Below are 121,896 nucleotides of genomic sequence, written 5' to 3'. Positions count from 1 at the left end.
GTTTGCAATGGATATTTTTTATTTTCCAAGTTTGAGTGATCACCTTTCAGCCCTGCATTATGACTCTCTGTTTAAGATGCTGCACGCCAAGGATTTTCACTGTTTAATTTGACAGCACAGGAAATTTGACAGCCTTTGTGTGCCTGCTGCCTGACAGCCCCATTTGGTGGTCCCAGCTCCTGTACCAGCCAGGCTGCGAATAATCACCCCCACCCTTCCATTATATTCCTGTTTTGCTTTTGAAGAAATTCCCTGGGTTGTGCTCATCACGTGGCTGTGGAAGCCTGGGGGTTCTGCAGTCTGCCCTTGCAAACACCTCTGGGAAAAGGGGGATTTTCCCCTCTAAGTGGCCCCAGCACCTCCCCCTTCACAGTTCCGAAACACGGGATGCCATCCCCCATATCCTGCAGGATTCACGGAGCAGCTGCATCCTCCCACCAGGAAAGGCCAGGTGACCTCGGGCTTAAGGACAGCCCCAGGCATGCTCGAGGTCTGGGGAGCAAAATCCAGGGACACAGCACTCTTGAGGCCACGCTACAGACAAGTGTGGGGGGTCCCTGCAGCCCAGCATCCCTCTGACACCACTGTCTGGGAACGGATGGGATCATCCCCCTCCTGCCCCGGGAATCACGCATTGAGACAAGGTGCCCAATCCTCACCCGAACGAGTGGTGCAATCCCCGGGAGAGATGCCCCTCTCCGGGTTATTTATCCATTCCTGCCCGCTCTGCGCTGCCTGGGGTGGGTAAAGACACCAGCAACCCACGGGCTGAGAAAATCACCAGGGCAGAAGAGCTCCCCTGGTGCTGCGGGGAGCAGGATCCGGAGAGCCCTGAGGGAAGGCGGCGCGGAGCTGCCTGCTGCCCGGGCGGGTGTTGGCAGACACAGCACAGCGCCGTGCCGGGGATGGAAAGCAGCGCCGTGCCGGGGATGGAAAGCAGCGCCGTGCCGGGGATGGAAAGCAGAGCCGCCCGGGGCTGCGGAGCTGCCGCGGATGCTGGCGCGGTGCCGGCCGCGTGCCGAGGAGCCGGGCAAAGCCGTGCCCGCGGGCTGCCTCCCCCCGCAGCCTCTGCCCCTTCCACGCACTGCAGGGTCCCTCTGGATGACAACAAGCAGCTGGTGAGAAACCCACGGCAGCTCCGGGGTCCCTGTCCCCACTCCTCAGTGCTGCGCGGGGAGCGCACACATTTTTAATATCGAATTCACCTGGTTTCAATTTTCAGCTCTGGAATCCTGTAAGACTTCAAGGGGGATGGGGCTGCATCCTGCAGGGTTTGCACCTCCCCTTGGCAGCCAGGCCCTGGCCATGGGCTCGCGATGCACAAGATCTGGTTCAAACCTACATACATTTTGCCCTCTCCGCCGGTCATGACACTGGTGCTTCAGTTTCCCTGGCTGCCAAACACAGGCCCCGTTGTGGGACTGGAAAGCCAAAGTGGGGTGGTGGCACTGGGGCAGGCGAGCACAGGCGTGGCAGCGGTGGGACGCAGGACAGGATGTGGCGCGTTTGTGGCCATCTCTCTTGTTTGCACAGTGAGTCAGTGGGGTCTGGGAATTCTCTATGGAAAGTGTGGGGTGTGTGGTCCTCACCTTGCTGTGCCACAGGCAAAACCACAGATTAAACCCTCCTGAGCTCCCTGCCCGGGACAGAGCCTGTGCTCCCCAGGGCTGGGTGCATTTTCAGGGGCTGGTTTTGCACCACCATCCTTCTCCTTCTCACTGACAGAGAGGCACAGCACCCTCCAACCTCGGACATCAGCCTGGCCTTGCACTTCCAGGCAGAGCACGGATCTCCCAGCCTAGCCAGAGCACCCCACCATGCCCAGGGAGAAGGTGGATCTGCCAGCAGCGATGCTGGGGTGAGGGATCCCCTCTGTGGGAGTACATCCCTCCCCACTGCACTCAACAATTCCCTGTTCAGTGGTGTAAGAGATGGGAATTTCTAAGATACGGGATAACTGGGCCAGGGCTGCAGGTGGGAAGGAGGGCTGTATAAATAGAAAGGATATTTTTACAGGCCGCATTGTTCAGGCACGGGCAGGTCGGGAGCACAATGAGCCCTTTTCCCTCTCTGCTGGCATTTTCGCTGCTGCACCTTGGAAATGCCCCAGAGAGCAAACGGCAACTCCTGCCAAGCTCCAAGTTTGTGCAGCCACAACAAAGTGCCTGGAAGATCACAGCAGGCAGCAGGAAGCCCCGCTCGGGGCTGGCTGCCCAGAGGCTCCTCAGCTGGCTGAGCCTGACCCCACAGCTGCCCTCGGGGGTCTGGGAGCCCACCAGAGCTCTGGGGTCACAGGGAGGTGCTTGCAGAGCAGCCAGGGCCTGTGTCTGCTTCACAGCCCCCAACAACACCAGGCCAGGGCTGCTCCCAGTGCCAGGGAGGAGAATGCATCCATCAGCCTCATCACCTGTGTCCTTGCCCAGCCTCCTGCCCTTCCCAGCCATGAAGGCGAAGGAGCTGCTCTCCCTCCCTTCTCCTCTGTGTAAGAGGGCTGGGGGTCAATAAAAGGCAGCAGAGAAACCAGGCCAGGAAGAGCAGCTCCGGTGTCACTGCCTCTGCCTGCTCCTGCTCTCTGCTTTTTCCCAGGACAAAGCAAACTGATGCTGAGCTGCACCTGCATGGAAACCCACAGTGACCACCAGAGAGGGTGCAGCACAACCACAGCAAGGCAGGGATGGGCCACATCCTTCAGGGAATTCCTGCTGGGAACAGAAATTGCACCCCACCATCTCCCTCAGCCCAGCGACCAGAGGGGCCTCACGTCCAGGGCTGGAGGTGAAAGAACACAGAGACACCAACACTCAGCTAAGTTGTAGGAATTTATTTTAAATAACCTACAGTTGATTAAAAGGGAATTCATGATAAAAATAGAAGATACTTGTTGAGGAAAGGCTGCAGGAAATGGTCTTGCACACACACTACGCTAACAATGCCTCTAAGACTAATGATTATAGCAAAAAAAGGTTTCACATTAAAATTCTGCTTTTTAATTTTTAAAATTTTTTTACACAATTACAAAAGAAAAAAATAAAAGCCCTAAAATCTTGATTATTTTCCTTTTTGGACCAATGCTCATTTCCCTCGAAATTTATTGACCTGTGAAACTTCTTTTTACACAATAAAATCTTTCAAGTAAAAGAGGGGAGTGGGGCTTAGAAAAAAAGGGGGGGAAAAAAGGTAAAACAGTCTGTCAAACCTAAAAAGTAGATAATTCTTGGAAGTGTACAGAGCATGTTCAGAACAAAGGGTGATGGGAATGTCATTTGTTTCCAATTTCACTTGTCCTCAAATTCCACACACATCTTCCCATCACACGGCCCCCTCCCCCCACCCGCTCCCCAAACCTACACGATCTTTAAGATCATAAAGAAAGAAAACTGTTTAAATATTTTAAAATAATTAAAAAGAAAGAAAAATTCACATTTAAAATAGGAACACTCAAGTCAGGAGGCCGATTTCCCATCATGATTTGCTCTGAACAAATGTGGTGGATATTTGTAAATTCATGTTCCAATGCCACAACTGTTTCAAGTGACAAATTGAAAAAGATTTGGGTATTTCCATGACTATAGTGATAGCTGTAACAGGTGCGTTGGGTTCCTTAAATTTTGTTTATTTGTTAAATTCTGAAATGGGGCGGGAGGGGGAGGGGAAGGGCAGGGGTTAAGGAGTCCATTTTCTATTAAAATATAGAAGTTATTGCAAAACCCTAACTGTAAAAACGCACCAATATAATTGGATTTTGTATACAGTAGCTAAAGATTCCCACGCTCTCAGTGTGATGGTGAATTTGCCTGGCGGAAGGTTGACAAATCCCCATCCACTTGCCCTGCCTCAAGAGAAAAACCACACAAACCAGACAGCTAGAATTTGGATCTCTGAAACATTTTTAAATAAGTTGTCCATAGGACAACTGGCTCAGCTCCTTTAGGATATTTCCAGGTTATGCTTTCTGCAAGTTATTGGCTGTTGTTTTATCTGATGCTCACTTGCCCCTTTCCTCCCCCTTCCCCAGCATCCAAGGACAAGTAAGGCTCACAGTTTATCAATCTCCCTAAAAACCAGGCTACTCCCTTTTCCCATAAAATTCAGCTCAATAAAAACAGGTTAAAACTCATAGTCTTCCTCTGCCATGTCGATAGCCCAGGCAAATTTCTCTCGTTGGGTTTTGTTATAAATCTTCTCTATAGGAATTCCCCACTTCTTACACCTGCAGGAGAGGAGATGCTGTTAGAGTTTGGGATAAAAGGAAGGCCAGAGACCCTGCCCTTGTTGCTATGTGTGGGGACAAGACAGAGGTGAAGGGGTGGGGTGGATCACCCCAGCACATCCCAGGCAGGTGCTTACCAAGCAACAGAGATCCTGGGATCCAGATAGTTGAGTTTGGAGGTGCCCAAAGCGATCTGCTTGTTCTCCTCCCTATCTGTAGCCTGAACCTCCAGCTTCATCAGTTGCTCCTCGATCCTCTGCACTGCTTTCTTCTTGCTCTCCACTGTCCTGGGGTGGCAAAGAACACAGCACTGAATTCCTAATGCCCTGCCAGCACTGTGGGAACCCAAAGGGACTCTGCCCAAGGTAAGCAATGCCACCAGCCACACAGGGCAGCTGTGTCAGCACAGATGGTGACACAACACACTCAGCACATGCAATTAAGAACTGACATTTTCCAAGAGGCAGAGCAGGAATCTTAAGCAGCAGTTTTGTTTTAAAGGGTTGGAAGCAACAGCCTGAACTGTTCTGATGCTACACCCACTCCCACACCAGCCCATCTATCCCTCAGTAAGTCATGCTGTGATCCTGCTTTCAGAGCTCCTGTAACTCAGCTCCCCCGTGGCTGCTCTGCAGAGCCCACACGGAGCCCAGCACATCGTCTGTGCCGTGGGCTTCCGACGGGGAGCGCGGAACTCAGGGAGGTGCCTGTGCAGTAATTAATTGTGTGAGCCCTGGCTCCCCACAAAGAGCAATGCTGCACACTGGATCCACCCCTATGCTGGTCCTGGGCAGCAGCGGGGTGGGTGAGCACTGGTGGGTGCTCAGCTCCCAGGGCTGGGCACGAGTGACCACGTCAGGAACCGCACGGTCACACCACCCCGTGGGTGACCATTTCTTCAGGCACAGAATGAAAAGGACAAAAGAAAGCCTTCCCAAATCACAGGCCAGGAAAGTGGACAGGGTTAAGGACCCCTTCTGGGACCATTGCACAGCCCAGTAACACCAGCCTTACTTTTTAGACTTCTCATCCCTCCGGACCTTGGCATCAGCTTTGGCGCTTTTCAGTTCCCTCCTGGCATCAGCTAATTGCTCCTTCTTGGCATCAATCTAGGAGAGGCAAAACCAGATGGCAGCACTGTGAACAAGCTGCTGACAGCTGTGTCAGTCACCCCTGGGCAGCATGACCCAGGAAGCCAGTTTGTGACCATGTTCAGAATCTACCAGCAGTCAGATCCACTCCTGCAGAGCAATCAGGCCACTGGCCACTGCACAGCCAAGTGTGGTGAGATATCCCCCTCAAAAAATAGGGCCTCACTAATTTCCAAAGACAAGCTGGTGCTGGGAGCTTTCTCACACAGCTACAACCAAGCAGGCCAAGGAATTGGCTTGGTCTGGCCTGGCCAACAATCCCTCCTGGCAGCTTGTCTGCCTCCACTGCATCCCACTACTACCAGCTCTCTGATGGCTACATGGAAGGATGATCCCTGATCCCTCAGCAGGAATCAGCCCCAAATCCTACACACTGAAAGGTGTTAATGCTCCACGCAGTTCTTCTTCAGTAAGCTTAGGATTCAGGGAGATTTAGCATTTTGCAGCCCCTGTTCAACCACTCCCCTTAAACATCCCCAAGCTCTAGGATCTAGGGTGAAGGCAGCCATGTTAGGTGTTATGGAAGCAGGGGACACTGCAGTGCCAAACCAGAACTCCTTATTGTGAAGGTTATTCTAAAGCCAGACCAGGAACAGACCTAACCCCTTTGGACCTCATGGCCTTCACCAGAAACAATCTGCAAAGGAAGAGGTCAAGTCAGAGGGGCATAATGTACTATGTACACACGGACAGTGGCCTGGGATTCACACAACAGGGGTGGATGCCCACTCCAGGTTCTTTAGGGGACACAGATCACAGCTAGAGACTGCTGCTCTCAAGTTTCAATGGCAGCAGAACACACAGCTATAGGATGAAGGGCAGAAAAAGGGTCCGGTCTTTTCTTTACAAGTAAAAGATAACTCAGAGAAGCCCCTTCCAGCTCGCTGCTCATCTCCAAGCATCATCTCTGATGCACACTACCAACTCCTGACAGGGAAAAGCAGGCTCTGCTTTCACCCCACGGGAAAGGAATCCTGACTCCTGAGATGCAGCACTTGGAGTCCTGCTGCCCCTGAGCTGGGCAGGGGGAGGTACCTTGCTCTGCAGGTTCATCATGGACTTCTCGAAGGTTTTGGGTGGAGCTCTCTGGTGGTTACACAGAATGGCCACCGCTCTGTTGGCACGGTTGTAGGAGAGGATCTTTGCTGGGATGTTGTCATCCGCTGTGAAGGAAGGGAAGTGGTGAACGAGTGGGTTCTCCAGGGTGTGCTGCCCCAGCCAGCATCCCACAGCCACTGCAGAACCGACCTTCCGCTCCCATGGCCATTCTCAACACTGCACTCCAACTGTAGTCCCAAAAGCCTGGCCACTTCCATCCCAGCCCCTAACTCCTTCTGGATGTTACTCATCACCACTGACACCATCTCAACTCAACAGAGGGGAAGCACAGCCATGCCCAGAGCAGGGGACAGCAGGACCACCCTGCCCAGGACACCGCTGGGCTTCACAGGTCCAATGTGCCCACTTGGTAAAGCTGCCAAGTGCAAGGCAGCCCTGCTCACAGAGGTTGTGGATGAGCAGCCAAGGAACGTGGCGCTGTTACAGATGCATCTGCCTTGCCTGTCATCTACAGGACCTCACAATTAAATAGAAAGCAAACAGATTTGGTAAAGGATAGGCATAACCTGGAAAATACACCCTGGTGTGCTCACAAGTCAGTTCTGTTCTGCCCCAGTGCTGGGCTGTTCAACTACCCCCAAAGATTGACAGCAGATTTTTGGTCAGACCTCAGCTGCCTGACGTTTGCACTGGGAGAACTGTAACAAGGAAGTGGTGAACAGATACACGACTTGTGGCTCAGCCAAGGAAGCCAGGTCTGTGTTGCACAGTCAGATCTGTTCCCCTCACAGCTTCAGGGGCAAGACTTACGATTAGTGAGCTCCTTGAGCTGCTGCTGTAGCGTGATGGAGGCATTGTAAGTACGGAATACCTTGGCTGTCAGTCCCTCCATAAGGTCTTGAAGGTGTTTATTTAAGATACTGGTCTGAAGAAGCAGAAAGGAGGTGACAGTAAGCACTAGGAATGGCCACAGCATTTGTGAAACCTCTGGACCCATGGCTGACACAGAAGTGCAGCTCACGGCTGAGGCCTGGTGTACTCAGACCTGACCACAACAGAATAGCCACAGCATTACTGAAACCACAGCAAAAGTGAACAAAGAACCAACAAGTATTAGATTGGTAACAAGTACCACAAGTGGCCAAAAAGGATTTCGTTGGTGCAGAGATTTTGGTTTCCAGTAACAATAAAAGTGCCTGGACCACCACAGTGCTCCCACAGAGTCAAGTGTGCAGACAGGGATGGCACCTGAAAATCTGTCACCTCACACATTCATCATCTCTGAACTCTGAAAACACTCCCCAGGTCAGAGCCAGGCAGGCTCACCAGGACCAAGGCCCATCGCTTTGGGAACCTGTGGGCACAGTGGACAATTCAGCCACCAGACTGAGACAGACTCTCACTGCCTTGAGGCTGCTCTGGAAGAAAATTTCCACTGAAACCATTTCTGCAACAGAGCAGCTGTTACTGCCTGCTGCAGAGCAAGCCTGCTCATGGTGCTCCACCACCCTCACCAGGAACTATGTGCTTACATTGAGGCGGTCAAAGAGGTCATCCTCAGGCTGCTTGTTCTCCATGAACAGCTGAAGATTCTTAAACACCTGCAGGAAAAAAACCCCAGGAATGTCAGGCACACAGACCACACAGCACTGGGCAGGACTGAGTTGTATGAAAGCAAGACTGCCAGGGAGCCATTAAACTGTTCCAGGGAACAGTGATGATGCTGGATGTTACTTCCCAGCATGCAAAGACCCATCTCTCAATGCAATGCCTGTGCTGCAGGTTCCTCCCCAGCAACAGGAGTCCTGAGCCTTCAACGCCCTTTATCCTCATCCTTTGGATCAAAATTACAGGGGATCTGACTCTGCTCTGGTGTAGCTGCCTAACAGAGAAAGAGACCCCAAAGCTACTGTCTTTTCCTTACTCTCCTACTATTACTCAAGCCCAAGAGACCCCTGAGCCATTTTCCATGGACTGAAGCTACAAGAAACCCTCCTCACTGCTGCATTGTTTCATACAATTTCATCCCAAACGTGTCTCAGTGGGGTAGGGAGAATAATCAAAGCATCTTTGATTATAACAGAGACCACAAATCCCAGTTCTGCGTGCTCCAATTCCCCAGCTTCTGAACAACACACATTCTTCTATAGACACCCAATATACAAAGATTTCTAGTTCTACAATAATCAACTCCTCATTTTAAGCGCTGAAAAAATAACAAGAGATACCAATAAATTTAAACAGAAGAATATGCTTCCTTCTTCACACAGGGAACCAAGAATTCCAGCACAAGTTAATTTCTAGAGCAGCGGTAGTTTGATTTTTTTTTCAGTTGTTTTGCTCCTCAAGAGGCCAACATTTACTGCTGACTGTCATGACAACTACCACAGTGTTATACACAGGGTATCTAACACAGACCACAGAGCTGTGGACCAGATGCAAAGCTGTTACACCCACAAAAACATTTTGGATAGTACCCTCCAGGTTCACGCTGCTGGATAAGGATCGATTCTGAAATGAGGCCAAAATCACAGCCAATTTGAAACTGGTGGATGACAGAAATAAAAGAATTGACATGGCATAAGAAGTCTTGGCTGGCAGACACCCAGGTTCATAGGCCAGGGGTATCAGTGCACCTACTCCACAGGCTCTGGAGCAGCAAAGATTAAGATCTACCTCTGTGAGGGCTCAGATCCAACATGAACCAAACCACTGTGACAGAGGTGTGTATTATCAAAGCCCCCATCAAACCGCTGCTCTGCCAATGCCAGCAGTATTTCAGAACTTTTAAAGCTGTTTCTTGTCACATGGGCCTGGAACTCCACCACCTACAGGTGACAAAACCAACTCTGGTGACCAGAACAAGACCCAGGAAACTCATCTAGCACAGCTGTTACAGTTATGCTATGTCAACTCTTCCCACTGACACCACAGGGAAGAGCAGCAACATGTCTGAACATCTCATCTGCCAGGCTGTGTCACACCACCTTCCATGGCACTGCCAATAAAGAGCATGTCACATTAACTGACTTATTTCTTGGCTCGGTGTCTTAGCACTGATAAAGCAACGTGTTAATGCCATCCAAACTGTGCTGACCACATCTCTAACAGTTCAGTCTGTGTATGTGCTTGTGGAGGTGCCTTACCCTCTTCTCCACAGGGACTTTGTTGTAGTATCGGATGGAGTCCTTCCCGAGGAAGTCGAACTCAACCACGTATTCCTGCCCATCCAGTTCAGGATGCAGCTTGATGTGCTCTACTCTCAGAGAGCAGCAGCCCACGGTGTCAGCTGTCTCTCCTTCTTCTTTTTCATTACCAGCTCTCAGGGCAAGCTACATTAATATCAAGATAAGAGAAGTAAGGAATTCAAACTGTCCCCAGAACACAGAGATGCTGCAAGCCTTCAGACAATGGCCTAGAACCAGCAGTGTCCAGAGGAGAATATCTCCTTATTTTAAGAGTTTAAGCCAGGATGCTTTACCAACTTTTGCTCATTATGTAACTCAAACTGTGACACAGTTCTGACTAATGGAAATTAATTTCAAAAAGTGTGGCAGTTTTTAAAAATCAAATTGACTTCCATGTGAACTCCACCTGAAACAAACAGTTCAGTTGTTCACCTTCTATGATCCTACCTGCTCACTGCACACTAAATACATTTCAAATAGCATATAGGTTATATAAATATTGGCTTGTATCAATTAATTAAAGGCTACATTTGACTGCATAAAAACACATATATTTAACAGTGCTGGCTAAAACAATTTCTAACTTTTGAAATCTTCAGTGGTCATATGAAACCACAATTATTCACATCAAATTTGCTTGGTTCACATCAAACCATTTTGAACAAGACCTGTTAATTTAGTTAGTCAAGACACCATATGCTACTAGGGAACAGCTCTCTGGGAACTGGTTTTAAGTTGCTTTAAATGCATCAACACAACTGCAGTTTTCCTTATGCTGTGGTGAAAAAATTATCGTAATTACAAAACCTCACAACTGTGACCTCAAACTGAAGAGGTGACAAACCAGCAGAAATTCCCAGCAGGAAAACTGAAACAGCTGGAGACAAAAGGCCCACACAGACTTCCCAGTAATCCAACTGGGTGATTCTGGAACCAGGCCGTGAGTTTTGCCTGAACTAAACAATGCTGCCTGAAATAGCTGTGTTCAGTACAATAGTTTATTGCTCTGGATTCCAGGTAATGGGAAGGAAAAGGAGCCTGCTCACCAGGAAGTCTCAGGATACCTTAGTAACTGGGCTCAATTCTGCCTTCAAGACAAACACACAGCATTCCCAAGTATTCCCAGCAGGACAGGGAAGGCGAGGGGAGCCAAGGAAGGAGCCTCACCTTGTCAATGAAGTACAGTGCGACAGCCCTCTGCCGTACTTTCATCTCTTTGGATTTCCAGTCTTCTCGGTATTGATTCCGGATTTTATCTACACACTTCTTCAACCTCCGAGCTGTCTCGTACTTCTGCCAGTCCTTCTCACCCTGCAGGGAAGTTGGAATAGAGTCAGCACTAGAGAGCACGCAGAGGACCAGCTCCAATCTGCATCTCAAGGCTTTGCAAGCCCGTGTGTGGCAAATGGTCTCGCTGTACAAAAGCACTGAGATGCTGCTGCTGCACAGCTCAGCTTCACACTGTGCTGCCACACAGCTGCAGGTCATTCAGATTTCCATGATATTAAATGCTTCCATGGAAGCAGCTAGAGAGGGACACAAAAGACACATCTTCCCTGCTTCTCAAAATACAAATGGCTTCCTCTGCTTTATTCAGATGGCACTTATGTTCTTTCAGCTGTGTAATTAAATACCCATAAAAGGCAAAAGCAACATCAACAGTTCATCATCATTATTATATATTCAAGACATAGCAAAAAGAGGGCAGGAATTCACAAGGAACAGAGATATTTTTCCTCCTTTATTTGTAGGACAAACTCCTTGTTTCCAATCCAGGAAAAAATCTCTCAGGAAAAGACTTCATGAAAGGAGCTTAAATTCTTGCTTTTATGGACTTGAGCCACGGACTGGGTATTTGCTCCTGCAGCAGGAGTTTGTTTTCCTTCAGTCATGAGCTCCTTACCAGCCTTCTCAGCCAGGAGCCTGGCCGGGTTTTTAATTTTACAAACAACTAATTAGCAACCCATGGTTAGAACTTCACTACATGACCAGGCAGGGGAAGTTAAAGCCAAATGTATGTGAACTATCCACCAGAGCAAGCCCTTTCTTGGATAAAATGCTTCCTTTTAGGTTTACACAGGTTAAAGGATTCCACAAGAAATGACACAGTGACGTTTTTCAGAGACATTTTGAAGACTTCACCTGCTCTCCTGGGCAGTAACTGTATCCTCTCTTTTCAAGGGGGAACAGAAGCACAGAAGCTTCCCTATGTTTTTCAACCACTGTAGGATGACTACAGTGTAGGTAGCTTTACCTCTTATCTCTTCCCTAATCAAGAGCTACATTTGCTTCTTGGAAACTTGACCAGGAAGATTGCTTTGGTTTTGTTTTTTTAACTAGATCTTTACCTTAATTCTTGAGCTAGGGTTCAACATGATATATTTGATAGAGCCTTGGATGTTCTCAGTCCATGACACCAGCCAGGTCACCTTGTTATCATGCCGGACCTCCTTCCATTTGTGTCCTGGTGGAGGGGCAGGGATTTTGGAATCCCTACAGAGAATTAGAAAACAGACGATAAAAGCTATTTAAAAAAATCCCACCAGCATCAAAACAGAGAAGGTAATAGCCAGCATTACACAAAGAAAGTGCAGGGAAAGGAACAGAGGCAACAGAACTGCATTATCTCCACAAGCAGGAAACCAAATAAATCAAAATGAACAGTCAAAGATCAGGAATGTAACTGCTACCAACATGGACCTGCTGAAGAATTACACTGTAGGTGGGACACATTGCTAGGACGAATTTTGATTTGTGCACACTGCAATAGTGTGGACACTTATGAGGACTAGAGAGAGTGAAGAGAAGCCCACCAAACCTTAGCCTTCAACATCAAGGAAGACAAAGTGGGGCAACCTATGTAGAATAAAATTATTTTCTGGAAATACTAGCAGGAAAGGCAGTTCAAGCAGATGTAGGCTGTAGGCGTGAGGAAGAAAATATGTTGACAAAGTTCTACATGAACCCCATGATTGCCTTGCTCAGTCTTTGCTTGTATGACTCAGTTTCTTATCCATATGAGAACAAGATAAGCTGCATCCCTAATTCTACATGTTTGAGTATCAACTTATACAGAGTTTTAAAAAATGAGCTCTAGAAAGCAAAGCCAAGGCGTGAAGCATGCAGTGCTCACTTGCTGCAGTTAATGATGATGTCTTCAGGCATGATGCGTCTCTTCAACATTCCCATTTTGGGATGGTTGCCACGACCTCGGAAGAGACCTGGGGGTTCAATCTTAAAGTTGGCAATCCTCTCCTTGTGGTTGTCCATCACACAGTAACCATACTCCTTTAATAGCCGCTCGTTCTCCTCTTTGATTTTCTGGGAAAAGCCAAAAGCGAAGATGATGTAGCACATGCAGCACCACACATACCTTCATATGCCAAGACTTAACAAATTTTTATATTTGCACCACACTAATGCTGAAGACCCAACCCAAAACCAGATCTCCGTCATGGCAAGTGTATCAGACTGGCCAGAAAAGCATTCATAAAATGCAAGCAGCACAAACAAACTGGAAAAAGGGAAAGAATGTGTGAAAACTTGTATTTGAGGGAAACAGATCAGTGCTGGTGAAGGCAGCTACAGTTTTGTCACAATAGAGGCATGTATCTCTATCCATATATCTCAGATTCAAGGGTACTCCCAGCACAGTCCTGCTACTTTATATTCTATACTCAGCATTTGGCATCCACTGGACTTCGTATCTTGTTGTTTATGTAAAAAATTCTGTGTATAGAAGACTTCTGTGTTTGAACTCAGCATTGGAAAGCAGGCAAAGGAATGTCTCCAGGCTGCTGCATGTCAAGCCTGTGTCAGCAAATGGTCTCATAAGCAGAACACAGCCTTCTAAGAAAGAATGTGCTGAGATTTCACTGCATACTTCTGTGCCTGAACTCTAACTATACAGAAGGAAAAATAAAAACATTGCAGCTCAAAATAAAACATCTGACCCACAGACAGCACTGCTGCACCAGCTAAGAAACAGAAAAAGCCACTTCTGCTCCATTTTAAGAGCTACCATGGACAGGAACTGAAGGGCTCACCCACATTTATCAAACCAAAACAGCAGGAAGACAAGGGCTCTCTATTTTGATGGGATCCCTCTGATCCCAAAGGCTGTAATTCCAAGCTGCCAGGCCCATCATTCAAAGGACAACTACTAAAGCATTGCAGAGGATCAACTGAGAACTTGGGGAAGGTTTTCACCTTCCAACATCCACTGCAGTTAATTTAATTCTCAACCTACGAGACACTGTACCCATGCTACTGGATAATAAAGTTCATTTTTATTCAAAAAACAGCATTACTTGATGTTTAAGATTTCTTCTCTCATGTTATTCACTGATGGCATTGCTGCACCATCCTTATCTATGCCATCCTTAACAGAGTATCCACTGCTCATTATTTCCCAGGGACCAATGAACCCAGAGGCAGCACCTCTGATTCTCTTTATTAACTTAAGCTATTACTTAACTTTACTTAAGCTATTACTTACTTAACTTTATTTCCCTAAGCAGGATCAGCCCTATCAATATCATTTAAGTCAGGATGAAGATTCAGCTGTAAACACAGTGCTCTGCCCTACCTGAGCTGCACAGTGCAGACTCCTACAGTTCACCTGAAAGCAATAATCTGAAAGCTGAAGAAAACACTGACATATGCACAGCAAGGAGAATGATTACACAGAGATGTTTACAAGCCAGCTAAGAATCATGAAGTCTCCTAGAATTCCCTCTGGTACCTGTTTCTCCTCCTTGGACATCTGTTTCCTAGCTTCCGACTGAGCTTTGAAATACTGGCTCATGTGGGTGAAGTCACACTTGCTGAGGTTGGTGATAGTGCTCTTCTCTTCAGAGGTCATTTCCTTGCAGAAAGAAAGCAGTGCTTTAAGTTTACACACACACACAAAAGTTTCCATGCATAGCAGAGCTTACGCTACTCCAGGCAGCTTAAACAGGAACAACAGGCAGGTTCTCACAATAACCACCCCAAGAATCCCCCAATTCTTGCACAGGCTCACTCCAGCTGAGGTAAAAGAGGAAAGAAAGGACAAGCAGCAGATCCTGTGGAGCACTGGCATTGCAGGGTTCTGATCTCCCCAAGCACTGGGCAATGCTGCACCACTTTCCAAAGCACTTCCACACCCAGCTGTGACTGGGACTGCTGAGGGATGGGGAGAAAAACCCAGAAACCCATCCAGGAAAAGTGCATCAAACGTTTGGTTTGCTGTTATGGCTGATGACTGAGGTGAATATCTCCATTTTAGGTCTTTGGAAGGGGTTTCCTTCTAGTAAATCTGGCTCTTACACAAGGCATGTAACAGGGAGGTCAGGTACACCCATCATGCTGCATCATGCAGAGAACCCTGACTTTGCTGGTTTAGAAAGGCATTTATGGTAGGGTCCTTCCTGGTGAAACTACAGGATAAACGGGAAACTTCACAGCTACAGCGTGAGGCAGCTTTCAGTGGCCTTAAGCCAACTTTTGCATGCATGGAACAGTAGCCCCTTTTCACTGGCCAGTGCTGAGGAGACACTGGCCATGTTCGCAGTCACTGCAGCCCAGGACTATGTGCATACCTTTCTCCAGTCCTTGAAGAAGTTTTTCCTGAAGATCTCCTTTGTAGTGTACTCATGATCAAGCATTTTTGCAAAGAATGTAGCAACTTCTTCTGCTTTGGTACTCAGCTTCATGACTTTACCTACAAAGAAAGGTTTGCTTCTTAAAGAAAATGGTAAACAGGAATCAAAGCTATAAAGAGAATATAGTAACTACCCTACAGGATTATATTTTTACTACAGAGAAGTTTGTCTTAAAATGTTACATAATACAGCAACTTGAATGGGCAAAGGAAACACAAGAGCACAATTGTTTCACTTCCACCACAAACATTTTGAAAAAAGTTTCCTCTGGAATCTAAACATTAAAAAAAGCAACAGCAATCTGATGTGAGGCAGGTCTGGGCTGCAGGGCAGGAAGGGGAAAAGGCCTGCTGCAGGAAACCCTCTGCTGAGCCACCCCCGTGCTGGGTGTGCTCCTGGGGAGACGCTGCTGTTTGATGTCAAAGAGGCAGGGATTTTATTAAATTTCATATTCCAGCACTCAGACATATGGGAAGTACAGTCCCTGTATTCCTTTTCAATGCACAGACTCCACCTCGGAACACCCCTTCCAGCCTTCAGCTATTTCTAGGCAGGAAGAGCCCTTCCTCTGGATACGCTACAAATAGGCTGGGAAGAGATGCCAAATATTCAACTCTCCTTCATTGCAGGGAAACGTGTCAGGGTTCTGCTAATTGTTCCCTCTGCTGTGGGAATGCACTCCTGCATCTCCAAAGCAGGCTCAAAAGCCAGTTGTTTTTAAGAAAGACTGAGCTGTCAGTGAATGGAGGGGTCACATTCCAGCTTCTCTGCATGACTGCAGCACAAAGTGGAATTGCTGCAAGGGAAGACTGAAACACAAGGGAATAGAGGCTGCTGCAGCATGGAGGCTGTGGATTCGACATCTAACATTCCTATCGAGCACTTTTTGGTCCTGATTGCATTCCTGATGAAACGTGGGGTGCCAGTGATCCCTCTGAAGGATTCTGCATGCAGCTCACATCTCCATCTAGTTGCAAGAAATATTTAAAGTTCCAATGGCTGGCAGACAGTCAATACCTGGGGATTTCTAACAACCATTTTACTGAACACAAGTGAACACAAGAAACTGTTCAATCTGTGCTCTTGGAAAAAAAAAAATACCACGCTTTGGATTTACTACATATTTTCAAAAGTTGCATCATCTCTAAAATTAAAGCATGGGAGTCAGCTATAAAGACTTAAGATCTATAAACCCTCGTAAAACAGGACTTAGCAAAAGGTCCTCCCAATGATCTGAGAATATTCCACAATTAAATAAAAACAATAGTAACTCTGCCAATTTTTAAGCTGTAACCTAAAATACAGCATTTGTTTGCTTATAACAGGAAATGGGGGAAGGGAGAGACAGCAAGGGACTGTTTTTCCAGGCTGCAATTTTAGCTTGACAGAGGCTATCGAGTTAGTAACATGTTATGGGGCTAAAATGTCTGATATTTTTCCCAGCTAGCCGAAGGCTCAGTCATCTTTATCTAACCACTTTAGAATATATTTCGCTGGACACAATATCCTTTTTTTTCCACGAAGGTTTGAAAAGGCTCCCAAGTGACAGAGCTGGTAAAGAAAGGATTTATTCCAGAGGCATGATATTAGTTACCTGATTTTAAAAATGAAAACCAGACAGCAACCAGGGGACATAAAGAGCAGAAGAGCCCTCATGGCCAGCACTGCAGCTGCCACCACCTACACTCTTACCTTGCCCCACCTACAGAAAAATGTGCAAGTTTGAGCCACCACTGGACTATGAGCAGTGACTGGTTAACCCACAGGCACTGAAAAAGGATGGCTTTGGCATTTCAAGCTCCTTCCCTGAGCAGGTATCACAGGCACTTCCAAGAGCCCCAGCAGCTGCTACATGAGATGAAAGCGGGCAGTGAATCCCCAGGCCGGGGACAGATTCCTCCGGTGCGAGCCGGCCGCTGGCCAGCCACAGCCTCATTACTGGGCTCTACAAATCACCCTGGGATAATCTCGAAATGAGACAACGCCTTGTGAGCACAGACAGAGGCTCTCAGCAGCTGCTGTATAAATCAAACATCTGATTTTTTGCCTAGTTTCTCAAGGAAGACTTATGGGATGTCTTTATTTGCCAGACCCCCTCCTTGCCCACCCCATGACTGTTGAGCTTATTGATGAATTTCTGTGATGACAGAGGCAGAGGTTACACAAATCCCTGCAGAGGCTCTGTGAAATAGAAGGCTGGAGAGATGAGGAGCTTACTGTTGTCTGCACCAAGGGATAGCTACAGTGCAATCTGCCCCTCCCCTTCTCTAGACAACAGGAGAGATCATGCATTTTTCAATACAGGGAAACAATTTCCAACTTTTTATCAAGTTCTTATCAAACCCTAAGAAAGAAGGCTGCAGACATCCTTGATCACTGTGCTACTTGCTTGAAGATAGCCTTTAATATGCTACAGCATATTTATTTCACTACTTTGCTGCTGAAAATGTAATGCCACCTATTCTTCAGTATTTAAAAACACTGTGTCATGTCACATGAAAACAGCACGTTGCTCCTGGAAGAGTTCCATGTGCAGATGTCCCCATCACCAAAAATTGCATTTTCATCCATTCAAATACCTCCCACCTAATTCAATCCTGGGTTAATTTGATCCTACATTTAACATGATCACAGGACTAAAAGGAAACACACAGGTCATCAAATCCAGGCTCCAGCAGGCATCACATCATATAATCCCTTTCACGTGAGCCTCAATCAACCAGGCAGCCCAGGATATTTCAATCCCACACCAATTAGTTCTACCACACGCAGGTGTCAGGGAGTGGGACCATGACTTACATGAGAGGGCTGTGTCCTTGAGGCCAGGGTCATCCCATTCATTCCTACAAGATCCTAACCATCTGTACCCAAATTCAATTGTCTTTCATTTTGCTCACACCACCAATCAATCATGAATTTCACCACAGATGATGGAAGCTGCAATTCTTGAGGTTAAAGAAAACAAGAGCAAGCCTAAAGGTAACCAGTGACGAGGCAGCTGCAATTACACACTCCACTGGTCAGGCACTGCTACTCTGAGGCATCAGACACTCATTCTGCAAAGGAACCTGAGAGATTCACCACCATAAGGGACTGAGAACAGGTTTATCCCTGTGTCACTTCAGTGAGCAGAATTCAGCAGGCTCAGGTAAATCCCTTTCCTTGCACAGACCTCACTTTGCTGCTGAGGAGCTGATTTAAGTGAACCACTAAAACACAACCACCTCCTCAGCTCTTCAGTCCCCAGAAGAACACCGCAATAGCCTGAGATGTTTATTTCTCTTCCTAGCAAGTAGAAACACAGATTAACTCACCATCATAATAAAACTTGACATTTTCAGGCAGAGGTTCATATGGTGGAGCAAATACAGGACCTTTGTGCTCTAGGAACTTCCATTTAATGCCTTCAGGGTAGCGCTCTTCTTCCCACCTTCAAGAGAGAAATATGAACCAATACAATTTTAAGCTCCCAATCTTCATTTTATTACTGTGTGGGTATGAGAGTATGCTAAACCAGCAAGAAATCACTGCTTTGTAGGGTACAGACCAACAACAAATACTTAATGTACTATCACCATTTACTTCTTTCTTTTCTCCTCTTTTTTTTTTTTCCCTCCAAAAGCCCAGTTGTGTCCATGAACACAACACCTTGGGCTGCAGATTACCTGATGCCATCCTATTCCTCACCTCTCATTTGCTCCTCTTTTCACAAAATCACACAGCTGAAATTGCTTAGATCTTAAGAAAATAAGACTTGGACCCTGTAAACCAGCTAGGACCATGCTAAATTAGCTTCAGCTGTGATCTAACATCAGGTCCAGGATGCCTGCTCAGCAAACTCAAACAATTGTGGTATATTATGCAGCTGCTTTCAGATGTGGACAATATGCCATTAAGGGCAGAGATAAAGAAACAGATGTTCATTTACAACCTAAATGAGAACCAACCTGCTTGGACAAGAAAGGCTAAAACCTGCTCTGTCATTTTAAATTCATTCCAATTCTCTGGGTAAGAAAAGCATACTTGAACAAAACCAGAGCAGCCCAGAAAACTGCATGTTTGTCTTAAAGAGGCTCTATAAGAAACGCTCTATAAAAATGCTTTGCAAGTGATGCATTTGGTATCACAACACAGCAAGGCAGGCACCACCAATGCCACATTCCAAGCAAAGAGGGTCAGCAATTCATCTGCAGAGAAAAGGGTCCTGCCAGGCCAGGATCCTTCCCCCAGCTCCCAGCGCCTAGGTCACTGATTCCACACTCCTCCCCTCCAAGCTCCTTTCATAATTACCACAACATTACTGCTACATGCTGCTGGCACAGGATTACCTGCTGGGAAAGGCTATTTCACCTCAGCCATCAATCAGCTGAAGACCATTAACCTGTCACAGCACTCAGTCTCTGAATTGCCCAGACAACTTTGTTGAGCAGCCATGACAATAAAAAAAAGGAGTTTAAGCTTCTGTCTGGTGTCAGCTCTAAGGAGCAGCATTCCCATTCCAGGTGCCACGGCAGCTGAGGAGAGATGTGCACGTACTGCCTGCATCTCAGGAGCTGTGATGCACTGATAGATTGCTTCATCTCTACTGAGATAAAAGTCACTGCATAGAAGAGAAACACTGCACAGAGATAAGAGTTTCTGCTAGAAGACACTCAAAATGTTTCACTCGTGTCTGTACATCAACAATTTAGGAACAACAGCAACATAGCAGCTGGCTAGAGTTTGAAAGGCACCACCTTTGACCACACCACTGGACCTGACTACTTCTGATGAGAAGCAACAGCTTTAACAGGAAAGCACCCAACCCCAGCTATCAGTGCAGAACTGCATTCAGACTTCAGTCCCTGGCTGGGAAGAAGGCTTAAGTAAACCATGTTGATGTAAGAAAGCAATATTGACAAAGATTCCAAATATTTACATTCCTAATGATTGTTGTGTTTTGGGTTTTTTTTTAATTAATTAGAAGCTAGAAATATAAATATTTTGTCAAACATAGGCCTAGGTTCTTCCACCCAGAAGCTCCTTTCAGCAAAACAAACCTAAACCACTCTCCTCTCCGCCAGAATAAGCTTCTCCTCTCTGACAATGAGCAATTTTATTCCAGTGAGAACAAAATAAGGGCATCATTCACAGTAGTTACTACTTTTCAGGACAGGTTTGTCATTCTCTTATTTTAAATTTATTTGTCTCGTATTTACTTGATGAGAAATTCTGTACCTCTATCCCCTCCTGTTCTTTTAGAAAGGACACATGTAAAAGCAGTACTAGACATGCAGCAGTTTAAATTGATAGCAGAAGGACACTGTGCCTTCTGGGAAGGCTACAAGGAAACCTGGGATTCATGAGGTAGTTTCTAAGCTCAAAGCTACCAGAAAGTGCGCCACAAAAAGACCACAAACCATCCCCAATCCCTCCTCCACCTTCCTAAACATCATACATAAGCATTAAGACAAAAGGTGAAAGTGAGCCTCCTGAGTTTAGCTCATTTTTCATCCTCATTTGGTTTCAAACAGAAAAAGCATTACAGCACCACTGCCCTTGGCAGCTTCTGGTTCTAAAGCAACGCTCCACACATGATTTTGTAGGAGCAAGGAGAATGCTGCCTATTAGGAAAGCTGCCTCACTGATTTCAGCAACAACTCATCAGTCATATAGGCTTCTTAATTAAATCCCACATCAAACTTGCTGTCTCAGGAAAGAAAAGTTGGGGAAGATCTTTTAAGTGGAATGAAAAGAGAGAAGATTCTTAAGAAAAAACCAGAACACACCTCAGGGATATGTTATTTCAAGGAAATGAACTTGCTGTAACACAAGATGGGAGAAGTGCTCGTAAGGTGCACTTCTGGATCACATCCTTCACACGCTGACAGGGCGTGAAAATGACCTCTGCAAGAGCTCCACGTGGTGATGAATGAGGCCAGTGCCTTGGGGATGTCTGCATCAAACATTCACATAAGTGAGGATGAAAATGCTCAAGGCAGCAAGCACTTGAGGAAGCAGCCAAAAAAGGTATCAGACACTCAGAAAATTGACTCAGATGGAACATAAAATGCCCTTAAGAGAAACAACTGAAGTGCAGATGAAACCTTGTCCAGCAAAGATGCGCTATACAAAGCTGCAGATGGATGACAGGAACATCAGCAGAAGGATGCAGCTACCCAGTGCCAAATCCTGCAAAACATGCTTTCCAAGGCAGTTTTCCTCAGCAGTAAGCACAAACTGCAGAGCTTAACACAGCTACAGGGGCCTGTGCTGCCCAGGCAGGTGAGGGGAGAACAGCACAGCTTTCCAGTAAAGGTCTGCTGTTCAAGGATACAGCCCACAATAAAAGGGAGCTGCAAAAACAGAATATTGAGCTAGAAAGAACCAGCAAGGGGAGCTGAGACAAAGCCAAAAAGACAACAGATCATTAAGGCTTAGAAGGACCTTCTGTAGCTTCCTACTGCTTCATGTCCCTGTAGTCTGTTAATGTTACTGCGCATTAAAAATATGCTGTCAAAGGGATTGAGAAAAAAGGGGATTGCTCAGGAAAAAGGGAAGGTTTGGGGAGGGGCTGGAAACCCAAGTTTCAAGGGAGTATTCAAGTAAGAAAAAGATTTGCAAGTGCTGATGTTCTGAGGAAGCTGTGACAGTCAAAGAGAAACATGTAAGACTATAAACACTACAGAAGATTTTTTCTTTTTAAAGATGAATCAATAATAGTGTCAATAAAGGAGTAAAGGATTGAACCTGAAAGGATTGAAGAGATTGCAAAGACTTTCCCCAACTCTACAGCCAAATGATCTGAAAAAAGAAAATGCTCATGGAAACATCCCTGAAAGGTCATAAAAATACATTACAGGAGGGCAGAAAACACACATGCTTTTGAGAAGTACATATGCACTAAAATGAGGGAAGTACTAAGGCCAAAACTTCCAAACACACAAACTCCTTCAAATCTAGAAATAACAGTTTAAATTACTATGGAGAGTTACAAAAAAAAATCCAGCAGGTTTCTTACACAGAGCACTACTGATGCATCACAGGTCTGTATTTCAAATGAACCACAAAGGTCAGACCTACTTAAAAAAGGTTCTAAAAAAATTTAAGAGTGGGTGAAAAGTACAACTTCAGTGATGTTACTTAAGGATCCTGGGCAAGACAGAAAGTGTTTTTCATTTAAAACTCATTTTCAGAAATCATTTGTCGAAGAGTCTGAGCTTAACTGGTGACTTGATCAACTTTCATTTTTGTGCCAGTGCAGGAGCAGTTTTGAGAGGCACAGCTGACACCCAGCTAGAATGAAAAGCTGGACACCCACTCATGCTGTACCTCTATATAACAGATAAATTCTACTAGAATACTGATTAACACATCTGCACATATTAATACATTCCTTAATCCACCTGCACCTATGAATATATTCCTGCTGACACCCCCAAGCCTACAAGCTTTCATACTGCTCTGAAGCATGTCAGCACAGAACAGCTTCTGGGCACAAGAATATTGGTATCTGATCATTATAGGCAGCCTCTATGTGACACAGGGAAAAAAAAAAACACAGACAACCCCACAAAACACTTATTTCCTGTTTTAGGGATATCACTTCTACTTCAGAGGATGAACACAGTGAATGAGATATTTATTTAGAGCTTACCAGAAAGTAAGCCAATTATTCAGAACAAATCCTCATGAATCAACAGAAGAGAAAGCCAGATGTGCTTATTCAGCCAGCATGGGAGGTACAGGCAAGTCCAGGTGCAGATGGGAGCCTACAGCACTGACTATATATAGTTACCATTTCCATTTTTGCTCCTCTTCTTTTTTCGGCTTCTTTCTTTTGTCCGCTTCAGGGACTTTCTTATCTTTGCTCTTGACTTTCTTTGCTTTGCTGTCCTGCAAAATGAGTAAGAATTTGTTAGAACAAGCTACTGTATTTCCCCCTCCCTTGAAAAGATGTGTTAAAACTAAAAGACTCTCTCTTGGGGTATATAAGAACTGAATTCCTGTGGCTTCGCCGCATAAATGTGCTCTTAGATCATCCCATTAAGTCAAAGTCTGCTGATGGTCCCACTTAAGTTTTCAGCCGGATTCTTTTACTTTACACTGGGGACATGCTAAATGCACACAGCCAGTTATTCTGTCTCACCTGGTAAGGGGCAAGTCTGGGCCACGGGAATGGAATTGCTGAGTTACAGAACCTCCTCCCTGGCCTGCACTGGTGTGTCTGGTCTGGCAAATGCTACAGAGCACAACGACCCCTCTCAGGTGGCTTCTGGGATTCTACTGGTATATGCTCAGTGTAGAGACACTTCCTTTGAAGGGAAGAATTAACCCTACTGCCAGGAGGTGCCGCAACATGTGTCTCACAAGGGTTCCTTTGCTACGTGGGAAGTGTAGTTCAAATTATGGCTAACCTTTTCCAAGTGCCTCTCCAAAGAAATTTCCACCTAGGCTCCATCTAAATGCTTTAAGCTTCCCTCTAGCATCTCAATCTCTGTTTCATCTCCCCTGCCTCCGAACCCTGCCACATCATCTGTGCAATTACCACATTGTGAGCAAGGCTCCCCTGCTCCCTGCCAGCTCCTTAACAGAAGGACTGTGAATTGCCTGGAACAGCCTGGAAGTTCATGTCCTGGAGGCATCTTCTCCACCCACTGTTTTAAGGGTAGGAAAGAAAGTTTCCCAGACTTTTTATACATTGTAGTTCAGGTAAGTTAATATCTGCACCATAGGGGGATCTGCCACACACAGCTCTGTTCCAGACAAAATCAGGTTCCCCCTGCTCTGCGTAATTCCACACCAAATAGCCTGGCTTTTCTTGATCATAAACTTGTCTGTCACATTACCTCTTCCTCCTCTTGTTTCCTTTTCTTTGCTTTCTTGATGTCTTCTGTTTTGATTTTCTTGGGTTTGTAGTCAGCACTAAGAACAAAAAGACTTGCTGATGAAAGCGATCCATTTTCCAGTACAAATAAAGAGTAGTCATAGATGTACAAAGTTTGTGTGCATGAGCTTGCAGTATTTCTGGCATTTTTAATTTCTAAAGAATATAATTTATACCCTGCTCCCTCAGAAGACTCAATAATCCCAATCCAGCACAACAGCCTACAAAACCCACAAGATGTTACTGTCAATCCCTCTTGGCAAATTTCACACTGCTGAAGCAAACATCTTCCTCGACGAAGAATTGATTCAAAAGCACTAGTAGCCACGCAGTGATTACATGGGATAGGATAAATGGGTAAAACCTTACTGGCATATTCTATCCCAACTCTTTTTCCAGTCGTCAGTGTGGGACCTTGCCCACAAGGCTCACTTTCTGCAACCCCCACTAGTTCAAACAACAGCGAAACTGAGTACTGGCAAATTACATAAACACAATCTCATTTCCAGTGAGGTTGGAAAAGACCTCTGAGATTATCAAGTCCAACCTGTGACTCAACACCACCTTGTCAACCAGTCCAGGACACCGAGTGCCACATCCAGTTTTTCCTTAAACACCTCCAGGGACGGTGACTCCACCACCTCCCTGGGCAGCCCATTCCAATGTCTAATCACCTTTTCAGTGAAGAAATTCCTCCTAATGTCCAACCTAAACCTCCTCCTGGTGCAGCTTAAGACCATGTCCCCCTGTCCTGTCCCTTGTTCCCTGGGAGCAGAGCCTGACCCCCACCTGGCTGCACCCTCCTGTCAGGGAGTTCTGGAGAGTGATAAGGTCACCCCTGAGCCTTCTTTTCTCCAGGCTGAGTGTGACTGCACTCAGGATGATCTGCTCCATGACCTTCTTGGGCACTGAGGTCAGGCTGACAGGCCTGAAGTTCCTTGGATCCTCCTCCTGGTTTTTCTTGTGGATGGGTGTCACATTGGCACCTCCAGACCTCTGGCGTGGCAGGAGTGGATAAATGATGGGAGACCAATCTGTGGAGCTCTTCCACTGCTTCCTCAGTACACTTGGATGAATCCCATCCAGTCCCATAGAACTGTGAGCATCTAAGGGGCTCAGCACATCACTGACTGTTTCCTCCTGGGCTGCAGGGGGTCCATTCTGCTCCCCATGCCTGTCTATCAGCTCAGGGACCCATCTGCCCTCAGGATAACCAGTCCTACTGTTGAAGACTGATACAAAAAAGCCATTAAGTACCTCAGTCGTCTTCTTGACTTTGGTAACATATTCCCTCTGGTATCCAATAAAGAATGAAGGTTTTCCTCAGCCCTCCTTTCGTTAACTTATTTATAAAAACACTTATTATCCTTTACAGAAGCGGCCAGATTAAGTTCTAACTGAGCTTTTGAATCTCTTGTTTTCTTTCTGCATGACCTAAAGAGATCCTTAAGCACTTCTGGAGTGGCCTACCCCTTTTTCCAAAGGTGATACACTCTCTTTTTCTTTGAGTTCCTGTGAAAGTTCCCTGCTCAGGTAGGCTGGTCTTCTTCCCTGCTGGCTCATCTTCTTGCACATGGGGACAGGCTGCTCCCCATGCCTTCAAGATTTCTGTCTTAAAGTATGTCCAGCCTTCCTGGGCCCCTTTGTTTTTAAGGGCTGTTTCCCAAGGGACTTTGAATCAGTGCCCTGAATAGGCCAAAGTCTGCCTTTTGGAAGGAAATCCAGGGTAGAGGTTTTGTTGATGCCCCTCTTTCACCAAATACTGAAAACTCCATCATTTCATGGTCGCTGTGCCCATGACCACCACATCTCCCACCTGCCCTTCTGTTTGTAAACTGCAGGTCCAGCAGGCTACTACTCCTGGTAGGCCACAGCTGTCCTTACCAGCTGAGACAGAAAGTTCTTTTGCACACACTCCAGGAATCTCCCAGTCTGCTTCCTCTCTGCTGTGTTGAGTTTCCAACAGATATCCGGCAGGTTAAAGTCTCCCACAAGAACAAGGGCTGGCAATGCTGAAACGTCAGCCAGCCACTTATAGCACAGTTCATCCACCTCTTCATCCTGGTTGGGTGGTCTGGAGCAGAGTCCCAGCAGGATATCTGCTTTACCAGCCTTCTCCTAGATGCTCATGCATAGGCACTCAACCTTATTGTCCCTATCCTTGAGCTCTATACAGACAAACCACTCCTTAACGTACAGAAATACCCCAATTCCTAATCTTTCCGTTGCAGACATGAGACATCATACATCCAGAAGGCAGCAAGTGATTACACAAAAGGAAAGATGTCCCACCCATGTCTCTTGGAAACTGAGACACACAGGGATGGAGTGCCACCATGGTGAAACCCTTCCAACCCATTAACTCCTGACTGCTAATAAGGACAAACTACCTGAAGAGCTGGATGGACACAGTGGCAGATCACAGTGAGATGGAACTAAGCTTGTATTTCAGTGGGTTCCTGTGTCAGGCAAACATCACATGTGCTTCTCTTTCAGACAGCAACCCTCAGCATAACTTATGACACATTGAGACTCCAGGCAAACCACGCCAGGCAGTGCAGGCAAACCTCCCCCTGCCTCCAAACAGGCTGACAGTGCATTTCTGTTCTCATGTGCAGTCATTTCCTTGCCCAACAGAAACCACTGCAGCCACTTAGCTACGTTAATACCTCATGTGCTCACATTTCTGTTTTACAATCTTCATCAGTCTTTACCTGCCTTCTGGGGTTTTTCTTTTTTATTTACTAGTTCTGCAACATTTCACAGCACCATCTGCAGAAGCAGGTAATGGCATTTTGCCTTGCACAGCAAAAATACTATCCCTGCCCTGCTCAGAGAACTTGTAACAGCGTAAGGAGTCTGGTCTCAGACCTCCAGTACCCATCTCAAGAAGTCTGTGCTGATCACTTGAAATTCCACCTGCTCCCTCAAAGTTCTCTTTTTAAAACCAAAGGCAAACATCCAAGTCACCAGCACCCACGCCACTTACTCATCATCTTCTCGAGGTCTCTTCAGGGGTTTGGAGTCCTCTTTAGGAGATGCATAAAACCCATCATCATCTGGTTCATCTTTAATACGTGGCGGACTACAAAAAGAAGCAAAGAAACACGGTTCTACTTTCAAAAAGAGGAAGTTTCCTGGAAACCAGCAACAACTAAGTTTTAAGAAATAATCATCTGCAAAATGGGCATGTCTTCCACGAAATGTGCTGCCCATCATAGGACCCCAAAGACTTGCGATGTGTCATTTTCTGAACATCCACAGATAGTGTAAGGAGAGTTATTCAGTGTCTACACATTTGCCATTTCTCAAGCAACATCAAGTTCAATGTCAACAGCTCAAAGTTCATTTTGTTTCCCTGAGGTTTTGAGTAAAAACCACTATAGCTTCCAGCACTTTCAAATACACTTAAAAACTGAAATGCCTGTGTGGAGTCAAATGCAGGATGTTGTTTAGTTCCAACTCAATACCCTTATTGAGGCTTCTAAGAGGGAAAAAGATTATCAACTAAACAAAGATTTGAAAGCTATTCCCTGGAATATTTTGCCAACTAAATATTGAGGCATGTGAAAACCAGAAAAGGAAACAAAGATTTGGCAAAGTTAAACAGATCAGTCTCTTTTCACTATCCAAACTGCAGGAAGCAAACAATCCTGTCCCTTTCAACAGACCACAAAGTTAGGCTCAATGTTTTCAGCCATATTGTCCCAAGACATTAGCAATAAGAAAAAAAATAGAGTATTAGTGCAAGAGAGACTATTCTGTTAGACAAACTCATTCTTTCTAGATTTCACAGAAACACTTCACTGATCGTCATAAAGAAAATGATGCCTCAAAGAGTCCAAAATTACATTTTGAAGCACTTAGTGCCATCTTGGGCTTCCTTATTCATGTCCCACCAGCAATTTCTATATCAAACTGACTCAGTTTCCAAGTCAACATGTGGATTTTGCAATCAGATGGAGTCAGAACTAAAATAAGCAGCATTCAGCTTTGTAGACCACAGTCAGCAGGAGACATTAGGGAGTCTCATGTTAGCTGGCAGTGTGTCCGTGAAGCAGAACAAGCAGTTTGCTCCCTCACAGCTCTAAAGCCACTGCAGTGCTGGAAGATGCAGCTCAGGGGAGATACAAACAAGCTGCTCTATGAAGCCATTTCTGTTGCATCGCCTGTAATTAAGTAAGACACAAGTGTGCAGCACAGAGACAGCTGCAAAACATCTATGGAAAAAAAGGTAACCTATTCTCCCTTTCAGGCAGAAATGTAGAGCTACTGTTTGTAAAGTCCCTAGGAATTCTATCTATTTTAACATTGTCTATTTTAACACTGAAATACTGCACAATGTTTTATAATGGAAGAAATAAAGTGTGAGTCTGTGAAAAGAAAGGAGCTGTACGACCAAGCTGAACCTTGACTTGCATTGTTTCCAAGACTCTAACACTGTTCATTGTACTAAGTCTTAAGGAAAAATCAAAACCATCTGAGTAAGGACATTTTTCTCTGCAGAACTTGTAAAAGAATATTTCAGCAGGAAAATAAAAAAAATTACTTTACTCTTAGCCAGCATTTGGCCCTGAAGAAGGCACAACTGTGATGGCTCCTTCAGGCTTTTCTCAAACTCATTAAAAAAACCTCTTGGACCTAAGGAGGATTCAGTTATCTTGATATGAGAACATCCAACATCCCTGGTGAGATCAGCACATCATACAACTGTGTTGAACAGCAGAGGGTAGAGACAGTTATTAACTGTCTGCCACACCACAAACACCTAAATGTCACTGCTCTCTTCCTGAGTATTCCCCAAAGGGCCTGGAGATGGCGCCTCTGTCCTGTGCCAAGCCTGACTCCCTCTTTCGTATTTTTAAATAGGAGCAGGGAAATGAAACAGATGTAAGAACTCCTGTCAGAAGGGCACACTCAAAACAAACACAGAATACCTAAAAGGCATGGGCCTGGCAGGTGCCTTCTCCCAACCTCTCTGTATCCACAGAACGTAATGAAACTGGAAGGATTTTGTTTGTTTTGATTTTTAAGTGGATTCATAAACTAAATGAATTCATGAACTGAGTGCTGTTCTTGACTAACAGATATGGATGCATGCATCCACCATACCACACACCTTCAGTAAGTCAGTGGACTTGATTTAGCACCTTAAAAATAACCAATGGCTGGGCTGTAAACAAGTCACAAGAGATCTTGGTTGACTATTAAGAAAAAGTACTCTTCCATCAATTGCTCACTTTAGGTGTTTAAAAAGACTACTTATCGATGACTGACACAACACTCAAGTCCAGGAGGTTCTATTATTAGCAGGAATTTAGTACTAGAGTAGGACATCTATGCATTTCCTGAAGGTACTTCTGATTTTACATGTCACTCTTGTCGCTCCTCTGCAAAGGCTTCAGGCTGCAGTCACATACAGGACAGACACACAGAGGCAATCTGGACTGGCTTTGCTGGGTCCTGTCTCCAGCAGACTGCCTGCACGTTCAAGTCCCAATTTTACAACAGAGGTTCTTTCAAACCCAGCTACCAATGTTCCCATAGTTCAGTCTGTCCTCAGGAGAATCCAGCTCCTTAATACTTAGACAAGCCCAGGGTATGCAGGCAGACACCAGGTATTCCACAGCTCCCATCTCCAGTTACTGGGTACACAGATCTACCCATTCTCATAACTGAGAAGAATGTATCTTCTGAAGGGCTTAATAGTGCCCCAATTTTTTCTCAAGACCAAGTGAGAGGATTCAAACACTGAGCACCTATGAAAAGTCAAACTGCAGCTTTTTGCAGATCATAGACCTGGTTTCTTACCTGGAGAAACCATTTTCCTTTTCCTTCTTTATTTTTATATCACCAGAAGATGACTTCATCTGAAAAACATAAAAAGTAGGAGCTGATTAGCATTTTCCAACACAATGCAGGGTATTTAACTTGCAGAAGGAACTGTGACTATCTCCATCCCCTGTAGTCCTTAGTGACCTACATGACAGAGAGGCAACATTTTCTGCAAGTCTTAGTCAATTCAGTACTTTTTGGCTCTCCAATTTCCTCAGCAGATTGGAATTAAGTATATAGTTTGTTCTTGCATGGACTGAATGTGATATGACAGATTCTTCTCCCTTGTCTCTGAACCCAAGCTTGGCGAAGTGAAATGTAACGAGAAAAAATGTGGAGCCAGTGGACACAGCTCACTGTGGAACTGTTTCTATTCACACACCTGCAGATAAAGTCCTTATGAGTTCATATCTAGCACTCCACAAACAAGGTGTCTGGGTTAGCATTGGGATAGTTCTCTCCAGGTTGACAGAAACCTTGAGTACAAGCTACATCTAACCCATCGAGTTTGTACTATTCAGTAGCATAAGCCAGACCCATCCTGTTGTCTCTCCCAGAGGAGACACCCACCTTCTCTTCCTTTCTCTTCTCCTTGTCTTTATCTTTGTGTTTGTCTTTGTGTTTCTCTGAGCTGCCATCTTTGTGTTTGGTTTTCTCCTTGTCTTTGTGTTTCTTTTCCGAGGAATCTTTGTGCTCACTGCAAAACAAGAGAGTGTGTTTGCAGAGGGGAACACAAGGAGATTTGACTAATACAATTTCCAGTGGTAAAGAATCACAGGTTTTGATGATTACAAACCCTAAAAAATAAGGGATCACCTTAACAGGAAGATCTACCACAACCTCCTGTCAGGCACCATCCATTCTCCTCGGGAAGAAGGACAGGAGGGATACCACAAAATCCCAGTTGCCAAGCCTCCACTTCAGGAAACTCCCCATCAGCCTGGATTGCTGAGGAAATCCACAGCTGCTACACTTTAAAGTTCAACACTTTAGGAAGAATTCCCACTGTCTCTGCTTTTCCTCTTTTTCCTAGTCCACATAAAAGGTCACTGGAACAGAGCCGCCAGCCCCGTCAATGCCCGTGTCAGCTTTTGCTCAGACAACAGATTGTCATTGTAGCAGCTCTCATCTCTGGAACTTAAAGAGAAAACCGCTGATCTCTATTATTCCCAAACAGATGGGAAAACCAGAGCAAACAGGATATGTGATGTCCTTGTGCTTATGCAAAGTCAAACAGAAAAGGCAGGAATAATGCTGCAGTCCTCAGCTGGAGCTGTTGATACCACCACAGCCAGCCCAGCTCTGCTGAAACAGCCCCATCCTTTGGGGCAAGAACCCAACAAAGGTTTCCAAGTGAGAGTCTGGTTTGTAGCTACTCTGGTGTTATGATTAGCAGTATTGAGAGTTTAAATACCCAGAATTTTTAGTCAGAACACAGGAGAAAATGCATACAAGAAGAAGAAAATCAACCTTTATTCTGTTCCTACCCACTGATTTCTGAGACATTAGGATAAATTTGTATCACATTCTCAAGTTTTTCTTATCAACTAGAAAGACACGTGGATGTTTTCAAATGAAAATGAGGTTTCTCATGGAATGACAAGCCTTGAGGCCAGAAATTGAGGCAATACTCTCAGGAGACTCAGAATAGAAACATCAAGGATTAGCAGCAGTGCTGTGGAAGCCAAGCAACAAGCCTAGCAATTCTACAGGACCTCAATACACACTTAAAAGGTTGTGTGGACTCCCTGAGGTCACCCTGGGCTTTAGCAAGTCAAAGGCATGGTGTAAATCAGCATGGATAGGCACCACCCAGATGCCTTCCTCATCCTGGCTGTTCACACTTTCCCTTCTCAGCACTTGACTCCCATCACTACTGCTCTCTGGGACACACTGTGCTTCCCCTTAAAAAGCTTTACTAGAAAAAGGCACTTTCCATGTTTCAGTTATTTCAACACTCAGGTGCAAGCCCAAACCAATCTGGGTGAACACAGACCTGAAAAAGGAGTCAGGAATGCCGATTACAGATTCTTTGAAACTTCTTTTTATCACAAAACCAGACTGCAAAAGGGTTGATGGCTACAGAGAGAGAGCAGGACATCAACCAGTTCCCAGAGCTTGTGTGTGATTAGGAGCAAGGCAATCACAGTCACAAATACACTGACCCACACCCAGCTTACAACTGCAGAGGCAAGCACGGACAAATGGATGTGAACCTGCCAAAGGTCTAAATAATTCAAGCCTAGAGTAGCCTGAATAATAACACTCCAATAAATATACATTGAATAAATTGAATACACACCAGCCATCCAAGTTCAAGCAGCTAAAGCACGAAAATCCATCTCTGAAGGAAATCAGTATATTCACATACTGTGTGGCACTAAGAGACCAGCAGCAAGAGAAACCAGTTTCATTTTAACTCTCCAGCAACCTCTTCATACAAAGCAGTGAAGGCATATCTAAACATGCAAAGGCAACAGGCACTCTAGAAATGCTTGTAGTTAGACACACAGCACCACATGTTGCCTGTGAGCAGACTCAACAACTGCAGACTATTCTTACCCCACAGATCATGTTATGTACGGTGTGCTCAGGACATGCGAGTACAGACACGGAACATCCTGACACTGGATCCTGGAAATCCACGACATGCCTGCTGCTCCTGCTCAGATCTCTCATCCCAGGTTCTGTACCGTGTTTATTCATCAGTATTCCAAGCTCAAGACACCTAGCGAATTTTCCTTTGCTCCAATCAGATTCACTGACTGACTGAAAACACTAATGCTACACATCACTTACAATTTTTAAACTCAGGAAGGTCTGGAAATTCTGACCTGATACCTTGCACTTGTACCTGTATGCCAGGTACCCCATTTGCCAAAGATTTAAGGTTGACAATTTAAGAGGGATCTCAACCTTCATATATTTAAACCAATACTCACAATAATAACATTCGATATCAATAATCAATATTCAACCTTCCTAGATCAATCCAAGCTGTGGATGCCCCATCCCTGCATTCAAGGCTAGGCTGGACAGCGCTTGGACAACCTGGTCTAGTGGAAGGCGTCCCTACCCATGTCACGGTGTGGAATGAGATGAGCTTTAAGGTCCCTTTCAACCCAAACCATTCTGTGATTCTACAATTCAAACATACAAGAAAAATCATAACAAACACACACACAAGGCTCAGACCCATCTTGTTCTTTCCAAGTCTGATTGTGTTTATTTTCTGACTCATTCTTATTTGGTATTAAAATCCTACCTGAAATAACATGTTTTACTCAGACATTAATTTGCATCTTCAAAGCATGATACACACTGCAATTACTGGAGTTAGTGCTCTGAAGAAAAGATCATGGCAGTGGCTTGAGAATTTGGAATAGCAAAAGAGAGAGAAACATTCTGGTTTTCCAAAGCACCATACTCATTCATTCTCACTAGCAGCCAAAAGCACTCGCTTTCAGGATGTGACTGGAACAGCCCTGGGATGTACACAAAGCATGATTAAAAGCAAACTAATAGATGACAATCTAGATCTGCAAAGCTAAGATTGAAACAGAAACAAAATCCCATTGGCCTAGAGAGACACACACATTTGTGTGCGCTGAATGCTTACAAGACTACAGCTGGAATGCTAAAGCCTCTAAAAACTTAGGCTTGTTTAAAAGTAGATGCTCAAATAATATCTCTCTTGAAAGAGAGTAAGTGGCCAGCATTGAAAAGCTGTCATGCAATCTAATCGAAATTTTTCAGCACAGTTTCTCAGATTTTTCAGCATCAGAGCCAGAATCTAGAAGTCGGCTTCCTGACTCAATCTTAGTTGTTGGTTTTAATTAAATTTTTTTATCATAAGACTATCCTTCCCCTTTGCTCTGCAATGAGCAATAAATTTCTCACCCAAGCAATGTGGGCTCAGATAACCCAAGGAAACTCTGTCTCCAGTTTCACTCTGCAGCTTCATTTTCCAAAGATCAGCACTGGTGGCTTGGCCCTGAGGTCCTGCTTGCTGCTGCTCCCGGTGACTGGAAGGAATTCCCTAGATAAAAATCTGGTATTGTGTACTTTTCACTCCAATGTTAAAAGAGAGCATAAATTTCTTTCCCTTATGTGTAAGAAGCCTGCTTGTCAGCCCTGTGTGTTTCCAGACACTGGACCACAGCTCTTTAACAGCTCAGCATGAAACTTATGACATGTGCATCAAGGAAGGCTTGTGCCCCTCTTCTCTTGGAGGGATGGAAATCTCCATCTCCCAGAAAAGCTCCCTCGGAAATGAGCCGATAACAAAAGCCTCAAGCAACAATCCTTAGAAGAGGAACTTCTTTTTTTCTCCCAAAGCAAAGTAAGTTGCTCGCATATTAACTGCAGTCAAGCTGAGCTGCTTTGGTCTTTCATTTGGCTCAGATACACATGTGAGCCTACAGTGAACACGATTTAACCACCACACTAATCTCAAAAGAAAAGAGAAGGCAACAGGATGCCATCCTTACCCTGAAGATGGAGTTTCAGCCTTCTATCAGAAAGCTATTTCCAGACAACCCCAAAGCTATTATTAGGAGGGACTGGGAACAATTTAAAGATCAGAAGTCTATCTTCCTGGCCAATTCAAAACTGGGGAAAAAAAAAAAAAAATCACTTTTCTTTAAAGAAACCAAGCAAAACGGTCTCAAGATCACATGCACACTGCTAATTTTATCTTGAATTCATTGTTCAGGGCTCTGTGAATCCTTTGTTACCTTTCCTGCACATACCTCTCGGCCAACAAGCCAGCTTGGAGTCATGGAAGTAGGACAGCAAAACCCCCGAAAGACAGAGGGGAGCTTCAGGGGAAGTTAGCCTGAAAACAGGACAACTGGATCATAACAATTGCTCATACCCATCCCTGCTGACAAATTAAGATCTTCCTTCTCACCTAGACCGCTGCAGTTGCATCACTGCAACAGAACTCAGAGTTATACCTCTTGAAGGTGTTTAATGCTGAAAAACCTGCACTGTTTGTGTTTTTATAAGGCAACCAAGTGTAGTGGGAGATCCCATTAACACAGGCAGAACAAGGGATTACATCATCGACAGGTGTATCATGGTACTACTGGCTTAGTTCAGACCAAGGCCAGGTGAGCACACCTGAAGCACTCCATCCTTCGTGCCAGCTTGCTTACTGCCTTCCATATACAGTTTTACTGTGAACAAGGACATCCAAAGGCTGTGGAGAGCTCAGGCTGAAGCAGACGAAGCAGAAAATGCATCAGAAGAAGCCATTTCCCTTGTAAGCACGGATATATTTGCCAATGAGGATGCCTGCAGGAGAGAGGAGAGGGAGAGGAAGGGAGCCCAGGCACCTGGCAGCAGCTGCTCAGGCCGAGATCACATGGGAAAGTCACAAGTGGAAAGTGTTTCCAAAGAACAGCAGATGTGCAGATCACAGCTTCCTCCTTCAAACTGCAACAGCTTCGCAGTAATTTAACACTGCATTCTTCAGGTGCCATTTATGTACGTTAATAATCCCTTCCCAGGCCCTTTCCATTCCAGCTTCAAAACCACAAGCTGGGAAGGATGCTTTATCTAAAGTGTCTCTTATTTCCTCTCTCTGCTGTAATTAGCTCGTGACAGGGAATCTGCTACTAGCGAGTGCCAGAGCCGGCTGCCATCGGAGCTGTGCCTGCTCGGGAGCTGCTGCAGCACAACTGAAGCGTAAAATAACAGGGAGTTGTGATTTCAGTGCAGCCCAAAACCACGATGGGGACAGGGCACAGGTGACACAGCCCGCGTCTCGTTTGACGCAATACAGTATTAATGGAAACTGTGATCACATCCAGGCTAATGCACACCAAGGAAGAGCTGCCTGTGCAGGGAGCACTTCCAAAGCAGCAGCACCCCAGGGAAGGCCAGGTTTTCAGCTGGCTTGCAGGATATTATGCTGTTAGAGGGTTATCATATGGAATTACAGGGAATGAACATGTGAGCCCCAAAGGTCCTGCTGGGTTTCCAGCAATGCAATAAAACAACCTGAAACCATTCTTCCCAGTGGTGAAAGGAGTCTTTTCACAGATAACAGATCAAGCCTTCAGCAAGAGGAACAAGATGAAAATCGGGACTAACCAACAGCTGATAAAAACTTTAGGAATTAGAACAATATTCACACAGCGAAATGAAGATCATGCCTAGCACACGCTTTCCATGGAGAATTAAGAAGACTACTAAAAAGCAAAAATTTTTACTACTGGAAAGCACTGTCACATTAGAAAACTGTTCGAGGTGAACTGTGCACTAAAATGGGGTAGAAAAACAAACCCAGCTGTGCTAGCAAACAGCAGGTGTGAGGTCTTTTAAAAAAATTGCCTTTACCCCTACACTGGGTATCCCTGCCTCTTCCTGCCCCCAATGCACACCATTCCAAGCAGATCAGGATCACATAATAAACCAGAGGAGGTGTGCAAGAAATCTGACCTGAAATTTATCTTCACCCATGGCTAGCAAATGCCCGGAATCTGTGTTTTTCCTAGCAAAACCATAAAATTAGAAGATGCCAGTGAAGATCAGGTCTGTGAATCCTTTCTGTGTTCCATGCCTCGGTTCATCCCAAGCTGTGATCACAAGAGGTTTTAGTAAATGAAGGAAATATGCAATCTGACAGAAGATTTTCTTCCTGCGGCTCCGGTGCTTGTCACGCTGACAGCACGGCTCAGTGCTGCAGAGCAGCCTCTCCGCTCCCATTCCCTGTCACAGCCAGCCCTGCCCTCCTCAGGCTCCTGGCAGCCCACTCTCCCTGCAGAGAGCCCAGGACACCTGGCAAAGAGACACCTGTTACTGCCAACACTTCCAACCCGCTCCCTAACAAGGCTTGGCTTCAAAGGACCTGTTATTCCATTATTATATGTGGTCCACTTGTCTGAAACACTCAACTCCCACAGATCAGAAACCTACTGCCACATGGGATTTGTTTCGTTTTATTTTTATAACCACTGACATTTATATTTAATGGATGTGTATTAGATTTTTGTTTGGAGACCAGGAAGTATGGGGCTAAAAAAATGAGCAAAAAACCACACTTTTTTGGATAGTGATGTGGATTTATTCCCTGATGCAGACTGTTCTTAAGTGGGCTTTGCATTTTCTTTCCTCGAGGGGTGACGGGAAGGTCTGAGGCACACAAATGTTCTCTCCCAGTTTACTACAGCTGTAAATGAGTGGTTAAGACACAGAAGTGTCATCTTGTGAGTGGGAGAGGAGGAAAGCAAGAACCAAAATTAAGAAGTTCTACATACCACTCCACACACTTCTGTCATATGAAATCAGAATTGTCTATTTTAGGTATTTCAGAGACTTATCTTGGCAGTTTAGATCCTTCAAAGTCTGGATACAGGAAACATTTATTCTCCTGTACTGGAGATGTTCTGTCTTCTTGATGCAGGTTTTATTTTAAAAGCTTTTTTTAAGTATAGGACAGGAAATGAAACTGTCAAACGATTACAGACAGACACAAAAACTATCTGCTTCAAACACAACCACACAGTGCTCTTAACTGTGCCCAGTGTGCACTGTGCTTCTCAGAATGCAATCAGGGGCTCTTCACACACCACGGATAAAATGTCACAGAGGCACCAATTCAAGTCTCCCAGAAAACAATGGCTTCAATTTCTGCTAAGGCACCATTCAACCTTTTTTGAGAACTACCAAAGATACAGCACAGCTTTTGCAGTAACACAGCAGCTTTTCAGAAATACAGAATGGATTTTGTGAAGATTTACATGCAATTCTAGAAATCTAAGATCAACTTTTCCAAAGGATTAATTTACAGCCTATTATCAAGTACTTTAAAAATTCTTCATAGAGATAAAAAACATTGAAACCCCCCCCCCTCCCCTTACTGTTTCCTTGAGATTTTTTCATTAATTTCTACCAGAATCATGGCTATTTTTCACTTGTTTCTCATTGTCAAAGGAGAAACTTCAGTACAAACAGGCAGGCTTTTTTCCTTCAAACAACGGTCACCTAAAATCGGATTCTCACAGACATAACTTACATTTATGGAATTGCATGGGTGACAGCTGAATCAAAGGATTTAGGGAAGAAATGTTTAACTTTCAATTATTTCTATGAAGTTTTGTTACAAGTCTGCTGTTTTTACACAGCAAGAAGCCAGATACCCTGTGCATGACTGAGCCTGAATGGGACAGTGAAGATTTTGGAGAACTCCTAAAGGAGTGATCCAAAGAGGATCACAGGCATGTCCATGTACGTTACCTTCCCAGAGAACCACCTTCAAGACCGAATCTCAAGATTCAGCACTATAATACATCAATTTTTAAGGTGGCAGCTTTGAAAGCAGAGTGTGCACTCAGCCTGGGAGAGTCCTCCCTTGCGAAGGAACCTGAGGGGCAAAGCATTACTTGTGTAATGCCTCCTCCAAAATGCCTTGAACAAACTGCCTGCACATGCATGCACTCAGCCATGCCACCCACAGAGAGCGACCTTTTTTGGGACCCCAGGATGCAGCAGATTCTGTGTTCACAGGACACACAAGCACTTAACAGAGACATGAAAACAACTGGGAGCATTAGGCACCGTGCCTAGAAAATGTGATGCGTTTCCCAGAGGGATTTCAAGACAACATGGTAGGGAGGAAGGAAGTACTTCAAGACAAGGCATGATTACATATCACCTCCTGAGCTACACCTCGCAAAACATCGCAGCCATTCTATCTTCTTTCCACTGTTTTGGTATTTATTGTTTGCAAAATCAGCTTCAAGTTATGAACCATAATTAGTTCTTCCAGTTAAAAACACGCTGACCATTTCCAACTCCTACACAAACGAAGTCAAAGCATTAATGAATTTGGGAATTTAAAGACAGTGCTTACATTACTCCTTACAAAAGAATGTGCTCTGCTAAGATTGCAGGAGAATGGTTTTTCAAGTGAAGCAATGAGCATTTGGAAATGTGAGGCAGTCAGTTTTGGGGTGCATGATTATCAGGAAAATGAAAACTAGAAATCAAGGCAATACAGACGTGTGAACAAAGGCAAAGAACGTGTCCAAAGTATTTCATCCTTGTGAGAGCCAGCAAATTCAAGTTATTTGGCCTAGGGTTTTTTCCCCATCAATCATTTACTTTCGAAAAAAAAAAAAAAAAGACACATTATGGAACAGTAGGCTTGTGCAACTTCTCAAAAGATCACAGAAAATTCAATTCAAGTATGAGCCCAATAAAACAAACCCACTACTCTGCACAGACTCCCTCTTTCATGCTTCTTTTTAATAGGAATCATTGTTAACACAAGCTTTTTTGTTCCTTTTCGGACAGTGCTATCACAGTTGCAGAGCAATTACTTAATACACTCGTTTGCCCACAGCACAAACACTGTCTGTCATTCCCAAGTGCCACACCAGAAACTTTTCCTCCAGGAACTGTTTTTTCCAAGTTTTGCTGGCAGTGTAGGCTCCATGACACTTGTGTGTCAGGAGTTACGACGGAGGAAACTTCTCTGAGTAACATCCTGCCTGTGCGTCGTACTCTGCCACACCAAATCATCACACAGACCTCCACATCCCAGTTCCTGCAGCTCACAGCCCAGGCTAGGGAGCAACTAGACCATGGAATTCACCAGCTCAAGAGCTACAGGCTATCACATCAGCGTGGTGACCTGGCAAGTGACTGGCATCAAACACCTTCCCCGTACAGTGGCAGTGTAGTGCATAAATCACATCGGACAAAAGAGCACACGATCCTTTGGAATCCATCTAACCCAGCAAGTTTCCCAGTGTTACCTCACACAGCTGAGACATTCAGCCACTGTGGTGGCAGGCCAAGGATAGCACCATCATTCTGAGGGACCATCTTTCCAGGCACTTCTAATTATGAGAAGGCTTAGTAGCCACATGGGGGTCACTATGCTAAAGCGGTGGGGGTTTATAGCAGCATGGAAAGAATGCCACATTCCTGACAAATGACTGGAACCACACACAAAAGTTTATGAACAAAAGCAATCAATCTGCATGAAGGTGAGGCTGAGCTAGTTTTCTACACCTTTAGCAACACTAAGCTACAATAATCTTTTATGCATTAGTATCAGCTCACATTTGCAAGATACACAGCTTCAGCCACCCACATGGAAATGCAGGCAATGACAAAAATCAGGCTTAAAGCACCTACACTTATAAAAACCACACTCAAAATGTAGCAATTCCATACTCATTTATTATCAGAGTAATTCTTGTAAGACTGCACATTCAATGGTGTTTTAGCCTATGAAGACTTCATCCACTTTTTCCTCACCTATTACTGTGCTTGGACTTTTCCCGGTCTTTTTCCTTGTCCTTCTTGTGCTCTTTGTGCCGGTGTTCTCGGTCTTTGTGTTTATCTTTGTGTTTGTGAGAATCTGTAAGCAGAGAGGCAAAACAAAAGAAATTAAATTGGGAGAAAACTCCACACCTCCCTCGTGAACCTCTGCATTTTCCCCCACCGCATTCTAGTATTTCTGTGATTCAAAATTTGTAACAAAAATCTTGGTTTCAGAGGTCCTAAATGGATTCATTGTTCCTGCAGCACAAGTTAATTCATCTTGGCAACAGCTGCATTTACATGGTCTTTAGTTCAACGACCTTTAAATGCTTTTTAGACTCTGAAGAAATGCAATCCTTCCATTAACTAGGTACCTATGGATACAGCAAGTTCAACCTTCTTTGGCACACAGGCAGCCTGGCTTCCTATGCCTCCTAAGCATTCTTGCTGAATACACAGAAAGGATATAGGAACAAAGCATAAAGCTGAGGCGTTAGGCCTGTTGAATTCCAAAATTTAAGATTTCTGCTTCCGCAAGTCTTTAATCTTGACAAAGCATCCCTCCCTTCTCTGAATTAAAACCATTTTATTCTTATCCCCAACAGTACATACTGTGACAAGCAGAAAGCAAGGAAAATGGGGAGTAATGGCAGAAGATGAAAAGAAAGGGTGAAAAGAAGAGGAGCGAGAATTCTCTCCTCCTGCTTCTCTATCACAGGACACATTTACCTCCCTCCGATAGCAGCCCCACCAAGAAAATCCAACCTGACAGCTGTAATGAGCTGTGTTGGTGGTCACCCACCTACACAGGTCAGGGCTGGTCCCAATTATGCGACAGGTCAGAAATGGGAGTTGGCACTCAAGTGACTCTATGGGAAAACAGTAATTTTACTGCTATCAGTTCCTACTCTGAGTGACACTTCCCATCCTCAGTGACAACTGTGCTGTACAATGAAGTCCTTTAAAGCACCAAGGCAATGAATTCAGCAGACAAAAAGAGCAACATAGTAGAATTGTAAATAAAGCCATTTACAAGCATTTTTTTACAAGTATATTAAAAAGAAGCTGAGGCGGAACTAGCACCTCAAAACCACCTCAAAAGGCCATTTACAGTCAAGGTCAGTGTGATGGGAGGAATGTGTGCAATACCCGAAGACTCCCCCCAGGTTTTGTTTTTACATGCTACTCAAAAGTAACCAAAGTTAAGCAGATTCTTCAGCAAACCTAAAAGCTGTGCTGACTTTGGCAACTGTTTTTCAGATACCAGTGCTAGAATTTCCACCAAAGATCTTGGATGTAAGGTATTAATGCTTAATTAATTGTAAAGATGCTACCATGCCTCTAAAAAGAATCCTATCCCTGCACTAAGAATAGGAAACTGCAACAAAAGGATTTTGTGACTTTCACAGTCACATGGCAAATGCACTGCAGAGCCAGGAACAAAACCTCATCCTCCTGACTCCAAGTCTTTCGCCACAAATTCATTTTTCTCCTTAAATGACACCAGCTCTTATAACCTCAACATTCAAATGGATTTAGAAGAAACATTCCCACAGAACATGATTTTAACCTCCTGCTTTCTGTAACTTCAGGGTTTGCTTTCAGACACCTGCAGAAAGACAACATAAATCAACGTGGGAATGCTGACATTCAAGCCTCCAAGTTCTGCACCTTTCCTCCATCCTCCTGAACTAGGCGATGTTTCCTAGTGCTCTGGCATACACAGTACACCATTTCAATCACAGGACTTAGTTTTCTGTGTTTTGATACACAGGCACGTGGCAGGTTATGTGGAACATTTGGTGTTACAGCACAAAGCACCCAAGAGTTTTTGAGTACCTAAAGAGCAAAATCTCTTTCGCAGCAGGCAGAGTCTGCAGGCATCTCTCGCAAACTGTGTGGGGACTGGACACCCACACGCTCTGAACTGCAGAGAAGCAATTTCTCTGAGCCCTTCTTCCCACCAGGACAACACACATTTCACTGGCAAAAATGTTTTCGCAGTGCGTTTCACACTTATGATTCTTCAGTTCAGCCAGGAGCTGGAAGCTCTGGCTGTTTGCAAACTGCCTGGGGTTTATTCCACAGAGGGTTTACTCACTGATTCCCACAGCCCCGGCTGCAGCAAACAGCAGCTATTTACACTTGATGAATAGGTAAATTGCGAGAGAAACCAGCGTGATGCTGTACACAGAGCTAAGTACAGTCACTGTATAGCACACACACAATCAATTTTTCCTATCGACCAATCAATGGAAAACGTGTGTGACTGTGCTCGGTGCTACTCTCTTTAAGAACTTAGAGCCACGCAATGACTTTTCTCCAAGAAAAGCAGGAAACAGAACAGTTTACCTTGATCACCAGATTTCATTGCAGCTAAATTGTGCTTTACAGCTGAAATTAATATTTACTCTTGGAAAGCAGTTCCAGGAATATACCCTAGAAGTGCTGGAGCTGGGTATCTGTTTCCTCAACCCTTGGCTGTACTTACAATGATTTGGTATTTTCAGACAATTAAAAGCAGGTACTGCAGCAAAAAAAACCCACAAAAGCTTGACCAGTTAAACTAGCTCTGCTTGCTAGGATTTGTTGCCAGACAGCTTTTCTTTACTGTCTACTAAGGGACTGCTAACAGGAACGTCTTCCACAGAGCTGTTCTGGCTCAAAGGCTGGGGAACGACAGGTCCCACGCATGGCTCAAAAGGAGAAGACAAAAGATGTCAAGGTAGAGCTACCTGGTGTCTCTCAATATGAACAACACTTCAAATTTAGTGCTTCCATGGAGGTCTACCTCCCAGCCATATCTCCTAAGGATTAAATTATTCTGGAATATTTGCCTAGTATTCAAACTCCACGGTGCTGCTTTCTGACACAATGGCATGAGGCAGGTTAAGAATGAAGACTTCAAAAGAGTTTATTAAATAGTCTTGAACTGACATATGCATGTCCTCAGAAGGCATTAAAGCTCTTGGTCTTTCTTTTTTTGTTGAGGGTGGAACTGGATGAAATTCAGGAGACTGGGTCATTAAAAAGCACAGGATTCTTTTTTTTGGCATTGTACACAAAAATGCTTTGTTCCAGACTGGCTTTATCTAGGGGTCCAAGCCAATGGTTATTTGGTGGCTGACATGAAACAAGTTAAAGCCATTTCACTCCCATTTGTGTAGCCACTTCCCCAGAACCAGTGCAGCGTCACCTCCGACTGAACTACACAGGCAACAGGTGAACGAGTTGGGAACGGGGCCACCTCACTCCAAGCCTCATCAGCACACAGGCAATCAATGGGAAGTGCTCCTGTCTGTAATGTATCATCCTCGATATATTTAGCATATTGATTCCTAGAAGAATCTTCCAGCCTCCAGTAACTCTCTCCCAGCTTGCTGCCAATTAGCAGTTGACTAAGGCCAGCCTCACATCAGCTATGGAAAGAGGTCTGACATTATCACACATTCAGATTTGTTTCCTGCCTTTTATGTCTTCCATTAAGTATGTCTGTTCCCTCTAACACTAAACAAGGAGATAAATACTATTCTTTCTCCAAGACCATTAGCAAAATCCACTGTCTACTGTGAGCAAAGTTTAAACCCCCAAAAGCTTGTGTGATATTTAAATATTTCTGAAAATGCAAAGTCTCTCTCTTCAGCACAAGGTTACAGCGGGGACAGGGGTTATGCTCACTGGGCAAGGATCCATTACCCCTGAGGCTTTCCCTTCAGTATCCTCTAACCCAAACAGAGCTTTTGGCATCTCTTCTGTTCTAGAAAGCTTGATGTCTCTGGCACTGGATCTCTGTCTGTTAATGCTGAGCCTGGTATGTCTCCAAAAGATTACCACAGTCCCTGTACTATTCTTGCCATTCCCCTGTACCTCAAACAAATCACGAGCAGCTCTGCATTTTTGTAGGGTTGATTCATCTTTTAACTCTGTTAGATTACAAGGACGCTGATTTAAGGATGGGAAATTCTAAGCACTTTTGGTCTGTGGCTCTGTGTTGTTCCCCCCTCCGCCTTCGCTCCAGCGCTGAGTCCCTGGGGAAAGGCTGAGTCATAACCCTATTTGCAATACTTGTATATGTGTCTGCCTGGAACAGGGCAGTTTTACTCTTTATCCAGGAACGGAGCTGTAAAAGGTCAGGCATCTCCAACTGCAGCATGGCAAGAACAGGGATGAAGTCAAAGAAAGCCTCCTCCAGCAGGCTGTTGTCACCTGCAGAGTCCCAACAGACGGCAAAGGTGAGCGGTCCCCTTTCATAACAAGGACAACCCTTGGCTTAATTAGTCTGCTGACAAAACAATTATGTGGGACTGTGATGTTTTAATTCATGAGCCAAATTCATTTGCCTCAAAACCACTTCTGAACACCTGTCTCTGCACAACTCCCAAAATACTACTTACATGTCACAATCAAGGGAAGTCAGGCTACTTCCTACATTAATATTTCAGTTTTGACAGCAACTTTTCTAATAAAATACTGAAATCCGAGAGGGGCGTAAGCTCTTGTATGCCCAACCAGTACAGCTGTCAAGAGAGTAGTGTTGGCACATGATACAGGATGCTACAGATGCCATTTTATCCCACTCCCACCACCCACTTTTATTTCTCTTCCATCATTTTGCATTAGAATTTTTTTTTTTTTAAAGAACAGAGGAAAAAGATGTGAGCACAATCTGGCTCCTTCTAATTTTTCCCCAATTAAGTGAGGTAGCTGGCAAATTAACACCTGGTAACCTCAATTTCTGGTCAACAGTAGCTTTTCCAGATAAATATTAGCCTTTCAGATTTGCTGTCTTTCTGTTCACCTTCTTCTAAGTTTTTGTGGGCACAATCTGAATAGCTCATTAACCTGCTTACAGAGAGGTTTCTTTGTTCTTTTAAAATGTTTTACTAGATTCTATGGACAAGGACTTTTTGTATTTTCCTTCTGGTTCCAGAAACATCCCAATTTCTTTTCCTCTTGCTAGAAATACCTCTGATGCTTGTGTTTAATCTGCTTGAAGCATCATCTCAATACTTCTCTACATTGATGTCCAGAAAGGTGATTTAAGCTTTCTGGATTCCTGGGATTGCAATCTGTGCCCAAAATCTGAGGACACAGCATGAAAAATCCATCTTGTTACCAACTAAGGAAAACATTTTTAACTTCTTGTTATTCCAGTAACACTTCTACTTCAGATGAGTGGCCGAAATTTCTGCCCTGAGTTAAATGCAGTGCCTCAGTGTTAGTTACGTGTTACAAGAGAAGCAAACGGGCTCTCAAGGATTTCAGGATCACTGGTGTGTACGAGTACAGGGCTCTCTCTTGTACTCAACTTGAAGCATGAGCAAGAAACCCTTTGCTATTGGCAGAGAGGAAACCAGCAGGGTCTTTTCAGCCTCTCTGGAAAGTAGAAGAGAGTCTTAAAAAACACTTCTCCAGTTCCACTGCTAAATTATGCAGCTGAAAGTGAGGTAACTCTAACACTGGATTAGGTTCAAAAGCCGGTCAAGTTCAAATACTTCCTGTCACTGGAGAAATCATCAGTCCCTTCATGTAAGACCACGTATTCCACAGCAGCCTCTTTACTAGTTAGGCTGAATTCTTCTCACTGGTTGTGATGCAACAGTAAGCAAAGCTTAAAGTCTCTTTATTATTGTCTAAATGAAAGGATTTTACTGATTTGTTCCCTCCCCTGCAGGCTCTCCTTTTAAGCATGCATCTTAAAATGCAGATTATCAGAAAAAGGTGTCTTACTTTCAAGCTTGGTTTTTTTTTTTTTACCATTTATTTTGTCAAATCATATTACTTTTAGAGTTTTAATTTCTTACATTTTGTATATAAAGGCTACTATTAAAATGACCGCAGTTTAGTTGATGAAATGATGCCAGAAAGGGTTATGAATGTTCAAACATGTGAATGTAGTCCAAGGTGTCTAAAATATTATTCATGTTCCTGGCAAAGAACACATACTTTTGCCCTTGGCATCTGACCAGAATGGTCTAGTGTTGCAGTAACTTTTACAATATACAGATACCAGCAAGCAGAAAGAGTGTAACATTCAGTCATTATCCAAGATCTTTAACACAGATAGTGACGGGGTTATAGTACATTACCTAAACAGGCAATGTAATCCCATGTGCAAAGGTCACTCTATGAGGTGCTGGTCAATTTATAAATCGTGCCTGAGAAAGCAAACATGGTGCAGTTAAAAAGCCCCATTTGCAGGCCCTGTGTGGCTCAGAGTAACCACCATATGGAGAACGTGGCATGGTCTGAGGCACAGGGACCCTCAAACAGGTTTTAACTCTGGACAAGTCATCTGACTTTACGTGTTCTGATTTAACAACTTTAAACCCATGTACAATAATCCCACCAAAGTAATCTGGAAGACATCTAAACTTTTCTAAAATATTTGTATTCCAGTTAGAGGAAGTCACATTATGGTCACGGTGTTCCAGTAATCAATTAAACAGCATTTCTGGAATTTATTTAAATGGATTGACATTGCTGTAGCTCAGAAAAGAGAGAAGAAAAGCTCCCGGACAGAAATCAGAACTGCAGGTAGGTATGGGAGACAATGCTTTTCCCAATAAAGCAAGGCAGACAAAGAAAACCAAAGTGTACATATGAAAGGTACAGCAACTGAAAAACCTCTCTACACAGCTACACGTGTCAAGAGCAGAAAATCATACCCAGCAGGCACTGTTCAGAGAGATGACGGTATTGTGGATGATACACTGGAGTAGAAAACCATAATCTAAAATAAACTTCCCATGTGAAACTGGCTATGTCACTTACTGGCCCTATTTACACAACTACAGAATACACATAAAACATTTGTCCTGGAAAAGTATTGCAGGTCTGTTTGCTGTGCTGGTTTATTTCTGCAATAACTCACTGCAAAACATTTGGAATACTGAAATGAGAGTGACTGAAACAGCGAAACCACCACTTGAGTCTCCCATAACCTAAGTCTGAAATTCAATAGCAGAAGCAGTATCTGGGGTTTCAGTCAAAAAAGAAACTACCATGATACTGAAGCAAGACTGTCTGCCTTCTGCTTCCTCATTTCATAATGCCACACTTAATGGCAAAGATACACATTTCAAACACAACTTGACACAAAACCTTTTACCAGTGTTTATAAAGATACCTCCACAATCTACATTGCTACAGAAATCAAAATCCTTAAAATCCTTCTTGAAGTCAAATTCAAATGAAATAAGTTACTGTGCTATCACAGGGTTATTTCACTTCAGGTGCCTCACTGGGTCAGGTACAGCAGCTCAGGGATGCTGACACTTCAGCACTTCACTGTTTCCCTCCACAAACCAGATAAAATCTGAATTTTATAGTTTACTGCAAAACAACTAAACTAACTGTGACTAAGCACAAGTGGAATATACAAAGCAGATCTTTACTGTGAAGCTTAGATCTGCAGCCATTCATTTTCCAATCTTACACGAAATAGAAGAAAAAAGGTCGTGAAAACTCAAAAAGGGAGTCTGGAGAAGTACAGCAGAACAACCCAACAGTTTTTCCTTTCTAGGGCAGGAACTTCATTACTAAAAGTAAAACTCTGCCAGAGAGCATTCTTCCTTTTTCTAAGGGCTCAAATGAAGAAATACAGCACAACTGAATCGATTTGAGTCCATTTATTTCCCAGACTATATTTACTCTGAGACAAAACCCGTTTTGGGCTGAGCCAGAATTGACCACATCACACTGCAACCAGTTCTGCCAAAGCTTGAAAACTTAGTACTTTTGTAGATAGTATAGAAAGAGAGTAAAACCAATGACCTCACAACCCTTCTCCACACTTCAGCAGTTACTTGAGGCAAAAGATACTCCAGGGCCAGACAGATATTATGTCTTTTTCCTTAAAAGGACCGGTCTGGGAAACTTGGCTTTAGAACAAGACAGACCCCTTAGTTACTGCATTCTTCATTAATCTTGTAATTTGAAGGGCCAGTATTCCTTGCTTTTGAATAGAGGGAAAAGAAGAAACCAATGGAATGACTTGGTGATGACTCTTGACAGGAGAATGAAGACAGATGGATAGAGAAAAGAATTGTCTCCAGTCATTCTCAGTCCTTTAGAACAGCTCCACCAACTTCTCAAGAAGTTCCCCTACGCTCCAGTAAAGTTTTAGTATGCAAGCAAGGATATCACACAGCTTGTTAAAACCACAAAGTCTGCAAAGCAAGATCAACGCACCTTTTCCTCCACTGAAACCTCAGGACAACTTCAATCTAAGGAAGAGAGGTAAAACAACGTGACAGCACTGCTAACAGGGACAGCACATGGAGGCCACAGGACAAAGCAAACTGGGGTGTACACTTGTCCATACACCCCAAATATTAAAAGCTTATCAGGGAGACATTAAGGATGCCAGAAAAAAAACCTGACTGATAACTCCTATTTTGTGTGACTGGAGCCTCTGGGACATGAAGTTAACCTGAAGCAAATGTCACTGCTGGCATTTCATCAGTCTCACCCAGACTGCAGAGGCTTGGGAGGTAAAGCACGACATGCTGTAAGAGCCTCTTCAGAAAGAGGACAGACACTCTTAGTGCACGTTTTGAGCCCTTCTTCAAGTTTTTTTTCAGCCACACTGGATTAATTGCTTATTTTCTGTGCACCTCATTTTTTCACCTGCTGGGGAAATAGCTAATACTCTGTGGGTAATTAATGCTTAAGTAATTGAGATAGCTGTGTGGCATACAGGGATGCTGACCTTAAGAAACTGCTACACTACAGGCATTTTGCAACAAAACAACTAATGGTGTAGACAGAAGCAGCAAGTTTAATGACTTGTCAGCACCTTTTACGTGGCCTTTTCTCAAAGAGGTGGCACGTTCACATACACCTGCTCCACAGCAGATCTTAGCTGCTGTGTAACAAATGCATAAAATCACTGCAAGTAAAATTGCAGGAGACAATATTACAAAAAGGAACGAGTCCAAGGAAGCCTTATAAAGCATGAAAATACATGTTTGATCAGTACAGAAAGGCTAAATTAATAGTTGCTTCTTACACATGCCAAAGGGCTCCCAACCGAGAGGCAACAATGAAGTTTCAATCCATTATTTGCATTCAAAAACAAAAAAGTTCCATGTGAACAGAAACATGTGTTTCCAGGGATTCCCAAGATGTAAAACATTCTCCTGTAATTGTATAAATAAGAGTCAGAGACTGAAACCCATTAGTATGTTTCCACTAACAAAGCAGAATAAAACAGAACAGCAAATTAAAACTTCAGGGAAATGACCAGCGTCAGCGAACAGCTTAAAATGCTGCTGTGCTGGCACGAAGAGAGGAGAGTCCAGAGTAGACTCCTAAGGAAACAAGAGCAAACCCATTCTTGTCCCTAGTGGTATTTATTCTTATAAGGCTACACTCTTATGAGTGAAGTACTTATTTTCCATTGCCTCCTCCATTCAGAACTGGAGTTCCTTGCCTTTCCTTACCGGGCTAGAAATAGTTTCAGCAATTTTTTCCTATGGCTTTATGAGTCTACAACCACATGAACAAACAAAGCTCTGCACTGCATGTCCATCTTTTAAAAAAGAAGCAAAACTAAGACACACTTTTGCCTCAAAATTTAACAGCCACAGCTGACACTCTTGCACATCAGGAGGCCGGGACAAGGCCGAGAGTGGGATCTAAAGAGAACAAGAAGGATCTAGCAGTAACAAGTCTGATTGCAGTTACCTCTCAGGTTTCAAAAGCTTTACACTCATTGTAGCTCTATCTGCATCCCCATTTGCTAATACACAAATATACAGGACTGGGATCCCAAAGGACTTACAGGTATATAAAGTGATTGTGGCTGAGCACAAACAGCTGTTACAAATCGACAGGGAAGGAAAAGGTTTTGATAAAGTAGTTGTTAAAAGCAGGTTCCTTGTGGATTTTAGGTCTACTAATACTAAAAACTTTTACTACACCATCTAATCTCAGGCTTTTGTAAATTCTCCCCCGTTTCTTCCCTATTGTGCAAAACACAGTTAACATAACCAGCACGGCAGCACAGATGGACTCGCCAGGAAAGCCTGGACAATTGTTCACAAACCAGTCTGGCATCCAGGGGTGTAAAACTAGCTTAAAATTATGAAAGAAGGTAAAATTTCAGGGCATTCAAATAGATAATGCAAGGGGGACTAATCCTATTTTCACAGTCAGAAAGACACCAACCTTTAGCACAGATCCACAGCTTAGTGCACAAACTGTCACGCGGTGCTGTCACACAAAATCTTTTCTCAGGAAGAGACAAAGGGAGGGATGTACCCACCGCACCGAGGGACGTATGTGCCGGAGACAGAGACAAAACGAACTGCCCAGGGTCACCCACGAGTTGCTGAGGAGAAAGAACCAGGGGCACTTGCCTCTGGAGAACCAGGGCAGAAGGCGAGCAAACAGGGCAATCCCAACATTTACAGCCCTGTTTAGACTTCGGAGCTATCAGGGACTGCAGGAGATAACCTGTCCCTTACTTCAACGTTATCTAAAGCAAACCCCTTATTTTATTAACCCTTATTTTTCTGGTTAGCAAGAATCTTCCTTTATGAGCTCTTGGCTAACCATTTGGGCTGCAGAGTTTTTGGGACAACACATTACTCTTCATCAATCCCTTCTCATGTGCAAGCCAGGTGGACTGAAACACCAAGTGCATGTACACCAGAGGCACTTTAACTCTTTGGTTGCTTCTGAGCTCAGAAAACCTCAGCCTGTGCTCAGCTCCAGCACAAGAATCAAGCCCAGACCTCCAGTAAGGCATGCAGTGACAGTGCTGCTGCCTCATTGGAGACACAGGTAGGTGAGAGCTGAATCACCTTTGGGAGATTTTTGGCAAAGAACTGCCCCAGGAACAGCCCTGAGAGTTACTTCAACAGACTGGGTCAAGAGCAAAGAGAATCTTTTGGTGCAATCTGTCACAACTTCACACTGCAGACAAGAGAACTTCATGTTCTGTACACCATCCACAGACTGAGTCAGTGCCCCCAGCACAAGCTCCTTCCGCCTCCAAATGCTCTTTATACCATCATTAGACTGGAAAGGTGCAAACAGCACAATTTGTGATGCAAAGGCAACAGCTGATTACTGCACGCAAACTTACAAGGTGAACCAGGAGAAAACAGGGGCAAACAACTACAATTCCTAGTCCTTACAGATGATAACAGAGACTTCAGCCACATTTAAAAAAGAGGGTGACATTACTTTGAGGCATAAGTTTAAAAACCGTAGTAGATAACAAGAAGACTGCTGTGTTGTCAAGAGTAATTACCCTGCGATGATGTCAACTAGAAAAACATTTTCTCTCGCTGGCTGTGTAAATCACTACTGTACTTGGACTCATGGAAAAGAATTTCTTGTAAAGACTACCTGAAATCCTGACACGTCCTCAGCACAAGAGTGATGTCCCAGGAGCAGCTCACACAGAGCCTGTATTCACACTGACACCACACAAGGACAGGGCTGGTGTGTTTGACTCTCCTGGGTTTAATCCAGAACAAGAGCTCTCCCCAAGGAAAAATTTAACAAATCAGGGGGAAAAAAAAACACAGTCACATTGAACTGCCTCTGCTGCAGCAGTGGATGGCCAGCCTGTGTCAGCAGCCACGATCACACAGTTTATACACATGGGAGTGGTACACGCTCAGCGTCCTCAGGGAGAGGCTCTAATGGCATTTGCTCAAAGCCTTTTATTAACCATCCCTTGACAACTCCGTGTGGCTTTGGCCAGTGCTGGTCTTCTGCTTGCTGTAGGGAGGAAAGACTTCAGAGGCAGCACCCTTGGGAACAAGCCTCTGCAATGCTTGGTTTTAGAGTGTAAATTGAATGCACAACACAAAAAAAAGTGGCTGGCAGAAGATTTAAATCACCTCTGCCAAGCAGTACCACTTGCTTTATGCACTGGAATCAGATTATTCTCCTACTACTTGTTTAGTATCATTCCTATTAAGCTGAACTGAATGGAGTAGCATAGCCAAAATCTTAGAAGAAGTTTGTTTCAGAAGACCAAGAACTTACTTTTATTACACTTAAGCTGGTTCCTCTGTAGAAGCAACTGCCACACTGATCCCAGCTGGGTTTTTTGGCTGGGTTTTGTTTTGGGGCTTTTTTTCATCCTATCTACAATGATTCCTTTAAAGTGTAGGGCTGCACTGAACGGATTTCTGATTTCATGTCTGATTTCACCTCTGCCCCCATTGTGGGTGAGTTAATTGATCACTCACCCACAAGAGGCCAATTCCAGCAGTGTCTAGAAGCATTTCATCACCAGAGTCTGCCTTGCCACAAGTCCCGTTATCAAGTCAAGGGAGGGAATGCAATTCCCCTGTCTTAAGTGGATTTTACCACAATTAGCATTCAATAAGAAATCTGATTCCAGCTAAAACACACAAGAAAGTAAGCAAAAGGTAAATGTTTAATGACAGTTGAGATTTCTGCACTTCTTTACTCCTGAGTCTTCTGAAGGAAGGGAAAGAGGACACAGAAAGAAGGATCAGCAGAGCAGTGTAGGACAGAGCAGCTTTAAAGTAAGACTATGATTGCAGTATTTTAATAAGTACAGCTCCTAGATATGGTGCACTAAACTGGAAGTCTTCAATTTACAAAATGTTACTTTAAGTCACTGATTTTAATCTCTTCATGCAGCTGTAATCTATTTATTATGTTAAATCCAGGCCAAATCTCCCTAGTTGACAACTGTTACATCACACCACTACAGATACCTGAATATAAAACATAACCTATTGACACAGTATAAAAGGCTGTGGCTACATTATTATGCATGATACACTCCTAACTTCTTCAATTAAAAAACTCCATGCAATGTATTATCAGTTTGGTAAGGTTTTTTGGTAGGGTTTTGTTTGCTTTTTTTTTTTTTTTTTTTTTTTTAAAAAAAAAAACCTAATAGCTGGCATCTCTTCATGGAACACACAACCAACATTTTCAGATACCACGCCATGAATAACTCAAATCTGCCTTGAATAAGACATGAAGGAGAGGAAACATTTATGTAATTTGTTTCCCATCTAAAAGAAAGCAAGCATAGTCCTTAAAAACTGAACTGAATCAATTCTGGTTACCTTGTGCCTTAATTTTCAGAGCAGTCCTTTCTTTACCTATATATAACAAGGTGTGGAAACAGTTTTCTCTTTTTAGCTTTCAAATGCCTTCCACTACCACAGTCACTAAATCAGCTGTTTAAACCAAAGGGAATAGGTTGCAGGTGCAAAGTGCCATCACAAGTTCATTTATCACTACACTTCAAACTCCAAGTGCTTAGCTAAAGGCTCCCCATCATATCAGAGCTTCTGCTTTACAACTACTGCAACATAATCACATTCTCTACTTTTTATGTTTTCTGAACATGGAACCTAATATTATTTATATAATTTTAAAAGGTCGATTGGTGAGAGAAGTAGAAACATGCTTGAAAAAGGATGAGCACTACAGAAGCGACCATTAAGATTCAAGACTGTGTTATTCCTCTTTAATATAACCTAAAGTGAGTACCCAAGTTATATAGCTTATTTTCAGAGGTATTCCAATGCATTAGGAAATATTTATTTCCACTTGATTATCTGACAGCAGAAATAGGCAAAGGAAACAAGATGAACATCAAAACTGTTTACAATCTCATAATTTATGCCTGAATGATTCAGCTGTAAGGCTATGAAATATTTTTAAGTTTCTTGGCTGCCAGTTTTATATATGTTGAGACCATTTTTTTAAAAGTTATTATGATTCTTACTGGAGTCAAAATTAAATCACTACATCTATTAAAATTTATTATCAATTTTACATGAAGGACTAATACCAGCGTGGAAGCTGCAGCCACTCCAGCTGATTTAGCAGTTTGCTCCTACACAAAGAGCCCAGAGCAGCAGCTGTACCATTCCCTCCTACCCTGATTTTCCAAGTATTTCAAGCCTGTGCTAGACAAAACCACATCTGGGAATGAGAGCACTATCCAGGTATCCAGCAGAGAGCAAGGCTCACTCTCCTCTGAGCAAGTACAGCTTTACCCAGGAGTGCAAAGCAGCCCCAGCAGTTTCTGAAACTGCAATACCCAAATACATTTAATCTGAGTTTCCATGCATTTCAGGAACATTATTCTGCAAGTTTTAAAGTGTTCCAAGTTATTTTTGAACTAACAATTATCCTATTTCCTGTACTCCCGTCTCCAGCAGACCAGGGAAAACTTGCGCTTTTCCTGTGGTCACAACTGCAACCTGTGATCACCTTTTACTTGATCCTATCAGATGTAAAAAGGCTCCAACAATGAAAACCTAGAGCCTTTTGCTTTCATTAATGGACTGTGTAATACTAAACAGAGCCCATCAGTGGGGAAAACTACATGACAAGTAGCCCTAACACCAGAAGAAAGTAACGGTGAATAACCTATTCTGAAAATTACAAACAACATGAGATACTTAGCTTCACATGCCACTCTCAAAACTAAGCAGCTGCTCCAGCAGATCAAGATACTCCTGAAAAAAGGGTTTAATAAAATCGAGAATTAAGTAACAGCTTGTAACAGGAATACTTTTCTTCTTGTAATGCCGGACTAAATACCCCAAATTTGTTGGATACAATGTAAGTTCAACCTGGTTTCCTAAGAGCATGTTTGTGCGTCTAAGAGGCGGAGCAGCGCAGCAGTCTCTGCTGAAGAAATGATCTACGACCAGAGAAACAGTCCAGCATTAGGTTTTCACAATAAGAGACTTTAGAGCATGAGTTACTTGAGATCAAAATACAAAACAAGACATTTTCGGTCACTGCAGTCTCTGTGACAAGTAGTGGAATCGTGTCACACTTCACAGTAAGACAGCTATCCTGATAGAGAAACTGCAATTTTCCTTTTTAAGTGAAAGCTATAAGCACAGACAAGTAAAACAAGGAGATAATTTGCTAAGACCAAGCATGATATGCTAAAAAAAAAAAAATCTAACTTTGCTACTATGTAAAGTCTACATTAAGGTCAAGCCCAGAATTTGTTCCGTAAGAGGCTGCTTTGTGAACTACGTGCATGTCTGATGTACAAGGATAATTCTGGGTGGATTAAGTGCAAGGGAAAACTGCAGTGACCTACAGGAAGGAAACATCTTCTGACTCTTGGTGTACAAAGAAGCCTGACAACTGAAGTCTGTGCCTTTTTGGCGTAGCAATCTCCCCAAGTAATTTGATCTGAACGTAACTAAACCCATTCAGATGACAGGATCTGGGAAATCACATACCTGCAGTTACAAAGTGCTAACCACACCACCTACAGAGTCTATCTGAATACCTGGCAGTGATGGGGAGGAGACAGTTAAGATTTAAGAAAGAGCTTGAGCTTACAGGATGAGGAACTGAGCAAGCAAATGGCTCCACCTTCAGAACCAGAAATAACAGATCTGTGACAAACCTAGAAATGACACAAATCTGCACTAAACTTCATGGATGCTTAGAAGAAAGCCCTTCTGAACACTATATCTTTCTTGAACTGAAAACCAGTGGAAAAACTTACTTTTCCAGCCTCTGAAGCTACTATGATAAAAATTACCATTATACTTGTTTGTAGTCGATGTACTACAATCATTTCTAAATACTTCTCTTAGTATTGGGGAAAAACAAGTAAAGTCAGGGCTTGTTTGGCTCTGGTTACCTATGGAGCTAATTGCCAAAGACTAATTCCAGAGCTCTGGTGAGATTAAAATGTTAATACACACAAAAAGACAGTATAAAAATTCACCTTAGAAAAAAACCCAAACACTAACAAATTCCCTTTGGAATTCAAGTTTTCTTATTCTGGATTAGAATCTGAGCATGAGGCTCCCATGCTAGGGTGAATGGATGGGGTATTTACAAAAAAGGGTAAAAACCACAAAAACTTAAATTAAAACCAAATTAATTCTGCCCTTAATAAATGAGGCTCACATCTGTTTTGAACACTGTTTCATGTTATTGTGAAATACAGCTACAGGGGACTTATTTCACAAAACAATGCTCCACAGCTTCATTCCCTACAAAGGAAACCATTTAAAAATACACCCTCACTTCAGTACACAAAGACTTAGCAAAGCTCCCGATCCCTCAGAAACGTGGCCGTGGTGTCAGCATCGTTTCTTGTTCTCACCAAGTACACTGAGGAGCGATGGGCACAGCCCAAGCACAGATTAACTCCTGGGAGATGCAGTGCAGCCCCTGCTGAACTCACTATCCCTGCTGTCAGCACCAGGGTACTCAGCTTGCTAAGTGCACGCAGACCAGATTCAGCTGGTGTGCAAAGACAACGCTGGCAGCTTTGAAGAAAAATCTATCAGATTCCTGAAAGAGGCAAATATTGCCCAGGATGAGTGCTGCAGGAGAGGCCCACTCATGAACACAGAGAAGGAGTATTTTAACTCAGGCTGTGGTTCAAATGTAAATTCATGTTTTGCTGTGCACAGACAAGCTCATGTTTTGACAGTGATGTGGAGCAAAACCATAAACTGACGATTATGCATCAATGGACAGAAGTCTCAACAACAAGGCAGGACAGGAAGGAAGGGGGGAAATGTGTTAGACAGAACACAGTGCTTCCAGAACAACAGCTTTACACCTTCTTTTGTGAAACAAGAGAATGATGGACTCGCCAATTCAACTGCTTCTGCCTTGTGCCCAGGATTCAATTTAAGAATTAAATTACTGGGATAGCCATCTTATTGAAAGCTGCAGGCTCCATCTACTGCAAGACAAGCTAAAGACTGGGGCAAACTAAACCACACCGTGCTGCGCTCTCCCAAGACCACATGCTGACAACTAAAGCTGCCAAGCACAGAGCATCAAGGGCCAAGCTGTACTTTTTATATCTATACGATTACAACAGCCTAAAACCCAGAAAGCAGCTTCCTTTCGATACAGGTGATGCTGAATAAGCCTACTTGATGACAAAAGAAAAACATTGTTCATGACAGCTACCAAAATCCAGAGAGCAGCATATTTTAAATTAGAAGACTCTATCTACTCATAAAAACAGGTATTTCAAGGACAGCCTGCTTATGTTCCCTAATGAAGTGCAGGTGACATACACAGCTATGATAACATGACTCAGACAAGATGATGGCTCCTCTGACAGTCTTCCAGGCTTTGGAGTAGGAAGAAGGCAGGAGGACAGGAGATTGCAAAAGTGTAAAAGGCTCTTGAAAAATGCAAATGTTCTCCACGTTCACGTCCAAAGGTATCCTGGACAGCTGGAGAGATGTCCCATCTGATGGAGCAAGACGAAGCAACCCAAACACCTACACACTTCTAGGATGACAACTTGCAAGTATCAGAGTTAACAGCACTGACATTCAGACTCTGATTTGTGCCTTGCTTACTGCAAAGCTAGATGGAGATGACACCTACAGTGGGATTGGGCAACACTGCAGAAGTTAATCAAGGTCACTGTTGTTATGAGTTCATCTCTTGCACTGCATTTCTGCCCACATGAACCTACTGCCCCTGGGTCTGGCCATTTAGACTGGAACACAACTTGCACCTTAGTTTTTCTACTGCAGAAAGCACTCAAAGACTTTTGTTCTGTATCCCTGAGGTGCACTGTAAACCACACTCCAGGAATCTCATCTTCAGCCAAAACCCATTCTAAAACCCAAGTGTTGAGGGGAAACACCAGCAAGGAAAGCGAACTCTGATCCACACATCAAAGGGTTTGCTGTGCACAAGCAGCATTACCACAGATACAGCACATTTTAACAGCCTCAATGACATTCCCGGTCCTCAGAAGAAAAGCAGGCAGCCTTTTATTCCCCATCTGGTGGTCATTAATTCTAGAGAACAAACCTCAGAGTACGTCACTAGCTCTACTCCATCTCTCCATTTTGTACACGCTGCTTGTGTTGCAATGAATCATCCCCTTCACATGGATCTCCAAAGAGCTCCAGCTTCCCATTTCCCAAAAGGCTGGATTAAACTGGAGAGTGCTCGTCTAACTTGTAAGGTGCCTTACTAAGGCAAGTTTTAACCAGTACCTGCCCATCCCAGCCATTTTATCTTTCCAAAAACTGATCTTACTCACACACTTGCCAGCATTCACAAACTGGGAGAAGACATAATTTGCTCTTCCTATTGCTCCAGGCTCAGTTAGGAGACACTCATAGCAAGGTGGCCTATATGGTGCAAGAGATTGACGTACCTGATACCAGAACCCTGCACACAAACCAGGAAGCCACTGTCTCCCTATTGCAAACCCAGTGATTTCACTAATTGCAGAACCCTCCACACAACATTTGTAATTTGTATAATTTGTATTGTATCATAAGTATTTGTAAAATAATGTAGTACCACAGAAAAAAATGCACACCTTAGATCCTGAGATGAGATTTGCATATAATAATATGCTAAAACTGCAGAAGCTCCTTAGCTCCTTTTTTTTTTTTTTTTTTTTTTTGGGCTGCCCTTTGATATGCACCTTAGTCTTCAGCTGGAGAAGGAATTAAAAATCAGAAGCAAATGTCCAAGATGGAACTGAATCTCAGTCCCAGCCAGACAGCTTTATATCTATTTCAGTGCTGGAAAAAATCACTCCCACTATGTTCCGGTTTCTCCAGCTCTGAGAAGAGCATAGTACTCCCTCTTCCCCCACTGTGCTGCCTATTTAAACAATATGGCCTTAGGACAGGATAACAATGTACAGCACAAAGGACCTTAAACCCAGACATAGCATCCATGAGTAACAAAATGTCCTTCCCCAGTGCTTCTTGCCTTCAGCTTCAAGAGAGTCTCTCTTCACATTCAACCCTTCACCGTCACATCCTGAGCAGAGCACCAAGCACGCCAGACACGCCGACAGCTGGCCCAAACCAGAAGCTGGAATAAGAATTGCCAACTTATCAGCTACTAATCTCCCTAGGGACAGCACAAACTCTATCCTCTTGCATCTATTGCAGAGCAGATGAAGGAAGACAGCCTTCCCACCTGGTTATCTCCAAAGAGACTGTATGGAACAAATTCTGTGCCCTGGCACCACCTGTACTTTTCTCCTCCTAAAACTGCTCACAGACCACAAAAATACAACTGTTCCAGTTGTGTTTAAACCCTAACTCCAGAAATCTCCGCATTTTAGCTAGAAAATCACATTTTTCAACTCTACCTCCAGATACTGAAAAATCTGCAACAGACACTGTAGTTCAAAGGGGAAAAAAACACTGAAGAGTCTTCTTTCCTAAAGGGTCTTTATAAGCCACCTCTGCAAAACAAGAAAGCGCAACCTCAGAGGAAGAGGAGCAGCTGTTTTGACAATCTGGCCCTTGTTCAAATACCAGGATAAGCCTTGAGTAGTAAAATATTGCCATCAATAAAAAGTTCAACTAAAGTACACTGCCCTGGCTCTGAAGCCCAGGTCATCTATTCCATGTTACATGCACAGGAAAAGCTGATGCAATGTTGTTCAATTAAAAATGTGTACAGAAGTGACAAATGAAAGAAAAAATATTCTGGATAACACTCTACAAGTTCATGCTCTCGTGTCAGAAGCTGTGTTAGACAACAGAGCAGAGCATGTGACAAATGCCAGGAAAAAATTAAAAAGCTATCTGCACTTGGGGATTGCTCCATTCCTAGGAATTATTTTCTTGACTTTTTAACTATGAAGCCACATCTCTGGCCAGTGTCTAAAAATTCTTTAAATTATTCAATTTAGACACTGCCATACAGCTAGCTGCAACAAACTGACAAGACATTTGGATGGAAACAAGACAACTTCCAATTTCCTGCCGCATACACTGAGTAGTGGAGTAATCCCAACACTTTAGAAATTCCAAAGCATTTGGTAAAACTTATTTCAGAGCAGCCAAACAGTGAGTTTCAGACAGAAGAGCTGTATGCAACTTATGCATGTTCAACATCAGACCTCGTATTTAATTTCTTCTTATGATTTATTCTTAAACACAGCAAAATACTCAACTACTGAGGTCCTGGATGCTTGCTGCAAAAATTAGTAACACTACACAAATCAGTGACTGGGATTACAAAATGAGCAATAAGGAATAAAAGCCACCAGGGTCTTATTTTTAGAAAATCATTGAAAGATAGCATTATGGAAGAAAAATGGACATCTTGAAGAACCAGAACCATGCCTTCATTGAGAATGTAAGAGTATTTCTCCCCCAAATAAAGCTGCACTATGTGCTGAATGCTGTGTGTGTGAAAAGACTGTCAGCTGTACACTGCAGCTGATGAGACCTAGCAGGCACTTAGCTAGGCGTCCAAACAACTGAAACATCAGTGTGGTATCAACATTATTCTCAACTAAATCCGAGAGCACAGCACTGTACCAGCTACTATGAAGAAGCTTAACTCTATCCCAGCCAAAACCAGGACACTAGCACGTCCCCATCATGGAACATGTGTTTAATGGACACAGCTGGAGATGAGTTACACAGACTGATCAAAAAATTTTAGTGAAGTTACAAGTACACTCCAAGCTTTCCTGAGGCAGAAATCAATCTCTCTCCTGTCATGGAAAGATCCAGGCAGCTGCAGCACTACTCTGCTGCAGAGCTGAATTCCATGAATGTCCATCTGTCTGTAACATGTCTATGCTGGGCAGAATGATGAAGGAAAATCTCCATCTTTTGGTGGGCACCATGAGACTCAGCACTCTGCAATACTGATAGAGAAGGAAGCCATTGTCTTGCTAGCACTCCCTAAAAAGCTCCTTCTCTGACGAAGGTATAAGATAAAAATACATACAGGGACACCCACACAGCTCACAACTGCACAAAGCATATGGCAAGCTTGTGAACATGAACAAATACACTCACGTCAAAAAATATCGATAAGGAATCCAAAACCATCTACCGATCAGAAGCTCTGTGGGAAGCAACTTTTGTCTCTTTGAGACTGGAGCCTCCAATTAAAACCATTTCCCAACAGTCTGATGCTGTCCCTCTTTATCCTGCCATCATCCCAATTTCAGAAGTCACCACCTTCAAACTTAGAAAGGGATGTAAGTACTTCAGGTGGAGATGCAGGGGGTTTTTCCTCAAGAAGACACTGTCTGCTGAGGCTGAGTGACAAGCACCTAAACCAACTTTCCTGCTGTGCCTCCAGTGAGCCTGCACTGCCCCCATCCCATCAAGATAAGCATTTCAGACGTTTTCCAGCCCCCATCTCCAGAACTTCCCAAGACAGGAGTAAGGCATGCTCGCTGCTGTCCGTCCTTGGGACTCCTTCATACTGGGAACAGGCAGATCTCAAACACAGAGCAGCTGTCAGTGCAAGCCATTAGTCCAAACTGAACTACTGCTGCAACCACCTTCAAGAGAAGCTGCTGAGATTCAAGCAACAGCCATGAAACAAGGGGAACTTCCCCAGGGTGAAGCACCTGTAGAGTATTTTATTCTAGCACAGAAACAGGCCTTGACATGATGGAAAACATCACCAGAACTCTGTGACAGCACTAGAAAATTTGTGAGGCAATTCTCATTTGAACCACTGTCCCTCTCCTACTCATCTTCCCTCATTACATAACTCCATCTCTGTCATTAATATTAATAGAGAACTAATTGCCAAGGTCTCCCACATCCCCAAAAGCATCAAGTCTGATCTCCACCAGTTGTGTTGGAGGATCTCCCAGATTATCGGCACAAAACTGTATTTCCTGCCACCGCTCCTGCTGACACAGACAGGGATTTAAAAAGTCCTACGTTCATCTTAAAGAAGTCTGAGAATTGTTGATGCTAAGTATGTGTTACAAAAGAACAAATTTCAGGAAGACTGACTACAGTTCCATATTCTCTGCTTTCATTCTCAACTCTGGAGCTCTCACTTGTCCATCAGCTGAGCAGCTACAGAAGTCAAATTTAGAAACCAAATTTCCACTTGAAAACATGCAGGTATGCTCATATTTCTGAAGCCAAAAAAATTTTCTAATCCTCCTTCTACCATGCAGGTCACAAGAATCCAAAATTAACTCCACCATTTCTTTTCACATCACCTTCCCAATGTCCTAACTCTTGCTGTGACACCACAAGATATTACTGCAGTTGACTAAGATCATTAGTTTAAAAAGCTAGCATTCAAGATGAAAATATTTCCAACTATAAACCACTGGAACTATTTAGCATTTATGTCAGCCAGGACATTTTGAACAAACGCTGTGCTAAAAATACTGTAGTCTCATACACACCGGGAAACCACTACTACAACGTGTTCAGCTGAGCTAGGAAATAGCAGGATCCTGCAGCAGAAAAGGCTCTCTCTGCTCTGCCTGGAAAAGCACTTCCACGCTGTAGTAATTCCAGTGTTCAGCTAGTGATGGACAGTGGAAGCCACCAGAGCACACGCAGAGGAGCTCCCTGGAGCAGGCAGTTACAGGTGGAGTAAGGACTAAGAGTAAGCAGTAACTAGGAACACTGTTTAAAAGAAGTAATCCTACTGCAGCAATGAACTGGGTTTTAAATTTATTTTCTACTGCTTTTTTTCAGAAGAGCAGGACAGCAGCAAACTCGCTGCTGAAACCACAGCAAGCCCATACCCTTCTCCCGTTCCCTTCACAGGAGGAACCATTCTGAAATCTAAAGATGAGCCCTATTTAAATGCTGACAGCGCTGAACAGCTCAGAACAGAGAGTCCTGCAGGGAGAAGGTACAGGCAGATCTGTCATATGCTCTGCCAAAAGGGACAGTCCCAGGACAGCAAGGTGGTAAACACTGATTTCTACATTGAAAATCCTCTCTCAGATTTGGAAAGCTAAGACACAGACCTTCAAAAACCCAGGCAGAAGCAGAACACATAACACTAAACAGATTTTGCTCCCATGTTTTGGAGTGTGAGGTTTTCTATAAAATGTGGAGCAGTATTTATAAAACTGGCAGCCACAAAACCAATTCAATTTAATAAGGCAATAAATATTTGTGAATGACTACACGTCCTACAAGGATAGGAGAAACTGTATCAGCACAACCAGCTCAAGCAGACTTGAAAGAGAAACTGTCCCATCTTGAAAAGCCACAGGAAAAAAAAAATCTGCACTGATTTCCTAGGTTAAATTGTATTTCTCTTAAATAGTCACTGTGATATTAAACCCCATCCCTGCAGTCCCGTAACAAAAAAGCAGATACACTGTCAGTGCTCCACTGATTTTAGCAGAACTACAGCAATTTACAGCACTAGGAAGAATCTGACCTGGAGCCTCCCTCTAATAGGGCAGTGGCTTGTGCTACTTCAGCAGGTATTACTTCAACAGGAATCCAGTGAAATCATTAACAGAGGAATTTGAGTCAATGAGATGTTAAGTACTTGCTATAATTACATATTATTGCAGTTTCTGCTGACAGTGCAACTCAGGAGGTTGGAATTCAATGAACTATCTAACGAATATCTGAAGTCACAGTTGTAAATGAAATTAGATCTGATTTGTGCTTGATCACATTTATGAGCTGTGTGTCTAATTTACACGAAGCCATGTAAAAAAAGGCACACTTTTACACTGGTCCCCTGGTTCAAAATTTTTCATGTTTTACAAAGTAAACAAAGAAGCCCTGATAACACATTAATAACAGAGAGTGCTTAACACTGGAGTAAAAGGAAAAACATTTTAAGAAAACCTGCTAAGAGATAGAAACACACGGGCCATTAACCCCTGAAACACATCTTCCAGCACGTTTAAGTAATTCTGCTGAGTTTTAACAAAAACACAAGTTGGCTGCAGCTCCCAAACATGCATTCAACTCCCCACTCCCACCAGACACCCATTAAGTTTTAACCTAAATGCTGAATGTGTCAGAACAATTAACACAACAGAGCTCAAGGTCTCTCTAGCAAAACCCTTCAGAGGCTTCTGCTGGGGAAAATAGATGCAACCAACTTATGTAGCCCATGATAGTGAAGAGCAGCTTACCAACAGCACGTTTATTTACATTTCTGAGAAGTGTAATGAATGATCAATTTACTTCAGAGTACTGTCACCTATGACAATCTGAAGATTCCCACAGTGAAGCTACACTGTTATATCCTAACAAGCCCTGAGAGAGATTGCTGCGAACATATTGAAAATCAGTGCAAGAACAAAATTAAGAAATTTTGCAGGGATTGGCGTCTTATGTAAAATACTTCTGAAATAAAAAACTAAGTGGTTGCAGACTTAAAACTACCCGAGCATTGTTCTGAGGCTGTGGGCAGCACTTCCCACAATGCAGGCTCACCACCAGCACTGCAGTCTGAAGCAAAGGCAGGGAGAGATGCAAGGAAAGAACAAGCTACATTCTTCTGGATTCTCCTCTCCATGTATCACAGGAAAGGCAGAGGAAATTTTCAGCAGAGGTATCAATCTGCACCTAAACACCATTAACTACCTTTTGTACTTTGGATCCCTTGCCAAACATTTGACATTTAAAGCATGCATGAGACGTGCTCCCAGGGAACTTAAAAGAGAGCTTCTCCCTGACATGTCACATACACAAACAGACCACAGGCAGTGCCTTCACACTTCCTAAATCCGTGCAGTTTGTTTAGCACAGTGGGTCTAACAGCAGTGCTAAGGTACACACAGCCCTATGCCAGAAGTGGCCCTGCTCTCCTTCAAAAAAACTCTCACCCATCCAGAAGGCGCCAGGAAAGGCAGCAGCAAGGAAGCACAAATCTGGTCTCCAACAGACTGTTTCACAACCACTGAGAAATCCTAAAGATCTCTGCTATGTTGCTCTACAGTTTGTTAGCATTTAAATCACCCACACCTCTTATTGCACAGCTCTGTCATACATGAAACATGAACTTAATGCAAAACACAAAACGTGCTGAAATTCCTTAACTTGTAAGGCATTTGGTTCAGCACTCCTGTTATTTAATTTGAATTTCCCTCTTGCTCATTCCTTCATGGTGCCAGCCTGATAAATACACAGATGCCCCATGAGCGCTTGGGCCAACATAGGAACACAACAGGCCAACAGGCCACAGGAACCTGCCAGCTCCTGATAAGATGCTGCAGCAGTAAGGGCTTCGGTTTTCTTCCCCCCAAAAAATACTCACTGTTAAAGCAAGCCCCTCCTTCAAACATGTTTGAATTCCAGAAGCCACCTCTGTGACGCTGGACAAATTCACACTTGACTCCTCTTAATGCACTGTAATGGTTACTCCAGTGATACTTGACCTCAAACTGCATCTTAACATTACTGGCCAAATCAACTGGAGGCAAAAAGCACTGCTTGGGGTGATGTCCTCAGTCTCCACACTGAGCAGTTCTGGATTTTACACAAGTTCTGATCACAGGCTGCTGAACAGCCAAGGCACTAATAGCAGTTAGCGGAATTTAGTAGCTTTGGAATGCAATTTGATTATTTTGCAAACAAAAGTAATTTTTATCTACTGCACTCTGCAAACACAATGGGAGAGCTGAAAGTCAAGATAAATTGCTTTTAGTCTCAACATTTATCCTCAGTAGTAAGAGGTTGTTACATCCAACCTGAGTAACAAAGCTCTTAAAGGCAAAACTCAATAGAATCCAAACTGTGGAGGTGGGGACATTTTCAGCATCCAAGCTGTAGTTGGAAACAACAGTTTTAGGCTCCATTTCCCTTCTGAATGCTGAAGACTGCAAGGATGTTACTTGCAGAAAAGGCTTGCTGTTTCAGCACAGTACCGCTCTCAGCATGGTCTGCAAACAGGCACTGCTAGGACTGAACATGGAAAATTCTTTGCAATGCGTACGGATACTAAAAATACAGCTAAGGTGAAAAAAATACCCACTACAGCCAAGCAGGAGGAAGAACCTGGATATTGAGATGGAATGCAATTAGTCAAGTTGGAATTTGCCCAGGACACTCTTGCTTAGAGTGATCTGGCTATTTAATGACAAGAAATAGCCAGGAACACATATTTACTGCTGGCACCCTCTCTCATACCCAACACTACCCTGCTATCAATGAAACGGGTGTGTAACCAGATCCAGGCTCCCAGCTACAACCAGGCTGCACCGTGGTGACCTGCAATGGGCAGATCCACCCAACCTATTGCAGCTGCAACAACTTGTGTGACCACAACCCGAGGTAGTGTGTCCACTGACCCAGATAGGAACATTAATAACAACAGGAAGCTTCGAAGTGCTTAAGCTGCCCTATTACTGATACACTAGCCAAAAGTCACCCAAAACATTCTTTATTAACAAAAATGTTTACTGCTGCTACACTCAACATTTAGAATGAGTCAGTACCAGCCCCCAGAAAACTTCCCTTCCCCCAAATGTGAAGTACAGGAGGCCTAAAAGGAGAGTTTGGCTCTACTGTTTAGCACTGCCTGACAATAATCAAAGAACAAACCAATTCTAAATATCTGGGGGGAAAAAACCCAGCACTTGAGATTCCTACCACCTACTCCTAATCTTTGCCACTAAATAGCATCAAAACAAGAAAATAAGAGCAAGAACATCAGTGCTCTGCCTGAACAAGAACCACTGTTCTCAGATTTGCGCGTGAAAATTCCTGACACACGAGTGCAAAGAACTCCTGTGCAGAGGAAACAAGACTCAGAGCAAGCAGAGGTGACAGGTTTTCAGGGAGATCAGGGGTGGTCACAAGGTCAGAGCAGGCAGTGTCGATTCAGCATTATTCCCTTAGCAAGACTAACAGGGTTACACATACCTTCCAGTGCTGAAAAGGGTTTTGGGGTTTAGGGGCCTCTGATCAGCAACAATGATGTTACACGACTGCCATAAATAATTACAATAGGAGGGAAAGGGTGCTGATACCTACACTGGTATGGATTTGTTGGGTGCACCCAATTTACCAGGAATTCAGTTTTTCCATCAAGGTGTCTTACTTTGAATTTCTGTATTGAATTCCTCCAACACATGGCAGAAATAAAAACCACAGGAGTTTTAAGAGCTGTATGACTAGAACTCTTAGAAGGATAAAACAGCACATGATCGCAATCGAGGAGAAAACCCCCTCTAAAAGGTTCACTGGAAGCTGGAGTGAAAAGGTCAAATATACATCACTTCCGCTATGTACAACAGTATACTAAGTAACTACAGCTTACCAGGGAGTGTTTTTCCCTAAATAAAAATGATCCTTAGATGAAGCAAGTATTTTACAGCAGAAGAAGGCTACAAGCATTCCTATATAAGCTTATATTTAAATTGCTTCAAGAGTTACATTCGTACTTCTTGGAAATCCATGGCACCCGTTTTTCCCAATAAGAATTATTCATAGAGCCCTACTATAAATTCAGAATGGAAATAAAGAGTTCAAAGCCTGCATATTTGATACTGTCTGCTCCTGCTGCACACACACGATCACATTCCAATGAACTGACAGAAAGAAAGGTGCTCAAAAGCGTAGATCCGTAAATATTTACACACAATAGCCTTACAAAGCAACCAGGCACGTGGACATCATCCAGAAAAGCATTCTAAAAATCAGTGTAACTATAAGTCAAGCAGATATTTTCAACCACCTTTTTTGTCCTCTACCACCTCGGCAATCAGAGGACAGCTCAGAGCTCCTCACACATCCCAAACAGTGACAGTAATACACACACACAAAGGTTGGTTGTATGTCCTCAACTCCCCTTCACCCTACTTAAGCCCTTCAATGTGACACCTATCAAATGGGGCAGGCTTGCAATTAGCTTGCTTCCTATGAAAATGAATAAATTATCAGAAAAAGTTAGGAGTCATCAGACTGATTAGAAAAGATAATATTGTATGTCTGTATGTATACAGGAATACAAACATAGACAGATAAGCGTATATATTCATATATAAATATATACATATATAAAAAACTACATATAAATGTATGTATATATATATTAAACTACAGGACTCCTGTAAATGTTTCTGAACAAAATGAAGTTAGCTTGCGAAGTCCCTGAAGTGATGCTGTCTACCTTTCTGGAATTGTCTACACTGTGGTCTGTTGGGTTTTTTTAAAGTAGGTTTGTATTTTAATTTAAAAAAAACCCACCCAACAAGGTAAAGTTACATCATTTAAACAGCAAGGAAGGAAATAAGACTGATCTTAAAATGGATGCAGCAGCTTCTTTTAAAGAGCAACATGTTGCAATCACCTTTCATTTTAGGGGAAGGGAGGGATTCCCTCAATGGAACAGAGACGGGGAGCAGTGGGGGGAGGGAGCCTGCGATAAAAAAAAAAAAAAAAGGGCGACTTGGGATTTTTAAATTTTTTTTTTTTAGCTAAAAACTTTGCTTTCCGCTCGGTTACAAGGGGCTGGTGCCGGGGATGGCGGCCCGGTGCCTCTGCAGAGGCGGCTCGGCGGCAGCTCGGGGAGGAGGAGAAGGAGAGAAAAGCCACAGAGAGAGAGAGAAAAAGAAAATGGCGCAGAGACTAAGTCCCGACCGTCGACAAGGCGACTTTCCAGGGAGGAATCGGGGCCCAAAGGCGACCCCGGCAGAGCCGCTGCGCTCGGATCGCGGGCCTGCGGTGCCCCTACTCGGGGCGGCGGGGGTCGGGGGGGATCGATCCCGGCGGGAAAGGGGCGCTTTTGGCAGCTCGATGGGAACAATGGGGCCGGTGAGCGCGGAGCCGGGACTTAGTCTCTGGGACGCCATGTCTGTGCGAGGGGCGCGCCGGGGCCGCACTCACCGTTCGCTCGGAAATCCGCCTCGATCTGCGGGGAGAGCACACAGGGACACACCGTCAGCACGCCCGGGCCCGCGGCGCTCTGGGGGACCCCCACCCCCGCCCACACCCTCATTTTTAGGGGAATTAAATACCAAATGGGAAAAGCCCAGCGCGATGCGGAAGGTGATGGGAGAGCGGGTGAAGCGCCCCCAGGCCCCCACACAGCTCATAGGGAGACCCTCCCCGAGCCCCCCAGTGGGGAGCGAGCCGGGGAGCGCGGCAGCCGCCCCCTCCCCTTCTCCGCCCAGCCAGGGGGTCACACGCGGGCCCCCGCTCCCACCGCCCCCCATGCCGCCGCGGGGGGACACCCGGGCTGACAGGGCTCTGTCCACACGCGCGGGGGCGGCCGCAGGGCACGGTCCCCTCGCTGGGATTACAGGGGGTGGCGAGACGGCCAGCCCGGGGCCGGCACGGGGGGATGCGAGCACCGCGGCGGGGGTCCTCCGGGAGCGCGCCCCGCGGGCGGGCACGGGGCGCTCACCTGGGAATCGTTGTGCAGCTGGTCCCCGCTCATGCCGGAGGCGCGGGCGGCCGGGCGGAGCGGGAGGAGCGGCGGGCAGAGGAGCGCCGGGCGGAGCGGGACGCGGGGAGCGCAGCGCGGTTGTGTAACAGACTAAGTCCCGGTTTCGGCACTCTGCGCAGGCGCGGCGCCTTTTAAAGCGGCGGGGGAGCGGGCTGACGGGCAGGGGGTGGGACGCGGCCGCGCGCGCATTTGCATGCGAGCCACGCCCCCGGAGCCGGCATGATTTGCATGTGGGCCACGCCCCGCCGGCGTGACCGCTCCGACCCGCCGCCCCCCCACCATGCGCGACGCCGGCTCGCTGCTTTACATATCCGGTCCCACCCCTTCCTCTCCCTCCTCCAATAGCGCGGCAAAACCCGGCCCTCATTTACATGCGAGGCCCCGCCCCTTCCCCGCGGCTGCCGGGCCCGGTGCATTGTGTAAGAACCCGTGCCGCTCCGTGCGCGCAGTGCGCATGCGCCACTTCCCGCCCCGCCGCCGATATTTGCATACAAGCCCCGCCCCTGCCCGTCGGCCCCGCCCCCGGGCCGCATGGCGGTGAGGGCGGCTTTGGCGGAGCTGCTTCCGCGGCCTCCCCGCGACAACCCCGCAGTGACACCCCGCAGTGACACCCCGCAGTGACACCCCGCACCCCGCCCGGCCTCGCAGCCCCTGGGCGGGACGGGCTCGGGGGCTCTCGGGGCTTCCCGTGAAGTCCCACCGCGCCAGACCCCTCCACAGGCACCAGCTCCTGGGCAATGTGAGCGTTTCCAAGGGAGAGGAGGCGAGCGGGGGTGTGCACACCTGTCCCACAGACCCCTCGTTATCAGTCTCTGTTATCTGTGTGGCTGACCCCTTGCTATCAATCTCTGTACGCCACCGCACCAGGCTGGAGTGTGGAGGCTGCCGGAACCACGGGGAGATGATAAGGGTGATGCTAAGGGGGGAGGCAGATCAGGCAGGTTTGGGCTCACTTGACTCGTTTAAGTCAAGGACAGCACTGGTGCATTGCATACGAGAGCATTAAAAAGGGATCAGCCCGCAAGGTTTTTCTTCTGGCATAAGCAGGCTCTTTAATTTCTTTCTCCTACAAGGAAATGGAGGGTAAAAGGGGGCCAAAGCTTTATTTTCTTCTAGCAGATGTGATAATGAAGCATGTGCCTGCCTAGAAAAACACCCCTCCTTCCCCAATCCAAATCTGAAGACATTTATTTCTGTTCCGCAGCAGCTCTTATAAACGGGTTTTCTTGTCGGTGTACTAAATGGCAGGTTTAGTATGCATGGCTGGTACGTGTCTCACAGGACTGCCTCCAGTCTTCTTGGAGCTTCCATCCTCTGCTGCAACACAGACTGTACCTTTCCTCAGCTTCTTTACACAACCAGAGCTTTGATTTGACACTAAAATAACCTGGCGCTGCCAGGCTATCTGAAGAGATACATCAAAATGTAAGCAGTGACAGCAGCCACCTATTTGCACTGCATATTTATATCCTGCAAAGGGAAAACTCTGTCACTTTCTTACCGTCTTCAGAAGAGGATCTGAGGACTTCCTTTTTTTACCGAGAGCAGGCAAATATTTCTGGCTCTGGAGCTGTTTATTATGCAAACTGCTTTAGTCACTGTTAGATTTTTAAATACAAACATAATGAAAGGGCTGTTTCAGACACCGGGAAGAGGTGTATGTCCCTGGCTCACAAGAATGAGGTGAAAGCGGGCTTTGCTCTGGGTTTGAGCCCCTCCTTGCTGCCATCCAGGGCTACAGGGCTGTGTCTTTTGGGACAGCCTGGGAGCGGGCTGGCACCTCCCGCTTCCAACATTAGCAATTCCTAAAAGCTGCTTCTTTGAAGCAGCAATCTCACTTTGAATCTCACATCTTTGTCTCCCCGAGAAGCCCTGCTCAGGTGGCTGTGCCTGCCACAAGAAAGGGACCTGCCACCACCTCTCCAGCACGCTGCAGCTGCAGCCAGCCCTGCGCAGGGGTAGGCAGCACGGCCCCTTCCAGCAGCTGCCACCTTCACAGGCGTTTGCAAGCACGTCTGGTTGCAAAGCAGAGCCCCCGAAACCGGCACACGAGAGGCTCAGCGCTGTGCTGCCTGCAGGAGCCTGCTGACAGCCAGATGGGAGAGCCCCGAAGGAACAGGGAGCTTCCCAGTTTGGTACCTCAGGTCCTGACAACGACCACTCCCATGGCAGCAGTGCCAGAGCCATTAGTGACAAGCAAAGCCTTGTGCTCTGCTGTCAAACACTGCTCATGCCATGGAGGAAACCTGCAGCTGAGACAGCCGTGCTGGAGCCAGAGTGAGCTGTCTCTCCCAGGAATTGATTCCCATCTGCTACACGGAGTCTCCTCCTCTGGAGCCATTCGAAACCCACCTGGACACAATCCTGTGCAACCTGCTGTAGGTGAGCCTGCTTTAGCAGTGGGCCGGACTAGGTGTTCTCCGGAGCTGCCTCCTAAACCCAGCTATTCTGTGTGATCCCTTTTGTCCCCAGTCTTCCATAGGGTTATCCTGGAGCCTGCAGGGAGCCCCTGCTCTGCTGTTAGAATGCAAGAGGCAGGGAAATATACAGCTTGTTCAAAACACATTAAACTGTAACACCTGTTTGGCCCCAGCTGTTGCAATGAGCTGTATGATAAAAAACCTTCTGATCTCCAAACCTATAACCTGCAGCACCAGAGTCCAGGAGGCTGAACCTCCCTCATCCCCTTCCATGCTGGCATTCCTTGGGACACGGGAGGCTCTCCCAAAAAAGAGGAAAGCTTGTACAGGACACACCACTGTACAACCCAGGGAAGTGGTATGGCCCCAAGCCTGCCAGAGTTAGAGAAGCATTTGGACAATGTTCTCAAGCACATGGGATTCTTGGGGTTGTCCGCGGTGATCCTTGTGGGTCCCTTCCAGCTCGGGAGATTCTGTGATTCTCACCAGCCCTTTCCACGGTGGAGGCTGGAAGTGAAGGGGTTAACATGCTTGGACCTGCTTCCCTGGCGAGGCTGTGCACACCCCATCAAGATAAATGGGGAAAGTTCACACCTCTGAGTGCTGTAGTCTCTCTCCAGGGCTCCCTGGGACCAGTACATCACCATCGGGTTAATGTAGCCTAGGTGATTGCCTGCAAAAAGAAACAGCTGGAAACTATGTGTTTAAATTAAATCATAAATCATCCAGGATATAAAACCAGTAGAAAAGCCTCCAGTTCTTGATCCTCGTGAATTGTGAGATTTGATTTATCTGGTGCACTCGGGGCTTCATGCTCCCTCAGGGTGCATGTTTTGGGAGATAGGGGTGGGTGCTGTTTTCCTGGCCAGCTTTGCAGTCCTGTGTCGGGATAGGATCCTACACCTTGCTCCAGCCTGAGTCCCCACTCTTGTGCACGGACCAACGCACGAAAAGAAACCTCGACATCCAAACCCCTAAACCCTCCACAGCCCTCTTCCCAAGCCTTGCTTTTAGCCTCAAGTGAAGCCATCTACATTGTGTTCCTTCAGTTAATTGTCCTTTATATTTAACTTGATTATATGGTGCATTTCAGGTTTGAAAGCAAAACAGAATTGGTAATTAAATATGCTCATATCTTGGTATTTTTGATTACAAGATCAAAAGTTCAGGCCTTAGAGCTTGTTTCAGAGTGCAGAAGGAAGAGCACAACATTGCCAACTCATTCAATTTTATTAGCAGTCCCACAGATCCAAGTTCACTTGTTTAGTTTTCCTTTGTATAATTTTGTAAAAATCTCTACTTTTGTCAGAGGCAGCAGTCAGTTTCTAGTATTTATGTTTTAGGAGAAAAAACAAGCAACAAAACCCCTCCATCTGAATATGAAACAAGTGCATTCTGCTCATGAAGATGTAACAAAGAACCAGTTACAAAACATATTTAAACCCCGAAATCTAATTTTTAAAAGCCTCTAATGATCTTTTTAGTCTCAGCTCATTTGTAAGAGCTATGGTTTGGATACTTCTATCACTAGCCTACATTTTTTCCCAGACAGAGACCTGCCTGATGTGCAGGATTCCCAGCTGGTGTCATCCTGTAAACCTGCTGTCCCTAGAACCAACTGACACTGGTACAAAATAGGAACAGTCAGATACACGACTCCCCACTCATTTTTCATTAGCATGACCTGCTCAAAATACTCATACCTATTATGTACTGTCGGATACATTGAAACTAAATTATCTCAGTGCTCTGAAACAATCCACTTCAATAAACTGCAGCAATTATTCACAGTTTTATATGTAAGACAAGGGAGCAAATTAAGCAGAACCAGCAGATACGATTGTAAGTGGGAGCTTTCAAAGGTCAGTCTTAATTACTGAGTTTCACCTGGGATGGGAGAAGCTTGCAGAAGTCCTGGGAAATTACGAGTTAGAAAACAATAGCTGATATCACTTGAACTTTATTATATCCTCATTTGCCTTGCTTCAGGGAGCCAGCAGTGATAGAGAGGTTGGTGTAATGGAAAGGAGAACATTCAGATTATAATCTAAAGAGCACGTACCTGGATTTTCCGCTGCCAGTCCCAAGCACATACACACGCAGATCTGCTGCGATGGTCTGTGGCTGCTGCATGGCCAGTGTGTAACACCACATGCAGCCGGACCCATATATCCCTCTGTGCCTCATTGCCTTCCTGCTCCTAGTGAATAAAAGTGCCTCTCCCTTGAGAAAACAATGAGAAACACATAAACAACACCTTGCTTCAGCCTGGCCTCCCGATTTTACTGTGCAGAGCAGTCAGTGCCCGGTATTTGGAGATTACCCCACCCCGGGGCTCCCGGCAGCAGAGCGTGGGCGCTTTGGGAGCCCCACAGCACGTGAGAAAAGCCACCCTTGCATAACGTGGCAGGCGTGGGAGGCAATAGGATGGCTCTTTTAGAGCATTCATATGTTGCAAACACAGCTGAGATAAGGATCCATTTCATATAATCTGTGCCCCTGGAATGAATTTCTCATGAATTTAGGCTAGCTGGTTTCACTTTTATCACCCGCAGTTGATTTCAGTGGCTGTTTCTCACAATATGACATAATTCTGTGATACAGATTCCTGACATTGCAAGGAAAGGGTCCAAGCATTTATATTCACATCAGAACTGCTATTAAAAAATACCCAGAGTTAAATTTGGTGCCCACAGTTAATAAATGGCTCTCCTTCGCAGTACAATGAGATAATATTTCCCCTGTCTCTAGTGTTTTCCATCCAAAGGAAAGAAGAATCCCCATTTTGGGAAAGAAACTGCTCACTTGGAGCATTTCCATTTCTGGAGTTACACCACGTGGAGAATGCTGGGCCCAACTCCAGGAGATCCGAGCAGCCTAAACCCATCCAAAATCCACAGGAGCTCTGATACTCGTCACTCCAAGTGCCAGGCCAGACGTATCCCGGAGACTGGCCCTGCTGAAGTCGGGAGCGCTTTAGAAAAGGAGCTTTTAAAGACTTTGCTCAAGTCAGTGGCAAGCACTGAAAATTCAGCAGAGGCTCTTGGCACAGCTTCCCTGTGACGTGCCAGTGTGCCATCCCCCTCCTGTCCTGTGCCAAAAACCGGCTTTTAGCTGGAGGGCTTTGAGACAGCCTAAACTCAGCCTAGCCTGGAAAACTCAGTGGAAGAGAGCCCCCAAAATGTGGGGAACTGACCTTAAGTTGGCTTGTCCTGCAGGCTGGACACGAGTCTGGCCAAACGTGGGTGCATTCCGACTTGAAAGGTCGAATGAGGTGTGAATTGCTCACACCTTAGTCAGGAGGTGACATGCGGCCCCATTAATGGCTTTATTAGCTTTGGTGGCCCCATGCAATTGGGCGGCGCTTCCCAGCGGGAAGGAGAGCCCTGTGCTCGCAGGACTTCAAGGGCTGCTCGATTCCTGCCCTGCCGCAGCTTTTTCTTGGTGTCTGTGCTCACTGAACTGCTGCTTTCACGCGGCGGGGATGGCCCCAGGAGTGCTGTGCCCTGCTTGGTGCACCCGGCTGTCTGGGGGATCCCATCCTGCATCCCTTCCAGCACAGTCCTTGGACAGCCATAAAGGCACTGGCAGCTCTTCCCGAGTGCCTCAGCTCTCTTCTGCAGCTCTTCCCGGGCTCTGGATAGACCTGGTCCCCTCTTGGCACAAAAAGGAAATAAACCAGAAGGTCTTTTGCGAGTTGACACTTGGTAAAGGTGAGAGAGAGACCAGCCCTGCTTTTGGGGCTGCAAATCCCCACTCTAAGGAGGGTCTGCTCTAGGTTACCCAGTTTTTAGGCTCCTCTGTGCTTCAACTCATCATCTGGCAGATGAGGCTCATAGTTCCTCCCTGCCAGTGTAAGTGACAGGGTGAGAAATGCAGGTGTGGGATCCTCTGTTGATTATGTGAGAGCGATTCAAAGGAGTGGGGACATTTCCAGGTCTGAGCTAATCAGCCTGATTAATATTGCCATTACTGAGCAGATGTAGCTCAAGGTGGGGTCTGTTAAGGACCATCCTCTCCCTGGACGTGGATTAGCTCTTAGCACCCCCTCCCAGGCCATCAAACTGCGCCTGGGTCCAGCCTGGGTGCAAATCTTTGGCTTAATATCAGGATGCAGCGAGCCATTGGCAGAGGCAAGTGTGGAACCTGTCAGGGCTGATCATTGAGGGCAGGATTGCCATGGCTCACCCCACAGAGCAAACCCAGGAGCCAGCAGCACCTGCACCCCTGGGTGCTAACCATGAATGCTATGTCACAGCTGGATGCAGTGTCCACAGGCAGTGTCACAACAGGCTGGAGAGGTTTGGGAGGGATGCTTGTGTCTAAGCCTGGTGCTGCCCTGCTGTCAGGCTAAGGCTGCTGACTCTGAAACTCCCATGATCAAATTTGTACAGCTGATAGCTCTGTTTAAAAATGGCCATATCGCTGGTTTGAAATGTTCTTTTCATGGTTTTTGCTGGAACATAAATCTTTCCTAAAATAACTTGCAATGTTAGTATTGTAACAGAGCTACAAAAGCCAAAGTGTGAGCCCTTGATCAGGAAATCCACCAAAACCTCAAGTGGAAATAGCTACTTTAATGTAATTTTGTCAAGGAGGAAGTAATGACGATACTTCATAAGGAAACAATAATCAATCTCAAAAAATGAATAAAAATAATGATGGAACTGATTTTTAAAATAATGAGGTTTTTGGCATGCCTTTTTTCCTTTATTTTTAAAGGAGGCTTATTATCTTCGTTGGAATTTAGATTTTTAAACTCTCGAAACCCTTCTAGAACATTAAGAAACATTTCCATGTCCTACAGAGCTCTTGATAAAATGTGAGATGAATATAGTCAAGGGCAAGGATTTCATACCTCCTTTCAAAAATCCCTATCCTAGAAATAATGAGACTAGATTTAAAATAACAAATGTAACTTTCTATTTAAATTCTTCACGCTAATGTCTTGAAGGTGCTTTTTATTATCATTTATTAAGATGTGGTGGAATAGAAACATAGGCCTGATCTGCTCAATATAGCTGCACCAATTTAACACAGCAGCAAATCAGTTCAATTAGATCAGTTCAATCATAGACCTTATGTGAGCACTCCTCCATGCTAAGGGAAGCTTACACTGCTGGTGAGTTACATCTTTGGGTCAGAGAAACAAACTGCTTGCTTAATAATAACAACAACAACAACAGTAATGATAACAACAACAACAACAGTAATAATAATGACAACAACAACATTTTTCCTTTAACACAGGTTTTTCTTCTTGATGAAGCCTGTGAGAAAGGGGCAGGTAAGTTGTGAGGAGGGAAGTTGTAGTCACCACCTGTGCCAGGATATAGATGGGATAAACTTCTTATGGTGGTGACCTCTAAACCCTGTTCAACATGTTCACGTCTGGCTGGGCAAGATGGAGCAAGGCAAAACACACAAACCATAACTAGCAAAAGGATTGTCCAGCAGATTGTCCAGTAGTCTTGGGTCTGTACCATCTATGTCTGAATCAACATTTGTGTCAGTAGAGAGGGAGATAAACAGGCAGAAATCATCACTGCTTTAGAGAGCTCTGGTGCTGTGGAGACAGCACAGAGATGTGGATAACCAGCTATCTAAAATGATATTTAACCTAATCTAAGGCCTCTGTCCGAGGCTGATGAGGATGCTTATCTTTTGCTACTGTTCCCAGAACAACAGGAGCTCTGTGCAAGCAGCCCCTGGTGTCTGCTTGGAAAAGGGGGTAGAGCTGGTCTGGGCACACACAGGCAGCTGGCAGCAGGATCAGCCCTTCTCAAGACAGGGAGCTTTTCTTAGTGTGTCTGAGAGTTTCTTGCATGCAGCCCCAAGACCTCTTGGCAGCAGGCTGTGACACAGAGAGCAGATGACTTCCTAAGGCTTTTATCAGGGTTGTGCACCTCTGAATTCATCATGGAGATATGTGAGTATTGGCTCTAGGTAATAAAGTAAGGGCGTGCAGATGCAGTTATAAGGAGAGGCTTAGCCAGTCCTAATTTGAAATATAGGCTTAAATATCCTTCTGTAGGGTTGGTATAAGCAGTGTGTTTGTAGGAAAGCAGCCTGGTGGCAAAGCAAAGCGTAGCTCGTATCACAGCCCAGCCACGTGCACGTGAAGAAGCCTTAAAAAATAAATAAAAGTAACAAGGAGCCCATGGGAAAGTGTCACTTCAGAGCCTGGAGCTGGAGTGGGAAGACAGCAATAGTGGTTTTGTCCAGCTCTTGGTCTCCCTGAGTTCCTGCGGCCATGGACTGGGGTTCATATTTCCCTCCAGGGACACGGGAGAGGCTCCACAAGCCCATTGCAGCTGCTGCAGCCAGGTTCTGTGGCTCCGAGGGGAGCAGCCAGCAGGGAGATCATGGGTGAGACAGGAGAAGCAAGAAAGGTTTTGGAGAGGATGGAGATGCAACTGGTGTATGCTTGCCAGACAGGTGGGACCAGCTCCTTCCTTCTCCTCCAAGCTGAGCCTCAGCTCTGGTTGCTGCCACTCTCCTTTCCTCTTCCAAGACCTCCCAGATGCAGCAGAAGGAAGAGAATTGGAGATGGGGCTGTACAGCCATGAAATGCCACAGAGCAGCAATTTCCATTCATTCTGCCCACGAAGACCACAGCCCCTGCAGTGCTGGGAACTGGTTTTTGATGATCATATTTGGAGCAATCAAGATGCAGAAGAAATAAATGCAAATACACTGGGCCAGCTGCTGGCACAATGCTGAGCCAAAGCCACTCTGAAAGCAGCAAGAAAGGTTTGTTATGGTTCACAGAGCTTCAGGAAGGGTCCCAAGCCAGACATACAGAGCGGAGGGGACACATAACACCAGAGCAGCTATTCACTTCCAATGTGGTCTGGAAGCACAGGGCAAAATCCTGGCCCCTGGGAAGCTGCAGGTGCTGAGCATTAACTACAGCAGAAAATGTCTGAGGTGTAAGAGAGCTCAGTGCCTGAGTGACTAGATCCTGATGAGCCCTGACCTGGCTCAGAGAGGTACTGGAAGGGTTTTCCCAGGAGTATGGGCAGAGCTCTTGGGCACACAAGGTGATGGGCAAGAGAACAAGCTGTCACTGTCAGGATTTCTCGATGTGCCTCGAGCATGTGATGCTGCCAAGGGCTTTGCCAGCTCCATGTCTTCATTTTGCATGGAGCGTGTTGAAATCAGCCATCCTTCATATGTGTTGTGTTAGCTGCTGGTAAAAGCACAAAGCGCTGAGCGTGGCAATGCAGGAGGGCTGCAGGCCAGCTGCTTGCATTGCCTGCCTGCCCGAGGTGCCAGTGTGGCAGTGGGGATGCCTCTCTCCCAGGAAAGCCCTCGGATGGCTGGAGTTTCCAGCCCAGTGTAGCAGAGGGAAGCAGCACCAACACAGCCTGTGCTGCTGTGCCAGGACGTGAGGACTCAGGAGCTGTTACCCATGCAGTGGTGCCAGCTGGCAACCTGGCACAGGCAGCTCACGAGTTATAATCCAAAATAGTCCCCAACAAATGGGCATGGGGCCAGGCTGGGGCTGGGAGGGGCATGGCCCTGTGCCCTCCATGGGGTGTGGGCTGTGCACTCCAAAGCTCTGCCATCCCCATCCTGTGCTGCTCCTGATGTCAGCGAAATCCCGCTGTGCCTCCTCCCTGGAGTGAAACACCCTAGGCTGGCAGGGCCCGCTGTCACCAGAGCAGGGCACTCATTCATAAATCCAGCACTGGCTGGGATAGGGCTTAGGGGAGGAGCTGGGAATGGAGCAGGGAACAGGGACTGCTTTGTTGGGATGGAGCTGGCATGGAGAGCATGTGTGCATGGATGGAGCTGGGGGAAGAGGATCGATGGCTTTGTGGTTGAAAGCTCATGGTCAGCTGCTGCTTACTCTGCTCGTGGCATGGCTCAGCCCATCTGTGGCACCCAGCAGCACCCTGAGCCCCTGCCTCAGGTCAGCACTCCCCAGCCTCTGCCCTATTCCTCCCACAGCAGGCCTGGCAGAAGGGCTCACAGCAGGGAACGGTGTTGAGAAAACCCCCTTATGCCAGCACACAGCACAAGCCACAGAGACTGCAGGCTCTTCTGGCTGCTCGCTTGCTTGAGGTTGCTCCTCAGGGCCTCAGTTTCCCCAGCTGCAAAAGGGAAGGGGTGATGCTAGCTCCTTGAAGTGCTTCAGAGGGAAAATCCTGCAGGAAAAGCTGGCAAGGACAGCAGCTGCCATCAGCATGGCTGGCCCTGGGGGAGGGTGCGGATGGATGCTGAGCAAGGTGAGAGGGTCCCAGCTGGTACAGAGAGGCAGCCCTGAGCTTGGCAGCAGCTTGTGGGTGTTTCTGGGGGCTGGGCAGACAGTGGGGCAAATGCTGCCAGTGCCCGCAGCCGTCAGCCAGTGCCCACAGTGCCTTCAAGGATCTAATCCACATCACACACAGTGCTGTGACACCTGCAAGGTGTGAGTGGAGTAACTCGGCCTATACAGCTCCTGTGTGCAGCACCTGGCCCAGATATTCCAGCATCATCCCCTTCCCCACTGACACGGGCCAGATAACTGTCACTGCATCACGGATGGACTCCAGGATCTTCCCGAACCCCACCACACCACCAGGACTCATTGTACCCTGCTCTGCTCACACCTCTCCAGCAGCCCTGCAGTTACTCCTGATTTACACCTCATCTGGCCTCATTTTTTTTTCTCCTTTGTACCAAATTGCTGGCGTGTCTGAGATCCAGTTCTTTTCGTGACCGTTATAAAAACTAATAAACTTCAGCCCAGCCTCTGGAAGCCCAATTGCTGTGTTTGTGCATCTGTATTGTTACCAGGGCAGGAAGAACTAGAGCTGTCAGCACATCCAGGCCCATGCAGACACCCTTGGGGCAGTCAGACATGGTCATAGTGCTTAAGACTGTGTGCTGCAACTGCTTGATAGGTAACTTAAATATAATGAAGTTGATCAGCACGAACCCAAATTGCTGTGAGCAAGAGGACAGAGGGGAAGGGCTCTGGGAAGGGTTTTCTGCTTCAGCCAGAGAAGAATTACTGCTGGCCCCTGAGCATGAATCCACATCTGTGGGTGAGAAGGTGCTTTTGCCCTTTCTGTTCAGTCTATTCCTGTTTCATGTACCAGTGTCAGTGTGACTGTCCCATCACACCCCTGTCCTTAGGCAGGGATGGGGACATGGCCCTGGGAACAGCTGGTGGTCACAGCCACCGACAAAGGCAGGAGATGCCCCAAATACAAGTGCAGCAGGTTGGAAATCTCCTCAGCCCTCAGTTCTGTGACCTTTGGGGCCTCCAGTCTCCGATTAGCATGGGCTTTGTGCTGCAAGGGGCTTTGCTGGGTCCTAGTGCTGCTGCCCAGTGGAGGCCCCTGAGCCCTGAGCCTGGCTGTCTCCCCTGCCATGGGGCAAGTGCTGCCCTTCCATCGGTGCTGGAGCAGCTTCTTCTTCCTGTGGTTGGCACCATGAGCTGGCTCAGCCACGAGTGATGTGCACTCACAGGTGCTGCCCTCCATCCTCCAACCACCCACGCAGATCCCATGGTGGCACTACACACTAGAAAGTGAATTTTCAGGGCAACATCTTGAAACGGGCAGCTCAGATTTGTTTCCACATTACTGTGCACGGCTTCCTCTCTTGAATTGGGGTAGGGGGCTATGGGAGGGGGCAGTGGCTCTGGAGAGTAGAAATCTTGGGGTTTTATGACGCTGGTGAGGCTGTCTGTCCTCATAGCCCCAACTGCCCTGATCATCTGTCCCTGCTTCATGCCGAGGTAAATGATAGGAAAAGTCACAGGACAAGGGAGAGTCTGGAGGACTGTGTGGATGGGCTGTGGGTGGGGCACAAGGCTGAGCTGCATCGAATTCTCTCCCCTGATGCATTAACTCCTTTTCTGCTGGTCTCTGCTGCATCCTTCTGTGGCAGGGTTGCAGGTCTGATCTGCCCTGTTAGCGGCTCCGTCAGCAGCCTCCAGCCTTGGGAACCAGGAATAAGGAGCAACAGCAAATCATTAGCGTGTCTCAGGTCTCCCCTGATAATTAAAGAGCCCTGCAGATGAGCAGGTTTGTGTTGTCCCATGTGTGCCTGCTGAAATCTTCCACTACTTGCCAGCAGAGGAGCCTGTCTTATCAGTGCTTGCAGCTGACAGCACCTGCTTGGATTTTCATGTTTTCAGACTGGTCGTTTTTAGAATTCAAAAGTTGCAGCCCATTTAATTTTTTTACGTTTCATTCATCTTGGGGCTGAAAATAGCCTGTGCAGTTTCAGATCCTTTTTTTGTTCTTCTTTGTTTTTTAAATAATTGGTTTCATTCTCAGACAATCTCCTTGCTGCAAAAAAATAATAAATGTGTCTTCAGATTAAGAGATTTGTCTTGATTTAAAAGCTGCTGGTAGAATGGCCCAAATAAGTGCCACCTCCATGTGCTCTGTGACCATAAATCCTGCCTGTGCTCCTTGGCTGCCAGGTTCTCCCACACGTAGCCAAACTGATCCTGAGTGATCAATACCTAAAGGCTTATTTAAACAATTCAGAAATGGATTAGTGATTGTGCTTCTGAAATTCCAGAAAACTCACCACAGGACCAGGGAGTGGGGCTGTGCACATGGGGGGTTCCTCATGCACAGGGTGAAGGCAGCCCTGTGGCTCTGGGCTCACACCAAACCAAACCACTGCACCCCAGTCCCCCTTCCTCTTCCCAAGACACACACAAATGGCTCAAAGTATCGAACTACAAATGAAAACTGAGTGGTAGTGTGATTTCAGATTAAAATGCACACACCCGTGTGCATTTGTGCAAAGGCCACAAAACACGGCAGCAAACAGCCAGCACTGTGATGTCTTGAAAGGGAAGGAAAAGGAAAGGAAGGCAGCTGTGTCTGTTAATGCAGGAAGAATGAAGGGATGCCATCGGATATTGGAGGTGAACAGCAACTGTTAAGACTGACTGAAATCCAAATTGCAAGAAATTTTTCTTGCTGGGCCCTCTCCACAAGAATTTCCCATCCTGGAGCTGGAGTGCATTATGCCTGGAAAGCCAAAGTCCCCTGGTCCCCAGCCAGGTTCAGGGGCTCACTGCAGGGCTCTGCTGACTCTCACAGTGCTGGGTTAGTTATTAGTCACACCATATAGAGCTGCTGTCACCCTTCACTTTGCATGCCTGAGATGGGATTAACATCTGGCAAGTGCCACAACCAGACTGTCTGGTCAGCCCCAGCTCCTCACCCTGCTCCTCAGCTTGTGGCTGAGTCCTTGTCCACTTGGGCTGGGGGAATGAAAATAAACAGAGACTCGCAGCTTTGCTGCCAGTCAGGCAGAGGAGAAGGCTTCAAGCCTTCATTTGGATTTGGTTACAGCAGCAACAAAGTTATAACAGGAACTGATATTTTTATTCTTTTCATTTGCATTTGAAATGTCACTCTCGGGACTTCACTATTATTGTTACTGCAAATGTGTGCCTTGATTTTTCCAGTCCTGAACTGTGCTGCACACATGGATACTGGGACTGATCTCCTGCCCTGCTGAGACCAGCCATCCAAATTTCACTGCCGGGAAGAAACTAATTGGAGAGGGAGGCAAGCAGGAATGAAATGGGATGGGAGAGAAGCAGACACTCTTCACCCAAGGAGCATGTTATAGATCTGCTTCTGCACTCCTGTCCACTTTGGCAAACTGATAAAATCAGCTTGGCAACAATAAAGTTCCTCCTGAGTGTTGTGATTTGTGATTAATTCCTACATAGCCCAGAGCAGAAGTTTCTATTTTAAAGATATTCTTGTTGCTAGTAATTTTGGAGTGACACCCTGGGAGGGCTGCAATGGCTGGGACCCTCTCTCTTTAGGTGCTTTACAAACATGGGACAGGAGCTGTATTGCTGTTGTACCCCAGAGGAGCTGAATGTGGGGCTAAATCCTGTTTTTTTCCAGGAGACCTCACCAGACTCCCTGCACCCAAAACCCTTATTGCAGCAGCAAGGGAGTCTCATGTGAGCAATGCGTGTGGCCAGAGTAGGTGCAGTTGTTCTTGCACATGAAAGGAGTCTGAGTCCTGGAAATGAACCCTTGGATTTTTTCCCAGCGCAATGTGCTTGTAGGAGAATAACAAACAGAAGATCACAGGGGGCTTTATCAGGTCATGCACCATCTGGTCTCTCATTCTTGGCTCCAGCAAGACTGAAGGGCTTGTCTCAGCCCACCATCACTCCTGGAAATGGTTAGCATATGTGAGGGCTCTTGGCAGTCCCTGGTGCTGGCCAGGGACAACAGGGCTTTGGGAGGAAATTGCGGTGAGCTGGCCTCCTCTGACCCTCCTGGCTACACCAGAAATATTTGGGTGCTCAGTCTATGCTCAGCTCACCAAACTGAGCTGGAGTCCTTCTCGCTGTCCCAGGTGATGCTGTGATGTGGAGGACTTGTGTCGGTGAGGCAGCAAGAAGACGAGAACCCGTTGTGCCGCACGGTTGTGACCACCAGACCAGGAGCTGCTCTCTCCACTCTTCTTGCCCAGGCCTTGCCAAGTGCCATTGCTCTGCATCCAGCTGGCAATGCCTGGTATCATCTGTGTCACCCTGCCAGCAGGGTTGTCCTCTCCTGGGCAAACCTACTTGGCTCCCGCAGGCTTTGGTGCTGCCAGAACTCTCTCAGCTGTGCTGTGACAAGAAACAGAGACCTGCTGCTGGAAGGGGCTGGGATCTGCAGTGGTGCTTTTATTTCAGATGTTCACATTCTTTCCTCCTAGAAAACACTTCAGTTCTTCCTCCTCAGCAGGGGAAAAAAAAAAAAAAAGGCTGCAGGAAAGGATCTGGAACATGCTAATAACTGCACCCGCCTCTCGGGGCACATATCAATCTTCCCACGACGTTCCCATGGAGATGACCCAATCCTCCTTCTCCTCCAGAGCTCTTTAACCTGCTACACAGGCAGGGAAAGTTTGTTAAAACCAAATCTCCGAAAATCCGGCAGAAGTTCTTTTGGGAAGGGAGATGTAGGGACTTGAGGTGCAACACCCTCTGCTTCACACCCCAGAGGAGCAAAGCAGTGCCCAGCAGGGAGTTCAGCCCTTTGGAAGGAAGGGAAAGATCAAAGCAGGGGGAACAGCCGTCGGGTGCCTGAGGTGACCCAAGGAAGTCACGGGGTGACCCACACCCATGTTTACCCCAGCATGACATTGCTGTCTGCCCAGCTGCTTCCCTGCAGGCTCTGCAGTGAAAGGGAATGATCCTGGAGGGCCTGCTACTCCAGCCTTGGGAGAAAACATCATGCAAAAGTCATGGCTGCATCTGCTGAGGGGCTGATAACTAGCTACCAACTCTGCTCATGGCCAGAATAGGCCATGTGCTAGCTCATAAGCCTACATGAGAGGAATGAGAGAAAAATATAGCTCTTGGACCATTAGTCAATGAATTCCTCACTTTTTCAAGTCACCTTGGAAACTTTGGGGAAGAAAAAAGGCTTGGAATACACTAGCATAGACTCCCAGTGATCACAATGTGCAGCTGGAGCTGCAGTGTAAGAGAACTCTCTTTTTTAAACATGACTGGCTGGCCTATTGCTTCCCAGGTTCTGATGGATTCACCCTGTCACTGATAAAAGTTTTAGGAAGAACCTCTAAACCCACAGAAACTGCAGTTCTTACTCAACCCAGGGACCCTGAGAGCCACTAGAGAAATGGACCAAATTCCTGGACGAGCCAGGTCAGATTTGAGCAATCACAGTGACAAATTTAATGATCAAATCCTGCATCAAGGCAGAACCTGTCAGTGCCAATGTGACAATCCCATGGAGATAATACAGCCACAGGTACCCAAATGAACTCTGGAGCACTTTCCAAGTACAGCTGGGTGAGGGGCTGGACAGGGAGCAGAGGTGAGTGGAGACACCATGGAAAGGGCTTTTTGGGTCTATCTGTGAGACCTGACATCTCCAAGGGCTTTCCCATGGGAGCTCTTCCCACACATTTTGTGCACTGTCCCCCTGCTTTGATCTTTGCCTCCTCCCCTAAATCTGGCTGGTGACTGCCATAACTTCCCTGCACAGGCCGAAACCCTCCTGGGTTAAAAAAGAAAAGGATGCAAAAATACCCTCTCTATCACCCCAGGCCCCTGACAACACCATCATTCTCCTTAAGTGTGTGCTAAATATGCTATATAAAAATAAAATGTATCTTTTCTGATGACACAGAATCCTAGTCTTAAAATGTAATATATGAGGGAGGCAGAAATCGCCAATAGCCAGCATTGCTTCTGCTAACTCATGAGAAAAAGACTTTGTTCTGAATCTTGCCTATGGCATTATTGGCAGTGATTATTTTTATGAAAACCTCACCAAGTTTACCCAAAGTCCTTTGCAGACATCCCTGGAGTCACCATTTCACAGAGGGCACTGCCAGCTTCCCCACAGTGTTTGGTAAACTGGGGTTTGGGCCACAAGTGGACTGAGTTGGGCTGATGCTGTTTCCCCTTTCCTCCAGCAGAGATTGGACGGGACTCCAAGTTTTACTCCAAACCCGCCTGAAGTTCAGCTGTTGGGATCAAAAGCCAGCATGGACACAGGCACATTTAGCAGGATTTTTTTCACACGCTTCTCCCCCCACCCCAGCAAAGTGCTGAGTGTTAAGAGAGAGTGAGATTTAGCTTTAAAAATAATGAGTTTCCATCACATAAGAGGATATTTGCAGAATTTAATGAATCAGATATTGAAATCTCATAGGAGGGGCTCTGAACAGCTGACACTTGCTTTTTCCTTTGAACACCATCACTCTAGGATCTGCTCAAACCATCCCTGCTCTGTTCCTGCATTAAGCAAATCTGCCACCCCCTGTAGCCATGAGCCCCTTCATTACAGGTGTAATATAATACAGAGCTGGGATGTGCTGGATGGGTGTCATTATGCAGTGGGTCACAGCAGAGGCTATCGCCCTTCGTGCCAGGACACTCCTGTGCCACAGGCATCGCCACACGGCAGGTTCCACCCTTCCCTGGGCCACGCTGAAAACCAGAAACAGGGAGAACCAGGCAGAGAGCAAGAGGGAAGCCATGCCGTGGCCAGGACTCTCCACCTGCCGGTCTCTCTGCTGGCCGAGGAGGGATACGGGAGAAGTCCCCGAGCAGACGGAGAGAGCCCCGGCAGCACTGCTTTGTGGGGAAAGCAGGAGTGAGAGCTCCGAGCTCCATCGTGTGGCACGGACTGTGCTGGCGTGTGCTCTGTACACAGCACTGGGCTTCCCACTGCTGCACATCCCGCACCGCTAGCGGCACATCTCCCACCGCCGCACATCTCCCATTGCTGCACACCCCACACTGCTGCACATCTCCCACTGCTGCACACCCCTCACCACTGCACATCTCCCACACTGCTGCACATCTCCCACTGCTGCACACCCCTCACCGCTGCACATCTCCCACCGCTGCACATCTCCCACCGCTGCACACCCCTCACCACTGCACATCTCCCACTGCTGCACATCTCCCACTGCTGCACACCCCTCACCGCTGCACATCTCCCATTGCTGCACACCCCTCACCGCTGCACATCTCCCACCTCTGCACACCCCACACTGCTGCACATCTCCCACTGCTGCACACCCCTCACCACTGCACATCTCCCACTGCTGCACATCTCCCACTGCTGCACACCCCTCACCGCTGCACATCTCCCTCACTGCTGCACATCTCCCACACTCCTGCACATCTCCCACACTGCTGCACATCCCTCACTGCTGCACATCTCCCACTGCTGCACACCCCACACCGCTGCACATCCCACACCGCTGCACACCCCTCGCTGCTGCACATCTCCCACACTGCTGCACATCTCCCACACTGCTGCACGTCTCCCACCACTGCACATCTCCCACCGCTGCAGACCCCACACCGCTGCACACCCCACACCGCTGCACACCCCACACCGCTGCACACCCCACACCGCTGCAGACCCCTCACCATTGCACATCCCACTGCTGAGGGACTGCGCACACGAAGCTGCTGTATGGGCTGCAGGCTGCCACACAGGGTGAACCGTGCCCTGCTATAGGGGCTGCAATGACCAGCAGCGATGTTTTTTGACATCCTTTCACCAGCACACATCCACCTGTCCACACAGTAGTGCCAGGCACCAGGGGAGTGCTTGCCCCACCTTTAACCATGGGAAGCTCTGTACAAGAGTCGAACAAATCCACACACACTGAAAAGGCCAGTTCTTTGGCTTCTCGTGGGCATGGCTGCTCTGTGCCACCACCACTGGTGGCTCGTGCGCCTGGTCACTTCCATCGCCATAAATCAGACCTGAGCAAAATGCTCTGATGAGTTTTACAGAAAAAGAAACTAAAGCCTTTGTAAGCCTCTGCAAGAGGGGCAATGTCCCCACGTTATGGCCTCTGTCTCCTTTCCTGGGGTGCTTTGGCCACCCTCTCTCTGCAGCCTCACTGCCTTGTGCTCCAGCTCAGGCGGTTCCTTTGTTTTAAGCAAAAAGTTTCATTCCAATATTGCTCTTCACTAGGATTTGGCTAGGTGCTGGTGATAGGCCAAGAATATCTTACAGTGCACAGTTCTGGAGTTAAACCTTGGTGCACAAACAAAATTATCTCTCCTTAATAGAATATTAACAGAGAAAAGAGAAGGGAGGTTTTGGTTTGTTACCTGATGCTAGAAAAGAGCCCCAAATTGAGAGCGAACCTGGGGCACAACAGCACCTCCTGATCCTGAGCCTCTTGGGTGTGTGAGAGACCACGGAACATCCCAGACACCTGCGTGCATCTGAGGGTGTGCACAGCAACTCTATCTCTGCCTCAGTTTCCCCACGGGACAGCAAGGAGCCCCATGTTGCCCTGCAGCTGGCGATGCTTTGGTACCCAGCGGTGGGAGACCCAAGCGTGAGGTTCAGTGTAGTGAAAGTCTTCTTCTGGAATCGAGATTTATGGCTCAGCTCCGGGATGCTGCGGGGAAGGAGAGCAGGATGCGGCTGCAGGCTCCCAGAAGATGGCACTCGTGGTCTGCAGATCGAGCCGCACTCTCTTGAAGATGGCTACGGCGAGGGAACCCATAAATAGCCCCGAACAGGCTGTCAGGAGGCCTGATTTAAGCACCAGAAATAGTGAAACTGTGGAGGTTTCTCAAAAATTAATTTTTCTAAAATGGGAGAAAGATGAAGCCAAGCCATTTTTTACCTGCTTCCCTTGCAAGCCTCTTCCCACGAGGAAATAAAATTTAACTCCTTTGCGGCTGCCCCAGCAGCGTCCAGGTGGCCTTTAGTGCTGGATCCCGCCTGTCCTGTCACTGCATGCGGTGGCTGTCACACTGCTGGGGCACCCACACCTTCCCCTCCCCACTGCTGCCTACGGGGCAAAGCTGCCTGATGCTGCAGCCACGGGATGGGGCAGGCAGCAAAGTTTGCATCCCTTGTTGTCATTGGGATATTAGGAAAAAATTCTACACTGGAAGGATGGTCAGCGTTGGAACAGGCTGCCCAGGAAGGTGGAGGAATCGCTGTCCTTGGAAGTGTTCCAAAAGGGTGTGGATGTGGTGCCTGGGGACATGGGTTAGTGATGGGCTTGGCAGTGCTGGGTTAATGCCTCGACTCGATGATCTTAGAGGTCTTTTCCAACCTTAATGATTCACTGATCAGGGCAGGGCTAATTTAGGAAGGAAGAGGTGATTACCATCCCCCTCCCTTTCAATTTTAGATCTACAGGTCCTTAGTCTCGTTTACACATCAGCTCTAGAGACACACTTTAGCTTTAAGTTTAAGCATAAATACTGGGCTCCTGTTATTCCTCACGCTGACAGCCTGGGCACAGATTTACTGAGAAGTGTACAGGGTGATCTCCCTCCTTGCATACAACAGGAAGCACCTACCCCAAAACTCCCAGGATTTCTTTAGCTCCTGCTCTGTTACATTCAGACTTTTTTCTCCTGAGATCTCCCTTGAATCTTACAGAGCTGAGCCCTTGGGTGGGAACGGATTAACTTGGCTCTGAACAGTCATGTCCTGTCAGTGAAAGTGTCCCTGAGGACCAGATGTGCCTGTAAACAGGCAAAGGTGGCTCATCCTAAACCCTGCAAGCCCTGTCAGAGCAGGGGAGGTGGGCAGCTGCAAGGACAGATGACCTGCAGCCTGGTTGCAAGGCAGCTCCATGCCAAAAGGCAGAACAAGCATTGCATTGCATTTCCCACTGCTCCAGGCCTTGAGGATGGTGATGGGTTTGAGGTGCCAAGCCCCTCACAGGGCACAGATGTGCTCAAGCCACTGGGACAGGCTGTTACAATGCATGAGTTGAGGTACAGGCTTGTGGGGATGCCTGGAGCCTCTAGTGTAGGAGGGATGATGTGGATTAAACACCAAGAGGGAAAGAGCTGTTCCAAGGATCAGAGCAGAAAAATTTGACCTCTCCCTCTTAAAAACCAGCGAAATGGTCATTGTGAGCTCACAGCCTTGATAGAGAGATGGGAGGGATGTACCCAGCCCTGCCTGCAGGAGCACTGTCTCCCTTCCAGCGCTGGGACAGACACCCAGGAAAGGAACAGGAGAACAAACAAAACTGCCTTTCTCCTCCCACCACCCAAACCCACTCAGTGTAAATTATGCCCTAATTATTGAGCACTGATTGTCCCCTATAAATTATGGATCTGTCACTGTGTGTTCCCTCAGGAGGTGCTGGGTAATTTTTGCAGTGCCTCTGCAGCTGCAATCCTGTCTGGGCCCATCAGACCTGCAAAAGAATTCTCAAAAAAGGGATTTTTTTTTTGTTTTGCATCTTTTCCTGCTTTTCTTCTAAACAACTCTTAACTGTGTAATAATTTAACAATTATTTGCTGCTGGTTTGAATGTTCCCCCTTGGTTATGGATCCCATTGTTAATGTACCAATCACACCCACACCCTCCCAGATACCTCCACTCCTGTAATCTGGGATGGTGTTATTGTTTGGCCTCCTGTAGTCCAGGATGGTGCTCAGCCACTGCTGCTCTGTGCCAGAAGTGCAAGCTGTAGTCAAAAAGCAGAGACATATTAGTGGGGTGGGAAAAGAGGTTTGAGATTTTACAGACCATGCCCAAACAGAGAATAAGATACTCTACCGAAGAACATTTGTGCTCCACCTAATATTGTCAGAGTAGTAGAGCAAGGAGATCTGGACAAGTCAGCAAAGTCAATAACAGGGCTGGGAGCAAAGTACCAGCATGATGGGAAAATAGCCATTATATACTGCGTTTACATGGGGTTCTTAATTACAGATATCAATCAATACAAAAATAAAATTAATATGATCTATAGCCATGTAAAACCAAGAGAAAAGAGAGTCCAGACCCAGAACATTCACTATGGACTTAGGCCAGTGATAGATAAAGAAGATGAAAAAAGCTTCTTTAAGGTAATGGAATATTGTTCTTGCTAAGATAAATCATATTCTTAGCAAAAGATCATGAGAAAGAATGGATTCTAAATGCATTTTTGGGCAGACATCAAGGTGAAGAAGTTGAGGATGGTTCTGGTCCAAGCTCAGAAGGCTGGAAACTGGATTGAGTATATTTGAGCTCAGTGCACAGGGACAGAGTGAGGGACACCCCTGCACCCAGAGCCACCCTGGCTTTGCCCAGTTTATCCTCTGGTGCCCACAACCTTCCTGATGTGGGATGCAACTGGCACTTCACCCCATCCTTGGATATTAAAGGAAAAAGCTGGGACTGCCTCTGCCTGAATTGAGGCAGAGTAGAGCTGCAGTCTGCCAGAGCACACTTGATGCCCCAGCACCTGCACCCCAGCAGGAGAATAAGGATGTGCAAGAGGAAAAAGGGAAAACAAGGATTCCTACTGTACCCTTGTGATCCAGCACAGGAAACATCAGGCCCAGCCATGGTGCTTTAGAGAATCTCTACCTTTTTTGTAGTTGCTTTCCAAGTAGAAAGGAGTCTTAGAAGTTTAAGGCTGGGACTTGCAGAGAAAAATTATATTGAAGCTGAGCAGCCCTACAGTGTCTGGCATTGCTCTTTAATGCAAGTGTGAAAATGCCAGTTGGTTCTGTAAGAATTCTTAGGGAAAGACCCCAAAATACACAGCCAGTCCAGTCACTGCAGAGCTGCTTTGGCAGTGCCATCACCTCAGTGACTCTTTCATAGCACCTCTTCTCTGCAGGGAGAGGGGATTGTACAGAGCTTCTCAGCTGCACAGCCTGCCAAGGCAGCACCGAGCAGTCCGATGTGTCATTTGAGACTCTGCTTTCTCCTTGAGATCACACAATTACTGGGTGTAATTGTTTAATAGAGTCACATCATCGTCCTCCTGTGAAAGGCAAGGGAACTGACCACATCTCTTTGTCAAGGCAGAAATCCTGGGAGTCTAGATTAGCCAATTACCATAACCTACAAGTGTTGTACAAGGTACTTTTGATGGATGAAACTGATTTAGGGGCCTGATAACTTGTCACTTCAAAACAAACAGGCAAAAAATTTCCCTTGTATGATAGCTGGAGAAGTTCCTATTTTTGTCAGATTCCCACCTCGGTTTTAAAACTACAGTGGAACCCCTTTTTCTTGCATTTGTGGTTTCTTCTCACTCTGCAGAGCTCAACCCCGAACACCACACTGCTGCTCAGTCTCCGGGTGCTGTGAGGTCTGGTGAGAGCAGGTGCCTGTGGAAAAAACAGCCAGTCTGGGAGTGTTTCTCCTGATCTGGATTACGTGGTTGAGACATTTGTGTGATGTCCAGTGCTGAAAGCATGAGAAATGGTCTTGTTTCCTCGATGTGCAATTTCAGGACTGCTCCTGACAAACGAAACCATCTGCTTACCTTAATCAAGGCATCTTGTTATGGGCTGGTCGTAGGAGTGAGTATTAAACATACTGTACTGTGGCATTATTTATGACTTGCACTGACACAGCATCACTCTGTTATCCATACTTATAGAAAAAGACCCACTGTAAGTATAATTAGTTAATAAATCACCATGAGTGATAAACAGAATGATGGATGCAGGTTTCAGTTGATCACTTTTTTATTAAGGAGAGATAAATCAGCATCATATTGTTGCTGTAAACCTTTCAAATTGGTCAAAAATCTTGCAATGCTGAAATGCAGCAGGGAGGTGATTAACGTGTCAATTATGCAGCAACAAATTGCACCTGATAATTGATATCAATCAATCCTTTTAATTTCTCTCCGATGTAATGGGTGTTATACATCATCCTGCTCTCCTGCCTCTTCACCACGGCTTTTGCAACCTTTTCTCCACACCCAGGCACCTCTGCAGGCATCTCCTCCAGCCTCAGCCCATCTCCTGTGCCTGGCTGCTGCAGCTCCTGCAAAGCCTTTCAGCCTTCCACTAACCCTGCATTGCTCTTGGAGTTTTGGGCTCTGACCCCACCTGATATAAGAAAAGGCCAACACAGCCCCCACACAACCTTCTGGTTTTATTTTTTATTTTGTCAGAGCTACAAGCCTCGCTAATAAAGGGTTGGGTAAAACTTCAAAAGGTAGAGGCTGGGGAGAAGTGATGGTAACAGATTAAGTTGGGCCCTGCCATCCATCCAGGTGCTCACCCCAGGTTGAATCAACGTCTAGCAGCTTTGACCTGTTTTACGTAATATGATGGGAATTGGCAATAATGGGGCAACATCCCTTCCTCCCAAGGAACAGACAGGTCAGGCATTGGGGGGGAAGCACTGCAGCTCTCAGAGGAAGGGGCTGAACCAGAGATGCAGTCAAACCTTTGGCTTTGCACAAGCTTTTTTGGTCTCTTGCTGATTAGCCACTGCTTTAAAAAGTAAATTGTTATTCCCATAAGGCAGGGCTCACAGATCTGGTTGGTGTTTTCAATGCACCAAAGGAGAGAACCCAGAATTTAACCCCTTTTCCTGCACATAATGGCCAGGAAGGATTATCTGCAGAGATTGAGACACCTCTGCAGTTGTTGCATCGCTGGCATCAGGGAAAGGGCTTTCTCCTGCATCACTTACTGTAGGATTTGGCAGCACCAGTGTCTCCTGTTGCTACAGCCTGTGCTCATACAAAGTAAGGGGGGAAGAGGAGACAGCCCAGAGACCTTCCCTGAGTGCTTTGGGTCAGACACCACAGGGACAGGGCTTGCACCAAGGATGCTGCTCCAACCCACAGCTCCAATTAGATAGTGGTTTGATGCCCTTTACCGAATCAAGCAGTTTCTAGTGCAAAATTCTGCCCGCAGCCCCATGCAGAGGAGAGAAAAAAGTGCTTAGGAATTACTTTCAGCTACAGTCTTGCCAGACTCAAACAGGGAAGCTTACTTGGAGCAGGCTGAGAGCGTGGCCTGTGCTGCAGGTTCCAAGGAGTCAGACATGCAGCAGACAGGAGCTGTGTGCTTTGCCAGCTGGAGAGAGCTGTGCGAGGACCCAGCTATATTTAGCCAGCAGTGAAATATGTGCCTTTCTGCCCTGTTCCCAAGGGAGTCTGCTACTTCCTCCATGAGACCACAGCACGTTTTATAGCCCATGTGCTTGCATGGCACAGTCCAGCTAATAGGCAGGACACTGTTGGAAGCAATCATTTTTCTCTTTACAACATGGCCATACATTCACAGGTCATTCGTGGTGGTCAAAGCCCTTGATGCCACATGTACAACAACTCCACTGGAATTACCAGGCACAATAATGCCCTGGATTTCACCTGTCCACTGAAAAAAAATCAAAGCTGAGCAGCCCTTACAACGGAGGTTGTGGGGAGTGGGGCTTGACCTCAAGTCACAAGTGGAACTTCAGGGCTGAAATCACCAGATCATGTCCTCAGCTGGTGGGCGTCCACATGGCCCCACGGGAGTGATGCAGCAACTTCAGCTTCCACAGGTGGAGGAGAGGGGTGGCATTTCCCACTCTCACAAAAGCCTCTTCTCCTGCCCTATCCACATTCAGCCTGCCTCTGGCTCTTCCTGCCTTTTTCTGTTTCATCATAGTCTCTCCTCTGTGTACGTTGTATCTGTCAGGTCTCATATCCCCATGACATAGCATCCCCTCATATTATACTTGCCATAATACAGGGAAAATGAATATTGCCCCATAAATGCCTCTTAAGTTAATGTGAAACTACATCTCGCTACATCATGTACTCAACAAGCCATCATTTTCCTCATAAATTTTGAGGAGCATTTTACCTTCTTGAAACAATTGGCTTGTGCGTCCGGCCGGGAAATAATCACAGCCCATGGCCTGGGCTGGCTGCAGGGGCTGTAAATCATCCCAGGGCTGAGCAGCCATCCTGCCCTCCTCTCTCGAGCACCCAAGTGCTGCTGATTGGCTTTATGGCATCAGCTCAGCACGAGTGACCCTGCTCAACTGCCAGCCCTTAAATCAGCCCCAGACAGGTGTCACTCCGTATGGAGAAGAGCCTCACTTTTTCCTTGGGATGGAAAAAGAAGATTTCTGATGCTGCAGCATTGATCCACTCACAGCAATCAGCACTCAGGCACACATTAGACACTAACAGCCTATTACTTTTTATTTTACTGGGTTATTTCTGACACTTCCCCTTCTGCAGTGCTGAGCAGACAGCAATGGAACCACTCAATTTCTGAATGCTGACCAGATTTTCCATTTTGTCATGGGCCCGTGGAGCCCAGAGACCTTCCTGCAGCCCAGAGTCACATTCCAAGCTGCAAACTGTGCTACCCCCCTTTTCAGTGGGCAGGGACCAAAAGCGAGGGCTCTTACTCAGGATGCTCAGCTTGAAGGAGATTTGAATTTACTCACAGGACAGGGACCACTGACCATTTTACCTGCTCTGTGCAGGAAGCATCACAAGCTATAGAGATGCCCAGTCACAGGAATAGACATGTCTTATTAAGCAGGTAATCTGCTCACTCTGGTATTGTTCAGGACTGAACAGAGACCAGGGACGCAAAAGCAGCCAACCCCCCCCTTCCCAGCTCACACCAGACCCTTTCTCTTCTGGTAGCCACTGTGACCTTTAAACCACAATTGCGGGCTGAATGCTGCAGCAAATGAGTTTCCAGGCCTCCCTTGGCAGCCATTCCCCTTGACAAAATCCATCATGCACTTTGGCCTGAACAGCTCATTCCAGCATTTGGTTTTGGGGAGGCTTGTCAGGAATGACACCGGATAATGCCCACTGTATATGCCTGGGGTACACTTAGATACATCTTGGTACTAAATCCCTTCTTTTTCCATACACATCTTTTGCTGCCAGAGGCAGAGGAAGCCCAACTAAAGCCAAGTGATAGCAGTTTAAATGCTGTTTTCATCACATTTGTCCTACTTGACAAAAGATTCCCCTCTCCCCAAGCAGGGTCAGACTTGCCCTGGAGCTGGACATGCCTGTGGTCTTCAGGCAGCACCTCCCAGTGAAGCCCACCCTGCCCTGGCTGCTGTGCTCATGCTGTGTTTTCCCTGGACAGCTGAACTGCCTGGAGCCTTCCTTGGAAAAGGAAATGAATTTCCTCCCAGCCACCACTTCTCTGCAGAATTGCCTTTTGGGAAGCTTCAATAACACCAATTCCCTCCTGCATTCAAGTACCCCTGAACGAATGACCCTGCTAGTGGTGCAGTTTTTCCCTGCGCCTGCCTCCCCCCGTCTCTCTCTCCCCCAACTTTGATTTGATCAGGCCAAATCTGAAATGATGTGTGAAAGTAATGATATTTTGTAATTAAATCTCTGGTGATGGCGCCTCTAATTTGTGGTACATGCATTGTTCATAAGGAAAAAGGCATCAATTCATTTTCTGACTGGCTACTCCAGGGACTCGTAATTAGACCCAGTTCATCTCTTGCTGCCTTGCATATTAAAGAGCTACTGAAACGCAAAGGGAATTTGGGAAAAGGCTTTTTTTTTTTTTAAAAAAAAAACACCCTTCTAATAATGTTAGCTCAATTAGAAACACTCAGGAATTAAAAAAAAAAAAAAAAAAAAAAAGGAAAAACAACAAAAAAAGAAAGTTCTGGATCATCCAGAAAATGGAGGCAAAATTTTGAGCAAGTGGACCAGAGCAGGGCCTTCACTGACCTGCTGCCAAGATCAGGGACCCGTTTTACCTATTCCCTGAGAAACTGTGATGTTCTCAGTATTATTCATAAAAGAAAAATATGTGGCAGTACGTGTTACAGAATCCTGTCTTCAGATGTTACCCTTCTGCTCTGCCTCCACAATAAAAGGGAGAAAACTTTGATTTTCTACAATTTGAAGAGAAACATGAAGGAAACAGCACAGCATTGTGGAAAGGGAAACAAGGCAGCAGAGACAAAGGTTATTTTGTAGGGTCACTGCTATAACTGTGTATTTGCATAGCACATTACTGTACATTCACAGAATTTGCTGGGAATATTTTAAACAAGTCTCAGATGGAAAATGCTTGGTTCTGTCATAGTTACCAAATAACATAACGAAAGCAAATTCAGTGGGTACTGGCTGTAATGAGCAACAGCCCCCAAAGATTCCCTGAGCTTCCCACTTGCAGCAGCATGAGAAACTACATTCCCATCCCACAAGGATTTTAAGGGAACAAATTCCCTCCCTCAACTAGTACAAAGTTGAAGTCTCAAAAGCACTTATGTCCTGGTTACCCAGCAAAAAAATCGCTGGGGTCAGAAGAGTTTGGGTTTGACCTTTTTAACATTTTAAATGAATCAATTGCTTCCCAATGAGAAGTTGCTTCAATATGAGAGTCAAACACTAACAGAGATGCTGAAACCAAACACTGACATTTGTAAAACTCTTCTCTGCCTTTGCATTCGCGTCTCAAGAAAAAGAAAAGATTCCAGAAAAAGATGCACATCTGGGGAATCTGTTTCCTGACAAAGCAGTGGCTTTTGGGATCCCTTCCCAAAGGGGTCTCTGGGCCCTATAACAATGTTGTCAACTTCTTGCCCACTGTGGATGACGGGCTGTTTTGGCAGCACCAGCTGCAGCAGGTCCCTTATGCTGGTGGCCATTCAATCCATGCAGATGAGGCATTATAACAACTATTTCAGGCCCCAAACCTCCTTGTCACCCCAACAGCCACCCTTCAGGTCTCCTGGTGCACCCAGATACAGGCTATTAATCATAGCAGCACTCCCAGCCCAGCCCAGGGGATTAAAAACAGCTCCAGCTCAAAGTGGCGGATTTGTGCTCACATCCTCAGAGTTTCACAGGGGGCACATTTTGTTCCAACACCAGCAAATCCTTGGGTGGAGGCATGGGAAGGGGCAGCTGCAGGTGTACCTGAAGAGGGGTTTCACTGCACACCCAGCTTCAAGATGATCCCTGCCAAAATGAGCCCAGGGAAAGGAGCAAGTGATGAAGAAGCAGACAAGGAACCTGCAGGAGTTAGGATCCTCTCTGTCAAGAGCAGCCAGGCTGGCACACACAGAGCACAGACACCAGCCAGGGCCACTAGGTCTGGATATTTCCTGTGGGACCTTTCTGGGTGCAGTTAAAATGCTGCACTTTCTGCTCATGGAAAAAAAGTGACAGAAAAGCAGTGAACAGGTTTCACCTGGGAATGCATCCTGACCCTTCAGCTGGGTGCTGCAGAGATGAGCAAATATCCTAACAAAATCCATACACTTTTAAAGAGAGCTGTTTTCAGTTAATCCCTCTGCTTTTATGGGGAGTCCCAGCATCTGGCAGAGCCCCCCAGCCCTGTGCCATGCTGAGTTCAGCTCCTCTGGCTGAGCAATCCTGCTTTTTCAAAGGAGGCTGCAAAGACCCTGCTTCATGGCAGGGCAAAGCAGCCCCAGGGTAGGAATCCTCCTCTCCTGCCTGCCCCAACCCCACACTCATCCCCATCCAGGGCCATGCTCAGGGTTTACTCAGTGCCACACCATGGCTATAATTTCAAACAGGGAAAGGTATCAACATCTCAAAACAGTTTAATTATTCTGAGAATGCTTAGCTATTAGCAAAGACAAGAGAGCTCAGGGCTATTTTTCAGCATTAATTTTCCATTTGAAATGAATTCCTTTTGGTTACACTTTTTAAATGTTTCTTTTAATTAGACGCAATTACTTCAGAAGAATTGCTTTTATTTCTAAGCCTGAGATCTCAATGATAAAGCTGTTAACTGGCTGAGCTGAATGCTGTGTATGGCTCATTTAGCTGGTACACTAAAGTATATTGAACTAGGAAATTATACAGTGAATCAGCTATTAATTCATTTTATGATCCTTTCACTCTAACATCCTGAATGAGATCTTTGGGGGAAATTTAGTCACAATACATATAATTGTTCAACTATATATATGCCACTGGTTTACTGCTCTGAGGTTACAGGCGCAGCAGAGATAATCAGAGTGAGCTGTGCAAACAGCATTGACTCCTGACTCTGGTGCTACAGGGAGCATCCTCAGAGCAGGGAGGCCCTGCAGCTGGGAGAAACAAAGCACAAGCCATGGACAGATCCCCTGTCCAAGGCTAGGAAAAATAAACCTGAAATTGTGCTGTTTGACAGTCCACACAGCAGTGCTGCCAAAGGAAAACCTGTGCTCTCCTTTCTAGGCCCAGTTGTGTTATCACAATGTTTGGGGCAGGCAGGAGCTGCTGAGGACAACCAAGGATGGTTCATGTGGTGCTGGCTGAACTTCAAACCTCTGAAAACCACCTGAGAACTGCGAGTGAGGTTTTCTCCAAGGGCTCTGTTCCTTGGAGGAAATCACTACATTCCCTCAGACCATGCAGTACTTGAATCACAACTCATACCTTTCAAACTTGGTTGGATTTGGGGTTGGATAAGCAGCTTCTACAGTGCCAGCTGGTCCTGTGTGGGCAGGACCAGCCCTGCTGTGAAAAAACACCAGTGCAACACTGGATCCCCTTCCTGTGTGACCATGGCAGCACCTCACCCTGCAGCTTTGCCCCTTGTTTGGGTGTCTGTGTGCCTGGTTCTGCTGTGTGGGGCAAAAGTCACAGTGACAACACACATATCCCACCAGGGAGCAGGAGATGGGCTCTGACCCTTCACCAGCTCCTTAGAGCCTGCCTGGGAAATCTGTGCCTGGGCTGAGCCCTTTCAGCTTAGTCTAAAATCTTGTCCACGTCACTGCTGGATTTCAGGCCATTGATGATCTCTAGTGCTGATTTAAACTCATCCTCACATCTCAAGATATTATTAAAAAAGTCTGGTGGCCTAAAAACAACAACAAAAAAAAGGATTTGTGTTTCAGTTTCCAGGAATTTTCCTGTGGGGAAATGCCACCCCCATCCCACAATCATTGTGGGAACCCAGCAAGAGCCCCTTATCCCAAAAGGCATTTTCCAGCACATCACAAGCCCTTCTAGCATTGCAGCAGGGCTTTGGATGCATGTTAAGCAGTTGTACATACTGCAGAGTCACCATATGGATATCTTTGTAATTGAAAATGTAATGTAAACCTTGGCATCCAACGTTGTCTTCTGGAGAAATCATTGTGGAAATGTCATATAATTAATGAATTGCATCAGCTATCAGGGAAAAAGACATTTTAACCATGGGATCATGGGACTTTATTACTGTAGATGGACTAAATCTGTATCTTCCAGCATAGATCAGTCCTGACAAAAGTCTGAGGTTGCCAACTGGCCAGGTTTGTTTTTACTAACTTAGCTCTCTTATTATTTTAATGAAGTTCAACTGATGCTGCATAGAAGCCAATTTCTCTAAATGCTGCCAATAAATTAAAATAAAGATGTTGTGTGTGAAGATTGGCAGGTGTCTCCCTGCAGATTTTACCAAGCTTCCAAGCAGAGCCCCCACTTCAGCAAAATCTGTGGCCAAACGTTGCCTGTGGAAAGCAGCAAGGCAATGGAGCTTGGAGCAATTAGCAAAGTTGTAATTAGTGCCAGCTCAGCACCTACCAGCAGGGGTGTGGAGAGAGAGGGTCCCTTTGGACCATTGGGATGCAGGTCTAGGGTTTGTAGCAGGGGCTTTGGGCTGGTGCCACAGCCTCTGTGGGGACATGGGATGAGTCTCCTGCCCTGGGACTTTGGCCACATCAGTGTGAAGGTGACCATACTCAAACCTGCACTGCAGCTATAGCCAGGCTCTGTATGAAATGCAGGATTCAACAAAACCCACTCCCTGAGGGACTGATCCCCTTGTGACTACACCCAAGTGCCTGTGAGGCAGACAGAGGAGGGCTCTGGAGCTGGGAGAGAGCCAGGCTGCAGGCGGAAGCAATGCAGCTTGTGTTTCCTCTGGCAGGAGGGAAGCCAGCCGAGATTTGCTCGCTCTGGGAATTCAGTGGCAAAGTGCCACTGCCACAGCCTACGTGGGAGGAAGTTGTTGGGTGAGCACTCTCTGCAATCTGGGCTTTCCCAAGCACAGAGCTCTTGTTCTTCAAAGCATCTACAAGAGGCCAGAGTGCTCACACATCCTCCTGGATTAAGCTGCTGGATTTGGAGAAGAGCAGCCATCCATTCTCCCCCCTCAGCAGGGGAACAGCCCAGATCCTCAGGCAGGAGCCACATTGTCCTGCCCACACAGCTGTGACACCCAAATGTCCCCAGATCATCTTTGCTGACCTGTCTTGCAGCTCCAAGAAAAAGTGTTTGCTTAATCCACACAGGATTGTGTGGACTGTACTGTCCAGGAAGCAGAACTACCAGGGTTATAACAAAGCTATGCATTAGTATCAATTGCTTCAGTTAATTAGCCATATAAATTCATACTAATGCAGTACCCTTAATTATATTTACCAATTAACAAAGCAGCTTTCTAGTATTTCCATTTTCCATGTTTTCATACATTTAGCTGGTGACAAGTTTCAGTGAAATTCTTTGAAAATTCAGAAAGGCACCTGTGCTCAAGCATTCCTGCCACTTCCAGGAATCCATCCCAGGCTGGATAGCTATCCCTAAGCTTTTTGCTTTGCACTTTTTGTTACATTTGCACTTATAAATTCAAGCTTATTTTGGCAACTGAAACCACTTGAAAAGTGCTTTCCTACTTAAAAAAAATGAAGTTACCTGAATTTTGCGCAACTTTGCAGCTGAACAGGCCCCATCCACCTCTGGCGTGACAGTCTTTGGCTACTGAATCCCATACTTGTCGCCACAGGCATGTCCATCTTGTGACCCTTTTCACAAGACAGAATGAGTGGGAAAGGCTTCACAACTTCAGCTGGAAGCTCAGCCTGCACTGTGTCTTCCCTGCAGAATTGTCCGAGCCCTGCCTGGCCTCTACGTGCCAAGGACACACTCATGGGGATGCTCAGATCATTCAAACGAAACTTATTTTCCCCTTGGAGCACAGCTGCAAGTTGAGTCAGCCTGGAGCAATCCTTTAGGCTCTGCTCCAGCACCCCTGCTGGAGCTGCACACAGGCACTTGTGCTCTCCCAGCTCACACAGTTTATTTGTGATGTCCCCTTTCCCCTCCTCTGCCTCCAGCAGTCCAGACTTCATCTCCATTGGCACCTTCCTCCTGATTCATGGTGCTGCTTGACTTCATATCAAGCAGAGGATGGATATCTCTTTGTCAAGAGAAATAAACCTCTCTCCAAAGGGGAAGGTGAACAGCCTATTGAAACACACAGCCCCACTCTCCTTCCTTGTATTGCTGCTGCCCAGAAACATACAGCAACAAACGGTATGATTCAGTAAAGTTATTGAGTGCCAGGCCTTCACATTTGTCTTCCAGTGACTCTTAAGTCTTCCTTTTCTCTATTGAGTTCCATCTCATTGACTTCCTATAAACACTAATACAGAGCCACAGACCTGCAGACATGCCTGGAATACAACCCACACCTCACAGACACTGCCAGGGGCTGGGCTGGGCTCAGAAAGTCCAGACTAATGCGATACAACTACTACAGCATTCAAAACCATGAGTCTCCTCCATACCTCAAACAAAGCCAGGCTTATTTTCTATTCGTTTCCTTTTCATCTGTTCAGGAACTTGTTCTGCTTTTTGGGATTTTTCCTTTCTTTTTTTGCCTCAAATGGAAGCCAATATTTGCATGTATTCTCTCAATTCCCGAAGTTTTTTTTTGGGGAAAACCACTCCCTGCCCCACACGGGCCCAGACAATGAAACCACCAAGCAAGACAACTCACTGCATGACACGGAAATGCTGTTAATGCTAAACCAGGCTCAGAATTCAAAGCGTGCCTCTAATTAATCACCAGTTACCCGGCGTCTTTGGGCAGCATCTTCCATCTTGTTTCCCACACAATGGGCTTCCTCCCCCTTTGTAGTCACACACGTTCCTCTTCCTCCTGGGCTTGGCGACTTCCAGCCTCCTCACCCACTCTCCTGCCATCCCACCCTCCCATCCATCCACCCCGTTGAAATATTAACCCAGGGTGGTGAATGGCTTTGCTGACTGATACATAAACAAGTGTCATGTAGCTACCGGTCTGCCACAGCCTCAGCCCTGTTTACATCTGAACGTTATCCCCCCTCAGAGATTGCTGGGACAGCAGGGAAGTGGACAGACAGAGCTGCCAAGGAAGAGGAGCAAAATTAAGAACAGGAGCTGAAGCAAAGCTGAGGGGAGGAAATGGCCACAGGCAGCCTGTTTCCAGCAGCCCACCCTGCTACTGCATTTACTGCCCCGTCATTTCTACTGGATGAAACATCATTATGGGCTCCTGTTCCCATGTTCCCTACAAACTACTGCCCCCCCACCAGCTGTGCTCCCTTGAGTACATCAGATAGGGGTTATTATACTTTAGTATTTATTCTACTCACAGCTGCTGCTGCTGGGCTCTGGTGCAGGTCTTTCACAGGGAGGACTTTAAAAGCTGCTCTGTTGGACTGGTTTGCTCTTTGGGTTTGTGCAGTGCACATATCAAGAGAATAAATCCTCTGCCTCCTTCAGACACAAGACCCAGCCCTTGTGCTGCTCATAGGTTGGACTTCTTAGCAAGTTTAATCACAGTTCTCAGCTTTCTTTGGGATCTGATTAGGAAGTGGCAGCCAGGCTGGTCATGGCAGAGGTGAAGCTATGAGTTTGTCTGTGATCCAAACCTGCCTGAAGGTTTACTGTGGATCCTGATCCCTGGCCGGCAGCAGGGATAGCCAGCTTGCTCCAAAGCCTTGTGCTTCCCAAATGCAGCCTTGCAGACTCAAGCACAGGTGGACACAGACCTCCCCACAAGCACAGGCACTTTCTTAACCCAGCGCTGGGGGAAACAGCAGCCTGGCAGGGAAGCAGTGCTGCTACCTGTGATTTTTCACACCTTCACAACCTACACCAGCTCCCACACTCTCCTCTACTTTCCAGTTACTCTTTGTGGGATAAAACAGAGAATGTGATAAAACATCTGATGATGCAGGTGGCACCATCTGCTCCCTCACCAGCTGCTGCTACCACTTCACCATGTTTCTCTATGAAATATTAGAAAACCAAGGTGACCACAAAAGAAGCAGCTTTCAGGATGGTCCCAGCACAGGAAAGAGCACTTGTCTTGTTAGCAAGTCATGAACCCACAGCCACCAATTTGTCATTCTTTTCCTATAGGCCAAGTGAGGTTCTGGTGTGATATAAAACTTGACACTGGTGGAATCTAATCAGTTCCCAGAGTGTCCAGTGTATCTCTACCCACAAACTTATTGCAGAGCTGAACACCAGGTCTCCAATATAAATCATGCAATGCACAAGCTGGAGTGACCACACTGAGGAGCACTTCAGCTTCTGTTTCATGAGTACCCTGAGGACACAGATTAGGTCTATTCTCCGTGCAGGATCTGTCAGATTGGTGCATGGTGTCTGGGCATACAGCCTGCTCAGAGTGATGCACTCACCAGCCAGCTCTGCTCCCTCTGCAGCCACCAGCTAAACCTAGCAGAGTGTGTGCAGGAGAAGGGCCTGTAGTGCTTTGGTTTTGCAGACCACAGCTGTGATTATTTTCCTGGAGAAGAGGATCCAACCCCATTCTCTAAACCATGCTCTTTTCCCATCTTTCCCGTCTGTATCCAGGGAGTTGCTCAGAGTAACCCAGGTAGCACCTTACAGGAAGTGCCAACACAGCCCATGGTCCTGTTAAGGAGTATTAAGACACCTTTGTATTTTATTCAGGGTCACATCCAGCTGAAGTGTATCCTTTACTCTTGTATGAGAAAGCATCCTTAGGTGTTGCAGGGACAGTTCTACATGAAGCTCTTGGTGATGTCCTTCTGCAGAAACACATGTGAAGCAAGTCATGCTTTACCCATCACCTGAATTTGTCATTCCTGTGGAGTCCAGCTGGAGTCAGATTCTACTGCTACAGACCAAGAAATTGAAAACTGAAAGAAAGTAGCAAAAAGCTGCTAAAATGAACAGCAAACCGAAGTCTTAAAATTTAGGGGTCCAGTGACATAACTGCACAGTTTCTAAGCATAACAAAGATGGTGGTACTAAGGTATCCAAGGTATCCTCAAGTGCAAAAACTGAAATGGGTCTTGGGCTTTTCCTGCTGACTGTAAATCCAGGATATTTCAAATCAAGGCAGGAACAGTTGAAATAGTGATCAATCATTATTCACGCAAGACACTGATGCTATCATGTATCATTTGGTGGTTATTTCAAATATGTCTCATCTTAAGGGCAGATACAATAATTTCTCAATAGAAGAGCAGTGGCTGGACCATGACAGCCCATCAAGACAGAGTCATGTGCTTTCCTGTGTTAAAAGGAAGGAAGTTGCTGTGTATCTTCCCCTCCTTATTTGCAATTTTTCTTTCCTTTGAAACAGCCTGGCTTTGATCCTACCTCTGCCACCATCTGTATTTTGCTGACTCCTCTCCAGGTGTGCTGGAAAGGGAGGCTGAACTGCAAAGAGCACTCACAGTTAAGTTTGAGCAAACTTGTCAACCAGATTTTAACCACACAAGCATCTACCAAATCCAAACTACACTCTGTTAATGCAGCTCACTCAAAATCAGAATGGAAATATGTCTTTGAGTCCATCAGAGTAAAGCTGATTTATGACAATTTACATAGCCTTGCAACTTTTGATTATTGGTTACAAACACCAGTGCTTCAAAGTCTGCTGTAAGGACACAAACACAGTTCAAATGCATTACATCTCACCAGTGCTCCTTCCACAACTGTGGCAAGCAGAAGTTGCTTACAGAACAAAGTTAGCAAGCCTTCCAGACTCCAGCTCTGCAGCACAGACACTCCTCCCTGAGCCAGAAAGGATCATTTTGTTTAATGGACATGTCTGGCCATTTCTCCCATGCATTTGTCTAATTGCATTTGGAAGCTTCCTAGGTGGCCACTGTGGTTACAGAGCTGAGCTGGGATGAGCTCCACCAGCCCCAGCTCGGTCCATGTAGGGAGGCAGCACCCCACACATCATCCCCTCAACACGCAGGGGCTGGGGTCATGGCTGGAACCTTCAGGTCACCTACTGCAGTTCAAGAGGGTGCCAGAGCTGCCAGGTCTGGCACAGGAATTGCTTTGCAAGAGCCACTTGGTGCTTGGAAAAAACATTCCCCTCGCTGGGACTGGAAATGCTGTTCCCCGAAAGGGAATCCTGCCCTCCTCACCAACTCTGCAATTCAGGGAGAGGACAGATCAATGGACAGCATGTTTTTATTTTCCTTTTAACAAGCAGCCCAACCAAAGGTAAAAGATCAGTTACATCCCTAGGCTACAAAAATTTGCCTTCATTTTAAAACAAAGGCACAAAATTGTGAGTCACTAGTGAATTCTTACTTTCAAAGGCTTTTCTTTGAGAGGTAAAGTGTAACCAGATAAAAGTGAATAACCAGACAAATGCTTTTCCTTCTCCCCTCACTGCAGAGTGACTAACAGGAGCTCTGCCTGTCTGGATACCACTACTCTGACTTCTAAGGTGACAACTTGAAACTGTAATTTTTAAAAGATCCTATTCCACTCGAACAAGGGGCAGAGGATGTAGCAGAGTCTGTGTGCTCAGGGAGATGAAGGTCTCAGCCCACCCTTTGGTAGTGTCAAGAGCCCCATCTCTGAGCCAGCACAGAGCAGAGCCACGGGACAAGCACAGGGCTGAGCTGCTGCAGCCACAAACCCCCACCCTGCTCCTCCAGCACCAGGCCAGGCTCTGAGCCCCACCAGCCATCCATGCCCAGGAGCACTGTTCAAGCCCCCTTGATTTCTCAGGCAGGGGCTTATTGCTCCCCAATATCCAGCTGAGCCCCTCCAGAGCAGGGCTGATGAGGAGGCACCAAACACCCCACACAGGCAGAGCCCATCAAGATGAGATAAGAAAACCTTGTCTGCCTGATTGGAGTGTCTTCCTGCAGACCAGCATAACCCCAAGGCTCAGTCACATTTGAAAGATGTGCCTTTGGCAACAAAACACCTTTAGGGTCTACCTAACAACCATTTTCCATGGGGAAGGAGACTCATTCCACAGGGATGCTAATCGCCTTCCCAGGAGGGGGGCAGAGGCTAGATAGCACCTGGGTTTACCATCTTTTGCAAACAGCTGCCAAATTCATCACTCAGGAGTTTGCTTGTGATGTATTATTTAAAAATATCTAGAAAATACATTATAGATGCATCGTCTTTTCTTTGCCAGTTCATTTTAATGTTATTGATTATTCTTTAAATCACTTATTTTGATTTTGCTCTGAAGCATTTAGTCTTTGGGCAGAGGTACCAAAAGCAGCTTCTCAATTTATGGCTGCAATTTTTGCTTCAGCAATTCGTAGTCTGAACAATCCCTGTCTTTTGTCTACACCAGTAAAAGCAATTTTTACATGCAAAAATTCCAGGAAATTTAAACTGCTTTTAGAAATTGTCCCTTACATGTCCCATACATTGATTAATCCTTCCCTTTTTTGGAGTCTGATCGTAAATTCACCTTATATGTAAAGATGATGGAAGAACCTTGTGAACAATGGGCTTTCCATCTCTCTTGAAACATTAGCAAGTTATTGAATGGCTTATTGTGTTTTCCCTTTTATTCACTAGAACACTATTGAATTTTCTAATGCTAGCACCCAAGCACTTAGAGCTGCACACAGAAGAGCCCATGCCTTAACCACCACTCATTTCTCCTCCTGGAAGACAGTTTTGGCAGGTAACAAGCTGCTTTAATCAAAGGGCCTGGTGACCAAGGAAATTAGCACCTCTGAAAAACTAGGGCAAAACAGATACCTAGGAAAGCCAACAAAAACTTACTATTCAATGCAGCCAGATTGTGCAGTTGCCCATTACAGGACTGCAGAAGTGACTAGTTTTAAATAAACTATCCCTCTCTTCACATGTTCCTGCCTGTTCCAATCTTTGAGGTATTTGCAGGCTTTTTCTGTCTGTCCTAAGAATTTTAGCTCCACCAGGGCTGAAGGAAAAGAAGCTTTAAGCTTAAAAGCACTTCTAGTTCACCCTCCAAGAAAAAGACCTGTGTTGCAAGTGCCTCTGCATTTGCTTCCCATGCTGGAGAAGGCAGATATCCTCCTGCTGTGGTACTGCAAGGGTAGCCTGGAGCATCTTTGCTCTGCACTGAAGTTTCTCTGAAACCATTTGGAGATTTGTGCCCCAAACCCCAGCACTGAAAACACCACCTTGACCAGGCCACCACCCTTGCTGTAACCCAAGTTACACCAACAGCTCTGGAGGCTCTGGCATTGCCCACAGCCTCTCAGCTGCTTTGCTTTGTCTGAAGCTCCTTCCTTTCCCCTCGCAGCAGGGTGCTCAGGGATCAGCCTGTGCAAAGCTGTGGTTTGCTGACGGCTGCACTGGGAATTTCCTCGGTTGCAGCTTTGGGCAGCTCTTTGCAGAAGTTAACAACACGTGGCTGCTCCACCAGCCAGCAGCTGCCTCCAACACCTTCCTCAGAGCATCTCTGCCCCATTCCTGTCTTCTGGATGTGAAGACCCAGGGTGAGCTGCCTGAAAACTCTGGCTTCTTGCTCCTGCTTGCCACAGTCACACCCACATCAGGCAGGGTTGCACCTCCCTGTGCCCACCAGTCTCCCCCTGAACAGGGATGCCCATAGTGAGAAACACCTATTTGTGCAGGAGGTTTTCCAGCTGTAGCAAGGGAAGGGAACAAGCCACAGGGGTCTGAGCAGAGGGATCAGGGTCTTTCCTGCTGTAGCTCTTTGAGTACCAGGCTAATAAGTAATTCCAGGAATGCTCCCTTCAAGAAATGCACCCCATCCTTGTTCTCTGCATTGAGTGATGCTCTCAGGGGAAAGTGGGCTTCATTCCTGGGAGTGCCTTTCCCCTACAGTTTTTGCTGTGTCAAGCTGAGCTGGCATAACCTAACCCAAGCAGGTAACTCTGCTGCACACCATGTACCATGACACACGTCTCAGAAAGGTCTCTGCTGGACTGAGCCTTGATGATCCCTGCTGTGATATCCCCTCCTAGCATCCTCCCCTGACTGAGCACGAAGCTTCATGGCTCATCTGTTTTGACTGGGGAGTCAAACTGCAAGGCCAGCACTGACGCAACAGTCCCACCATTGTCCAGACACCCGGGCTCTCTCTTCCCCCTCTCCCCAAAGAGCACCTCCTTCCCATTCCCCTGCCCACACAGGGCCTCTGGCCCTGTTGCTCTTCACATGTGCACCCCGAGCATCTCCATCCTGCCTGTTCAATGATTAACTCCTGGAGATGCAGTTGTTAGGGCTGGGAGTTACCCCTGTCCTGTAGTAAATAACCAGGAGGTGAGGAAAATGCTTTTAGCCATCAGCTTAAGAGAAATACTCATCTTTCAAGACTGGATAAAATGTTGTGAATTTAAAAACAAAAGGCCAGCAGATACTGCCCTAAGATTAAGAAGGTCCAGGAATCAAACTGAGCTCTGGAAAAAAAGCCCTGTTATGGTCATTTAAAACTCCAGTTTGTGGGGCTAACACCACCTACACTGAGCATCATACATTTGGGACACACCCTCAGGGTCTGAAAATCCCATGAAAATCAATTCCCAGCACAGGGAAGCTAAGTGGCAATTTCTGCTGGTGTTGCTTGGCCAAATTTCTGGCAAGGGCAGGCTCTTGCCACTGCCAAGTGTATTGCACTGCCAGCATAATTTACTCATAGTGGTGGGGCTGAATGGGGGCTTGAGCACCCGTCCAGCATCCCTGTGCCGTGGGGTCTGCTGCAGGGAGCCCTGCAGCTCCCCCAGCGGTAACCTCAGCCCAGGGGCCTCAGATAGCTTCTCCCAGGTACAAATAATCTCCTGACACCTTATGTCCTCTCCCCAACCCCAGGATTTTGTGGCCCAGGAAACAGTGAAAAGCAATCAAACATTTCAGAGTCAGAAAAGGTGTCTACAGTGGATGTAAATTTGCAGAGTTGCTGGATCTCTTGCTTCATAAGAACCAGCTCACCCATCTTAACCTGATTCACTCTCCCACTCCTATCACTGATAATCTAGAACTCTTGCCTCTCCAAGCCTCCAGAGAAAAGAGTTAGACAAGACTTCAGATTTGCCCCTGGAGATAAGCTCCAGGAACGTTTTTTAATCCCTAGAGCACTTTGCAAAACAGCATGAGTGTTGTACTGCAATTACATTGGAGGCACTGGAATGAAAGGGTGAGGAGGTTTGGGTACTTGGGAAAGTTTAAATATTATTTCAGTCTTGTGCATGGGGTATTAAGCCAGTTCAGGTGAAGCCAATGCACAGAGCACTACCACAATACAGGAACACTTTCAGTCCTAGGGCAGAACTGCTTCTTCAGCCAGGGCTCTGCTGCAGTGAGCTCAGCATCCCTTCCACCAAGAGTAAGTGGACCTGTTATCTACTACAGGCTGTTTCCAGAGATAACACCAACGCCTCTCCCCAGCACCACACAGTGGGGACACACTTCTACCAGCCCACAGAGCATCCCTGGCTTCTGTGCAAGAGGCCAAAACCAGGCCTGAGTGATGGGGAAGAACCACCCCCTCCCCAGTAAAAATCACTGCCAGCTAAATTGCCATGTGCTCATCTCCTTGGTATCCCAGTGCCCACCTCCCTACTGCAGCTGCCCTGGGAAGCCTCCCAGCAGTGGGGCAGTGCAGGCACTGTACTCCATTGGCATGCCTGCACAGGCCAGGGCACTGCTCCAACCACAGGTCAATGGGAGCTGCAGGGATCCTCTGCCTCTGGGAAAATATATTCAGGCTAAAAGCAACTTCAAAAAACACATGTTTAACCTGAACTCTTATCTTTTATCCCTTTAAATATCCAAGCGGCCACTTTTGCAAGCCTGAAGCCTGGACTCCAGCTACATTTATTTCCCTCTTTCATCCCAGCTGCAGCTCCTCAGAATTTATCTCTATGGTTAACTTCCCCTTTCATAATATTAGCACAGTTGAAGCACTTGCTTTCCTGTTGCAGGCAGTGATTATATAGCAAATTAACCACAAGCTGTTCAGTCCAAGTCCAGCAGTTGGAAAGATGCTCCTCTGAGTAATGGTTTGTGTAGTTGATGCTTTCATCTGTAATTTGCATTTGTAATAAATGCAGGAATAAAAAATGGGGGCTATATTTTAAAGAATAGCCTGGTATGGCAGGGGCAGGCAGGCGAGCTAATGGGGAGGGAGAGCCTCCAGGGGTTTGAGGGCTGCATCCCAGGGCACCACATTCTCCTGCACAGGGAGGGGAAAGACACACACACACTTCTCCCATGCAAATCGTGGGCTGCCTGCCCAGATGGGTTTTACACAAGGAGAAGGGGCACAAGAAATTACAGCAGAAGTGCTTGAACTAACAGTGGCACCCCAGCAGTCTCCAGCACCAGGTAGACTGGTTGTTTGCACACCCCCAGCGATGCAGGGGCTGGGAGCCCAGCTGATGCCTTGCACGCCCTGTGACCTCCCTGCTCATGATAGGGGCACAACATCCCCTCTGCAGACCATGTCCATCCTGCTGAGTAGCAGGGGAACACCTGAGCCACCTTGGCCAGGCTCCAGCCTGTGGGAAGGGGATCACTTCAAGGGTATGAAGATCAGCTGGGACAAGTGGACCTCAACCAAGGAACAAAACCCCCAAGCTGCAGGTCAATCACTACATTGCCTTGACAAGGCTGCCCAGCAGAGCTGCCACCTCACCACACACCCGGGGACACTCAAGCACAGTGATGTTTAACCAGAGGCCAAGCTGAGCATAAAGCTAAAACACTGGGCAGGTTGTGATGCCTGGAAACAGGAATGCTGCACCAGCGTCCTGACAAAGGGACAGCACTGGAAGGAGAGAATCTCCAGAGTGCCTTGCTGAGCCACCAAGATGCCATCACTTGTGAGGCCCTGGAAAGGCATTTGGAGGAGGAAGGCTCTTCTGTGACAGCACTGATCCTGTCTTTGCCTCTCGCCTGCCTCCTCAGTTACTGTTTATCATTCCTATGATCCCAATTTCTCAAGTGTAAACCAGGTCACAGTTCCTGTCCAGCCCTGAGAAGCTCACCAGGACATGAATAAACACCTGTGCTAGTGATTCCTGCCATCAAAGGAGCCACACAGCCTTAGGCAGCCCCATCCTCTGCATCCCTCCCTCCCAGATCTTTAGAGAACATCTGTGCTCTCCCAGGTTACCCCAAACAGTGGGGCTCAGCCTGCACACGCTGGCCTGGTGCCCCCTGTCTGTATTTACCACTGAGCCCAGGGCACAGCCAGTGCCCGTGCACCTGCCCCAGGGGACTGTGCTGTGCCAGCTGGGGAGGGGGTCCCTGTGAGGTGACAGTGGTCACAGCATCACACGGTACCTCCTGGGACACACTCCTGTTTACCTCACCGCTAAATCCCAGGTTTTGGGACACAGACCCACAGTCCCTGGAAACTGAGGGAGAACAGCAGACAGCAGATTACATCCTCCTCCTCACGGAGGGCAGCAGGCAGCCACAAGCAGTTTCCCATCCCCAGGTGTGTTCAGCCCATGCAGGTGAACATACACAGCCCTGGGGCTTCTGCAGGGGACTGTTCCCACTGCTCAGGACATGCCACTCCTGCTCGTTTGCTGAGCTGGCCCAAGGGAAGACTCTCTGCTTCCTAGAGAGGACACCAGAGTGAAGACAAGGTGTCTGCCTGTGACTTATTCCACAAAAAAAGCTCCATGTTTAATTAAATAAGAAGGACAGACCAGAAGAGCCAGTTTCTTAATAAGATTTGGTAATATAATTATTTGCTACAATTAGGAACCAACTGAAAAGGTTCCTTGCTAACACTTTGGAGGAGCCCAGCATTTTAAAGTTGACTTGTGTGATGTCAGGGACCAATGTTATATTTGCTTCTGTGCAGCAGCAAGCATATTCTTCAACACTATACTGTACTTATTACTTAAAAATCACACACATGCTGTGGAGCTACTGAAAAAATATATCAGCCTTCCTAGATGGACAACCCCAGACTACACTGCACAGGACTTGAGCCTCCCTTGTAAAACAAAATTCTCTTCTCACAGTGACACTGAAGTTCAGCCAGCACTGGCACATGCTCTCCCCTCTCCCCATACCCAGCTGCAACAGGGCAGTTTGCAATGCTGAAATAGCTCATCCTTCTGACCCCCTCCATGGCCAAACACACTAATCCCCAGGTTCAGAGAGTCCTGAAGCTTTTAAAGACTTTCATCCGAGTAGATACAAACTGAGCTGGGACAGGCAGAGCCCTCCAGCTGCAGGAAATCAAGAGCGAAGCAGGTATTTGGGGGCAGGTAGGAGCCACAGCCTTCTGCACTGGGAAACAGGTGCTCTTCATTTTTTCAGGTCTCCACCAAGCTATCTCTGCAGCTTTGTGATGCCTTGTGCTGGGGAGCTCCTGCTTTGCCTGTGGCCTCAACAAGTCAGAGGGCACTAACTAGAAAGGAGGTACCTGTGCAGAGGGACAGGAGGGATGTGGGAAGGGACCTGTCCTGAGAGGCCTCAGGGGCACCCCTAAAGGAATAAAGGTAAGAGATGGATGAACAGCATATGCACAGAAGGGAAGTTACACACATTGCACAGAGGGGAGAAGGGGAAAAAGAAGATTGAATCTTCCTGGAGACCAGTGAGATTCTATAAACATAATCAAAATGTAATAGAAACTTTTTGGAAATGCTGTTAGAAGGATAAAGCATCAATCTTCATGGAACTCCACTCAACAGGCTTTCTCCAGCTAATCAATCACGGTCAAGACATGGGCCGTCCCATCTGTCTGTGCAAGGGACCAGGAGGAGATTGCAAAGAGCCTGGGCTGGAGCTACCAGCTCAGTACCAGGCAATTCATCATGCAGGAAGGGAAGGGGGAGACGGGAGAGAGGGAAAATAATGTATAACACTAATAAAGTTTCTCCCCCCTCCTTCATTCCCAACCAATTTTTAGTAAAGGAGCCCAATCCAGAGGGGTTGTCAGTGGGGAGGTGGGAAGGGGGAGATGCACTGGGGAGGACTCTGGGTACGAGATGCACTCCAGTAAACAGAGACAAAGCCATCATCTGCACAGCAGCCCCTGGGCACAGCCCACGCTGCCACCCTGGCTGTTGGCAGCTGCACAGGAGCCACTCTGTACCCAGCAGGGCTGGTGTGCCCTGCCCTGGAGCTGGGGAGGACACCACAGGGACAGCAGGGCTGGGGACATGCAGAGGAGAGCCCAGGGCAGCCTCACCAGCTGGTGCTGGGAGAAGATGCCAAGCCTCTGCGTGCAGCCAGCATGTATTTTTCCCTAAATGCTGCCATAGCATTGGTGGGGGGACCTGAAAGTGGGATAAAGAGGTGGTGAAGGACTTGCAGCCTGTCCCACCTGCAGCAGAGGGGTTTTCATGTCATACCAACGTGTGCATGCACAGGGTGAGGACTGGCACTGCCCGCAGGGAGTCCTGCACTTCACTCAGATCCCTGCTGGCTTTGAGCTGCTGTCCCTGTCCTCCCTGTGCACCAGTCCCTTCCTTCCCCAGCTGCTCACCCACCCCATCCAGAGGACAGCAGCAGCCAGGAGCACGTGTCTGACACCAAGGGCCCCAATCCACGTGTGCACGACCAGGTACCAGCTCCCCTGCTACACATATCCTGCAATGATGCAACCAAACATCACTCCCTTCCTATCCATTCCCATCCTTTTAAACCTTGAGGGTTTCTCCCTTACACGGGACTTGTGAAGACAAAAGGCATCTGGCAGCATAGTCTGCCAGAGTTGGTGATTATGTACCACTAAAAGATCCACATACAACCCAGTTTTGAAATATTCTGTGCTACTCTTCTCATCAGACCTCAAAGAACTTGGCAAAACTCCCCTCACATTTACAAACAAGTAGAAAACCACCACAGGCTTTGCTTCGAGGACTCCTTTGACCTCACTGCAGACTCAAGCCCAGCTCTCTGCCATTTCTAGTCCTTACCTTAACACCTGAGTTGCCCTGGCATGCACCTGAACACAGTACTGAATTCTGTATAGAGGACCTTTTCTTCCTCATTTTTATTGCAAAGATATTCTTCCCACTAGAATTTTGACCAACTTTTGTAGAAATTCTTGCATTTTCAGCACCAGGTGAATGGGGAGCCAGCAAAATATGCTCCCATCAACTTCCTAGAATAAAGGGCCATTTGAAATAGAAAACAAATAGAAATTTATGCCCTAAACATTTTTTTTCTTGCTCTAAATTTAATCAAGTGAATTGCCTGGGCTGTACAGGTGAAATTTAAAGAGTGACAATAAGTAGGTGAGAGATTTATTTTTTCAGAATATTTATTCTTCCAGAGCTATGATGACCCCACACCTTCCAGTAAATATCTAAATTCTTCCTTTCCTTCATGGATATAAATAGATGCCACATAAACATGGAGCAACACAGCATTTTAGCCTCTACTCTAAGTGTAAATATAGTAACAAATTAAGTAGAACCATCTAGTAAATGTTGACATCCCTGAACATGAAGCTGCTTCATGTTTAACTCTTACAGGCTGCTCTGTGGCCAGTGACAGGAAGACTTAGATTAACAATTATAATGGATTTCCTTCTGGTGTTAGTCCCATCAGGTGACACTATTTGTCCTCTTCTGTCAAAGCTCACTTCTCCCCTTTTCAGTCCCCTAGAATACCAGGCCAAAATTTTCCTGGGTTCAGTACCACGAGAAGACAGTGCAAAGTGCTGCTCAGGCTATAGATGCAACAACAGAGAAATTATAAACAGCTCAAAAACTTGAAGTTGCTTAAAACTTACCAATCTATCAGTTATTAGGAACTTAAAGCACTAACACATGGTTTGTAACCACCTCACCTACTGTCAGGTGTGCTTTTAAGCACAGATAACCACTTAATCCTTGTGTCCTAAAGTGCTTGTAATCAGAGATAGTAATTAATTAACCCTGTACTGCCAGAGTCTGAATGTAAGGCACAGCTCAGCAAAAACCAAGCTAGGGAGGCCACCAGCCCATGAAGGAGGGTCACTATTCTTTACTGAATTCAGGTTACATTCCCCCCAACTCTCAGAATGAAGTTTTAGAGGAGCTGCCACCATCGGGTCCTGCATAAACACAAGGCAGGGGTCATTGCTTGAGCCAGACCTCTCAGAGGGCACACAAGCCTGGAGACTTCCTTCCCTGACTCCACAAGCCTCTGGGAAAGCACACAGCTAGCATGGCCACAGCTGTGCTCAGATGCCCTCCCCCTTTTCCTTTTTCCTCCTTGCAGACCACAAGAGAAGGCACCTCATGCCAGAGGGGACACACAGCCCTCACACCCCTTCAGAGTGCAGCATCCCCCAAACACTGTACCTCTCCTGAAGCTCTAGCCTTCCTCCAGCTACCCCCCAAGAGAAACCAGCTCTTCCTGCTCCACTAACTCCTTTATATACCATCCCTATCCTTTGCCCACCTGGAAGGGACTGCAAACCTGCTTCCATCCTGGGAGAGCTGGGAGCAGCTGCTGTGGGGTGTGGGGGTGTCTGCAGGAGCTCTCCCCAGCCCAGGTGAGCACAGTTCCAGCCTGACATGGCCAATTTAGGTGGCAGCATTAGGGACAGGTTTCCTGCACAAAAACCTCTTCCTTAGTTGATTTGCCCTTATTCTCAAACCATAGCCTCCCTCCCTAATTACCATGAATGTAAATGACCTCTGGTGTAAGGTTTATTATAATGATAATTGAGCTGTGGATTTTTAATAACAGCCTCCTGGATTTTCCACTTGATTTCCTGATTTGCTTTATATTTCCAGGAACGCATATAAGGGTCTGAGACTTCACCAGGCTATTTATATCAAGTCTGACCATGACCTTCACTGATTCTTCAGGCCAGAGTGTTTTAAATTGCTAGATGCATCCAAGCTTTTGGGTTTTCAAGGAGTCCTAGGGGTTTTGGCTGTGACACGGCTTCCACATACTTGCTGTGGGATGGGGATAGCTGAATCCCATTGTCAAAGACGGGCATTTTACTTTTCATCTCAACATGGGCAGCTACAGTGCAGATCCCGTCCTGGTGCAAGGAGGGAATGCATGCAAACAATGGCATGGCATAACAGGGAAGGAGACCAGTATTGAGAGTCAGGCATCTTATCGCCTCAGGGAAAGCTGGGAGAAGAAAATACATTGTGTACACTGCTGGAAGAACTTAAGTACTCAAAGCAGTGGAGAGAGAGTGGATCTCCAGGCAGAGGACTTGGCTCCAGAAGGAAACTTTCAAGGCAAGAGAGGGAGATCCACTGCTCCCAGTCCAAGCCATACCCATGCAGAGACATGAAGCTGAAGACTTGTCCTGTTTTTTCAAGAACATAAACTGCAAACAAAATCCCGTCTTGTTTAAAGATTATCAGTTTCAATGGGAGGTTGTGTTTTTACATTATTGTTAATAAAGCACACCAATAATTAATAAATGTTAACTAGTCCCCAGGGCTTTCCTTTTTTCACATGTTTATTTTTGTGTTATAAATGACATCCATTTTCCACAACTCACTAAGCTGGTGGATGAGGAGAAGAACCCAAAAGAAGAGCCATAATCCTCAAGGGGAACAGCAAGCTGTTGTTCCAATCAAGATGTATCCTGACAAGTCAAGTTGTTGAAACCCATTAATTAGCACTTTTGGAAACAGTTGCAAAGTTAATTATTCTTCTCTGAGATGAAAGAAAGCTAATTTCTGGCATTTGCTTTGACAGTGACATGCGCTAACATTTTTAGAGCTGACATCCCTCAAGATAAATGATGCTCTGAAGTGTGCGTGCAAACATTTTGACTGGGAGTTACTGTGGCGAGCTGACGGCACTGGCACCTCTTACTGCAAATATTTTGCATCTGCTGGGATTGTGATCAAAGTTTGGAGGCTGAGAGGAGGGTGGGGAAACTTTTTCAACTTCGGGGAGTGTGTGGATGACTGGCTTTGGATGGGAGGCAATAACATTGCACAGGCAACACAATCTATTCTATCTAGATAACTCCAAAAGGGAATGTAAAGCTTTCTAGCTAACAGTGCTGACAAAGAGAAATCCATTTTTGTACTATTGGAATTGCCCTGCTGAAGGATCATCTTCTCTTCATGGGTTGGTGGCAGCAGATGAAACAGAAGATCTCCAAAATGAAGTTCTCTCTTGGTAAGATCAGGTGTCAGTATGAGCTCATGTGAATTTGAAAAGGCAAGGTTTGGGTTGTGGAAACTCAGTAAAACTCTTCTGCCAAACCCCAATGTTCTCACTGGGAAGAACATCAGTGTGGTTTGGGATTTAGTCCTAAAAGCCCTTTTGCAATTTTGGAAGCTGCCTTGATCACGTCCTGCATGTACAAGGGCAGTGAGGGGAAGGGTTTATCTGTAAATATAACTTATTTAAGCCTCCTCTTAAGAATGTATTTTGATCCAGGATAGCACCATTCCAATAAAGTTCAAGTATATGCCTGAAACCTTGCCTTCCTCTTGCAATTTTTAGGGTGTTACAGATCCTCCTTTTTTCACTTCAGGCCTTTGCATCACTGGCATGACTCCATGATGGGTCCAGATTGAATTCTAGGACCCTGGTTTACCAGTTTCAGTCCTCATCTCTGGAAGTCTGAAGGGTCAGTGTGAGATGAGTGAGGACAATGTCTAAAATGCAGGGACTGTTTTACACAGAAGCTGCATTGCCAGGAGAACACACCAAACCAGAGCTGCTCTTTGGAGAATCCCAGGCTGACAAGCAGGTCAGCTGAATATCTGATCTGAGAAGGTCAAAATCTTGCTGGTGGGTTCCAGAAGACCCTGCTCCTCTGAGCCATGCCTGGTTTGGGGACACCCTGGGCTGGGCTGGCAGGGGAGGATGAACTCTGCTCCATCCCCTCCGCTGTGCTCAGTTCCAAGCACTTCAGAGCAATCTTCCTCTAACAGACAACCCTTAATAAATTATCAGCCCAGTGTATCACCTGGGGGCCAGGCCACCACTCTAGCAACCTGTTGCTCCTTTGATAAAATTCTTCAGAAATAATAAGTGCAGGTACATGAAGAGAGGAAATTGGTGGTAGAAAAAGTATTTAATTTGCTTTTCAATCAGCATGTGGGGGGAAAAAAATTGAGCTCAGAAGGTGATCTAAAGGACTCCTTAGTTGTTATGCAATTCACACACAGCAGGGCAATCAAGAATGTGGAAACACTGGGTTCAGAGGGCTCGATCCAACGTGGGAGGCAAACACCACCTTTTCCTTCAGGGAGCCAAAAAAATGACGTGTGCTAGCATGCGAGTCCTTGCAGACAGGCTGTCCATGCTGGAGCCGTTCAGTAAGGACAAGAGGGGAGAAAATGGAAAATAAATCAATTAAATACAAAGATTGCTGGGGAGCAGCTCTCTGCGTTGTGAGGAGCAGGGAGGTGGCAGTCCTGAGCTGAGGCTTGTCCTCCAGCACATCCACGCGCTGCTCTTTGCATATTCCTCCATCGTACAGAACACTTATTGCTGCACAAATTGCAGGGATTATTTTCTCTTAACTGCTAATGGATTTAGAGACTGTAACTGGGGGTAGTGCTTGGAAATTCAGTGCCCGAGGGGAAGGTACCTGTATGGGAGATGAACTTTTTCTGTGGGCACACAGAGTTATGGTAGGAATAGAGGCAAAAGGGGAGATCACTTACCAGTTCCCCAGTTTCCTGTGCTGTGGAAGGTTTAAGAGCTTTGGAGCATCTTTCAGCCAATGTAAGCAAGAAAAGATTTTTTCATTTATCACTCAATCAACCATATTCAGTCTCCTTTTGCAACACCTGTGATAATACCAGGGTTCACTTAACAGCTGTAGGAGAAAAGATTTCACTCCATAAAAAAATCAGAAAAATCAAAGATTACTTTGCTAATTATGGCTGGTGCTGTGCTGAGTTATGCCCTGAAATTATAACTTTTAAACCCCCCATCTGATAATTTGCCCCATTTATTTAAGTATGATTTCAATCAGGATATTTATCAGCCTTGCATTAGGGCATTAGCAGTTGATTTATTTAGCAATGCATGTATTTATTTACATTTTAGCTTCCAAGTGAATCATTCTTCTGACTTTGCTGTCAAAGGTTAAACAGTTTGATCCTTTCTGGAGCAGACACAAAACATGGAATAAACAAGTACAGGGAAAGTGCAGGCCATGAAAGGCTGGATTAACTCTGTGTTTACATCCCTAGCAGGCAACACTCATTCTGTGTTGCAAAACCAGTCTGTACAGTAATGCAATTTTTGTACCCCCAGATAAGCAAATTACATATCGTAATTCTTGTGGCAGAGTGAGAAAAGAAAATACGTGTGAAATTCGGGTGGAAAACCAAAGGTAAGAGAAGGAACTAGATTGGGAATGTGAAGTTGGGTCCAGAACATGGAAAGAAAACAAACCCACTTTCAGATATAGTGTGATTATTTATTTTCTCAGGCCTCTGAAGGCCATGTCCCAGTGTGTGCAGAGCATTCTTGGGATTTCATCACACGTTTAGGGCCGTGAGGAGCCGTGTTGGGCCGGCAGCAGCGAGTGCTGACAGGCAGCACGTGTTCAGCCACCTCCGTCCCCGCCACGACGCAGCAGCAGCACCTGGAAACACCAGCACGGAGATGCCTCCTGCTCACACAAACACATTTCAGCCGGCTGTTCGGCTGTTCGGCTCTGTGCTGTCCTCTCCCCAGGTGAGATGCAGCAGGGATTCTGTTCAAAAGATGACAGAGCCCATTTAAGATTCCCTATTAAAGTGGGGCAGCTGGAGGGGGTTGACCACCTGAGTGCAATGTGGGGAAGCAGCTCCACAGTGCCATCAGCCCTTTGCTGCTCACTCAGGGATCCTCTCTCTTCGAATGACAGAGGAGGGAGAGGGCAGCAAACATCCAAGGACCACATGGACGTTGAACCACCACGTTCCCATTGTTTTCTCCTCCATTTGGTGCTGTCCTGGGGACCCTGATGTGTCTGTGTGTTTATGGTGGGGGATGTTGGAGGGCAAAGGCGTGAGTCGAAGTGCTGAGGGTCAACTCTGCTGAACAGCTTGAAGCCAGCCCTGATGAACTTGATGATCTTAGAGTTCTTTTCCAGTCTTAACGATTCTGTGACAACCCTGCTGTCCCCAAATCTTAGCTTGGTGACAACCTGGCTCCTACAGATTTTGGCTGCAAACTAGTTTGGGAAAGTGGATGGGTGCTCTCCATAAGAGAAGTGGGAATCAAACTGGAGCTGTGCAGGCAGGAACGGAGAATGAGACTCCTGAGCACTGCTATATCATGATGATAATGGTTCCCTTTGGGAATACATCAAGGTCTATTTATCAATGTTTGCTGAGCACTTTGGGATCCTTGAAGAAGGTGCTCTGAGGCTTGTGATAAATGGCCTTCCTCACACTGGGATGTGGTCTCAAACATGTTCCTGTTCTGAAGTTCTAGAAATAAACCTCAATATTTTGTTAATTTGGAATAGAGTTTTTACTTTATATATGCATATCTTTCTCAATATAGTTACAGTAATTAACTATTAGCTAATGTGCATATCTTTTTTCTCTCTAATTTATTTCTAATTAACATAGATAAAGGATTGTATTCCTTATTAGTGCAGATGGTTACTTATTTCTACTTGTGTAATTACAGTCATGTCCTGGCTTTGATCTGGATCCTGCTCTGTTGATAAAAGGTAAAGAGGTAAAGCACAGAGAAAAGCAAGTCCTTCTCACTGGTCTCCTGTGCACAGAACTCAGTGCTTTGGAGTGATAATTTCTCTGTTAAAATCACCTTATTGGGGTGCGTGTGACTGAGCAGAACCTGTCCTTATTGCAGAGTCACAGAATGCTTTGGGCTGGGAGGGACCTTAAAGCTCTTCTGTTTCCAATTCCTTGCCATGGACAGGGACACCTTCCACTAGCCCAGACATGGTCACTGCAGCCCATCCTCTTTGGTTGTTGGGGATGTTGAAACCAGCCTATACGTGCCAAGAAAATGAGGATTCCTTGGGCCTGGCCCCTCCAGGC

The 121,896-nt window shown here is 46.0% G+C and overlaps 1 protein-coding gene across 1 annotated transcript; it reads right to left on the bottom strand.

The window, feature by feature from the left end:
- Positions 1 to 2,801: 2,801 nt before the first annotated feature.
- Positions 2,802 to 69,447, bottom strand: TOP1 (DNA topoisomerase I). The gene is made up of 21 exons (XM_039563441.1): positions 69,312 to 69,447; positions 68,792 to 68,816; positions 40,230 to 40,332; positions 30,519 to 30,651; positions 29,931 to 29,983; positions 27,109 to 27,204; positions 24,082 to 24,157; positions 23,031 to 23,128; positions 18,568 to 18,683; positions 15,191 to 15,312; positions 14,353 to 14,475; positions 12,742 to 12,929; positions 11,957 to 12,101; positions 10,776 to 10,919; positions 9,567 to 9,752; positions 7,953 to 8,021; positions 7,231 to 7,345; positions 6,397 to 6,524; positions 5,225 to 5,319; positions 4,348 to 4,497; positions 2,802 to 4,210 (listed from the first exon to the last, which is right to left on the bottom strand). The coding sequence occupies exons 1-21, from the start codon at positions 69,342 to 69,344 to the stop codon at positions 4,108 to 4,110; spliced, it is 2,301 nt and encodes a 766-aa protein (XP_039419375.1). The 5' UTR covers positions 69,345 to 69,447; the 3' UTR covers positions 2,802 to 4,107.
- Between the last annotated feature and the right edge of the window lie 52,449 nt (positions 69,448 to 121,896).

Source organism: Corvus cornix, chromosome 20, assembly GCF_000738735.6.
Source record: "Corvus cornix cornix isolate S_Up_H32 chromosome 20, ASM73873v5, whole genome shotgun sequence".
NCBI lineage: Eukaryota > Metazoa > Chordata > Aves > Passeriformes > Corvidae > Corvus > Corvus cornix.
The sequence above is the reverse complement of the archived record's forward strand: the minus strand, read 5'-3'. Positions and strand labels throughout refer to the sequence as shown.

Bases quoted from the DNA above. Each gene is read 5' to 3' on its own strand.
- TOP1 (XM_039563441.1), bottom strand. From the start codon at position 69,344: ATGAGCGGGGACCAGCTGCACAACGATTCCCAG. The intron at 10,920-11,956 runs GTAAAGATCTAG...ACTTCCCTGCAG, and splicing joins ACCCTAGCTCAAGAATTAAG to GGTGAGAAGGACTGGCAGAA. The intron at 4,211-4,347 runs GTAAGCACCTGC...CCTCTCCTGCAG, and splicing joins CCCAGGATCTCTGTTGCTTG to GTGTAAGAAGTGGGGAATTC.